The sequence below is a fragment of the Psittacula echo genome (assembly GCF_963264785.1).
Source record: "Psittacula echo genome assembly, chromosome: 9".
NCBI lineage: Eukaryota > Metazoa > Chordata > Aves > Psittaciformes > Psittacidae > Psittacula > Psittacula echo.
The window spans coordinates 6,771,219-6,914,536 of NC_137745.1; the positions used below are offsets into that span (position 1 = coordinate 6,771,219).

At 42.9% G+C, this 143,318-nt stretch overlaps 6 protein-coding genes across 15 annotated transcripts in view; 2 read left to right on the top strand and 4 right to left on the bottom strand.

Annotated features, from left to right (window-relative positions):
- Positions 1 to 265: 265 nt before the first annotated feature.
- RPP14 (ribonuclease P/MRP subunit p14) lies at positions 266 to 3,190 on the bottom strand (the record flags this gene model as incomplete). The annotated part of the gene is made up of 5 exons (XM_080625533.1): positions 266 to 473; positions 1,602 to 1,680; positions 2,267 to 2,343; positions 2,929 to 3,013; positions 3,099 to 3,190. The coding sequence occupies 5 exons, from the start codon at positions 3,188 to 3,190 to the stop codon at positions 417 to 419; spliced, it is 390 nt and encodes a 129-aa protein (XP_080481659.1). The 3' UTR covers positions 266 to 416.
- A 5,864-nt stretch (positions 3,191 to 9,054) lies between these two features.
- Positions 9,055 to 67,645, bottom strand: PRKAR2A (protein kinase cAMP-dependent type II regulatory subunit alpha). The gene is made up of 11 exons (XM_080625632.1): positions 67,353 to 67,645; positions 44,154 to 44,189; positions 27,354 to 27,406; positions 25,721 to 25,804; positions 22,690 to 22,796; positions 19,015 to 19,168; positions 14,918 to 15,019; positions 13,082 to 13,156; positions 11,020 to 11,085; positions 10,207 to 10,345; positions 9,055 to 9,751 (listed from the first exon to the last, which is right to left on the bottom strand). Exons 1-11 carry the CDS (start codon positions 67,600 to 67,602, stop codon positions 9,618 to 9,620), a joined length of 1,200 nt encoding a protein of 399 aa, XP_080481758.1. The 5' UTR covers positions 67,603 to 67,645; the 3' UTR covers positions 9,055 to 9,617.
- A 21,553-nt stretch (positions 67,646 to 89,198) lies between these two features.
- On the bottom strand, positions 89,199 to 99,845 carry LOC308224925 (mitochondrial carnitine/acylcarnitine carrier protein). Of its 2 annotated transcripts, XM_080625297.1 has the most exons (9): positions 99,717 to 99,845; positions 98,721 to 98,813; positions 96,343 to 96,470; positions 94,093 to 94,183; positions 93,262 to 93,379; positions 92,065 to 92,137; positions 91,416 to 91,525; positions 90,858 to 90,982; positions 89,199 to 90,346 (listed from the first exon to the last, which is right to left on the bottom strand). In XM_080625297.1, exons 1-9 carry the CDS (start codon positions 99,819 to 99,821, stop codon positions 90,284 to 90,286), a joined length of 906 nt encoding a protein of 301 aa, XP_080481423.1. In that variant the 5' UTR covers positions 99,822 to 99,845; the 3' UTR covers positions 89,199 to 90,283. The 2 variants fall into 2 exon arrangements, with proteins under 2 accessions (XP_080481423.1, XP_080481424.1); XM_080625298.1 differs by lacking the exon at positions 98,721 to 98,813 and having other exon boundaries at positions 99,717 to 99,840.
- Positions 99,846 to 100,198: 353 nt separating this feature from the next.
- On the top strand, positions 100,199 to 123,432 carry LOC308224926 (uncharacterized protein). Of its 8 annotated transcripts, none has more exons than XM_080625300.1 (11): positions 100,199 to 100,272; positions 104,004 to 104,349; positions 114,638 to 114,828; positions 116,661 to 116,725; positions 117,833 to 119,581; positions 119,703 to 119,775; positions 120,439 to 120,512; positions 120,884 to 120,954; positions 121,645 to 121,779; positions 122,115 to 122,177; positions 122,411 to 123,432. In XM_080625300.1, the coding sequence occupies exons 5-11, from the start codon at positions 119,199 to 119,201 to the stop codon at positions 122,488 to 122,490; spliced, it is 879 nt and encodes a 292-aa protein (XP_080481426.1). In that variant the 5' UTR covers positions 100,199 to 100,272; positions 104,004 to 104,349; positions 114,638 to 114,828; positions 116,661 to 116,725; positions 117,833 to 119,198; the 3' UTR covers positions 122,491 to 123,432. The 8 variants fall into 8 exon arrangements, with proteins under 8 accessions (XP_080481426.1, XP_080481425.1, XP_080481432.1 ...); XM_080625299.1 differs by having other exon boundaries at positions 117,907 to 119,581; XM_080625306.1 differs by having other exon boundaries at positions 117,907 to 119,581; positions 121,648 to 121,779.
- Positions 123,433 to 128,456: 5,024 nt separating this feature from the next.
- LOC308225074 (ataxin-7-like) lies at positions 128,457 to 134,128 on the top strand (the record flags this gene model as incomplete). The annotated part of the gene is given in 6 exon segments (XM_080625534.1): positions 128,457 to 128,513; positions 131,683 to 131,859; positions 132,754 to 132,875; positions 133,157 to 133,248; positions 133,251 to 133,748; positions 133,751 to 134,128. Coding segments are annotated over 6 exon segments (1,302 nt in total). The 3' UTR covers positions 134,107 to 134,128.
- Positions 134,129 to 139,753: 5,625 nt separating this feature from the next.
- LOC308225044 (26S proteasome non-ATPase regulatory subunit 6) overlaps positions 139,754 to 143,318 on the bottom strand; it is an 8,425-nt gene continuing 4,860 nt past the window's right edge. Inside the window, exons 7-9 of one of the 2 annotated variants that reach the window (XM_080625504.1) lie at positions 142,462 to 142,539; positions 142,246 to 142,327; positions 139,754 to 139,926 (exon numbers count right to left, since the gene is read on the bottom strand). In XM_080625504.1, the coding sequence (XP_080481630.1) occupies positions 139,894 to 139,926; positions 142,246 to 142,327; positions 142,462 to 142,539 (193 nt within the window). In that variant the 3' untranslated portion in view covers positions 139,754 to 139,893. Of the gene's footprint in view, positions 139,927 to 142,022; positions 142,328 to 142,461; positions 142,540 to 143,318 lie in introns of those variants that run through there. The other variant, XM_080625505.1, reaches the window with a different exon arrangement.

Genomic DNA, 143,318 nt, shown 5'->3' on the forward strand with positions numbered 1-143,318 from the left:
CACCAAGATACAAAGGAGCTGGAAATCGGATCGCTTGAGAAAGAAGTATACATCCTTGACCCGGCATTTTAGTACCCAGAACCGCAGAAATAAGTCCATTGATCAAAACTCCATGTACAACAATTCTCCCAAACCTAGATTTCTTTGCAAAATCTTCATTTAAATGCAAGGGATTTATGTCACCTGTTAAATGAGAAAATGTAATAACATCATCCTGGGTAAAAGCTTTGGTGAGTTCAGCTTTGTCTCCAACTTTTATGTGTAAATTCTGAAGTATGGGACGTCCAAGCAGTGAGTTGATAAACATGAGCTTTGTCAAGTCTTTTTGCGGGAAACCGCCTCCAAAAATTCCATGCCTGAAGGGTTGCAACATCTCAAGCAGCTTCTGCTTCGTAGGACCAGACCAACAACTGTGTTCAGTCCAAGACTAGTTCTCTACTGTTGCCAGCTAACGCAAGAAGAAATGGAGATGTCTAGTTTGGGAGAAAGAAAACACACAAAAAAGCAAGAAACAAACTTAAAGCACTGAAATAACAAAAAATCATAGAATCATAGAGTCATAGAATAGTTAGGGTTGGAAAGGACCTTAAGATCATCTAGTTCCAACCCCCTTGCCATGGGCAGGGACACCTCACACTAAACCATGCCACCCAAGGCCTCATCCAACCTGGCCTTGAACACCACCAAGGATGGAGCATTCACAACCTCCCTGGGCAACCCATTCCAGTGCCTCACCACCCTCTCAGTAAAGAATTTCTTCCTTAGATCCAATCTAAACTTCCCCTGTTTAAGTTTGAACCCGTTACCCCTTGTCCTATCACTACAGTCCCTGATTAATAGTCCATCCCCAGCATCCTTGTAGGCCCCCTTCAGATACTGGAAGGCTGCTCTGAGGTCTCACTCAAAGTTTAAAATACTTAAATTTCCCTTCTACATAAAAGATTAAAAGCTTAGAGCTATGGCCCAGCAGATTTTGTTAAGCTATGGCTTCAGAGACAAAGAATTCTTGGAAATCATTTCATTAAGCAGCATCCTCTGGAAAAACTAAGCTCTGGAAGTGCATGTTCCACATGCATTTTTAAACAAAGTCAGTTTGCAGTCACTATGAAAAAGGGAAGAAATGGGGTAGGGAAAATCAAAGACTGGACAAAGATGTGGGCCAAGAACAAAATCTTTCCAGAAATTCTTTTCTTGCAGGTGTATTAATGAGATCAGGACTCATCACTGGAATGCAGCCACAAAGTAATGAGACACCCGTTACTGTCACATTTTACAAGGTTCATGATGAGAATTGCTCAAGCACAGGCCTACACACCTGCACTGAAACACATTTCAATCCCAAACCAAGATGGTTTTGCATTCAGGGCATCTTTGTATGATGAGGCAGCAGGCACAGCTATGGCTCAGCCACTCAGCCAGGCTTGGAGCAAGAACTGACGTTTGCGAGAGACGACGGCAGGCTGGACAGGGCTTGGAGTAACCTGCTCTAGTGGAAGGTGACCCTGTCCATGGCAGAGGGTTGGAGCTGGATAAGCTTTAAGGACCCTTCCAACACAAACCAGTCTGTGATTAAATGACATCCACTCCCCACAGGGCTTTACCTGCAGCACTCGAAAAGCACACCTCCTGTTCTGGTAGAAGCCCAGCAACGTTAGAGCACTCCACAGCTTGACAAGGCCACTCAGAAAAAAAAGTATATTAATAATATTTAGTTTTATCAGTTTTCCTGGGGCATAAACATCTTACATAAAAAACATGTTACATACAGAGCAACGAAACCCTTAACAGAGTGTAACAGCAGGTATTTCACCACTCAGTTCCAGCAGGAACGGCATGCCCTGAAGTATTAGTTCAGTGACTTCTTGTCCCTGACATAGAGATACTTAATGTAATCTTCTCAAGGTCACTTTACTGCTCCTGTTCTTGTTCTAGCTATGCATTTAAGCTCCTTCTTCCCCTAAATCACTTAGAGTTGTCTTCACCATTTACATACAGTAACCATTCTCATCTTTACTATAGTAAGAGATTTAAAGCCATGTTTCAATGGTGCTTAGTTCCTGTAAGACCATTCTGTTTTAAAGCAGGAGTAATGCACTGATGTATGTAGGTGATCAAATCTTGGTGATTTTTTACTTCTTTTCTGCATGCTGTATACAGACATTTGCAAATCAGGCTTAATTCTTCACAGACCATTCCTAATGAAAGAGTTTTCCTACGAAAAGTACTTTCATGGCAGTATCTGAAGTGTGAGCCTACTGCACCTTACCTGCTAACAACTCTTAGTATGGCAGACAAAGTTTTTTCCTCATATGTCAAGACATCGACAGGTAAAGCTGCTCCAACCTATGAAAAAAAGGTTATTACATAATTACCATCCTATGCTCTTGTAGTGGTGGTTTATAATCAACCGATTTCACTCCCAGCACATAAGGCAGAAGTTGTAGTTACATTCACATCTCTCATGAGTGTTTAAGCAAGGACACCACTAGATTTTATGCAGCACCCTTCCCCTCTAAGCTCTTCGGATAAAGCCACTTTTAGTTCCAAATTATAGCGAAAACAAAGGACCCAGAGATGACAGGACTTATTTAAAGTCGCTCAGCAATACGCAGGGCAAGAACAGTTCCGCAGACAGCGAAGAAGCCATTACCTTCCCACAGGTTTCCTTTTAAAGCCTCACTACAGCAAAAGCATCGACAACCCAAAGTCTAAAAATCAGACATGCCGGAGTCACTTCACTACAGACACTAAACCAAAGCGTACAACCGCGGGTGCATCCGCAGCAAGTTACAACGCGGTCTGGAGGCACGATAACACGTTACCAGCGGCAAACCGAGGCCCCTTATCCGGCCTCCTCAGCCCTTCTCCGCAGCCAGGCGGGTGCCCTCGGGCGGCGGAAGCCCGGCGCCTCGCTCGGTCCGGGCTCACCTCCCCGTGCAGCTCCCTCAGCGCTGACACCACCAGCTGCTTGAACTGCGCCACGTTCGGCCGGGCCCCGCCGTCCGGCAGCTCCCTGCGGGCAGCAGAGCAGAACAAAGGGGCGAGATCAGGGGGTTACAGGTCGGAGGATCCTCGCGGACCGGAGGGGTGTCACTCACAGCCGCACTCGCAGGTAGTGGTGCTCCCCCGCACTCCGCAGCACTCTCCGCTCAAAGGCGGCGACTGCGGCCGCAGACTCCGATAGCGCCATCCCATCCCTCCCGGTCCCGCCCAAGACAATGGCGGCGCATCCGCCTCACCGAACCTTGTACGGCGGCCCCGAGAGGTCAGCCCTCGCGTTGCCATAGGGACCGGGCGGTCCTCTGCGCCCCATCTCCGGAACACAGCGGCTGATGACGGGGAAAGGCTTAGCCGAGAGCGCCGGACTGAAAGCACCGAGCCTCCCCGCGGAGGAAGCGGCCGGTTAGCGGTTGTACCGGAGAGGAGAGCGGGCGTTGGATGCTGCCCCGGTGGGCACGGGGCGGCAACAGGGAAGGGCCCAGGCAAGGCCCATGCTCAGAGCCCAAAGCACGTGTGTGGCCAACCCGAGCTCGGCCTCTCAGATGGAAGCAGGCAACAAGCAGCCTCTGAGGCTGAAACGAATCCCTGGGAAGGTGTGGGAACAGACGGTATTTCCGAGTGCGACAGGGTGGCTTTTAGCTGCAGAAAGGCAAATATTTGACACTCCACAGGAAACGTGCTGTTGGAGAGGGGCTCACAGAGATGCTCCATCGATCGATTCTATTTAAACAACTCACGTTGGTCCTGCTGCAGCTCCTGGCAGTGTTGTCTGGCAGAGTAACAAGTAATAAACACTGAGGGCACTGGGGTTTCTTAGCCTCTAATCTGCAGTTCACACACCTGAAAGAGATTTGAAATGTGCATAGGAGTAGATTGGCAGGATCTTTGCACCTCACTGGTCAACACCACCTAGTTGAGATAAAGTAACACAACTTCAGCGCCTTGTCACTGATCTGGATTAGTGAAATACATCCTTTGGAGAGAAATGGCAGAAAGAAGCATCTTTGCCACAATGATGAAACATCATCCTCAGTGTAAGAACATCACAAAAATCTTATTTCTTGCACAAAAAAAGTTGATCCAGGAATGAATACTGACCCCAGCAGGGTAACACAGCAGCAGCCTAATACCCCTGTGACATGACTGATACCATTCACCTTTGCCATCAAGCTGGTCAGAACAACTTCAGAGTTCAAGATGCTTTCTCTGTTTGGATTTGGGGCTTTCTCTGTTTTGATCTGGGGTTTTCTCTCTGCCCCACAGGCCTTCCCTGTCCCAGGACACCTACCTGCATGTCATACTATGAAGGGGACATCTCCCTCTACTACAGGCACTGTTCTGTTTTCATTTTCCTACTGCTGATGTGGCACAAAGCCTGAAGACTGTATTTGTGTCAGCTAAAGCCCTCAGTGACTTTAAAGAGGTATTCATTAAGAAAATCAGCAACAGAACTCAGCAAAGCTGCCCCAAGAGGTTCTCTGATCAACCCCTACCCCAGACAGATACTGTGAGCATTCAGCAGAGCTCATTTACAACTGTGAAATAAAAAACATTAATAGTAATAGTAGTGCTGGAAGATTTCATTCCCCCCCCCCCCAGTCTATTCTAGCTCTCTTCCAGACAGCTCTTTTTAATGCTTAACAGCTTCCCTGCTGTTGCTCATTGCTGTATTAACAGGCCTGTCCTAATCAATGTAAGATCATTTCTCCTCCTGGATTGTTTTAATATTCCCTGCCCCTCTCCCACCCCCCCAGTTGTGCTTTACATAGGAAAAAAAAAATTCCCAGTTTTTCCTTATCCCTCTGCAAAATGAAGTATTTTCTGCTGCCATCTGGCCCCTTCAGGTGTCATCTTCCTTGAGTTGGAGTGCTCAAAGCTGAAGCGCCATATCCCAGCAGAGGCTTTGGCATCACAATCCATCTGAACCACTCTCCCAGACTAATTTACAAACCATACACAACATACTGCAAACTTACAAATAAAGCTTCAGCAAAAGCAAATATTGAGCATTTGAACAGGCGATTTCACACGTACCAAAGTAATTTGCCTTTCAAATTGTTAGTTTGGTTAAAAAAAAAAAAAAAGGCAGCTTGGCACATAAAATTCAGTAGCCCTTAGTGCAGGCCAGCAAGAGACCTTCCAGATATTGTTTCTCCTGGGAGCAGAGAACCAGTTAGCAAAGTGCTCAAACAACAAATGAGTTCTACGATAAGTTGGCAGACATATCAGAGCAGCCAGTTTTATTGGGAGCAATAATAGCTACAGAAACTGGGATTATTTTTAAGGTATTAGTAAAACTGTATCGCAAAACAGCACAAGTTGGTGGTCGAGTCATGGATAAATCTCTTGGTTACTGCAACCGGGCAAGTGCTGTTCTCCGTAAGGCTCTGATAACACAAGCAACTCAGGCACTCCAAGTAAATCCAGTTAGCTGCTGGGAAGTCTGCTCTGGATGTAAGCACTGAGGGTTGTGTCAATAAAGAGCACACACAGGGTTGTACAGGAAGGCTGGACACAACATGTCAGGTTTTTATTAACTAAAAGTGAAGCTGAAACCCAGAGTGGTTTGTTAAAACCATATGTTTATATGGCAGATGTATTTCTTTCCATAGTGCAAGAACCATCCTTTGAGAATCAAGTACAAAATGTAAAATGAATTAAAATGAGGGTCCCTCAATAAATCAATTTAAAAAACCCACTTAACTCTAAAGAACAGACCAACTTTAAGAACTGTCCTATTAAATTCTCCCAAGTGAAAGACCTTTAAAAGCACTTGGAGCCTTGAGGTAGCAATTTTATGCAGAATGTAATTCTCCTCCTGCCCCAGAGCAGAGGAAAATTAGTAGCGCGTTATTAGCTCCAGCCAGCTAAGCTGAGTGTTCTCCTATGAGGTTACTGACTCCCTCTTGCATCTTGAAAGAGAAGTGTAGTGCTGTAGGCCGTCAGCAGGAAATCCACAAGGAAGGCCTCTTAAAATAAAATATATGGTTTGAAAGAAGTGGAAATAACCAGCAATAACCGTAACAACAAAAATTACCTGTAGTGGAAAAAAACAGCCCAAAGTGTTTGTATTTTGGCAAGACAAGGTTACAAACACATCAAGAACAAGAGTCTGCTTTCAGCAACGGAAAAGAAAGCACAGAAGTGACATTCAAAGGGGTTTCAGGTTTTGCCCTCTGTGCAAATTGCACTTTGTTTTTAAAGTTTTGTCTGAAAGTTTCAAGGTTTGCACTTTTGCCCTTTTTTGTTCATTTACAGTGTGAAACCTGTGCTGGGACACAGAAATACTACGTCAGGGGGTCTGACCACTGAAAGCTCCTCTCACTGACTTCACAACAATCACAAGCAGGGAATCACAAACAAGAGACTCTTTCTCCTGCAAGTCTCAAAGATACTTTCCTCTTTGCCCACTTTGTGGCTGAGTTATTTTATTCAAAACAAGATTTCTCTCTCTGCCAGTTTCAGAGCCTCCACAGCAGATTTACACTGAGTAGTAACAACAATACATTTGAGCTCTTTCTCCGTGACAGCTCGGATGAACAGTCAGTGAAAAGGAGTGAGCTGAGATGCAGTGATGTGGACAGATGCTCACATGCAGGCACCTCGCTTCACTCCCTGGTTGTGGTATCACCACTCACACGCTTTCCAACTTTGCTCATTGCTGATTCTCTAACCCAATACCTGGCAAAGTTGAGTATCTTACTACAAGCTTCTCTTGCTACCTTCATGCTCCAAAATTGTACAGAAGAGGCTGGTTAAACCAGACCAAACTCAACAGGCACATTGCAAATTAACAGCTTTTAAGGAACCTCCTTACAGGCTTGTTCTCTTTCAGCTCAAGGTAAGGCTGCCTCTCTACATCTCACAATGATGTCACACAGATCCTGGATGTGGGATGGCATTGCTCAGGATGCCTCTGCTTCAGGGAGTTGAGGGAAAGGTAAAGCTTCAAAAAGCTTGCTTTCACTTACATGCAATCCCAATCTTTGATTTGACATTCTCATCCTTTCCTCTGACTTCTAGAAGCCACCAAATCAAAGTAGTTGTAAATGCTCCATTCTGGCAGTGTTCAAAGCCAGGTTGGACAGTCTTGGGCGCATGGTCTACTGTGAGGCATTCCTGCCCATGACAGGGGGGTTGGAACTGGATGATCTTTAGGTCCTTTTCCAACTCTAACTATTCCATGATTCTATGAAATCCTCCCTGCCAGGCAGAATTACCTTAAGAATTACCTTAGTAACACCAGCCTTGCCTGGATTTTTGGTTAAGCTTCAGAACAATTGCCACCATTTGCATCTGCTAAGGTTTACAATCTCGTCCTGTAGAGAATCAAAGGCTGGAAGAAGCAGAATCCATCCACAAGGCAGCCAACCCACCAGGCTCCTCTGGGCAAAGGAGAGGATGTTTTGCCTGGGAGCAACAAGGCTGGCTGTGATCAGTCACAGCAAGTTCTCCCTAGTTCAAATGACAGCAGAGGCAACAGAGACAGTGGTCTGAAGACCAGTTTGTTTCTGGTTCACTGGACAGTCACAAGCTAGCCTCAGACTCTTGTCTTGGAGCCCAAAGTATCCTAAAGTTTTATCTGTTATCAGTGCAAGGACCTGATGAGTGGGGGCTTTCATCGTTTTTTGTTGGGCTTGTTGGCTTGGGGGGGGTGGGGGGTGTGTTGATTCATTTTGGTTTGTTTTATTCTTTAATTCTGTAATCAAAAGAATGATTCTGTCTTTGGTGCTAAACCTTGGAAGCATGAATGAGAAGTACCTGCTGCTTCTTTGGCTGTCATTTGCAACAAAAACACAGCCCAGCAAAGCAAGGGAAATTCACTGTTCTAAAACACATGCAGTTAGAACAGCCACTAAACATCACAACCAGGACTTTAATAACATGGAAACACCCAGTTCAGTGGTGTCCATTACAAATAATTTGCATTATATAAAAATATGACTCCAATTACAGTAACTGGACAACAGCCATTCGAACTTATCAAGTTTCCATCTTACTCATATTGCAGGAACTGGGAGGAGCTCATCCATTTAGGAAAAGAAACTGTCCAGAAATCAACTTTAAGAGTTGCAGCTAAGCATCTCGTGCCTTAGAGAAATGTCTACTGTGGTAACTAGAAGCAGGAATTCAACATTAGCATCATTCTATTCTTGCTCACGTGGCCATGAAAAAAAAGAACAGATTCTGTTATACTAGCATCCACAATGAAAAGTTTATAACCCCATAAAACACCAGGAAGTTTTGCATGAGCTGCAGAAGAATGCAAATTCAAAGGGTCACTAAATTTATTACCTACAAAATCAATGTCTTAATATAAATATTCTGTTTGTACACCATAAAAACATCCTTCTTATGGTCTGATCCTTATTTAGATAATACTCCGATAAAATCTCAGCAGGATGCCAATTAAAGCTATAGAAATAGAATCTACCTAATAAATGCTGCAAATTTAACAGGTATTTTAGATCAACATTAGCTTAGTTATCACCTAAACCAAAAAGACTCCTCAAACACACCAACTGCGTGGTTAGCAGACATTGGCTTTACAAAGACAAAGGTTGCCAACCATTTAGCAAATCAACATGGTATTTGGAAGCATCCAAGTGTCTAATGAGTCAGAATACTGTGAAATGTTGGGGGGAGGGGGGGAGCTCCTGTAAACAAGTACAGAAGTTGTCTTCATTTAAATTACAAAACATTCACCTCCTTAAAAAGCTTTAAAACTGACCCAGTCAACAACAGTGCCCTGGGAAATCTAGCAGTATAAAGGATCTCTGTAAGCAACAGAAGGTAATGTATTGTGATCTCACCACAATAAAATGTTCTCAGTGTCAGGAACAAGGAGCAAACTGGGGGAGATGACAATTATGACACCTTCAGGCCATTTGATCTGAACCACTGCACTTTTTTGGGCAGCACAGAGTAAAACATTTTTCTTTGCTGCTCAGAGAACACTTAAAATCTAGTAATGCTTCATCTTCTGCATTTTGTTGCTAAGCAGACTCTCTCATGTCCCCAGCTTGGTTTACTTGGTTTAAAGAGCTCTAGCACCTGCCTCTTTCATTTCAGCAGCTGGAGGAAAACTTCAGTGCCACCTTATTAATTGGCTCCCTTGATATTTTAACTTCAATCCAGATGCTACAATTAAAAGCAAATTTGACATTGTGTAAGGAAAGCATCAGAAGAAGGTATTAAGCCCATAAAAGGCTTGTATTCCACTGGTTGCCTCTGCAGAACAGGCAACCTCTCACTATAGAATCTGATCTGAAAATTTATCCCGACAGTAACACCAGAAGGAAGGAGGCTTCTTTATCTTGCACACTTTGGGTTTCGTATCAGGCACTTGAACTGCTGGACAGATGCCATTCTGAACCAAGTAAGTGAACACAGGGTTACAATGATCTTTAATCTAGGTCTAATGATGAAGTATCAGCAGCAAGGTGGAGGCAGGGAGTGAGCAATCCATCTGTGCTGAGACTTGTTGATGGTTTCTAAAATGCCCAAGAAGACAGCAGCAGTAACTGTTCCGTAGTGTCCGTTTTTCTTGCGAGTTGTGTTGCTGATAGGAGGCTTTTCTGTGTCTTGAACTAAGAAGGCATTGAGGTACCCTGTGCCTAAATCCCTGGATCCCTCAGGTCCATACTAGAGCCAAACATTGCCACCAGTTGCTCCTCATAATGTGTTATATTCCTCTTCATAATGTCCATGCAGGGTCCAAGCAACCTCTCAAATGCTTGCACATCCATGACTGCAAAGGAACAGAGGTGAAAACAAGATCATTTTCAAAACTCAGAACATAAACCTCCAGTACAACCCATCTGCATTTGAGGCTTCAGTAGAAGCCACAGAAACAGAAATCATATTTCTGATTTCCCTCCATGCTGTTATTTGGAGAACCAAGATTCATGAAGACTCATCCTGATCTCAAGGATAAATACAGGAGGCAAATACACACACACTGGCATTAAAAGATCGCCTGAGAGCTGTGTGTGACAAACGAGCTGTAGACAAGAACCTGAGCACAGCCCACACCAGCAGAAAAAATAGAATGTGCTGGAAGGAAGCAGCCTTGCTCTTAGCTGCTCGTGTCTGACCACCAGTTACCAAGAGGCTGCTAAGCTTTAAAACAGCTGCTCATTTGGGCACGATCCATAAAACAAGCAAAGACCAGGAAAGGATAACCAGAAACACACATCTGCTTACCTAAACATTTGACCTCCCCAACAGCATAGGCAGAGGCTGCTCTGGGTTTGTTGGTAACAAGTGCAAGCTCTCCAAAATACTGCCCTCTCTGACACCGGGCAATCTCCACTTCTTGGTTCACTTCTGTACTCGTCACAGTCTGTCAAACAGTACATTTGGGTTATTTGCACACAGTTGTGTCTTTGAACAAGGCTGCAGTTAATTCCAGATATCTGACAGATGTGCAACAGCTCACTGACGTAGGGCTTTCAAACTAGCAATTCCCAAGTCACACTCTACTGGTACCACCTTAACAGCACATTCAGTTAGAAGTTTGATGACAGAAGTGTATGCCCGCTCACAAGTGTTAAGATTGGCAGGTATTCACTGTTAGAGCTTTGGGAACTGCTGTTACTTTGACCTAACATAGGTTTTATCATGCACAACATGTTGTTCCCTAAGGCTGCTTCAGACTGTACAGAGCTCCTTTCAAATGCCAACATTTAGTATGTCGCTAGAGATTAACAGTCCCCAGACTTTGTAAGTTGCAGCTTTCTGCTATTCCTAGAAGAAGTTTCAAATCCACCCCTAAGACCAAGGAGAGTGTACCAGGTTAGTTTGCAGAGAAGCAGATACAAGCAGAAGACTTTCAAACTTCAGTAAAGTGACTTCTGGCCTCTTCAAAACGGGTATGGGGACTTACATACAGCCTACATCACACGGGTGATGATGAGAAATAAAATCTTATAATAAGTCAGGGTAGGCTTTTTCATACCACTTGTATTAATCAAATCAGGGAATGACCTAAAGCCAAATCACCCAACTTGAACTCACCTTGCTTTTAATCAAGATTTTTACTTCACCAGTTTCTACAATGTAAAAACAATCTGCTTTATCACCCTGAAAGAGGAAAAGGCACAACAAATTACTTTTTAGTTTACTTGAAAAGTATGTATAGATGGTATTAAAGCATTCAATCTGAACTAGGCCTTGTGCAGAAATCTTCCAGAATCGACAAACACTCAAATTCTTAACATTAAAAGGTGCCTGGCTAGGTAATATACCAGAGGAACCCACAGGGGAAGGAGCTGTTAGTGCACATCATTCAGTGAGAGAGGAGGCTTCAGAGAGACAGAGGCTAGATAAGGAACTGATACAGGAATGGGAGCAGCTCAGCAAAACAACTGTGAAACAATGTGAGGAGAGAGATAAATGTGACATTAAGTCAAGGGGGCAAACAGACTATGAATGTGATGGGAAGGACAGAAAGAGATGATTACAACTCGAGTATGAAACATGGGCTAGGAGAAGGTGATGCAAGATTTAAACATTACAGAAGAAATGAGGCCTTCAGCTAGGCTTCCTGGGGATATTGTGAACCATCCAGTACAAAGCTTTTCCTTCACTGTTGCCATCTATCACAACATGAACTAATACACTCAGCACACTTCTGAGAGAGTACTAGAAAAGTACTTTAAAAGAGTGAAAATCAACTGAGTGGGAGACCTCCTCCTAATACCAGCAGGCACTAACAATTTAAGTGCTTCCAAGCATACTGCACTGAACTAAAGGGTCAAATTCCAGAAAGGTAATTCAAATGTAAAATTACCCATGAGAAAAAAGAAGTTCCTGGTATTGATGAACTGCTGTAATGGAAGGTCTACCACATATTTTCCAAGTGTAAAATTTCATCATCTTTAGCAGTGTATTATCATCACCCAGACCTATCCAGACTATTAATCTTCCTTTTAAAGGGTAATTACATCCTAGTCCTTAATTCAGTTATTACAACAGATTAAAACCAACTGTGTAATTGGAATCACTGATTGCACTGACTCCCAGTTCTGAGACTGATTTATAAGCTTTGATTTTGCTGAGAGTTCATTTTTCTCAGGGTCTTAGGCAATGAGATTTTCAGCTTCCTAAATTGAGGGTATTTTTTGAGATAATAAAACTAAGGTTTCCTACATTCAGTTATCTGACATTCAAGGTAATTAAGATTAATTATTCAAGAAGTCATATTTTGTTTATAAAACAAGATGACAGTTGTGATCACAAACCTGCAGTTCCAGGTGAGCCAAGGACTTTCTTGCCTTAACTTCCACTTGAACTAGAGCACTTCCGCAACAAAGCATCCCTGAGCTGAACTTGATGCAAAATTCCAGTGTTTCCTCAGTAACAGTGCTCCAAAACGTTGTGTCACAGCCAAAAGAACTCCCCCAGCTTTAGCTTGAGTTGGTCCAGCTTCATGTTCTAACACTCTGGCCTTCATCTATTACAGCAGACACCAGCAACCAAAGGCTGTCAACTGAAGCTCAACTAACCACTGAAATACTCTTTTTAAGGGCATCAGGAAAAACAGTTATTTTAGTTGACCCTGATAGTTACTTAGGTAGCTGAGTTGGGTCCAACTACTGCAACATTGCCAATGACTTAATTTATTTTCATTTAAATCACACTCCTGTTGAATTCTTTGGTTTTGTTGTTTAGTCAGACCTAGGAATTAGAGATGCCTTTACCACCCGCTTGTGACTCCTTGTTAAATCTGGACATAGGTGCCTGTGAAAAGTCTAGCTGGGTCCTTTCATGGAAAACTGCAGAGACACTTAATGTCAGCTTCTTACAGCACACTCCCCTGGAAATCTGGCAAAGACCATTTATAAAAACCAAACAGATGAAAGAAGAAAAACGCAGGAGCTAAAGTAATGCAATAAATTTATAGCAGAAGACATACTGACCATTCCCCAGACATTCAAAAAGTGGTTAAATAAACTGGAAGAATTAAAAGAGTAAGTGCCAAGCTGGTCTAAGTAATAGCATTCTGTAAGTTGATTCCAAACAGGAGAAAAGCAGCAGAGAAAGGAGAATGGTAAAGAAGAATTTAGACTTCAAGTACCTGAGAAATGATACGTTCTCCATCTTGGTACACTTTCTCTCCTATAACATCCACTATCTTCATTCGCTCTGATGCCTGGAACAAAGAGGAACATTGAACAATCATCTCTTGTAGTACATCTCTGGTAAACCTTGTAGCCCTGAAATGATGAGGCATTCACTAGACACGAACAGTATCTGGGTACTGAAAAATACAGCCCCTTTCAACAATGTTATCTTGAAAGCACCACAGCTTTCAAGACTACTGTGATTGACAGGGAAGAAAATTGTCTAGTGGCCCCATCTGTGTGCTTCTCTTGCTCCCAGAGTTAACAAATAACTGATTTGGCTGGTTTAAAGCAAAGGGAGGGGCAATAATAATTTCCTATGAGACTCAGTTGAAATTTGAAGAAAACACTCAGAAAAGTGTCATAAACTCTCTAAGAACAAACTTCAATGAGAAACACCAGCAACACATTTTCTAAATATTTTAATCACCATACACTGGAATACATGGGGGGAAATTGTGTCCCAGAACTCAACCCTACAATGGAGAGAGGAAGGGGATATGAAAAGAATGCCGGCTCTAAATTGTAAGCAGACACTGAACATGATTCTCAGCAGCAAGGGCAATCTGATGTGCAATGAAACACGCCTGAGACATTATAAGCAGGAAGGGCGAAAGAACAGTAAAATTTATCTCCAGTGTTTCCCATTGCCCATCTTGAACAGCACAAAACAATTCTGTTGCTCCAGAGTAGTGTAAAAAACATATTAGGAAAGGAGGAAAATCCTACAGTTAGAATGAGTATCTTGACAGATGATTCAATTGTAATCCATCCATTCCACAAATGCACCTTCAGCTAGCCCAAATTTGAGAAACTTAATTTTGATCCATGTATGATTCAAGTGCAGTGTGTCATGCAAAAAGCCATCCAGTGCTGACGAGTTATTTTTTTATATCTTTAAGTATTTATGAGTCATTTTTGTGCTCAAAGTCACATTGACAGAACTAGTTTAAGTCAGCCACAGAGGGAGATGTTCTGCAACCTAGCCCTTCCACAGCTACCAACATACATCCAATGTATATTAGGGGTTTCTAATCCCACCTAACGATAGCTTGAGATTTTGTAATCTTTCCTCAGAGATGAAAAGCTCTACTCAAATAATGCTGAAAAATATTCTTGTGATGAGGAAAACAAAGAAAAGTTAAGTTATGGTGTAGGCCAGAAATAGACTAATTTCAGAGCAGCATGGTATGGCTCCAAAAGCCCTCTGAAGATACAGGCTGACTCAATAGCTTAGAAGGGACAATTTACACATTGTTCCTAAAGTCATGCACCACTCACATAAACATGGCATCTGTCACTTTGTTCCCAGGTAGCAGTGCTTCCCTTTAGCCTATTCTTAGTTTACCTCCTGAATACTGGTTTAGGTTAAAGAAAGACCTACCATGGGCCACATTCTTTTGTCTCAAAGGTGAAATTATTCATGGCTGGTAAAGGGCAAATATCCCTTTGACTGTTTCACTGCTTCAATATCACACCCTCAAAGGAAACCACAGCCCTGAGTTCTGATTTTCACTTTAATACCTGCTGACCTATTTATAGATTGGTTTTGGTTGTGATTTTTTTTACATCTTTATACAGAGATAAAGATCAGCAAATTGCTTACTGTGAATAAAGGATATGAAATCAGAATGTACAACTTCCATAAGGCAAATTAAGTTGTATAGCAATCATGATACCAAAGCTGCTCTTCAAATATTCTTCTAAGCAAACGTAACAGATTTCTGACAGAGCAGAACCACGGACTGTAGAGTTAATGGTAATGCAAGAATTTGATGCAGAGGCTTTACCTCCAAGGATTTAAGAAGGGGCACAGACTCAATAAATAATTCATAGGTCTTCCTCTTCTTTGCATTGTTTTTCAATATAATTCTTCTGAATGTCACTCGATCCTGCAAGAAAGAGCAGAGAAACACATTATTCCTCTTCACTGAAACGTTCTCTGTTTAAAGAACTGACAAATATAAACAAGGATTTGCAGCAAACAATGGGGTTGAGAAGCCAGCTGTTAAAATACTACTATATCCATCATAGTGGTGATCGTAACAGCTCTTGTGAGAGCACTTGTTGCAGTAACAAACTGAAAACCAGGGAGCTGTAAGACCTGGTCCTTCTAACATATGCATTTAAGAATTCTATTTTTAGTCTATCTTGTACTGTTTTTCAGAGCTGAGTTTTTGGGTTTTATTTGGCTGTTTTGTTAATACATTCCATGCTTCCACATACAGTGAAAAAGTTGCTCTCTTCTTGCTGGAGCCATTGGAAACTGGCATTTCTAACACTTAAAGCAACTGCAGGACTAAGCCTGGATTGGTTTCTTCTCTACTTGAGTCACAGATTTTAAAGGTAAGCTGGAGATTTATTCTGGTCTCAAATAGATCAGGAACAGAGTATCAAACAGCAACAGGCTTGATTCATTCTTGCACCTTCCTTCCCTTCTAGGATCCAAGAGACAGCTTTTTGCTTCCTAATTGCCAGCCTGTGTGCTGGGCTCATACCCAGAGTGTGAGTAGCAGGTCAAGGGAGGGGATTCTCCTCCTCTGCTCCACTCTGGGGAGATTCCCCCCCCTGCAGTCCTGGATCCAGCTCTGGGGCAGCATCACAAGAGGGGCGTGGAGCTATTGGAGTAAGGCCAAAGGAAGCCACAGAGATGCTGCGAGGGCTGGAGCAGCTCTGCTCTGGAGCCAGGCTGAGAAAGCTGAGCTGGTTCAGCCTGGAGAAGAGAAGGCTCCTGAAGGGGAGACCTTAGAGCAGCTCCAGAAAAAAAACAGAAAAAAAACCACGAAACAGCTGAAGGCTGACATTTTCAAAAGTGTTTGTGTATCTAAAGATACAGACTAGCATTTATGTAGGCTTTTTAAAGATATTTAATATGAATTACTCAGTTAATCACCTGCACATTTTGCCACCTGAATACTTTTGACAATGGTTCTTACTGCATTAATCACTTAATAAAAGTGTGTAACTATACCTTATTCTCCCAGCTAACAGGAAGGACTAATTTAATCCTTCGAGGGCTGGAGCAGCTCTGCTCTGGAGTCAGGCTGAGAGAGCTGGGCTGGTTCAGCCTTGAGAAGAGAAGGCTCCTGAAGGGGAGACCTTAGAGCAGCTCCAGTGCCTAAAGGGGCTACAAGAAACCTGGAGAGGGGCTTTGGACAAGGGCCTGTAGGGACAGGACAAGGGGAATGGCTTTAACCTGCCAGAGGGGAGACTGAGATGAGCTCTTAGGCAGAAGCTCTTCCCTGTGAGGGTGCTGAGGCGCTGGCACAGGGTGCCCAGAGAAGCTGTGGCTGCCCCATCCCTGGCAGTGTTCAAGGCCAGGTTGGACACAGGGGCTTGGAGCAACCTGCTCTGGTGGAAGGTGTCCCTGCCCGTGGCAGGAGGTTGGAACTGGATGAGCTTTAAGGTCCCTTCCAACTCAACCCATTCTATGATGCGATCCTATGATCTCTTCTCCAGGTAGCAGCTAGTGCTGCGCTGGTTCCGTGGCCACTGGGCGGCACTGCGAGCCCGTAACCATCGCTTCTGCCTCTGCCGGCAGCGGCGGACATGTTCTAGCCCTTATTGTCAGAGAGCTCAACAAAACGCTTTCCCTTTCCACACAGATATGGCAGCGCTCAACTCCTGTCTAACACCGACAAGAAAAGCCACAATAGAGCTGAACTAAACAACACGCCCAGCTGCGGGGAAAATACTGCCCACCAGGTATGTTTGCTGGTGTTTGCATTACAATAGTGCCTATGGTCCCTGATAGGATCAGCACTGGATTATGATCAGAGGAGATTTCACCTTGCACAGGGTGAGCTAAAAGTGTAAAAATAAAAAAGTCAGGAGAAAGGAGCAGACATTTGCTTAGGAAAATGGTACAAAACCTCCTAAATCTTTTAAGTTTCCATATACAACAATTAGCAGAAACACCCGAAGTCCTGAGAGCCCCTACAGTCACAGAACAAAAGGACCTTAAGATCATGTAGTTCCAGTTCCCCTGGATCTTGTTTTCTGAAAATATCAATTGATACCTCAGCAGTGACCCTTTGAAGTGAAAGGGTATTTTCAAGTGAAGGCACAGTTTTATGGGATGCAGGCTGCAAATACTCATCACTGATATGGGTGACACTAGTGGAATATAAAAGTTGAAGGAGGGGAAAGATAAGAAGAACAAGAGACAATAAAGCATGAGGGATTGCCTTATTATTTTAATAAGCTCTTCAGCGGTCAAAGTCTCTTCAAATGTATGTGCTTGGAGAACCAAAAAGGTGCAGAAATGGTCAGGGACATTGCAAAAGCATAAAAATTACAGAATTCATTTGTTTGAGAGTATCAGTGAGGGAGAAGCAGCAGTATTTGAATAAGAAGGGCAGAGCAGTGAAGGAAGTGTGTGATCATGAAGTTCTCCTCAGACATGTTCAGTAGAAACAACAGAGGACATTTCTCTGTCCAGAAGAGACACACATTTGATAACTGCTTTGTGCCTGAGCCTTCCACCAAGCTTTTGTTGGCCAAAGTCTGAAGTACAGCAGGAGTAATTCACATTTCCTCGATGGCAGATAACCCATTAGCTTTAGCAATGACTTCTGCAGACTAATAAAAATATGTTTAAATTACATCAGGCACAAAATGGTACAGTAAAACATGGCAATTACTGAGTAATTGGAAGAAATAACTGATGTTTTAGGGCAGGAAAATACAGCTTTAGTTAATAACATATCCACAGGACAGATGACCAGCAAGAGGTCCCTCTTCACTACACCTTGAAATTAAGTGAATATAATCACAGAAAAAACAAACCCCAAATAAACTCAATTTGTGCAGTTCTTTTTAAAGGCAAAGGAACAAAGAATCATCATCTCATTTTCCTCCTTTTATGAATGAGCTCAGTTTTCAGGTAGCTGCTTTGTTCCATCTTGTTCAAGAAATTAGATTCTGACATTACTCCCTGGTTGATTTACCAAAAGTCTTTCTTTTTGGCTCAAAAAGAAAAGGGAAGGGAGGCAGATCTCTCTGCAAGCGCTGAGACTGCATAAGCACACCATGTGTAGCAGCTTATCGGTCCCATAATGAAGGTCACAACACATGGGCAACCCACAGCGATAGTTGCCAAGGAGCCCAGCATACACAGGGCATACAACACTTCTGGCTTCAAAGGCTTTGCTGATTGTACAATCCGCTTATTATATGAGCCCTCGAGGATGAGTAAGAGAGCACTGTGAAAATAACCCTACCAAACAGTACAGAGAAAAGGACTAAAAAAGGAAACTCATGTCTACAGCTTCACATTCAACACTGCAGGGCTAGAGACAAAGCAACACCATCATTTAGCTTGGTATCGCTTGGTATCTCATAGGTCATGCTGATCTGAGAAACTCTTCCAGTGAAACACAAAGGGAGCAGAAACATCATGACAGTTTATTTTGAAGGAAAACAAAGCTCTGGGCAGTTTTTCTAGCTCTTCAAATTACTGGTATCCTCAAGAAGATAATTAACACTTTCCCATTCCCCTTAAAATGGTAAGAAGGTGAGCTGAGAATAAAGAATGTCATTTAGATATTTTCCCCCTCCCATAACATACGTGCATTAAGTCTTCACTGTCCCCTGCAGGGTGAAAATAAAACCAGCTTTTTCTCACCCCCTAAACAAAAGCCACAATTATAGCAAATGCAAACTAATCAAAGGGACAGATAAAACTAGTGATAGAGTTTTTACAAACGAGTTGTTCTGTAAAGGTGGGTAAGAAGATTTGCACAATGGATCTCTTATGTCAGAAGGTGAGATAACAGATCATGATAAAAGAGCTACTAGCACAACAAGCCATACCAAAAGAAGCACTGGACACAGGGAGTTAAGCATTTAAAATACTATGCATATGAGAGCAACCTTCTTTCCTTACCAGTCCCCAGAGGGCTCCTTCTGTGGTGGCAATAATGGTGGCAGCTCTAGGAGTGTTGTACATCAAGGCCAGTTCCCCAAAACTGCCGTGATTATCATAGCAGCCTACACAGCGCGACTGGTCATCTTTTGCTACAACGATATCATACGACCCTCTAGAAAACAATGGAATAGACGTTCTTTATTAGACAACATTTCAGTACAAATGATAAACCAGCTTTTTGCTGCTGTACAGATGACCCTCTTATTGCTAAGTGAGATGGAACATGCTTTAGTGAGCTTTCCAATTGCCCAATACCAAGCTGCTTCTATCTTCACTATTTTCATGATAATTGTCTCTTTCAAAAGCATTTCACTCCTCACAGAGCTGGGCAGGATCCACTTTGTGTCTTCTGCATAGTATTTTGTCATTACTATTGTAATTGTTCTTACAACATGATAGGTAGTTCCATTGTTTTTAACAGCATTTGTCCTTTTACAGCATGTGTGTTAACCCAGTGAGGCCTCTCTAGAGTGACTCAGCTCCATTTATGCCCATTTTCTCAGTGACAGCACTGCTGCAGTACCACTGGGACACACTCAGTTCAACTCCTCACCTGCTCCTATGCTTTGTCTCAACTCCGTCTTAAGGGTACATCTATATCATAACCCCAGGATGCAACTGTAGCTTGTATCTGCATATGCCCATGCTAGATTCAAATGATCTAGCTCTTGTATGCATAACAGTGATGCCATAAAAGCACAGAGATCACAGGAAGGGGCTTTCTTTATATCCCTCAGATACTGAGTTTCGCAGTGCAAACTGACCAGTCTTCTTACGAGCAGCACATACTGATCCTCAAGCTGAAGGATTTAAAGCTAGTTGAGGAATTTTATCACCATTTTCACTGAGGTGTGACTGCTGAAGAAGGCAGGTTACAGCATGCAGTGCTCAAACTTGAAGAGTTGACAGCCCTGGGGTTGTTAGTTACCTCTGAGAACACTGCTGCAGCTAAGAAAAAAACATACCACAGGACAGCTTTATGCCAGCTTCATTTGTAGGTGATTCCCTAAAGTTGACATCACATGAATCAAAGAATTAAAACACATCAAAGTGAGGACAGCTTTGCACAATGACTTAAGGGCTTATTGCATTAAAGCCTCTGAGATCCAGAGGAAACTTTGGTTATTGGATCAATAGCAGTCGGGCCAGATTCAGACATGTCAGAAGATCCAAGAAATGTAGTCTCTCTGTGTCACCCAGAAAGCTAAACGAGGAAGCTGGGCATGGGAAGACTAAATAACATCCTTACCAGACACTTTTTACACTCTACTGCTTACTCACACCTAGGAGACAGAGAAAGAAACCAAACAGCATGCTAATGGTAAACTAAATAAGGGTTCGTGTTGACGGAGAAGTTTCACTGATTCTTTTAATGCTCAATATCTACCTAATGATTCTCTGAGAGGCACCAGATGCAACAATCTTCAGAGGTTTTTTTTTATCTAGAAGAGCCATCTGTGAGCACCTTAGGCAAACACAACAACCTCTCCCCATCCCTCAGCCTGAAAGTTTCCAAACAACTACAGCCATGTAAGCTTCAGCCAAGCACTGAGCTGTCTGTGCCCCAAGGACTAAATTGGTGAGGCACCACTGGGTGACCTTGGCTCAGCTTTATTGCAGTAAGTGTTACTGAGCTGTGAGATAGTCTGTGAGCTAAAGCCGGGCAAGATAAGGATAAAGACACAGCCCCCAAGTGTAACTGGTGAGATGGCAATTGTTAGGAGCTCAAGGACTCAGAAGAAAAATACTGACATGAAAAAATATAAAACCCCAAGGAAAAAAAAAAACAAGGCAGAAAAGGGCAACTCAGCAAAAACTGTGGATCAGTCTGTTCCAAGAGACACCAGAGACCAACGCTGCCTCTCGTGACTGATGAGCGCTCAATCAGCAGAGACTCATCAGGTGCCTCCTCAGCAGTGATGAGCATGCTAATGTTAAGCCATGCAGCACATTTGATTTGTCCTAGGTCTCCCTTCCATATAGTAAACACTAAGTATCTGCCACATCCTCAAGTTGCATCTGTTCTCCCTGCTGTCCCTTTGCACATAGTCAAAGATCCTCGGATAAAGTGGTCTGGTGAGGAAGTATTACAGCAGAAGACTTCGGAAAAAAGAGACCTGTGCCAGAAAGCTTGCTTTTCTATGTAGACAAGAAGCTGAAGAGTTACACACACAACACAAAGTCACTGTTCATTCAGACAGGAAGAAACTAATCCTCATGGATATTTAGGCATTCATGACTTATTTTAAGGTAACAAGACATGCTTCTGATGCCTTAAAAGAGCCAGTTTTACGAATTTGCACTTGTAAGCAACTGGAAGTACTTTAGCTTTCCACAAGCACCAGTATCCTGTTATTCTTTTGCATTAAAAAATGAGGGGGTGGGAGGTGGAGGAAGCACCAGAAGGGAAAACTCATAACTGTAGAATTCTTTCTAATAACTGAATAGCTGACATAAAAGTTACAGCAGAGTCAATGTTTAGAGCAAAGGCTGCTCTCCTGTTATTACTCAACAACACCCAGCATAGACTTTCTGCCACATTCTTTTCGCAACATAGAGTGGAGGAATGGAACACTGGCTTAGGCTAATGGATGGTATGGTAGAGGATGGGGGAACAGGCATATGGTCAGAATCCATTTGAGCTGGCAAGAAATGCAAGAAATTGCAAAATGGCACTTTAAACTCTGCAAGTACATATCCCATAACCAACAGAAGCAAACTAACTAAGCAAAACTAAACTGATCATCCTGACTGCCATGATTTTTCAAATATGATGGACAGTGGCTTAGCAACTTCATTTGTCTGCTCCTTCAGGACCCACGGATGGATTTCATCAGGCCCCATGGACTTGCGCACATTCTGGTTCTTAAGATGGTCTCGAACCTGATCCTCTCCTACAGTGAGCCTAAGGTCTTCATGCACACAGCCCCTGCATCTGCCTTCCAAGACTCGGGTGGTGTGGTCAGAGCATTTGCCAGTGAAGACTGAGGCAAAGAAGTCATTAAGAACCTCAGTCTTCTCCAAATCCAGGATAGCCAGTTCTCCCGGCAGCTTATGGAGAGGGCCCACATTGTCCCTGATCTGTCTTTATTTGCTAGGTACGTATAGAAGGCCTTCCTGCTATCTTTCACATCCCTTGCCAGACTCAGTTCTTACTGGCCCTTAGCTTTCCTGACCTGGTCCCTAGGTTCCTGGACAACATCCCTGTATTCTTCCCAGGCTGCCTGTCCTTGCTTCCACCTTTTATAAACCCCTTTTTTCCCCTCTAAGTTTCTCCAGCAAGCATATGTTTGGTTTTAAGCTATGCATATGCTGATGAGTACAAAAGCTAAACTGAACAAATCATAGGCAAACTCACGCTGCCGCCATTCCTCAGAGAAAGTGGTATTTGAGTTTTCATGCAACTACACAGAATGTGTTAAAACCCAGCAGGTTTGAAATGTCTACCTCTGTCAAATTTGATTGTCCCTGGGAAAATGATCCAAAAGTCAGTGTGGGCCTAAAGGGGAAAATGGAAAGATCAAAGGAAAAGGCAATGACTTCAAAAAGCCAGTTTCTTTCAGAAACTGTCCCTGCCATTTCTAGGGAACTGAAAAGAAACAAACTCCACATTTCAAAGGCACAGCTGCTTACCGCTCAATGACATAGAAGTTGTCTCCATCATCACCTTGGTCAATCACATGTTCCTGAGGTGTCACCTTCCTCTCAAACATGGCATCAAGGACCTGAGACAGCTGCTCCTATAACACAAAGAGGAGGGGAAAAGAAAAAAACAAAACATTTTGAAAACCTTCAGAAAATGCACCTTAGCAGTATTGCTGAACAAGGGTGAGGTCATGTGACTTGATCTGGAGAGTGAAGTGCAACACACATTGCACTGTGTTTTCGGTAGGGTAATACAAGTAATATTGATATTAATGTTGATTGCCACTAACACCTCATATGTTTCCAGCTGATTAATGCAAGTGCAATAATGCAAACATTGATACTCCCATTACAGAAGAACCATCATCTCAAATTCATATCCAAATGGCTTAACCTATGCATACCATTTCAGTGCCAAAGCACACATGTACAGAAAGCTCTTTTGGTATAATCTGACACAGCTTCTCTGCAATGGAAACATGCTGATTTATGTCTACAGTACATATATTTCATTATATGTATGACTAGAAATTGCACCATGATTTATGAGTCACTTATATGTACTATCATCATTGAAGAGCCTCCATCATGATCAGGAATGTAGTGAACAAGACTCTGTACAGAGTTATGTTCCTGGATAGTCTGCATATTAGGAACCCGCAATCCCAGCACAAGACGAGATCAGACAGGTGCAGATGGGGAGCACATACAGAAAATGGGACAGTGTTGGTCTGCACCAGACTCAAGCTGGGTTTCTCTGATGAGCCATGACTAAACATGCTTTGTAGGCAACACAGGCATGGAAAGCCAAGAGAAACAATGCAGTGTAAGCACCTTGCCTCAATGCTGACCTGCTTTACCATCTTCATTATTCCAAAGTCCATTAACAATAGACTTCCATTGCATTTCAAAGTTGAAGGTGTATATCACAGCTGAGTTTCCAAAAACATACTACATGAACATTTAAACTAGTCTTTATGCTGCTAGGTACACTTGAAGTATTTACTGCACTCTAAATTCAGAATAATCATTTCAGCCTCAGCAGGCACCACTATACTGAAAATACCTTCACTAGAATCCTATTTTCTTGGCTTTAAAAACTCTCCTGATATTTAAACTAAACAATTATTGAATGAAAGCCATTTATTTTAACCATCTATTTCACAGCATGCATTTAAAGTAACAGTTGTCAGGAAACAAGCAATGCAGATTCTGAAAAGCTTTTTAAAAACACTGTAACTCAATAATGTTTTATTTGGAGGATAAACTGGAAAAGACTCATTTTAAGGAAATAAAACACTGAGCCCTTCTGTCATTAAAAGGACAAGCTTCGTCAGATTTCTGAACTGTAAAAAAAAAAAACACCCTTCTGGTTTAAATCTGGGGTAACAGTCACTGCTCCCACCCAGTACAAAATTCAGTTGTAACTAGGATTCTACAGATAAGACACTGTGGAGCCTACACATGATACATCATGCAGAGCATGATACACCATAGCAGGAGAGAAGTCACCTACTCCCCTAGCACTGTATATTGACACATAAATCAAGTTTATCATTGGGGATACTCCAAATCTCAGGGTTAAAATGCTGTGACAATCTGAAATTATTTGAGTTCCTGGGGTCCATACAGCAGCCAAGAACTGGAGAACTTCCTAGTTTTCAAGGAAAGCTGAGCAGTGTTTCTCAAGCCATAAGCTACCACATCCGTCCTTTTGTATGACATGGAGGCAAAGCTCAATGATTGAAACCCAGGAAGCTGCAGGACCCAGCACTGCTCTTAGAGCTTTCATTTTCCCCAACCTGCAGTAGTTTTCATGGAAACCTGACAGTTCTGTTTTCATGGAAACACCAGACCAGAGATGAGATGCATTTATTCTACAGCCTCTCTGAGGCTGGATTAGAGGACCTCCAAAGGTCTGTTCCTGAACTATGGTCCTCATTAAAAGATTCTTACCAATTAAAATTGCTAAGTGCAAGCAACAGTCATCATTAAACCTCAGTGCTGAGGCAATGAGTAATTAATAACCAACTTCAGCAATAAAAATCAGTAAGAATAGGAACAACCTAAAAGCCCTAATTTACATTCATTTACAGAAAGTTTACGGACATATTGGCATTTCAGGAAATGGTGCAACAATCTGAAATCACGCAAATATGTAAAATTCAGGATCACATCTGTGTAAATCATTTCCTTTTTAAATCACCCATAAAATTATGAGCTATTTCCTAGGAAAAATGATATCAGGTGCAATGGTACCCAAGAAAAGATAACATCTCATTGAAAGATAAGCAAAAGAATTAAAACCAGAACAAAACCAAAAACCTTTTCTCTACCAGGAAGAAAAATAAAGTGGAATTCGGAGCAAGAGGAATCTGACAAGGATGGTAACCGACAACTTGACACAGAATCATAGAATAGTCAGGGTTGGAAAGGACCTTAAGATCATCCAGTTCCAATCCCCCTGCCATGGGCAGGGACACCTCACACTAAACCATGCCACCCAAAGCTCTGTCCAACCTGGCCTTGAACATCCCCAGGGATGGAACATTCACAACCTCCCTGGGCAACCCATTCCAGTGCCTCACCACCCTCACAGTAAAGAATTTCTTCCTTATATCCAATCTAAACTTCCCCTGTTTAAGTTTTAACCCGTTACCCCTTGTCCTGTCGCTACAGTCCCTAATGAAGAGTCCCTCCCCAGCATCCCTATAGGCCCCCTTCAGATACTGGAAGGCTGCTCTGAGGTCTCCACGCAGCCTTCTCTTCTCCAGGCTGAACAGCCCCAACTTTCTCAGCCTGTCTTCATATGGGAGGTGCTCCAGTCCCCTGATCATGTTTAGATCTTTCATTGGTTGCTCATCTCCGAACATACGCCCCAGCCCAGCCTGCCTATAATTATATGAACTTATATGCCTATAATTCATGAACTATCACAGTGCAAACAAGTGTCTGGACTGTTAGGTCATGCTATTACCTGTATCTACAAACCATCAACTCCAGTTAAGAATGGAATTACCTGATCGAGGTTTTTGAAGAGAAGGATATCTTTACATGCTTCCTGCAGTCGGCATCGCTGTTCATCAGTTTTTGGATGAACTATCTTTAAAACAAAGTAAAACAAATGTCATGACAACCAAGAAATATGATTACTGACTGAACCTGCACTTCAGAGGGAAAATGCATAACACAATAGTATAAAAGTATACAGCTCCTGTGTTGTTTGCATAAACAGCATTTATGCATTTTATATATGTAATATATATGTATGTATTAAGCTGATAACTAACACATGAAAGATAACAGTCAAGACAGACAAGAAAGAAGGATGCCTTTTCCTTCCCCTTCCCTTCTAACCCACCCACAGATACAGTCAAGGTGTGAGCATTTGGAACAGAGGGAAAAAAAAACCCCCAACTTTCTTCCTAAACTCTGGCTATATTAATCCCAATACATTTATTGTTACCCTGCAGGTAGTTTGCATGATTTGTGATACGTATATATCTCAGCCCATCTAATAACAGAAGTTACTTAAGAAGCACCTGGGGTTGTTTCCCCAACAAAATGACTTTAATAAAAGCCTTGCTGTTTGAGAGATTATTTTTTTCCTACTTCTTTCCAATTATAAACATCTCATCAGGTTAAAGGAACCAACACTCACTGTGCTGTAAGAATGTTTAGATGTGTTTTATTGGCGGCTAATTATGAAATCATATATATATATAAAAATATTAATTACCTCACATTCATTGCATCAACTATATTTCTGGAATAACAAGGATTCCAGAACAAGTTACATCAGTAGGATTATCTAAAAATTAATTGCTGAAAGTTAAGTAGAGCTCAGATCCTTGTTTTAAAAGAAAATCAGCAGCCAGGAAAATGAAGACTTTTGATGGAATAAATGCATCCAAGTTTAAAAACATTTACATTTGCATGATCAGACACACTCATAGTCTTTTCTTTTTTCTTTCTATAGCATCTTATGTATTAAGTGCCTTCTTTTTTAACAGAAATTAAATTAGACTTAGATTTTCATTGCAGAAGTGTAAGCATCCTTGAAATGGAATCTGGAAAAGGAACACCAGAAGTCCAGAGAGGAAAACGCTGACTTTCACCAGCTAGGCTACAGGATTTACTCACATAAAGAAATACAGTTGCAGTATCTGGACTTGCAATTCCTAGAAATTCCCAACTTTTAAAACCAACAGAAGAACATCTGGCCACAACCTCAAAATATTCCAATGAAGTATTTCTCCTCCCCAGGCAGAACTGCTCTGACAGGGCAGTAATAAGCATATGAGGAATTTTAAGCACCCATGAAGAAACAGCTGTGGTCAAGCTTAACTAATTCTTTACAACAGCATCAATGCTCTAGGAATTGCCTCAATGAGCCTTTAAGATAATTAAGAAAGGAAAATATCCAACATTTTAAAGGTAAGCTTAAGCACAGCTCTTGAGTCCTCTGAAGTGAAACTATATTAAAGCTACAGTGAGTAAATAAGTGCATGACCCAAAGCAGCCCTAAATTTCAGAGCAATGTCACATTGTCAGTGTCAGCATGCCATGAACAAGTGGTAGGGAAAGGGTGATGTACAGACATCTGCTGTCAAACTGCAGAGAGAAGCATGCATGATGCAATTCATTCTTACCTTTTGTTCTGTGTCTTCTTCCTCTTCGTCTGGATTGAAAGCTTCAGCACAAACTTGGAAGAAAAAGAGAAAGTGAATTAGTAAAAAGAAGCAATTACATGAGAACAAACAAATCAATTTGAATTCCTTTCTTCTACGTTTTATTTTTCTACAGGAAGAACAAACTCACTTCTTGTGATTTTCAATTTTTATTAAAGCACAACAGTCTCCATTCAAAGTTATTTACAAACATGTTCTGTAAAACGCAGGGGAAGAACACTGCAGCTTCACTGCTTTGCTCTTGCAGTGCAGTGTATATAGCAAAACACACAAAGGAAATAGTACAAGAAGGCATGTGGCATTCCTCCACCTCAAGTCAGATTTGCAAATGACTGTATTTTGGGGTATTTTTCAATACAATGAAATCACATTTGCACACAAATTAACCTGGGAAATGGACAATCGGTTTGCCCATAGAATATCGTAAGTCAAAACATAATGTTTAGTTCCCTTCCAACTATCTCCTGTATCTTACCACATTTGCATCAAATAAATGTCAAGTTACGACAGAAAATCTTTTAAACACACAGAGAATTATTATTGTTCATTTTTAAAAGGACAGGAAAGTTTGTGGAAACCATATTCTGGAGTGCACAGGAACAAGGCTCTGCCAAACATGTCAATATAACTACAGGATCAGTCACAAGAAAGGCAATGATAACGGTGAGCTGCTGAAATTTCAGACAATTTTGTTCGATTTTGATGCTTCAGAAAAGGCTAATCTTCACTTATCTTAACAGTTATGCTGTTACACTGTTCTACAATGCTAAACACACACCTTTGCTGCCAAAGCCTAGCAAAAAGTCTAGCTCAGACTTTCTTATTAACTCATGGACGTTTGCAGATCTTCCATGTCAAAGTAAACTCTACATTCTAACTACCTGCATAAAGTGAGGGTCAGCCCTGTTTTCATCTTACTTTAGTAAGTGGCATCTTACTTCTAAGGCTACATGCTACTTGTAAGGTTTTACAAGCCAACAAACAAGCATTTGTCTTTGTACTTTATCCACCATCCTGACAATACTGAACACTTGGCAGAAGGCCCAGGAGTTCACTGCAATGACATCTAACTGCTGCATGGACTTCAAAAGTATGTGTATATATATATAAAAAGAAGCAGATTAAAAAAAAGAACTAAATCTCAAGGGTCAAGCATTCAGCAATTTGCAAATGATTTGAAAAGGCACACAGGCCTATTGACCTTGTCATCATACTTTCAAAAGCACTATGGAAATGCGCAAGTCCGGCATAATTTGCTAGGAAAGACTTGCCTCCCTCCCCAAAACATACATGTCCTTCCTACCTAGTAATCTTGATTTTCATAGAATCACAGAATGGCTTGGGTTGGAAGGGACCTTAAAGCTCATTCAGCCCCAAACCCCTGCCATGGGCCCAGACACCTTCCACTAGAGCAGGTTGCTCCAAGCCCAGTCCAACCTGGCCTTGAACACTGCCAGGGATGGGGCAGCCACGGCTTCTCTGGGCACCCTGTGCCAGCGCCTCAGCACCCTCACAGGGAAGAGCTTCTGCCTAAGAGCTAATCTAAAGTCTCACCTTCAAAACGTTTCACATTATCTGTGCTCAAGCTGTGCTGAGTCTCTATTCTTCTGACTGAAAAGAACCTCCATAACTACCCTGCACTCCGCGAAGCCCTGTCAGAAATCCATGGAAGTTAACCTCAGGACTCCTGAAGGTTAGTCATTTGTGGGTTATAGTACAGCCAGTCCCAACGGAAAACCATTTGCTCTTTCACCTTGACACAGTGAAAACATACTTGCCCCACTATTTTATACATGACTGAATTCACATTTATTAACTATTTCAGTGTCCCAGTAAAACAGGAACTCCAAGGCAAGCTTATTCTCACAAGATTATCCTGCAGAAGTATGTTGGGCAGCATCTTTTTAGACTCATTGAAGCAGAAGGGATCTCTCTGAAGGTCATACAGTCCAACCCACCCTTTCAAGGATTGCTATTTGCAACGCTAGATGGATGCTGACCTGGAAACCTCCCTGGGAGAAGACTGCATATCTCTGACTAACCTGCTCCACTGATGCACCATCCTCCTGTGGAAGTTTTTCTTAATGTGCAACCTAAAGCTCACAAATATCTTTGTATCATTTGAAGTGACTTCTGAAATCACACCTTTATTATGTGAGATTTTCAGCACATCTCTGCCCTTGAGCAAATGCCAAGCACGAATGCATCAGTGAAAGTTATGTACAAGTGTGACACACACCTCGATTACGTACTTCCATTAACTACAGCTATATCAGCATATATCATGCAGACCAAGCTTCCTGCCAAATCAACCCACATAGTTCAAGCAGCTTTGGAACACAAAAAACAGTTTTCAGTTTTAAGAAACTTTAAGATAAAAAGAAATTCCTGCTTTTATCCTACCATCTACATTTAGTCTTTCTTAGCTTCTGCAGCTAGTTTAGTTTTCTCTTCATACGGAATCTTCTTTGGCTCTCAAGCACAGGCACATCTGTTAACATTTCTGAAGGCTCAAAAATCATACAACTCAATCGCTGCTTTGTTATGCAGGTGACAGAATCTGAAAGCAACAAAGATCTTTCTAGCTGCAGCAATAACTTAAGCAGTGAATGGGGTGAGGGGGAAGCAAAGGATAGGGAGAAAGGAGAAGTAGCAAGAAAACTTTGCCAGTACAAAGACCACCTTTGTTTATGCAAGTTTTAATTGCTCCCAAGATAATACTGTTCTGCAAAATACAGGTTTTGTCAAGATCAAAGTCCTTGCACTCTATGTAAATCAGCATTTAGCTCCCATAAGCAAATACAGCCTTTGTGAGAAACAGAGTCTAAACACCACTGCTACTCTTCTTCAAAATAGCAGCCAAAAGGCCGTGGCCTGAAAACCTTCAGACACACACAAGAGGAAGAAATGAAAATTTTATGTTTTAGGTAAGGTGAATGCATTGTTAATATTTCTGCTGTTAATGGAATGAGTAACAACGACACGCTCTGTCACTACCTCTTTGCAATTCTGGATAGCACTTTCTGTGCTCCCGAGTGAAATCCTGTTCATTTGCCCTTACTTATGAGGATGATTCACCTCCAACTCCCCACCTGAGTTCATGAGACCCATTAATGAAAATCCACCCAGAGCATCACAGAATCCCAGCCTGGTTTGTGTTGGAAGGGACCTTAAAACTCATCCAGTTCCAACCCCTGCCACAGGCAGGGACACCTTCCACTGGAGCAGCTTGCTCCAAGCCCCATTCAACCTGACCTTGAACACTGCCAGGGATGGGGCAGCCACAGCTTCTCTGGGCACCCTGTGCCAGCGCCTCAGCACCCTCACAGGGAAGAGCTTCTGCCTAAAGGCTCATCTCAATCTCCCCTCTGGCAGGTTAAAGCCATTCCCCTTGTACTGATGTCCTTATACGTGCAGAGCAACTTTTTCAGTTATTGACCTGGATCAGTAATCTCGCACTATGTTTAAGTTGATGTTCTTCACATTAGAGTTTGACAAAGCTTCAAACATTCTTAAGTCTGTCTCCCAAAGGACAGACACAAAGCCTCTTCTGGAAGCACTATGCCAGCTGGAAAGGTGACCAATTCCAGTGGCTTGTCATTCCCTCTTTGACAGCTGAGTTGCTAAAGCAGGCCCTTCCAAAATGATGCAGTCAAGAGGAACTTTAGAAGCTTAAACAGCGTTTATACATAGGTCTTTGCTGGCACAGCTCAACATGATTTTCTGCACTTGGGAAACAACTTCAAGTTGTCTCACTTCTGTTGCTGGATAGCTCAGAACTTTTTCGTTTAGAAATTTCACTTTGTTTCCTGAGTTAAAGATCTCACCAAGTCAGAGCAGTTGACAGATTCATACCTCGATCCAGCAAGTGGGAAACAGAACCTGCAACCATTTGCACTACCTGAACAATTTTCACATAGATGACAGTTAGAATTAAAAGCAACACTGAAACCTGAAAGCCAGCTAAGCCATCTGCAATAAAATCAGGGTGTTTCATCCTTCAACTCCCTAATGGGAACTGACTGAAATCAAGTGTAAATATTTAGTTCAAAGTGTCATTGCACCAGCCCAAAACTTGGATCTCAGGTCTTAAAAGACTGGTCTTCCTCTTTTACTTGAGGGGCCACATGAAAATCCCCTGATGCAGGAATTCAGGAGTACCCCCAGCAGTGTCACCTCCCAACTTCATTCTTAGTTCTCTAAGAGGCATAACTGAAACATGACGTACAATGACTGTGATTTGAGCAAACAACACCCCCTCAAGTCTTTGTCAAATACCAACACAGAACATTCAAACACACAACCATTTGCATGGCCATGTACATCAGATCGAGTGTACAATATTGCAGTTGAGAAATATTTAGAAATAATTATTTTAGGTGGCAAAGGAAAAGAATGGATGTTCAGTTCTGGAAACAGCTTCAAATTTCGTCAGTTCAATGGAAATTGAAATAAAATCAACTTGGTTTTATTCACAGCCAGAGCTATTCTGCGTTACAGATTAACTCCAAAGATAAAGTCACTCAGCAAGGCTGTGCCAAACCAGCTCAGTCCAGCCAGGATTACAGGTTCAGGCTCAAATCCATGCATGGTCCCAAATCCTGCCCAGGTTGAAAAGCTGCACAGATTGTTTTGTCAGGCAGAGAAGCCTATGAGACACTGATAAGCCTGTAAGGCCCTTAAATCCTGCAGTCTCACCCAGCTCTGTGAAAAGCCAGCACTGCCTCTCTGTACTACTGAATAGACACAGCAACAGGTGAAAATGTCCACCAGGCTCAGCCAAAGCTTTGCTTATACCCCTAATTTGACTTGAAAATGGCCATCTCTGATGGGGATGCTACTGGTATTTCTCAAGGCCCACTACTTGAAAAGAGCAATAAAACTGGGGCTACAGGCAGAGCTGGAAAGGATCCACTCCAGTTCACAGCTACCCCAAGGCATATTTCTAGAGGGTCATTAAGAGAACTGGATAGCATATTAAAGCACTTGCTTGTCCTGACCTTTAGAAACCTCTGATAACCACTCCCTCGGTATGACTATGTACTTCCCAGTAGTGTTATTTAAATCAGACCTCTCCAGCTTGTTTTCTTTCCATGCAGACAGAAATGCAACAGTTCCATTGATAATGGCCTGTGACAAAGCTGTAATGCCAGTGTCACACACTCCTGCTACATTTCAGTCCTGAGTTCATAACAGGCTGCATAATCCATTATAAATGTCACCTTTTGTGATAATGTGTTTTTCATTCTTTGCAGGAAATCAAACTCCACATGCACAGATGTCTCTTCTCCCAAGACAGATATGTACAGGCAATATAATAAGCCCTTTAAAATGATGACAAACTGGTTGACAGCTATTTCTGCATATACATTAGGTTTATATATTCTGAATACATTTTCAAATATTTTTACTAAATTTGTATCAATTAAAATCTGCTTTTAAGTGTTTATTTAAAAGGCTTCAGCATCAGATACAGAATAAAGCCATTTCGATGATGCATTAGAGCACAACAGCCATTAAAATGATAAAGCTACAAATTAATTCCCCCACACCATGGGAAGATTTGGCAAAGAATTAAAAATTACAGTTCCCTGGGGCAAACAAGAACTTTCATAATGAAAGAGCTACAATAGTAAACGGAAAGTAAATAACCATGGTCTCTCTTTTAGATTTATATCTTTATGTACATATAACGAAACATTATATGCAGACAATACTGCTTCAAACTAGAACGTGAAACACAATGCACCTTTGCCTTATGAGACAATGCATTCCTGCTTTCCAGGCTTTGTTCAGGTTTCAGTTTGTGTTTTGCTTTGCTTAACTCCTGCAACATACAGTATCTAGTGTGGAAACCACCTCAAGCTAACTGATGGGCCTCACTTTGCCACAGCTACCCCACACATGGCAGAGGCAGGCAGCACTGGGCAAGTAACAGACCAAAGGCTCCTTGTCACATTTGAGAACCTGCTCCTGGGATTCATCATGGAAAGACATTTCCTGTCAAAGCAAGAGGCAAACTGGGTAGGGGGGCAATCCTATTGAACATTCAAAAGACAATCCTCAGTCTGAATACCTTTATTTAAATCCTCCTCCTAACTCAGGAGTAATGAAAACAAAAAACTTGTGCCAGTCTTAGGCCCCTCTCCTGCCTCTTTGGTATAACCAGATGAACATGACATTTATCTTTTTCTTTAATTAAAACAACAGCTGTTTGTCATTGTTTGCTTTATGCAGCCACCTGTCTAATTACATAGAGGCACAGCTTTTACTTACTGCATTTACATATGAATTACGCAAAGTGATTTAGCTTATCCTTCCGGGTCATACCCTCCAACCTCACAGGAGCAAAGTGCTGGAGAATAACGTTCTGAAGTCATTTTAAGGTCCTTTCCAACCCTAACTATTCTATGATCCTATGAGGCTAACTTGATCCACAGAATACACCTGTGGCAAAAGTAACTGAACAAAATGCTTCTAGATCATCTAAATACACGTTTGTGCAGACACTCCCAATAATTTTCTGTAATTCCTAGACTGGAATTTCTGATCATTTGAAATCCTACACCTTACAGAGGACTTATTGTGAAAGCACTCTGTAGATAAAATACAGCATTCTGCAAGTAGCCTGGAGAAGCCAAGGGACAAGATAACGTGATTTCACAGACACCATCTGCGAACTGAGCCACAATGAGGGCTCCGGCACTTTGGCTTATTTGTCTCTATGCGGGCTTCTAGTCTCTGTAACACTGTAACTATCAGTATCCCTTCAGACACACCAGTGTGCTCTGGACCTTGCAGTAAGAGGTGAGTCTGCATGAAAAACAACAACAAAAAGCTTTCCATCATGGTAGAGGCCTAATTAAAACTAGGAAAGCTTTCCAGGGAGCAAAGAGTTCACAGCTTGGACATAGTAACAACCTAACCCAAAACACTGCCCCTTTGATCTTAAACTGTAATTTACAGTTTGCTACTTCTTTTTCCAGCTCCCCTTACTACACGTAAACAAGAATCTTTAAATGGCAGCAGGATATTTTAGAGCTAGACATTCATATTTCATTAAGAAATTCAAGTGAAGCAAGCTTTATCCTTGCAGGTTAAGAAATCAGAAGACTGAAATGGATAAACATGCTGCTGACCTTGTTCAAGCCTTCTAAGAGAGCCTTACCGATGAGATAGTCAGCCATAAAAAAGGTCTCTTGGAAAACATGATGCTACTACTATTTCAGAGCGCTGGGATTCAGCATTGTAGAAGCCTTCTGCTGTAATGAATTTCTGGTTTAACCCATCACATAAATCTTACCACATTTCTAAATGGCTGCCAAAGCAAGGCAGATAAAACCAGAAATTAAGCAGCAAAATGTTTATGTGCCTTATAAACAGAGTGACAGTTTCTCCCAGTTAAAAACAGCATGGAGATGGTTCATTTTGCATTCAGCTTACATCAAACCATTGCAAGTTCCAAGAAATGGCTCAAATATGCAACTTCCAAGAAAGACAGACACGTATCCTACAGGCTTTCAGTTGCAAACAGTAAACAGAAAAGAATCTAGCTGAGGAATAACACAGAAGAAGTGCTTTTCCAGTCTAGAAATACGGAATTCTCTTTCATTTTCCAGACCAAGTCATATTTTGCTTTTTGTACTTGCAATTCTGTTATATGAATTGCTAAACCTGTAAATTAGGCACATACAATATTATGAAGAACCACTAGCATCTTGGGAGAAATGCACTGAAGCACTTGTGTATTAGAGGAGAGTAGACATTTAGCAATGAAAATTACCTACATCTCTCCAACATCAATCGTGACAGAGAACTGAAGGATGTCAAAGTATTAGAAGCCATTTATAAAATTAATGGTTCAGCAACTCAGGTATAATTTTTAAAGAGCTCCAGAGAGCATCCAAATAGATTAAAAATCACATTACCCCTAACAGAACCAGTAATGCCTATTTACCTGTAGTGACAGGGAACAAGATAAAACAAGGCTGGCTTTGACACCAAGGACTGCTCCCAGAGCAATGATGTGTAAGCCCCCAGGTCTCTGGTGTGCAGGTAAAGCAGAAACCTTTATTTCTCTTGAAATAAAACCCAGCAGCTACCCCATTTCCGTGCAGCTACTGAGCAACTCGGATACCCTGGCGATTGCTAGCAATGGGGAAGGCAAAACTATTTGCCTTGGTGCAACTCATCTTCAGGATGAGCCAGCTCTCAACTTCAGCGGCTCACTGAACAAATGGATTTCATTTTACAGGAACACACCATTGAAGTATCCTAGCAAGAGACTAATATTAGGCAGAACTTCACCAGTTAAAACATATGTGCTTTACTATAACCATTTAGTTCTGTGTTCTTCTGTAACAGAAGATTAGCAAGTTTGATAAGATTATCACACCTTTCCATCCCAAAATTTGGGGACATAGGAAAAACATACATTCAGACATGCTAATCCGAATTAGGTAAGTGCTTCAGGCAGCCATACACCCATGCACAAGCCATCTTCTAAAGCCAAGCCTTGATTTAAGCCTCCCTTTATATGAGAGCACTAGTGCTCACAGCAATTCCTAACTGAGACTGCTGTACACTCATTATATTCCCTGTAGTTAGTTTTTTAGCATGCTGACTAAAAGCTCTGCATTACTTGGAGTACCCAGCCTCATCAAGCTGTTCTGGTGCTAAAACGAGTGAGTGAAATTACTGAAAATACAAGAGATATCCCTTTATATCAATCGGGTATAGTTAAAATTTTCTGTTCTACATGGACATCCACAAGGCACATTTAATCTGAGGTTACAGCAACCTGAACTTGCCATGAGTGTGTTTTAATGAGTATAAAAGCATAACATCTATGACTCTGTCTGAAACATTATATTAAAGAAGAGATGAAGTGCTGCCTTATTTATTTGCAACACAAAGCACATGAACTCCTGAGGTCACTCCGTATACAAACATCACAGCATTATGTCTTCAGTAAGTGTAAAATTGCCTTTTTAGCCTGTATTGTGACACGCATGCATGCATGCATACATACATACATCCTCCAGTGTTTGCTTTTAATATCTTATGTACAACGAACCATGTGGGAATATTTTCATTTGGGCTGTAATTCACATGTTAAAAAACTGTGAGTTTAAAACAAAAGAAGAAAAAAATAAGGCAATTCTCTTCTCCATCCTACCTCAATGAAAATTCAATCCCAACCCATCAAGAAGTGAAAATATATTTTTTAATAAAATTTCAAACCAGAAAAAAACCAAAAAACAGCTGAAGGCTGACATTTTCAAAAGTGTTTGTGTATCTAAAGATACAGACTAGCATTTATGTAGGCTTTTTAAAGATATTTAATATGAATTACTCAGTTAATCACCTGCACATTTTGCCACCTGAATACTTTTGACAATGGTTCTTACTGCATTAATCACTTAATAAAAGTGTGTAACTATACCTTATTCTCCCAGCTAACAGGAAGGACTAATTTAATCCTTCGAGGGCTGGTGCAGCTCTGCTCTGGAGCCAGGCTGAGAGAGCTGGGCTGGGGCAGCCTGGAGAAGAGAAGGCTCCTGAAGGGGAGACCTTAGAGCAGCTCCAGTGCCTAAAGGGGCTACAGGAAACCTGGAGAGGGGCTTGGGACAAGGGCCTGTAGGGACAGGACAAGGGGAATGGCTTTAACCTGCCAGAGGGGAGACTTGAGATGAGCTCTTAGGCAGAAGCTCTTCCCTGTGAGGGTGCTGAGGCGCTGGCCCAGGGTGCCCAGAGAAGCTGTGGCTGCCCCATCCCTGGCAGTGTTCAAGGCCAGGTTGGACACAGGGGCTTGGAGCAACCTGCTCTAGTGGAAGGTGTCCCTGCCCATGGCAGGGGGTTGGGACTGGATGAGCTTTAAGGTCCCTTCCAACCCAAACCAGTTTGGGATTCTATGATCTGAGTTAAAATATTTGACTTCAGGTGAACAACTTTTGCTATTCAACACCATAAGCACAAACAAATATCTAGCAAGAATAAATTTTAAATAAAAAGAAAAGTGAATACATTCTACACCACTTCAGCACTTCTATTCACTTGTATTTGCATTGAGTAGATTAGATCAGATTTTGTCTGACCAGGTATTGCACTGACTTAAGTTTTAAATCAGGATGCTGTTTGAGTGCTGTATTTCTCCCCCTGTCATTAAAAAAAATGTAGCAGGATTAATCACAACAATTGTGAAATCCAAGTAATTGTGAAGTCACAACTGTTAATTTCCAAAAATAAGCTTTTAATTATTCATTGGATGCCAATTAGACACCAAGAATTTTTAAATAAGTCCCAGTATTGCAAACAGAAAACAAGGTTAGGGTTTTTTTAATGAATAATGATTCAGGCACTTTCCTACAGGAGAGCACCCACACAATTTATCACCACTTTCACTCATCATCCCACACACCTGGCTTTTGCTCATATCAACATTTTTCAAAGTTAATTATTTTCACTCTAGTTATGATACCAGTTTTGCAATCATTAGGGCTGACAAAAAAAGAATAGGAGAGAAGCATCAGGTTGTTGCAATAGGAAAGCTGTTTGTGCCATTTGTATAAAACGTGGGGTTTTGCACTCAAAAGTCTCTTACAATTTATCATCTGCCTGAAAACCTTTCAGCAGAAGTTATGAAGCCATCAGTTTGGTAACATGGTGAATAATCAATATAGAAATTTATTAAGCAGCTGCAAGAGAAGAAATCAGATCATGACTTTCAAGTCATCCTCTGGTTATCAGATAGTCTCGTAGTTAGAAAGCAAAGAGAGTGGCACAGAGAAATATAGTCAGTCTTCCTCCCGTGATGGTTTGAAGTGATGCAATTTATCACTGAAGTAGTAGACAGTATCTTGCAAAAGAGTACTCAAAACTACCTCTCGAAGTGTTACCTCTTGCTTCATTGCTACTATTTAGATGTCCAAATTTATCAGGATCCCAAAACAGTATTCTTTACGAAATACTAACATACTGTATGGCCATAATTAATATAAAAGCTTGATTAGAAAATTATTTATTTTAAACCTGCCATTTTGAAAGGCTGAAAGCTACTAAAAAGCTACTAAAAAGCTACTAAAATACTATGTGTAGTATTATCCATATCCTGACATCTCAGCTTGCCAGGGTGTGAAGAAAATGCTGTATCTGTCCAGAGGGATATCAGACTTTGACAACCTATCTATTTTATGAGATGATTGCTCATCTTTAGTAGGAGCCAGAAGAATGAAGAGCTCAAGGTAAAGAGTCAAAATGAAGAACCACCAATGACTTTGAAGTACTAGCAGTCATACAGATCTCTTAGGGAAGTTTATCTTATGAGGAAAGAAAAAGCCAGAAACTGTCAGGGAATACTGATTTACACATTATTCAAATACAGAAGTCTATACCAACATCCTCTAAAAATAGCATGTTAAAATATTACATGAAATAGAGGAAAAAAACCCCACAACAACCAAAAAAAACCCCACCAAACCAAAGCCAAACCCAAAGCATACTGTCATATCAGATTGCTAGAGAGAAGAGAAACGTCAAAATACTGATTCCAAACCCAACATTTGTTAGGGACACTGACACTGTTAAACATCACCATCCCCATCAATGTTCACTTTCACTGTACATAGGAATTCAGTAACATTCAAACAAAATCATCCTCTAGAAATGTAAACATTTACTGACCAATGATACCTTAGGAGAGGGCGTAGCACCTGATTCCAGGGACAGCAGCTTCGATCCTTCTCACTTCACTGAGTCTCTGCTGAAAGCTGCCTTACCAAAGGGACTAACTTAAATGAGTCCTGTTCACCTCATTACTTTTTATATTAACATGAAAAATCAATAGCCACGGATCCTGACAGTCACGTTACTTTGCTAGTATAAAATATTAGAGAAATAACTATCATATATTGCTTCCCTAGATTATACAATTCAATTGCTCTGCTTATATAGATGTTGAATGCAAAAACCTTCATCTCATTCCTAACCCACAGAGGTCAAAAGAAGATTGAGGAGGGAGCACAGGCATATGCAAGAGAGATAAATTACACTAGGTCACTCAGAGAAACAAAAAACTACAAAGACCATTACGAATAACATGTCTCTTGTATCAGTAACTAAACCACAGCAAATTACATCAGATTAGTAAGACCTTGAGAGATAGTTGCATTGGGAACAATTCCAAGTGTTAGCTGGACTTCAGAGAACTTCCAGGGGCTTGTTGCTCTACTTAAAATCATTTTCTAATGACATGTTGCCCTGGAATAAGTCTGAAATGATCTGCAATTACAGGCGAGACTAGTGGATATTATAATTACACAATGTTCCATCGCATTGACTTGTTGCTCCCTAAGGATTTAAAAAAGAAAAAAAAAAAAAAAAAAAAAAGGATGCACCAAAACACATGCTCTTTTTAACTTGTGCTATTGGATTTTTTACCCCCAACTATCTGCAGTGATGCTGTTTTCATCTATCACACTACACTCCTGATTTGGCTGCACAGTATCTTGTTTCTCCTGCCATGTGACTATGTACCTACCCCACAGCAGATTTATCACATTTGATTAAGATGAGTGCAAGTTATATAGACAATGACATCAAAATTAATATAGAGATTACTTTAGCTGCATCTATGCAGAATTCTTTCCTTAAAGTGATAACTCTAAGTCTATGCTGCAGCTGCCCCTGCTGCATCCCTGTGAGCGCTTCAATGCAAAGAAAACCAAAGCCAAGCTTAAAATCCATTCTTCTCCACAAACTGGGGTTGTGAAAGAAATGTGTCTGAAAGAAAACACGCCACCCGGATGAAAGTCTTTGTGTCCGAGTCAGAAAGTCAAAGGCTCAAATTACTGAGTTGAGCAATATATATCAGGATTCTACTTGGGCATACATTTGCACAACTTACAACGTGCAAACATCTTAAGTTGCTATACTCTGCATCCCACAAAGATATAAATGAGGAAATAATTTATTCTCCCACTACCCTACACTATGTTTTAGCCAAGTCAACCCTCACCATTATTAGCACTTTTCAACCCTAGTGTTTAAAACACAGAACATTACACATTGGTGATCATTCTACAAAGGGTGAGATGTTGGCATATCAATACATGTCTGTATTCTGACATGTAAAATGTAGCACTGAATTTGACGATGCCAAGCTCCACTCACAGAGGTTTAAAGTGGTAGAAATTATTTCATCATTTCCTGTTGATGACTTCAGGACTTTTGGCACAAATCTTAGAATATTTCAGCGTGTAAAAAAAAAAAAAAAAAAAAAAAGAAAAAGCGAACACCAAACCCAAGCAAGCCCCTCCATCACCACTTCTCCGTAACGCCATGCTCAACAAAAGTGCATTTGTTACTTGGAACTCTGCAGAAACCTTCCTCCAGATGCAGGTATTCAGACAAAGCAATTTTTATCCATAAATTAAAATCTGACAAATCTTAAATCTTTACTGTAAACATGTAAAAATCAGCTTTAGCCTAACTTTTTCTGCTGCATCTTACAGACATCTTTGCCAGCCATACAAAAAGCAGATGTGCATGTTTGATTTAATTTTTGATTCTGTCCTCTTGGTAAAGTGAGCAATTTGGGGCACTGTGGTGCTCTTTACTTTGCAGAGAGGGGAAGGAGAAAGGAAGGAAAAGGAGCACTAACCAGGGCTTTTTCCGCTGTGTTTGGGACAGGGCTTGGTATCCTGAGAGTTGTGGGACATAACTTTTGATTTGCTTCATTTGTGTTAGTTTGTCCCAGGGAGAATTAAAATTGCCACCATCATGACATAATGTTCCTCCTCTCTTAAACTACAAAGCTGTTTAGATTATGGTTGGACTCAGATCTTAAGGGTCTGTTTCAACCTAAATGATTCGATGATTCTATGAAATAATTGGATGAAACAGATTAAAACCTTCCCTCCCACATGTATGGTATGGGTGTAGCATTTTGGCAGATTTTTTTCTATCCCATGAAGAAGTCAGGAAGTCTGCTGGAAACTGGGTGTCCTGTGGAATCAAAAGTGCCTAGAAATGGCACTACAAAAACCTAGCAAAAACCACTTTACTTTTCTGCAGCATGCTAGAACTAAAAGAGGAGAAACTATGCCCAAGTGAAACTATAGTAGGTGTTGCACTCTTCATTCCAAAAACCACAATTAACTTTCATTCATACACTACAAAATTCTCCTCAATGTTACATATCAGCTGTTACAGTTGGACAAATAGCAATGCTCTGTTCCCTCTAGTTTTGAAATAATTTTAATATTATTACTTAAAAAAGGAATTATCGCTGATTTCTCCCACCTCCCTGCACCCAGTAGTCACTAACCAAGGACTGAGATGCTCAATAGTATTCTCTGCAGTCTCTTTCACTGCAGGAAATGAAGTGTCTTAACAGAGTTTGTCAGGAGCCCCTATGCTTGGAGGAAGATCAAGATGTAATCAAGGAAGTATGAAGTTCGACACAGGCCAACTCTTGGGAAGAAGGCATCCGTATGGTTTTCAGGCCATCCAAACAAAGCCTGGGCAGACTGAGTCAGTCAGCAAACGTGTAGCATGAGTTACTCACAGTAGCAGAAAGCTCAGAAGCTGCTAATTAACTTAAAACAGCAGCAAGAGGACTGTTCTACTGGATAATTAGCACACAAATTGCCTATGGCACGAGTGTATGGCATCCTATATCTAGATTTTAAAATCAGTATGTTGAGTTGGTTGTTTTTCTTTTTAGTTTCTATATAGGGATAGCTTCTGATTCTGCAGAGCACTATTTTAATCAAGTCAGCCACCAGCTTTGTATGCAAATTAGAACTGACCAACACTAGGGTTTGAGTGCACATCATGGAACCTCAACATATTACATGGCCAAACATGCTACACACAAGTAGATGTGTAATTCATCAGATGAATTTCTGGAGGAACACCAAACACTTATTTCTCTCCTAGCATTTCATGGAAAAGATTGTTTCTCTCCATGAGAACACTACTTTACCACTCTGCACGTCTATAAACAATTCCATGGACACGATTAGGTAAGTTCCCCTTTTCCAGGATAACCCTCCTGCACAATCTATTGAGTTTCTCACCCACAGAGCTCAGCTTTGCTGGTCCAGTCTCTGGCCAGCACACAAAGCTATGTTTTCTGGTCAAGAAGCAAATGGTATTCCCTGCAGAGCCTTTTAGCTGTCGAACCATCTGGAAAAGCTTAATGCCAAGCCAGCCAACACTAACCCCCCCCCCGCCTCAGAGAACACATCAGCCTAGGAGATGAACAAGTAGCAACTGGTGCAGAAATGGGGAGCATAAATGAGCAGAACGAATTCCCCTGTTTTCAGTACTACAGGGTGAGAAAGAAGCAGTAGTATGTAAGAATGTGCTACTATCATTTATGGAATATATGAAAGAAGTATCACCACTTTTGGTCAATGATGTGATAAATGTGGAAGTAAAAATCCTTTCTTGTTTTAGACAAAAGAATACAAGCAAGATATGTTTTAATGTATTTAACACAAAGTAGTAGAACACACATATTCTATTAGTGTTCGAATTCTCATGGAGACAAACATGTACTGTATTGAATTATTCTAGCTCTCCCTAGAGCAGCAATGTTATTAAGTATCTGAACATCCTTAATCTAATCGCATAAGTTAGCAATTCAATTTTACATTTGCTGCTCAGTTGTTCACATTAACCTTTAGACCCTTTCAATGAAGGAACCTGTTTTTTTAACTAGGAGTAGCTAAGTACTCTGAAAGCACCAATGTTCTATTTCAGTACTGAAGACACAAAAAGGTTACAACTACCCTCTAATTAAGGCTCAACTTTTTAACTACGTAAAGAAAATAATTTGGCCTTTATTTCAGTTTAATCTGAGATGTATCCACTTCTTATTTGTAAGATTTTATTCCATCAGCAGGTTCAAGGATGGATTAGTTTAATTAGCATAGAAATTAAAATGTTTTGGGACTCTCCATATTAAAATAACTCTACAATCTATGACTTCCAGTATTTACTATCAGAATATCAAACTCCATCATTCAAGATCCAATTTTGTCTCACCTTAATCCCTCATATAATAACAAAACTAAAAAACAAAACAAAAACTAAACTTCAGAGTTATAAAATTCTCATTACATCTACAATTACTTATATGCAGTGGCATAAATGCACAGTCATACCCTTAGCCATACCCAAGCAACTAGTAATAAAGCAACTGAACTCCATAGGCATACAAAATTAAACACGCATTTATTGCATATATATTTATATACTTGAGATATATTAACAACAATGCCCACCATAACAACCATGGCGTATATAACCTGATCAAAGAATATGTCAGATCATATACACAAGTTACAAACTGGGTAGACTTCAACTGACAGCAAGAGAGAAAACACTGAACTGGCAATTTCTATAAAGACATTGCTCAAACCAGAACCATAACAACTTTCTAGACCAGCTAAACATTACATTTAAATAAGTAACCTATGCAAAGCAATTCACACTGCACTTCAAGTGAAAGTAATACAACTTCCTTTTCACCTATACATAACATGCTGTTCATGTAATGCTGTACAAAAAACTTCAAAAAGCATTTGCTGGGAATAACAGTTATTCATTAACACGTTTAACATTGGTTAAGGTAGAAAACAAACAAGCATAATCTGTGTCTAGAGACCAAAGAAAGAGCCACAAATCCAACAATCTCAAGTTATCAGTTAGACAAGCATGACACTAAGACAACACAAAGAGAGAACACCATACCTGATACTCTTCTGTTGTACCGGTTAATAAGCGCAGCTGCAAAATAGACGAAAATTCTAAATTAGAAATGCTGTTTATTATCACAAATTAAAAGTTATCACCTTGAATAATCATGATATATTTTTACTGCACAAATCCCATACAAATCTCTAAGAAAAAAAAAACCAAACCCTTCAATATAAAGTTCATCCACTTATGTGCCAACCAGTAAGTATTTATTCACAGTTAAAACCTGAGATTCCAGAAGGATATTCCATTACATGCCAACATGCAGGGTAAGCATGTAAGGGTTTTTTAGCCAGTTCTGAAAAACACATACCCCTCCAGGGGCTACCAATCTTAACCTCTCAGCAATTCCCAGCCCACTTTACTCAGCTTTATTACAAAACATTCAAGCACTCCAAATCAGCTGTACCAACATAACACAGAGCAGAGTAATGGAACTTCCTAGCTTAACCATTCCATGCTCCTACACAAGCCATGTAACTGCTCAGGCAGCACTCCCATACTAACTCCAGCCATCTATCCTTGACCAATGCTACTTTCCATAAGGGCACACATTTAAACTGAAAAGTTCTGAGATGGAGGATCCATTGCTTCATTGTTCATGCTGTTAGCAATACAAGGTTTTTAAACTTCATCTCTAATTGGGAATGAACTTCCTGACTTTCACTATTTCGACATTAAGCCAACATTTAGTAGTTAGTATTCTTTCCCCCTCTCACTGTAACCAAGTTCCAGTCTCAACATAAAAACCAATCAACCTATTAAACTTCACCCAGAACAAAGCCAAAACACTATGCATCCATTTACCACTAACAACCAAAGTAATTTTGTTCTGAATGCTCCATGCTTTCCCTTTCCTCTTCCTTCAACTGATAATTGTGTTTTTCTTAACACAACCAGTGACCTTCCTACTCCATTCTTTAAAGAATCAGATGGCCTTTTATATTACATCAAAGCACAAGCATCACAGATCCAGATTTATGGAACACAAGCTACCAAAATCTTAATGATACCATCACTTCTTAGAAACTTTTGAGTAACTGAGAATAATAACAGAATAACAGAAAATAAGGTCAAAAGTATCATCTTGTATCTTCTGTAATAATAAAGGAAATCAGAAGAGTGTGTGTGTGGGGAAAAATATTCAGGATAACTCCATAAACTTTTCATTCAAATCTATCAACCAGGAGACAATGCTCAGCTTAACAAGAAGAGTTAAAAGAAAGACTATTTTGTATTTTATGACTTGGATCATGATCTAAACTTCTATAACACAGCATAATCCTTATAAAAGTAACACTGATGTGTTTTATGCATGAAACTTAAAGAGGCTCAAAACCACTGAATGATAAACCTGAGAACTCAAGAAACTTTATTTTTAAACCTTTAAGCAATTTCTGACAGCAGCAACCCTTCCTGCAAATAAGGGTAGCATATATTCACTTGTTAAAGGACACCACGAATGCAAGAAGCTTCTATCACCTTAAGGGGAGACAGGCACTTGGAACAGAGCTCCATTCTGGTTTATTAAACAAACAACAAACTCATGCAACAAACTGAACTGAAGATGTTCATACATTTTGCCCTGCTCTTAACTTTTCCACGAGGGACTGCCTGTGGCCACCAGCAGCAACAGAACACTGCTCCAAACTTTAATTTGCCTGGCCACAGTACATTCATTCTTATCTCTAGTTTACTGAGCTAGTTCTGAGTAACTACTCAAAGTCAGCAAGCAAGACCTTAAGAAACAGGAAAACTCACAACTACTAATCTAGAAACACAGGCAGATGCCCACCAGTTTTAAGGTGCTGAAGAACTACAGGACCAAAACCAGTTAGTTCATTTCGTGCTACAGTGATTTATTACAAGAACAATACTACATTCAAACTGATTAAATAAGTTTGCAGCAAAAGCACCTCATCTAGGTCATAATATTTTCAAATGTGTAACTAGTTTCATATATAGATTTGGATACTTTAACACCGTTATACATGATTTCATACAGTCTTGCATATGCAGACTTCTCTATCTTTTGACTACTACACTCATTTCTTACTCATGTTTAATAATGTTTTAATGCCTTTGAAGAGAATGAATATACTACAGAAAACTCTGCCATACTTTGAGTATCATATTAAAAATCCACTTTCCAAAGACTATGGCTTCTTTTAGCATCTTGATTATTTTCTCCCATAGCAGAGTTAAGCGTCATCAAAACAGCATCAGGTTTTCCACACTGGTAAAAATGAGGAAAAGAAAACAACATAACCTTTTAAGGACAGTTGAGAGAGCACTATTATTCTGCCTCCACAAAGCTTTTAAGATTAAAATGATAATTTGCTTTTCTTACACCACTGACAGTTTTAATATGTACAAAATTTCAGGTGCACTTTTATATGTTGTCAGAAGATAACTATTTTTATGATAAAGAGATAAAATCTGACATTTTCTACTACACAAGATTAGCATTTTCGTTCCTTCTGGCTTACCAGGGAAAAGCTCTCTTTGTTTATGACCATTTTCAGTGTTGCACAGACAGTATAGCCACTCCTATGGCATCCTTGTGTTTTGTCATTAGAAGGACTGCCAAAAGAACAACTCCTGAAGGTCCCACATGCACCTAGATTAGTCTGTGGACAGATTCCAAGAAATTAGATGGGGCGGAAGGGAATAACAAGTACAGTTAACCCAGCCCATTTCCCACACTGAACGCTAAAAGTGTGTCTAATTTAAAGCAATAGTGATGGATACACTAATATTAACCTCTTGGACCAGCCCAGCCATTAAAGCACACCTCTGCCTATGCTGTAGCAAGAATACAGTGAATCCAGCCCATCAACCTGGTACCACTCAGAAGATGGGGCATCTTCAACAACAAAAAGAATTCACCGCTTTGAAACAGGAAACAATTTGGGGGTTTTGCACCTACACTTGTTATTTCCTTCCTGCACACCAATGGGCCGTGTCTCAGGTCAATTATATGTTCACTGAAGATATTATAATGAGATTAAGAGATTTTGCTGTGATGTGACTGCATTGCAAACTCTCCGTTATGTCAAAACCTCAGGTGCAGCAATATTCAAGTTCAAAAAGTCTCATATCTTTGGTACAGTCCCTGCTTCTACTTGGTTCATGGGAGCCAAGACCCAGCAACTGCATAAACACAACAAAACCGGAGGTAAATTAAATCATTGTACCAGAAGAGACCAAAAGGACCCAACTTCCTCCCTGGCAGCCAAAGGCAAGTGACTCTGCAGTGGAAAGGCAGCTCAAGCTGTGTGTTCCACAGCTCTGCCAGAACTGACTCCAGACAGTGATTCTTCTCCACTGCTCACGAAGAATCAGAAATATCTGCTGAACACATGTGTATTTTCCATACTGTCCTTAGGCACAGACTGAATGAAGCATTAGATAGCAACACTTCACAGTGAATGCTTCAGATTTTAAAAAAAATATAGGTTTCTGGTTGTAGGATTCTTTCTTATTTACAATTGCAATTTTCTGGAACCAGGCAGTTCTCTAGTTTAAATCAGATACTTATTAAATAAGTAATTATCAACTTGATGTCAGTATCACTTAACCTCACTCATCATTCTCCTTTTCCTGCACCAGGGGAAAAAAAAAACCAAACCAAACAAAAAAAAGTGGGCATTCATTCATATATATATATATATGTATATACACACACACATAAATACATACACACACACCCCCTTTCTTCCTCGAAGTAAAGGTATGGCATTCTGTTTAATAAAAATTATTCTGCATAAATAAATCACTACTGGACACTGTGCTGGCTAAATTTACAATTTTATACATCCAACAGGAAACAGCACTGCTGTCATGCAGCTGTACCACCCCTTGCCAGTAGCTCTGTTCCATTTGGTTTTCTCACTTGAAAACTTAAGGATATAAATTTCAGCAGCAGAGACTGGTATGTGATAATACTCAGAACCACTGACCACAAATATATATTATGATGATTACTGTTTAAATATTTGATGGTAAAATTGTTGTCCAACTTAACAAATCAGATCTAAAAAAATGCTTTTCCTACAGCGCATGGATCCCTTCTTTGTTGGTGCACTGAAAAGTGACTGGTAAAAAAAAAAAACAGCAAGCTTTTTAAAACTTATACTAGTACCTTCAGTGTAAGGTATTTCTCTGCTACTCCTAAGGTTAAGTCTTCTAAGTGTGTTAGAAGTCAAAGCCATAGTAAAAAATGAAATACATATTGTACAGTTACAGAAGATGCTAAAGCTTGAATGGGAAGTTACAAATACCAATCGCCCAGCTATTGCTTATACACATCCTAAGAACACCAAATCCTTACAGAAAGGATAAATAAAACTCAAAAGATCGCTTCAGGGTCACAGGAAAAAAATTCAGGGACAAATGAAGAACTGGCATTCCAGACATGACGTTAGAGCACAGGATGTTACCCCTCTGTACTGGATACCTTGAAAACTTTAATTCTCTTCTTCCACAAGCAATGTGTTTTTTACCAGGACCTGTGAGCATTTTTTAATTATGACTGGGGTAAAAAGTCCCCTGATTGTTTCTGATACTGGACACAATTTCGGGCAGCAGACTCAGTTAAGCTATTGTGTACACAAAAGTGTAATACAGATCTTTCATGTAAGACTCTAATCAACTCAACAGTTTTTTGAAGGTTTCCTGATGAAAAATGGAGCAAAGTTTGTAACAGGTCACAAATTCAGTAGTACAGTACCCAGAGTTCCAAGAGCATAAGCATAAAATACCAGCTTTATTAAAACAAATCAGCATTTCCAAAGTACTCTCCCATCAAATGACGACACAAAACGTGACCAGAGACAAAAAGAGAAACAGAATGTAAACTGTTCTGATTTAAGCAGTCAATTAGGATTATCCAAACAAGATGTGAGCTGACACCATAAACCATTAAAGCCGAAATACCAGAAGCAGAGAGGAGTATAAATCTGAGGCGTGACTGTCTCTATGGAATGTTGTATCAAGTTACAATAAGGAAGTGCCAGACTACAGCTGTCAAACTGTTTTTCGACACACCAACATGTTAACGGACGTACATGAATATGAACCATCACAACTGTGAGAAAACTCAGATTTGAGTATCAGCTTGTTAAGATTTCTAGTAATTAGAAAGTAATGCTATAGCAGAAACAACGCTTTCATCATCAGCTGTGCCATCATACTCTAATAAATGTCAATCTGAACTTGTTTTTCAACAAATAAGTAAAATAAAGGGGTATCCTGTGACTATTACTAATATAAGTTATGTATCCATGATTTCCTTCAGGATGTCATGTTGGACAGTGACAAATTCCACATACCCCTTCCATATCTCTGCTTGATACGGTGGGGAGCATGAGTGGGACTACAAACTACTGCAATATTTCCAGAGGCAGTTCTGAAGTCAAACAGTTCCCATGTCAATGTTTCCTTCACACAAGCAAAACAGATAGAAAAGGATGAGTGTTTTATAGGTACCCATATTTTTTCTTCTCTTTCTATTCCTTCCCCCAGAAGAGGATGGAAAACTCAGAACCTGGTTAGAGACAGGCAGGAGAAATCCTGATGGTGTCAGCTGAAGCATGCCAGATATTTGGTGGAAGACAAAAGGTCAGGGAACAGTAGGGAGGAAGCAAGGTTTCAGAGGATGAACAGAGGGAACATGGAACATAAAGATGGGGGGCAGAAAAACAGAAACTGTGATCCAGGATTGTTTGTGTACACACACACTATCCCGTAGGAGACTTTTACATCTATTAAGTTGGAAAACAGAAACAAAATTTACATTAATATTAAACACTGTTTTCCTCTCTGCTGCAGAATAGAGGCACAGACACCTTTCATTCCCAGCACTGAAAAACAGCTCTCATCAGCTGCAAGAGATAATAAAATATAAACCCAAAGTAGCCTCATCCTTGCTGCCAGAGGTTTTCAGAGCTCCTCTGACAGAAAGAATGTAGTAACTGCTTCTGAAGGAAAAAGCTGAGTCAACAAGCAGTTATTAAAGCTGTTGGGCTATTTTGGATTTGCTTTTATTTGTTTTTGAAAGACAAGGAAAATTAATGTGCACTCTGGAATAGACAGAGTTTAAACAGCTGATAAAGTCAAGAAAAATAAACCTTTCCTGGACAATTTGAAAGCAATTTGGATGAACCTCTGGTTATAAAAGCACTTCTTGACTAAGATGTTCAGAGCTCTGTTTGATTTTCAATTAATGACACTTCACAAAAATGCATCAGTATCTCAATATTCTCGTCCCACGACTGAGTTTGAACAGTCATGCATGGTATTATTTTGATCATGGTTCTCAACAGGTATTAATTCAACACAAAATAAGGACCATAACCCTGTTACGTGATGAACCCTGCTCTCAGAATTCAGGAGCTAACACAGCCTGACTGAAGCCTACGCGCAGGAGAATGAATACCTATCAGCAGCACCCATATTATCTGACACTGCAATGGCATGACCCACACAGCCCTCTCCTATTTCTTGCTGACATGTCTCAGAGCCAAACACAGCACTTTTTTTGTTGCACTGATTTTTTGAGTGATCTGTATCATGAAGATCAAAGAGAGAGAAACAAAGCTATGTACTTGCTTTACAGACATGAAATTAGACAAAGTCCCAGTGCTGAGGTACTATCTCAGCTGAAAGGACACATTTCACAGTGATTAAAGATATAAGCGTATGCTGATGCTACAACACCAGAGATAGCCAGGTACTGAAATGAAGGACTTGGGAATTTTTTTCTAGGATTAGAAAGGCTAAATTCTACACTGCACAGAAAAGGAAGGATGCTGCGAAGAACTAGGAGAGTTAAGAAGCAACTGACAAATCTTCAAAGTTTTGTCAGAAGAGGCAAAACACTGGAGGGTACAGGAAAGCAAGATAAAGTAAGTGAAGAAGGGAAATCTGCTTGGGCTTTAGGAGCAAGCTTGAAGAGGAAGGCATGTCAGAGATAGGGAAGCAAAGGAACCACATTGGTAGAATCACAAAAGCTTCAAGAGCTAGAATGACGTTAGGCTTTCAAACCTAACGTTAAGTAGATAATAAAAAGTAAAGATCCTGCACATATTTGGAAGTGACTTTCACAGGGATCCTCTGACAATGGAAAAAGCCAGAAAGGGTCAAAGATGAGTATGAGACTACAGAGCAGCAGAAACATCACATCGAGGAGAAATAGCTGCAAGTTTCCTTAAAATAAATGCTTCATATACAGGAAAAGACAGTTGCATCTTATCTAGGGAACCATGAAGCATTTCCCAATCAGTAAGAAACCCAGGCAAGTGACCCTCATGTCTAGATGCAAGCCTCTTCCTCTTGCCAAGCCTCCTGATTCTTCCCTTCCATCCCTCCAGTCCTGCTTTCAGACATCACCTCTTTATTTACCAGGCTCCCGTCCCACCAGAAATCATAGACATATGAGGTGGGAGAATTGATACTTCAGGGTATTTAAGACTTTTGAAATGTAATGAAGACATATTTTGATTGAAATCTTTTGGGTAGAAGCTTCAGAAGTGCTGTCTGAAGCAACGTTTGACAAGTACAGTTCTTTTAAAGCAACACTTTTGTATTTCAGCTCATTTTTTACTACAGCTTTGATTTCTAAGACACTTAGAAGGTTGAACTTCACATCTTCGTACCCCCTAAAACATCAAACCTAAAGACTTCTGACCACATTTCTATCCTTTGATTGGTTATAAGGTGCAAAACCACTATCTTACAAATTGACATCATTTCAACCTCTTTTGACTGCCTTGCGAAGCTGAGGTTCCACCACACATACCTGGAGACAATTTCTAAGTGAGTCACAAGAAATGTCATTTAAGTATGACTAGTAAGCTACTCTGTTTTTATGATTTCCAACTGTGCCTCTTGCATAAATCTCTTTCCACAAACTAATGAACTGTACACAGGTCCATGTAATGTGAATAAAGCCATAACAAAAAAGCACAAGAACTCGAGACAAACTCTTATACATTTCACTATTATTAAATTTGCATTCTATCCCAGCACAGAGCTAAGTGTAAGTCTAAGGTAGGCAAGTCAGTGCCCCAAAGAGCACAGTCTAAGTCACTCCCAACCTGCCAATGAAGTCAGCCAAATGACTTGTTTTTCCCACTTTCAGAAGCCTAATTAAAAGTCCCACCATTATCCTGAACAACTGAATGCATTAAACATTATGAAAATTTAATGACAGCAACAACCCACTGAAGTCCTCTCACGCCAGACAAGCCTGATTCACCAGGCAATTTCTACACTTCTCCCTCAGGGAAATGGCACCCACACATCTGGTGTGGGACATCATCATCTAAACCAGCGTGAGTGAGGTCCAGACGCAGCTCTTCCTCACCCCTCACTGCTGTGCTCCTCCAGGCTCTCTGTGCTCAGTTTCACTGTGGTCTGGATTTGAAAATACTGCAGCAGCAAAAAGGAAAGTTACAATTCCCACTCACACCAAAACCCTTCTCCCTCCTGTTTCAATACCACCCTGACCCTGTGATCCAAGACTTTTAATATACTCCTACTATCAAGACTTTACTTCATAGCTCAAGGGCTGCCACATAAGCATGCATGGTAAATGCTTAGGTAATTAATCCACACACTTTCACAGCTGGATTGCTGCTGTTTTGTGACAGATGGCTTTGGGTTTGCAACACTCTACACTGCAGAGCGCCACTGATGTCATGCTCTTCATTTCCCAGTTTTATACTACCCTTCCTACCCAGGATGAACTTTTCCTAATACATCTTTCATGAACACACACCCCTATATATAATTTTACACAGCTTTTCTCAATGAACAACTCAAGTAACTCATGGACATCCTACATTTCAACAGTTATCTACTGCCTCATTTTTGTCCTTTAGGCAGAGGCATATTTTAAGGCACAACAAATGTTGCTTGTGTTCCTAATATTTTTTCTAGGTACATCCGGCACTTATGACAACTTCTATGAGGCATAATCCTATATTTTTTTTTGGATGCATAATGGAGAATCAAAATCCTCCTATATGTAAAGAAAGATGATAGCTATACATCAGATGATGACTATACACAGATATTCTTGTGGTTTAGCAATGAGAAACAAGGAAAAAAAGATTAATTTTGACTGCCTCTCAGTTTCCACCAGAACCCAACCTTAATTTCACAATCACTGCATTGTATTTTAAAGACATTCCATCTGCTCTGTCTGTAGTATACATTAATATTCAAAAGACATCTGCAGTGTGCAAACCAAGTTTTAATTGGAATCATGTCACAGCTACCATCACAGAAAACTGAATGTAAATGTTGGCTATCAGCACTTGGCAGCTGCTTGGCAGGCTTAGTATAAAGTCCTCCTGACAGTGTCTTTATATATTGTGGTATCAGGCCTTAAAAGGTATCTTGAAAAATCAAATATTTACTATCATGAAACAGTTCTACAATGCCATCCATACCTAAGGTTTACTAGCTAGTTTACTATCACTTTAAACTACTTATTAGCAAAATAGGTTTCATATTCAGCCATAGTTTTCAGAAAGCCAAAATACTGATACAACTGAACACTAACATTATGATGGATATTTAAGCAAATCTAACTTGTACACAAAAGAGGACAAAGAAAACTGGACTTCAGTGCAACTAAAATTGTGTAGTGAAGCTTGAAGTATTCATAAGTATCTAAAACTGAAGCACTGCTATGTATGTAAGAGCACCTGAATAAAAGAATTCCATTTACAGGTGTGCTTAGTGATTCAAGACACTCTCCTACAACATCAGACTAATTATTCTAGAATGAACAATATAGTTACCTTTTATTAACACAAAACCCCCAATCCCTAGAGCTAACAGCATCATCATTTGCTTCAAATCCTTCCCATGGTAACATAAAATTACTTTATTACAATCATATACATATTTTCAGCTTGTTTCCTCTGTAAGTTTCTGACAAATGAGGCAGTGATCAGCAATCTATATAGAGAAAAGTGCATGTGTGTGTGTAGTTACACTCAAACTAAAGCTATCTGTCCAGCATAAACAACTAGTTGTTACACAACCAAACTGATCTTACACATTACAAGTTATTTAAATCTTATCAGTAGGTGAAAGGGACACAGGAACTTTAAGAACAGCAAGACTTGCTTGTCATGAAATACGCATTTTCTTGGGGAATTTGTCTTCTACATCTTTGCCATGGTATAACAAACACTTTGTCACAAACCTAAGGAAACTTCAAGCCCACAGCTCATTAAGATATGACTGTGTTGCCACAACAATAATTACAGAAGTAGAGGCAACATCAGAACAGGAAGTCATCATGATCCACCTCCCCTAACTCCAGTGCCCTTCTGCGATAATCGGTTTAACAGATACTGCTTAGCTTCCAACATAAATAACTGAATTACACAGAAGGGAAAGATGCAGTTGCTTGTGCCCAGAGCATAGAAATACATCCAGCCTGTACTTGCACATCCACCACCATTTAAAAACAGTTAACAGTGGAAGGGTAACAAAGAAAAAATCAGAGGACAGAGCAAGGTTTGAGTCCCAAACCTGAGCACACAACAAGCTGATTGATGACCACTGACTGCAGCAGCACTTCCAATCTGTTCAATGCAAAGGAAAAAAAACGGTTGGTCTTTACTTCTTCATCACTGATATACAGCTGGTCTGCTCAAGCTGCCACTGAACAGACAGGAAGAATTAATGTGGGCAGTTACAGATGAGATGCATTATAACAAGCTTTTCCTTTTGCCTCTTAGCTATTACAGTCTCAGACAAAACAGATTGGAACCACTCTCAAAGTCAGGTACTGTATCTCATGTGACAGCAAGAAACAGCTATAACTGAAATGCAAAAAAGAGCAATTTAGAAGAAAAAATTACAAAGGAGATTTGAAACTCGGCAGAAACAAGAAGCAACACTGACAGGGGATGATGTTTTATATAACCAGCATGGATGTTACACAGCTATACTTGCCAGGCCAACCTGAGCTCAGGATAGTATAATTACAGTACCTAGGTAGCATTAAGAATAGCATCCTACAGCTAAAACAGGAGGTACATAAGAGCCCATAATTCTTTGGTTGGGTTACTTCTAATTTCATTACCAATTCCTACTGTCATTACTGATCTGGATGATGGAACGTAAGAATGTTTTTACAGACGACAAAGCTGGAATGGGTTGTGCTATCATCTGATCTGTAAAAAAGCAAGAGGAATTTCAATTAGAAACACCAGCATCAAGTGTTACTTCAAGCTGATTCAGAGCCTAATCTCACACATCCACATTTAAATCAGGGCATAAGTACACTTGTATAGAGTAGACAAGACATGCTGGTCTCCTGGTATCCTGCGTTATATTAGGAGCAGTGTTCCCAAGTTGATGTAGGTGATCCTTCCCTTCTGCTCAGCCCTGCATCCAGTTCCAAGCTCCCCAGTAGAGGAGAGACATAGACATACTGGAGCAAGTCCAACACAGGGCCACAAAGATGGAGAAGGGACTGGAGCTCCTCTTGTATGAGGACAGGCTGAAAAACGAAAAACCTGGGACTGTTAGCCTAGAGAAGATGAGGCTCACAGGAGCTCTTATTAGCACCTGAAGGGAAAGTGCAGACAATAGAGCCAGGCTCTTTTCAACTGTACCCAGTGACAGGACAAGAGCCAACAGGCACAACTGAAATACAGGAGGGTCCATCTACCATAATGAAATACTTGTTTACTCTGAGGGTGATCAAGCATTAGCACAATTTGCCCAGAGAGTTTCCGGAGTCTCTCATCCCTACCACAACATACTAAAGTTCTTATTCTCTTAATGCCATGTAAAAGCCAACAAGCACCCACATCCTGAACAAACCTCAACATACGCATCAGCCTTCTTAGCCAGTGTCACAAGAGGCATCTATTATCATCTGATTATCTGCTAGCCTCTGCAGCCTTCCCCACGTCACTGTTTTCTAAGATTTAGCACTCCATCCTGTACACGTAACCACCACTGAGGACTCACTCTTGCCTGAAGTGTTCATGAATGACCTTTCTCAAACAAGCCTCTCTCAAAAGATCAACAGTTTCAAGCTTAATGCTTCCTGAAGGCTGATTGACATGGTTTTTTTAATTGGGTGCTTAAAAATATACCAAAGATGTGTTGATTTCTGAAATAAAATGAGTATTCAAAGAATGAGTGTCCCCATATGTGACACAGAGGGGAAAAAAAAAAAGTATTTGGAGAAGAAATTGTACTGTGCATCATATCACATTTTTTTAATAACCAAAACCAGAAAACCTTGGTCAGTTGTTTGTGAGAAGTCCCAGATATCCTTGCAAGTGAAGTTATTGGGTTTGAAGTTAAAAAAAGGGGGAAAAACAAACAAAAACACAAAAAAAAACCCTTATACAAACCAACAGCTTGTGCCCTCTATACAGATTTATCTACATTAATGGCAGAAGGTGTACACAAGATTTACAGGATTTTATCCTGTAGTGGTAGCTCTGGAATCAGAGTGCTGAGCACAAGGTTTTCTGGCTCACTTCCCCTCATCTCTTGGGTGCAGGATCCTCTGTATGAGCACAACTGACTCTGCAATTCATGTCCATTTTCTTATTCAGTGCTTTATGAGGGACCCAGCCCTCCCGCATCACTGCAGCAAGCAGCACAGTCTCAGCTCTGTTGGAGGATGACGGATAGCACATTGAGGAGTGGCCAAAAGCAGTGAGAAAGAAGGTACAGAAGAGTGTCATGGATCCTACAGAAGTATCCCTAGTATCTCTAGCAGTTCTGTGACTCTACATTTATACAACATGAAGTACTACTTCATTACCAATACAATTACATTCATCAATAATTTACAAGTGGATCTTGTGAATTATTATTTACCATTCAGATGTAATTCATTGATCTTCTTTCAAGAAATAAAAGTATAAATAAATCTGAGTAGATTTTAAAATATGCACATTTTGAAATTTAAAAAAGTTAAAACTTCTAATCTAGGCACCTTTCAAGTTGTGATGTACAACCAAATGATGAGCAAAAATAACGCCTGTACCACATCTCAAAATAACGTATTTTTTAGCTTTTCTTCCTTTATATTTACACTTCTAACAAAATTAAACCAGCATCAGTAAAGTTTACTTAAAACATATAGCTGTAAAAAAAGTAAACTCCACGTTAAAAAGTAATTTGACAGACAAGCCCTGCCCCCCCACACACTTTCAGTAATTGCATCCTGTGCAGTTTCACAGGAAGAGGATTTTGGGGAAAGAGGAAGGGTGAAGACAGACGGATTTGTCCTGTTGCCTAAAAAGGGAAAACAGTAAAAATCAGAGTGCCCTCCCCAAACCAGGGAAAATCCTCTTTTACAGAATCACAGAATCATCTAGGTTGGAAAAGACCTTCAAGATCATCATCCAACCGTTAACTCAGCACTGCCAAGTCCACCACTAAACCATGTCCCCAAGCACTGCACCTACAATGCTCATGAATGTTTGAAGCCCGTGCAAGAGGGCACAAGTTAACATTCATTGCCAATTACGATAAAAAGAAATTCCTTGACCAAAGTGAGCTACAGCAGGTGGCAAATACTACATGGTTCAACTTCCACATAAACTGATTTTCAGTGGCAGAACTTCTAGTATAAAGCTCCCCACAGCCACTGCTAGGAGTTCAAAACAAATGACACGCATTGTGAATCTTTAAGTATCAGAAGATAACAGTGTCTGCATGTAAAAGCTAAAACACCCACTAGCAAAAACAGCACACATCATAGAAATACTATTTCATAGTGCTACAAAAAAATTACACAACGCACAACACCAAAATGTTTTCAGCAGCAAGAAATTAAAATTACTTCACAGGGATATAAGAGATGCTCGTACAGAATAGAAGAGAAACTGAAGCCCTGTTTATGGCTGTTTATCATGAAGTTACACAATCTCAAGATTAGATTTTAAATCATTATACAAACTACATCCAGGGATGTTTAATTCCTATATGCTTCAGAAAGTGCAGTCAAATAACATCACGACCCCAAACACTACTAAGTTTTAGCATTTTGGAGCACAATCTGTAGAATCTTTCCCTCACCCTTCCCCAAAGGTGTCACAAGACTGAATGTTAATCTGCCCTTTTCTTTTTTTAATCTTTCATAACTTCTCCCTGAGAAAGCTTTGAGTATTACAAAGACTTAGAATTCTAATCAAAAACTTTGCTAACATGAAATGTTAAACAACGGTTTCTCAACAATTATCTTCAAAAGAAGAAAAAAAAAAAAAGTGGAAAAAAGGGAAACTCCATCATCTTTGAATTTTCGTTCCAGGGCTGTTCACAAGACATCTTTCATAGAGAGATGCTCCCCATATCTACGACAACCTGAGACCCACTAGTTCCTAACACCAGAGCATATTCTTGAGAAAGCAATTCTTCCTGAACGCTCAGTGCTGCCACACAAGTGGCAGTGTTTACTGGAGCCCCAACAGGAAAAAACAGATATATTTATATTTTAATTTTCCTAAAATCTCATCTATGGAATACAGTTTTCTCAATAGGAAGCAGAAAACAATATGCTATCCCAAGGGAAGAAGAACCAAAATGGAAATGAAGGGCCACTGTGACATCCTGCTTTGTAGCAGTCTGTCAATATACAATCACCAAGAACAAGGAACTTCACACTAGGGGTTATTGAAAAATACATAGGAAAAATACTGAGTAGTTTCTCAACCCTCATCTAAAACCCACACAAACTCCATACATGTTTTTAGGATGTTCTGCAACAAAAGGAGCAGAACTTTAAGCTTTGCAATCCTTCACTGACCGCTCAGATTCAAAGGACAGACACAGTTACTGATGGAAGAACATCTCTTTACCAAAAGCACTGCCTCATCTCCAACCTGTAATACTAATTCTTCTTCATGCAACAGTTTAGAGAGAGATTTCACCACAAATTACTCAATTTTGCAGATAAGGTCCCTGATCAGAGGCCATCTTGGTTTGGACACCCAAAAAGCAGTGTAGGGTTTCAGGCTTTTGTAAGATGACCTCAGAACGAAATCTGACATCATGCCAATTGGAAACTGAGTTCCTGCAGGCTCTGTATCTTCCGACGAGAAGCAAAGCTGTTCTGCAAGCCACTCTCAGAAAGTTAACAGGAAATAGAAGGAGAAAACAAAGCGTAGTATAAAACCCAAGCTTGGTTGTTGTTAAATTACCACAAAAGCAATGCTGCAGGAGGAATACCTGCAGTCCCTTTCACATGCCTTCAAGGTAGGCTGCTCCTAGATAAGTCTACTTCCCTAAAGGGAATTTCCAAGTCTACACTCAGAGCAGAATTGCTACTCATCATTTACAATTTCTACACAGAAAAGCAATGCCCCAGTATGAAAAAGGCTAGTAGCAAATCTGCTAACACAATGCTGGGCTTTATTATACATGACATTGCATATTTATTAAACAGAGTCCAAACCGTAGCAGTATAACTGTAAGTCAGGCTTGCTTTCTTCTAAATCTCCTAAGTATCCTATCCACTAAAGCACACAAAGAACACTTTCATGATCACCACAATTTTCACAACCTCACAGAAAAAACAGAAATGACCACAAAGCAGCTGGCTATTCTGTGTAACGCATTTCTGGGGTTTCCATCTGATACTCCCTCTTTCAGATCCATACTTTTAAACGAAAAGGATACTTCTGCACTAAACGATCTCATAAGCCTATACCCTTTCGCAGAATTAGTATCTTGGTGCAAGAGTCTTTTACAACGTGGATGTGTTGTCTAAACTCAGATTCCGCGCTAGTTATTTTCCCAACCAGTGTTGTTCTGATTTATGATTTACCTTGTCTGTTTCATATCACAGTGATGCCTAAAGATACTAAAAATGCAGAGTGCAGAAGAGTGCACATCACTTGCTGTGGAACTGATGGTACCTCAGGGGAAAAAAAAAAATAAAACCTATGTGAAATAAAGAATCTTTGTGTATCAGAAACCACTAAACAATTGTTACATACCAAAGAAGTACTGATGCAAAGCCAGGCATGGAATAGCATGTAAAGGACCATGACAGAGGCAAGAATAACATCCTTCTAAAAGAGGGACCACTACATTTGTTAAGAGTTATATTTGTCATTATGTCCCTTTTCTTTCACAAAAAAATATGAACAACCATTCATGAAGTTGAAAACGTTCCTAAAGCCAGTAAGAAACATTCATAGCTCATCTTGGCTACAATTTCAGTCTTAATCTGAATAATGAGCAACTGCTCTTTGTTAAACATTAATGCTGTTTAATGACTGACTGGCAAATGGAAGTGAGCTTGTTCTCCCATTGTCTCCTCCTCTTTCCCGAGATCTCCATTGTTCTATTTTAGGTAAGAGGGTACAACTGAACTTCAGTATTAGCAGAAGGGGAAGATGGCACTCTGCAACACTGACAGAATTGTCTCAGCAATCCAATACTAGTTTATTAAATGAAACAAAAAATAACAGTTAACTAAGCTAGTACTCAGTACAATATCTAGTATTGCAATACAACCATTTCCTTTAGCTTCATTTTAGAACCAGCTAGAAGAATCCCATTTTACATGTTTCATACAATTTTTCTTACAGTAAATGTTTTCAGCATGGAAACACAAGCTTTTCAGAATTCACCCATTATTTACAAGAGTTACTTATCCTCTTCCCTTATAGTTAGTTATGCTCTTTATAGAGGCTAGTACACAGAGTAATACAGTTTCTATGTGCCCAAAGTAACAGCAGGTTACTAAAAAGAGTGAAAACCACATCTAGAATTTAATTTAGCTATGTAGTTACAGCTAGTATCAAAAGCTCTTTCAGGAAATATCAAGCTTAACAGTTAAGTGAAGTAATTAGCCCACAACCACAATCATTAATTTAAAATTAACTCATTTAAGACTGTGAATATTAATTTAAAAGAAATTAAAAAAGAAAATATTACTTGCTTCCTCATATTTTAGAATGTGCAGATCACTCAGCAGAACAATTCTGTCAACACACTAAGAACAAACTGGAATAAGAGGATATCTTTCTCGAGAGACTGTAAGGACTGTTTAAGAGATGCTATGGGAATAATAACAGTGCTGATATGAGGATGATACAAATAACCCCGTAAGCAACTATGGCAAAATTGCAATAAATTAATCTTTTAACACAGAAGTTCCTTCTTCCTGATGTACATCCATACACATTTAGCAACACAGAATCCCAGACTGGTTTGTGTTGGAAGGGAGCTTAAAGCTCATCCAGCTCCAACCCAGGAGCAACCCAACACAGGCAAGGACACCTTCCACTAGAGCAGGTTGCTCCAAGCCCGTGTCCAACCTGGCCTTGAACACTGCCAGGGATGGGGCAGCCACAGCTTCTCTGGGCACCCTGTGCCAGCCTCTCAGCACCCCCTAAATTTCAGTCAACTCATCTACTATTCTGTTTCTCAGTCAGCAGCTTCTCTCCCTTCACTTTATACCTGCAGTTATTTTATCATCTCAGTTAAAAAGGATATATTACACCTGTATTTTAATTAAAGTGTCATTTGTACTGAAGATTCATGATGAACCCTTTCTTCAGGCTCTGCTGAGATACAAACAGTGACTTCCTCAGAAATACATCACTTAACTAACAAAAAAATTCCTAGTCTAACCTTGTAATAAAGTACAAACATGAAAACAAATGCTGAAAAGCAATTCCTTTGTGATAAGCAAATATAGAAGCAAAAGATATCCAGAAAAAAGCTTTAGATATTGTCCAAGTAACTAAAGAGAAGTGAAATCAGTCTTCCTTAACACTTGCTTTACCTTCAAAGTTTCCCTGTGTGAACAAGAGAAATACAAGGAACAAAGTTACATTAGTACTAGCTGTAGTTTATCCTTCAGATTTTAGTCAGTGAGAACTGCCGCTGCAAAAGCAAAGGCACGTGCAGGTACAGCACAACAGCAGTCTTTCACTTGGTATTTTTTATGTTAAACACGTTCAACATGCACTATGCTGCCAAGGCCTACTAAAATTAGAAAATTAAATGCAGAAACATATTCTTAAAATATGGATGCATCACTAATACTTCACTTTGTAACTGATTTCATGTTACTGATGGAGATCAAGTAATAAATAAAACTCTAAAGCTTCTTCTACACCTCCAGGTTGCTCAACGTGCACACACATACACCTTTCTAAAACAAATGATAAAGAAAGCACGTGTATTTTTTTCTTAGTATACTAAACTCAAAGACCCAATACAGTTAGATCATAGCCCCGAGCTTCTTCCTCCACTCCCTAAAAATCTAGACACTATTTCAGTAGAGCACAAACCACCTTTATTATAATTACTATTAAGCTATTAAGCCACATGAGTCAGTCAAACAAATTTCAAAGGAAAAAAGAGAAAAGAAAAAAAGATGGAGCACTAGTAATTATCAGATTATGAATGTGCCCACTCTGCTATCGAGGTTTTAAATAGAGCAGCTGCTCTTTGGACTCAATTTGCTTTATACAATGCAAGAATACTGCAAAAAAGAAAAAAAAAAAAAAGATGATGTTCTGCAAGGAGAGGCTCTTTTAATGTTAACAACACAAAAAACAACAAACCAAAAAAACCAGGAGAGCTCCTGTGCTTTATTCCCAGTAAATTCGCAGTTACGGAGGAAGTAGGCAGGTGAAAATACTACTAAAAAGTTTAAAGCACTTTCATTTTAAAGGTGACAGTAACTCATAAGAACATATGCAATAACCCATGACTACGAGTTACATCTGAAAACTTGAACAGTATTCTTCTGAAGGACCACTATTCTTCTTATGCTATCCTTCAGAAGTTTCCACATCATCTGATTTCCAGCATGCAAATTTCCTTAGAATTATTTCAGGAAGCCAGCAAGGAATGAGGCCTGGCCTGCAAACTAACGCAGACAAAGCATAAACACTTTGTGATTAATGTCACACAGTAATTCCTAAGGAATTCCACAGGACATATCAGCCAAGTACAAAATAAGAAAGCATGAGCAAATGATGATTAAGAATAAGAAACAATCTGAAAGAGGTTTAATTTAATGTTAAGCACTTTCGTTAACTGCTAAAAGAGAAATATTTCAAAGATGGACTGAACTCTTATTCCATATCACATCCATGACCTAATGATGTAGAAGTGCATTTCCATACTCCCTTCTGCTCAGATATCCTACTGATGTTTTAAAGATGACATTTAGCTAATCCTTGAATTTGAATTGAGAAGCTCAGTGCAGAACTAAACAGTATCATATATACCTCTTGAGCCAGATTCACAGGAACCATTTTGCTTCATAACAATCTTCCTCAGTATGCTCTATTATTTTAAAAACAATACATTACGAAGTGCTCTCTTTTGCTCAGGAAGCAGCTGAAAAGCACATAACCTCTCCTTCAATACCAAAGTGAAACCCTGGAAAGGAAAAACTCAATTTGCACTAAAATACTTGTCATTAGTTACAGTATCCAAGTTGCCCAAGTTAGTATATAATTCCCAAAATATTTAACTTCTGCTGTTAGATATCTCCAAGAATAAACACAGGTGTTTTTTTTTTTTAATGAACTGATTACTATTACAAATCAGGATACATAAAACTGGAAGTTAACAGTGCAGCGCCTTGCACCTTCGTGCAACTGCCTCAGGTGAGAGGGAAGGAAACCTGCCCACCTGCCTTCATATGTGCTACTCAAAACAGAAGATTTCCCAAAGCCAAGACTCTGTCTCGAACACTGGACAGACCATTTCTGTGGCTTTAATTTCACTGTCTCAACACATCCACCCAGAGGTTCCCTGTTAAAATCACAGGTGTCATGGTCAAGGACACATTTTAAGAATATATATCCGTCCTTGGTTATGTCCTCAGCCTGACTTCTGAAGCTGTCACCTTGCACCTCTTCGCAACTCTAGCAACTTGTCAATTCTGCACTTACACCAATCCAACAAAGGCTCTCAGGAAAGCTCCATAGGCATACATTTTCTGCCACAGCCCACTGTATACATGTCTCTGGAGGTTCTTCCCCCAATATCATCATCTTCTTCCCACACATTCATTACACTCCACACTCTGCTGAACGGCCACATCCTGATGTCCTTTGATCACATATGCAAAACCAATTAAAATGAGGGATGAAACTCCTGGGATGGTCAGAGAATAAACATAAAACTGGAAGTAATTTCCCAAGTGACACAAGAGAATAGAAATCTCTTTTGTAGTCTAGCTAGTTTCAGTGACTTTTACCACATTGACAGAATGCCATTATGGCAGAAACGGAACCATTGGTATTACCACGACTATATGAAGACATTTGCCACATGGTTTAACCAAAGGCCAAGAGTACTACATGCACTCAAAGCATACCAAAAACCCAGATAACTTATCTAAAGTGTTCTCTAACTCATAGCATGCAGATGCAGCCAAGTGAGCTAGACGAATTTAACATTGAGCCAAAAGTAGACACATGAAGATAAGCACATTATTTGTGCAGACATCTTTCATATATCACAACATATACAATCAGGTTATTTAAACAAGCTTCAAATTTTCTTAACATAATACTTTACAAAAATAATCTCTCAATTCCATATTTGTTTTTAAACACAGCCATGGAAACGTTCTTAAACATCCATTTGACCTGCCTTTGCAACTGGAAGCCAACAAAGCGTTAACCTAGGAAAACACAGTGAAATTATGCATTTCCTAAATTGTCCAAAATGAAAAAATGTAATATTAATAAACAGACCTGAGGTCTGTCCAATGGGATTATCTGAGACTCTCAGATTTTTTGTGTTTCCTGTCTTTAAGTGTCCTTTAAACGCTAAGCAGTCCATGAGCACACAGGATCTGGTCTTTCACAATGAGGTAGAAGTACTGTCCTATCTGTAACATTCATAGAAGACAGAGATACTAGAATCTCTGACTGAACATTTACTTGTTATCAAAGCCTTCTATGACAACAGCTAACAACAGAAACCTAGAAAACACAAAGCCATGGCTGACTGCCACCCACACTGTTAAACAACATATGGAAGAGTTGTTTCCCCGACCCTATAGAGAGACCTTCACCTGCTGTTCAATAGAACATAGAACTCTTCCTCCCTCAGGTCTTTGAAACTGTGAGGAGGGAAGAGCACCGGATTTTCAGATGAAGCATTCCTGACCGTGCCACTTGCCTAAAGGGCTCTGACTACAGGAAATGACACCGACCAGCTTTGTTAATTTCATTTTCTCTCTAAGATGATCAAAAGATGATAAGCAGAAACTTGAAGCAAAGGAACCACTCTGCTGCTCTGCACAGCCTCATTGCATAAAGCTGTATTTGAAAAGTTGCTTGCCACCACTAATATTTTAGGGCTTTATCTGTAAACATTTAACTTCAGAGGATCCTTTCAACTGCACTTGCCAACATTCAAGAGAAAAATTTTACACTTACTTCCCTGGAAAGCGTCTTGCAAACCTCAGAACAAGATAAACTGATTGAGAAATAGAAAAGTTGCCTTCAATGACATTCAAAGCTCTGGTGGAGTGAGGTTTTTTGTTTATGGTTTTTTGGTTGTTTAAAAAAGGAAAATGCTATATTATATTTAGATATGACACATCTAAAACAACTACATCCAACTTTTCCAATCTATAACTTTAAGATAATATATTTTACAACTAACTACAGCTTCTTTTATATTTAGAGGTGCTTTAAGTTATTGCTGGCTGGGGTTGCAGGACACACAAAATCACTGTAATTGTTTTAATATATCTGTGCTCACACTTGCACATCCCCTGAACTTCAATCCCGTCACTACCAGTGTCCTCCTCTTCACCTCTCATGTTTTCTTCTGCATACCCTAAACAGAACCTCTTTCTCCTTAGACAAAATAAACATTCACATCTAGACAGTAATTGCAAACTGCTTTTTAATGCCTTCTGACTGTACAGTTTGTTCTTGTCCTCTCGCTTATTCCATGTCATATTTAGGTTGTATATTTTCAAGAGCAAAAGCTGTGTTTTACTTTGTAAAGTTTCCACCCTGAAAGAGCTGCAGAAATAGCTGGTCTCTCAATGCTTCCTTAATAAAAACACTGATTTGTTCCACGGTTTACTTTCTCCTTGTTTCTTTAAAACTTAATCAGAGAGCAGACATAAGAACACACCACATCCACAAGGTAACATAGAGTAAATGGTCTAAAAGAAGATCCTCTAGCAATAAAAGTCAGAAACCTTTACTCACATTATAGGTCAAGGACACAAGATCTTCAAATGAGAGCACTGGAAGTTTAGGAAAAGCACACCTTTTCCCTCTCCTTTTAAGTTACCTTTTAATAATGAGGGAGCATTCAGTAAGCTGAGGTCCAAAATTCTGGATACGCCAAGTACGACCATAAACATTTCAAATAACATCTTGCACTACAGCTCAGTTACAGTCCAAATTATAGACACTGAGCTTTGCACAACACAGTGTGTTCTGACAGTAGTGTTCCATTGTCCTCCTTGGGTATGTTTGCTTAGAGGGCTACAGTATTAACAGGAGTATACAGGTGGGTTTGAATTTCTGCTATTTTGCAACAGATTAAAAAGTTATTTTGATACTTTATAATAACCCTTTTAAACACGCAACAGCAGCCATAAACATCCCCAGCTTCAGCGAGAAAAAAAACACACACTTGTCCACAACGATTTAATGGCAGAAATGTTAAGAAGATATTGCACAATAACACATGATCTTCCATATCACATGCTTGGCAGTATGCTCGATTCAAGGTGATAACTGCGCGCAGACCCCAAGCGCACTTCGGGCGGTTACACGGCAGCTCTACAGCTGCTTTCTGACACCCCACACAGGGAAACAGCCTCTCGCTGGACTCGGAGGGCCTAAAGTCAGGGCGAGCCAGGGTCTCCCGGAAGCACCGCTCTGCAAGGGTGCAGCTCTCCGTGCACGGCCGACAGCGGCGATGGGTAGGACCCTGCTGAGTGCACCCACCGAGGGGCCGCCGTGTTGCGAGGAGACGCGGCCACAGCTCCTCCCCACTCCCCATTCAATCTGTCCCGCAGCTCCGAGCACCCGGGTCAGCCGCACCGAGGTTGGGGTGGTGGAGGAGACCTGCCGAGTAGCTTCCCTCCTATCCCCGGGGGCAGGAGCACGCCGAACCCGGCCCGCCGCCGCTCACAGCCTCCCTTTGCCACCACCCCTCAGAGCCGGCACTCACGTTCGAAATCGTAGTCGTCGTCCTCGTCGCCGCGGTCGGGCTCCTCTTCGCCGTTGGACTCGGTCTGCATGGGCTCTCCGTCGAAGCTAACCACCTTGCGGGCGCCGCCGCCCTCCTGGTCGCGTGCATCTCGCAGGCGGGCGAAATAATCGGCGGCGAAGCCCAGCAGGTCGGACGGCCGGTGCCGCAGCACCTCCACCGTGTAACCCTGCAGCAGCTCAGTGAGGCCCGGCGGGATCTCGATGTTCATGGTAGCGGGGACAGAGGAGGCGGTGGCCGCCACGTTCCCCCCACCCCCCGTACCGCGGCCGGCGGCAGTGCCGGGCTCCGGGCCTCCCTCCGCGGGCGATAACTGACACCCTCCGCTCCGGTCACACGAGCCGCGCCGGAGCAGGGAGGAGAAGTGGTTCTGTGTCCGCATGCGCGGCAGCGGGCACGGGGCCAATGGCAGCAGTGCGTGCGTCACCGCGAGGGCGGTGGCGGGGGGCGGGCATCGGGTGACCGGTAGTAAGGCGGGGAGGGGCTCGGTGTGTGCATGGCCCGAGGGCCGGGCACAGCCCAACCGTGCAGCTGCCGATTGTGCGGGCCTGATGTGTGCAGCGGTGGGGCTGGGGATGTTCTGCTCTTCCTGTTTCACGCAGAATGCCAGACTGGTTTATGTTGGACGGGACCTTAAAGCTCACAGAGCTCCTGCCGCAGGCAGGGACACCTTCCACTAGAGCAGCTTGCTCTAAGTCCAGTCTCAACCTGGCCTTTTAACACTGCCAGGGATGGGGCAGCCACAGCTTCTCTGGGCACCCTGTGCCAGCGCCTCAGCACCCTCACAGGAAAGAGCTTCTGCCTAAGAGCTCATCTCAATCTCCCCTCTGGCAGGTTAAAGCCATTCCCCCTTGTCCTGTCCCCTTGTCCCAAGCTGCTGTCCAGGTTTCCTGTAGCCCCTTTAGGCACTGGAGCTGCTCTCAGGTCTCCCCTTCAGGAGCCTTCTCTTCTCCAGGCTGCCCCAGCCCAGCTCTCTCAGCCTGGGTCCAGAGCAGAGCTGCTCCAGCCCTCGCAGCATCTTTATCATAACCCCATACACTGATTTCTTCTCACTTTCTTCACAGTGCCTGAGAGGGTGGTTTAGGGCTTCACAGGAGCAGGAGACGGCAGTTTTCTTTGATTGCATCTATTATCTTAATCTAGATCTCATTCTTGGTTGGAATTAGATTTAGGACCTCCAACTGCTCTTGTTTCTTGTCAGAATTAAGTCATTAAAGAGCTATTCTTAAAACTGGTGAGCACAAGAGAAGCAGCATGCAGGTCTCCACACCTTTTGGTAAAAGCTGAGTAAATCCATAATGCCATCATCTGTAAAACATCAGCAGTCATATTGATCTGCTTAATGCTGAGAGCATTCAAGATTAAGAATCCCGAAAAGTGAAACATCTCATTAATTGCTTATAGATGCGAGCTTTGGGGATATCTATTCCCATGCTGTTAAACATGCTTTATTCAGATTCTTGCTTGTATTCTCTAAACAAAACCTGTCATCTGTTTGTGTGTCCAAGGGAGGTTTGGCCGATGCCCAGGGGTTGGTGACAGGCTGCATGGCTTGGAGCCATCAGCCCTTAAGGTTTGACGTTGCTGGAAAGCTAGTTTTGGGAGAAAAGAGGCCTATGCAAACATGAGTGGCTGCTGCATGTTGTAAATATTTTTATTTAATTCTTTTGTTTCAGCAATAAAAGGGCAGAAATCAGCTTGTACTCAAAATACACAATTTCACTTACTAGCTCGGAATTGGCTGAGGCAACTTACTGAGTGTTTTGGCTTTACTTGCTCATGTGCCAAAGGGTCACCTCGGTAATCCAGATGGTTCCCACCACACTCCCATACACAGGTAGTCTGTTCATTGCTGTTACATGGAGGACATCCACTGCAGTGGATCCCAGAGCACCCCATTCACTGCTTTTACTGACTTTATTCCCCAAGAGGGAAGTTGGAAATCTCATGGCATTTATTACAGCACAGCCTCTTCTGTAAAAGGTGTCCTTTGTAATACAGCTCCCGTATTTTTATGTGAAGTAAGATTACATCTTGAATCCATACAGGAATTAAAAACAAGCACAGGAGGTAGACTGGCCACATCTCATCAGTTCATCTGGAGGGTTCATATGAAGCCATTTCATTTTTATTCTACAGCAGGCACAACAATTGCCATATCCCTTTCCTCAAAAGCTGGTTTATACTGATTTGTTAGTTACCAGCCCTACCATATTATCTTTTTGATAGTCTCAAGAGCACATTGCTTGTTTGCCTCAAATACTGATAGAACTGGTACAGGGAAATCGTTCTGATCAAAGTAAAATGCCTGATGAGATCTTTCCATTGCCAGTTGGGTGCTGAAGACATTACTGTGGTGAAATGGTAAGAATGAAACTTTTAAAATGGAAAAAAACCCAAGGTATTGATAAAAAGCCTTGGCAAATAGGGTTAACATTTGTTCATTTGTGCCTGTGGATATAAATCTGGTTATTTATATGAAAAAATGTGTGCTAGTAAATATTATTAAGTCTCTGAAGAGCTACATTGTGTTAGCCTTCTGATATTTGTATGTCCACACATAACTAATCAGCTTCCAGGAAAAGCAAACAGTAGAGGTCTGTTTAGCATCTTTCTGAGGGTCGACGGATGAAATACAAAGCATCCAAGATCACATGAAGCACATATTCAAGCTGATGTGCACCAGAGTGTATCCCATTTCTTTATATACCTTTTTATTTTGTGAGCATCAGAATTGATGGCACATACATGCAAGAGACTTGTCTGCAATGAAGTTAATTGTAATACTGCCTGCTGTGCATACATCCAGCTCATCATTTGCTTTCTTTCATCCTGAATTTACATAACCTTTTTAATTATTACTGTAATAAGCATCCACATTAAAAGAATAGCAGAAAATAAATTAGGAAATGCACTTTGCAGCCTTAATTTGATCCACTTTATAATAACAATTGTAATTCATACAGCATGATCAATGCAGTTTCTTTCTGCTGGCTTCATCCTGTATTCAGCACCCAGTATGGAATTAGATAAGAACTGTGCAGGTGATGAAGCTATTCTCACACTATTCCCATGAAAATACATATATTTTTCAGTATCATACTGTCTCCTAATAATTTCTTAGTATCTGAAGGGCTGTTCCCATATTTACCGTGTGTCTGTGCTCCCAAATGTTGAAGTTCCTTCACTCTGCCTGTCTTATCCAGTACTATGTGACTTTGATGCACCTTTAATGAAATGATGGAGCTTCAGTGCTTTTTCCACTAGCAGGATCAGCAAAGGATCAAGCAAAAAAGGAAAATAGTCTGTGTAGTCTTGCACTGGGGAAAAATAATCAGATTAAACCTCGAGGCTGGCTCTTTAAAAAGTAAAATAAATCCCTTTCTAACAAGTAATAATTTACTTTTCATAAACCTGCCAGCACCAGCCAGAGCTCAGATACTATATAAACATACGTACATATTGGAGTAATTACACTTGCCTTCAGATTCTCTGCAAGTAATTCAGTACAAGCATAATGCAAGATAACACTAAATATTCTGGTGGTTGTATCTCTTGTTTAAGGGAATTTAGATTAATTACCACAACTATAGCTTTTGTGTGTTGTTGCAAGTGGTGCACTAAGAAGCCTTCTCAAGTTGGGCCTTTCCCAAAGCAGCCCTCCCTACAAGCCAGGCTCAGAGCCTTCTGCAAGCAAAATGAAATCCTGCCTTCACCCTGCTAAGCTGTGGAGTTCAGTGGTGTGGGACGCTTTTGGCACAAAAAACATGAACTGATGAGGAGTAAATTCAGCAGCAGCTTTGAAATTCAGTGGTTGATTTAGCTTTGAATTATTTGTCAATTCTAGACATTTTCCTGTTTCCTGCCTGGCAACTACTTTAGTTCAGTGCAGATTTCTGAAGCCCTCCATCCAACATCATGGAGCCGTACAGTTGAGGACAAACAACTGTTTGATAATCTTGGGCAAAACATTGTAAATCACAGGACATCATATTTTCTGCATCCCATTGTGTGCTGAAGCCGATGGCAAAGGTTTGTCTCTGTCACTGGTCCTCTAGCATCTCCAGTCCTTCTATTGTGGATGTCAGAGGATATATCCATGGCTACTTCCATCCATTTCCAGTTTGAGGACTCCTGTTCATGACTCTCTCATCTTGTTTTGAATCTTCAAGTGCAGTGGGCTTCCATGGTGCCGCAGGGCAGCAAAGTTCCAGAAGTTAAATACCTGTTAAATAAAGCTGCACTTCTCTTTCCTCAGTTTTTAAAAGTTCTTCCCAGATTTACCAACTGGCCTTTACTCCTGGTGTTGCAGGATTTGGTGAATGATGGTTCTGCATGTGTTTTATTTGGTGATTTTGTAAAACTTCATCTTCTCTTGCTTCAGACTTCTCAAAATTGAGTCTCTCCTCCAAAGGCAGCTGCTTCATCCCCAGGATTACGTTAAATGCTCTTTTCTGTACCAGCTGAACTTTACTATGCCTGTCATGAGCACTGTGCACAGGTCTGGTCTCCACATCTCAAAACGTGTGCTTTACCTGTTTTTAATAGCAGAAAACCAGCAGAAAATATGTTCTCTAGCACATTATGTTAGGGTTTTTTTGGCTGCCATATCATAATGAACTGAAGATATCCAGTCTTCATAAGATGAAAAAATTCCCCCTTCCCTTGGTCTGTGTCCCAGTGACCACCCTCATTGTAAAAAACGTATCTTGAGTATTGTATTTGAAATTCTCTGTTTAACATCAAACTTTGTTTTTCTAACTGCTGCATACTCCTGTCTCTGTAAATGTGCATATACATCATGTATCTTCATGCATAATGTACACAGAACTTAGTTTTCATTTTAGCAGGGAAAGTAACACTAAGAAAAGAGAGAGTCATCTGGGCTTACCTACCAGGATGCAGAGATCCTTCAACACAGTGCACAAGATAAAACTGCTTCTCTTGCCTCTGTTTGGTTTTCTTCTTAGGAAAGCTCTAAGCTCCAAAAACCAAAGCTTTGGTACTCTAACAAGCCAGTTTGCTTGTGGCAGTAAGCAAGATTCAGTATATACTTTTCTTGTTAGTTTTCAGAGTGAGTAGTTTGAGTACTGTGTATTTCAATAAATTATATGGGACCATCTATCACCAGTGCAAAGACAGGAGAAAAAAATCAGCCTTTTGAATAAATATATATAAATACTGGTATCAGCTGAAGTATGTTACTTTGACAATGCCTTTAGTCCATAAAAAATATTTTGGATAATTCTTGGGAAGATAGTTTGCTACATTTGTTGATAGATCTCAAAGTATTGAGTTAGGAAAAACATCTGTATAAAAGTCCAGATTTTCATTGGCATAATTGAGTTTATGAACATACAAAACACTGATTCTGTTGGTAACAATTGCAATTTTTCAGGCAGTAGAAAACTTCTATTTTAAAATACCTGATTTTGTAAAACATTTGTCCTGGCCTTTACCTAAATATGAAAAGAGATATCTCTGAATATCAGTCGTGCCGTAACATAAAACGGCACATGTATGAATCTAGATAAAACTAGTCTCTGCAACATAAGACATGTGGGTTGACCATGTTGTTTAAACTACCTTCAGCAAAACTACGTAGCAGATGTAAAGCTTATGGTTGCGACGTCAGAGAAGACCTAAGCAATGGCACTCCAAAGCAGGGGATGTTCAGATAAGAACTTGGCTAATCATTTGTTTCTCTTGCATACAAAGTGAAAACCCTACTCAGTTCTACTTTAGTTTCTGTACCCAGCACTGAAAACATTACATGAAGAACTCTGGTGAGGCTGCTTTGAATTCTAGGCAGAGGGAATAGATTTTAGATTGTTTTGTTTTAAGAGAAGACAGAAAATTAATCAGCTTGTGTTTTGTTCAAGGACTAATCTGAATCCAAAGGATCAGTTTCTATTGGGGTTTTCTAGCAGACCCTGTTCAAACCAAAGTTTGTTGAAGATAAGGGGTGTGTGTCTCAGAGCTCTGAAATTCATTTCTTCCTTGAGCCTTTGCTTTTAAATCTGAGATTGTCTTTTAGTGTGTGTACTTGTCCCTTCCCTCCCTACCTTCTCACATTTCCATCTGAAACAGTTCTATTATCAGCATTTCCATAATGCCACTACCCATCCCACGGATCACTTCAGACACGTTATTGCTCTATCACTATTGCTACAGCTCCTGTTTTCACATCTTCTCTTACCACCTTTGTCCACTGAATGATATTAACCATTTCTCATGCGTTTTCCCATTTACAGTGTATCTTCACTAGCTTCTTGTCCAATAACCATTGTCATTTCCAAAACTTCACTTCTAAGATGTACCCCAAATCCATAATCTATCACTCAGCCCATCTTGCTCATCTCCTGATGGGGCACCTTGAGCCTCTTTCCAGACTGAGCCTGTCTTTCTCCCTTCCCTTGCAGCCCTTGATCTCTTGCCAAGCCTGGAGTCATGGTGTCTTTACTCTTTGGCCTTGTTTTATGGAAACCACAGGAAGCAAGAAGCAAGCCATTACACGTTTCACTGTTCCCAGTGTTTATGTCCTTGCCTTTTGGTGCCCACAGATCCTCTCCACAAACAAAAGTGCTGCACACAAACACAGGGCAGTACTACAATGAATGGTACGTGAAGGTTTCATTTTACCAACTCGGGACAGTGTGTCAACCAATTCCAAGTACTAAAATTGCAGTATTAAATGTAAATTACAACAGTAATAAATGAGTTTTATCCACCAAATCCCCAGCATTTTACATTTCACTCTGAAAACTCTTTTATGAGCTCTATTACAGCTGTTAGCACGTTTTAATTAAACATACAGCACAGCATGCGGCTCAGTTAACCTGTTTCCAGTTTTCAGAGAAAATCAGTAAGCAGTTCCAATTGCAATTTTCTGTCATTCTTCACATGCTGTGCTTTAGCACGCATTACAAAAATGACAATAGAGGATTCTGTATCTCAGGGGAGGATAATGGGGACATGAACCTTCTTACTTCGAGACTATTCTTTCCAGCTCAGTTTAGGTTCTTAAGCTTTATAAAAGCATTTGATGTTTGACTGCAGCGTGGATGTCTTCATCCAAGGCAGAGGGTTATAAAGCCACCTCACGATGTTTAGATCCCTTGTTGTCAGTCCCAGCAAAAAACTGATTCATTTGTAGGGCTGAAAAATGCTGCCTTCAACTATCACTTAGATCATGTCTGTATCAGAAACTAGTCGAATGGGTGTTCCTGTACAGTGCCTCTCCTGAGGTTTGTTTTTGTGACTTCAGTTCCCAATGCTATCAGCCCAAAAGAGTTGTATTAGAAAAAGAGGAAAAGAAGAATCTGGTTCTAGAGAATGCTGTAGCACATTGTTGCAGCTGGTTTCAAGTGTCTCTCCATTGACATCTAGTGTCCGTGCAGAAAGATCTTTAGATTCCTCCTAGCTGTGCTGGCAATATTTATCTCTAAATGTTTAAACTTGTGTAGTTATTAAGAGCTCTTATTGATAATACCAGGTCAGCCAGTGGGTGAGACTGATGGTGAAAACACAGGAATCTCCCTGCACATAACCTGACATTTTGTGGTGTCAGTGACACCTGTAGATGTCTGAGTTCTGAATGACTCCAGAAACCCTTTGCAGTTCGAAAATATTATTATTTTTAAGTCACCCTGTAAATAGCTGCAAAATGCTTTCAATCTCTATCCCTTTCCTCAGGGCATACAAGCAGTTAGGAATGAATAAATATTCAGTACAGATTTTATGAAGGTTGCACTTTGTAGTCAGGCATTATTCCAATTTTCTTTAATTAAATAAGAATCTTTTCAATGATAGAAACCTCTTTGTTACACTCCATTATATCACTAAAATCTATTTAATAAATAAGTGGTTTTATTTTTACAATGACAACATGAGTTATTTTCATATTTATTTATACTGTAGAAATTCCAAGTTTTCCCAAGGATTTGCTGTTCTGCTTTTGCAAAATCTCAAACCATAGCAGTTAGCAATTAACCATGTTGTTACTGTACAGTTTGCTCCATAAGCAACTCCACCTTCCCAGTACTTCCTCCTGCTCCTCAGTCAGCCTGAATTTGGGTAGTGCACACAAAAGCTATGTTAGAGTCACAGCCTCACCGTGCTTGGTGCTAGGCTGATGTGGAAAAGTCCTTCCCTACCCTGGAAACTCCCTGTAGGTTCATATTTTGATTGTTTCCATTGTTACCTGGTTTTGAAAGGCCATTATTCCAAATAAATTATGTTATGAAAGCTTACAAAAATTTGCTGCCTTAATATTTCTTAAGTATTGCAGCTTAACAGGTCAGCTTCCTTTTCTTAACATTGCAGCTTCCATTAACAGGTCCACTGCACACTGGGCATGGCTCCTATCCATGACTGACAGTGACTCTAAAGGGTTCATGGATGTTTCTTGGCAGTGTTTTATGATCCAGCCCTTTCCAGCCTTTCCTCAATATCTCATAAGCTCTAGAAGAGCTCTCTCTTGGTTTGGTGATACATGACATAGTGAGGTCATGTCCTTGCTGGCTGATGGAAGCTACTAATGTGCAAATAATAGATCTTTGCCTCTGCTGAAAAAGAGCTAGAATAGCCTTAAACTTATTGTTTGAAGGTCAGAGGAGGGTGATATAATATTTCCCCCAGTTTCTGGAAAGGGGGCTGTCATCAGTTTCTGTGGACAGATAAATATTTTCCCTCCTTCTCCTTTCAGTGTTCTGTTATTTAAAAACATGTGTTGCATTAGCCCAACTGCCAGAGAGTCTGTACAGAAAGAACCTGCTGAATCAATGCATCCAGAATGGGAGTGAAAGCATCACTAAAATGTATCCTGCTTGGATTATTCATAATTTAACTATAGAGCAAAACATGATCATGAGCAATAATGACATAAATAATTTCATTCAGAGCAGTGCATTAGTGCGGGCACTGACAAAACTGCTGCAGCAGTTTCATATGCAATGGCTTTATAATGACTGTTACGACTGTATGTTTGTATCTGTCCTTGCCTTCAGACAGACTTTTCATCCCCAGTAGGATTCAGTGCTTCCAGCAACCCCAAATTCTCCCTCTGAGGTGTCAATGGAAGGCTGCATCCAAGAGCATTGTGTTGCTATGGCAACACATTCCACTTCCCCAGGGACCTCGTTGCCTCGGCGACATCGGTGGTAGATCAAACTCTGTCAAAGCAGCTGCCCCCTAAAAAGCAGGACAGCCCTGGCCCTGGTGACATGAGTGGGCAGAGGTAGATGACTTGATGGGTGTAGAACCATGCACTCACAGCCTGGTCTGGACTAGGAGAGAGTGACCAGAGAGTGGTTCTTCACAGGCAGTGAGATGAGGTTACTGCCAAAAGGAGCTTTACCATTGGTGAGTTAAAATAAGGTGGCAGGAAAAGCTGTATCAGCAGGAGGAGATTAGCTGAAGGCCATTCTTCTTGCTTTGTATAATCAGGACCTGCAAACATACTGCAACATCAGAAACAATCATCTCTTGTTATACAATGCATCTATGAATGGAGGTAATCCTGTATGTTGATTTTAGAGTACATCATGTACATCAAGTGCATCATGTACACAGTGGATTAAAGATCAATTTACAACATGCCTGTGTTCATACAGAGCCTCCCACTTGATGTGCCTTCAGGCAGTCCAAAAACCAGACCCCACCTGTGGAAAAACACTGAGAAGTTCTCAAGAGCCCATAGACGCTTAATCATAACTGAGTTCATGGAGATCTGCACTGAACATGCTCTGTGGACTTCACTAGAGCCATCTGTGTAACTGCTAGCAAAATGAGGGGGTTCAAGTTTTGATGCATGGGTGTCAGTTATCCACAGCACTTGAAGAGCTGTGAGAAGCAGGCAGATGGTAAAGGACAGAAGAATTTACGCAAGACAATAGGTAATATCCTTGTCATTTGTCTGTTGTTGTCGTAGGAATCTTTTCTCCCTTTACACTGTTGAATTAAGAAGCCCTTGAATAAATAGCATCTTTTGAACACAAGCCTCTGTTTCTGTGTGCTAGCAGTGCTTCGCTTTTCTTTTAAGCTTACACTGAATCTTGCAGAAGAGCACAGCCTGCTTCAGGAGTCTAGTGCTACTTTTTGCCTCTGGAGACATTACCATATGCTGCAGTGCTGTGTCTCAATGATGTTAACATATCTGGTTTTAAGTAAACATTGCCTGTACTTACAGCTACAGCACTACTACTTGATTTCATAGAATTACAGAATGGTTTGGGTTGGAAGGGACCTCATCCAGTTCCAGCCCCTTGCCACGGGCAGGGACACCTTCCACTAGAGCAGCTTGCTCCAAGCCTCTGTGTCCAGCCTGGCCTTGAACACTGCCAGGGATGGGGCAGCCACAGCTTCTCTGGGCACCCTGTGCCAGCGCCTCAGCACCCTCACAGGGAAGAGCTTCTGCCTAAGAGCTCATCTCAGTCTCCCCTCTGGCAGGTTAAAGCCATTCCCCTTGTCCCAAGCTGCTGTCCAGGTTTCCTGTAGCCCCTTTAGGCACTGGAGCTGCTCTAAGGTCTCCCCTTCAGGAGCCTTCTCTTCTCCGGGCTGAACCAGCCCAGCTCTCTCAGCCTGGCTCCAGAACAGAGCTGCTCCAGCCCTCACAGCATCTCCGTGGTCTCCTTTGCGCTCACTTCAACGGCTCCACGTCCCTCTTGTGCTGCTGCCCCAGAGCTGGATCAGGACTGCAGGGGGGGTCTCCCCAGAGCACAGCAGAGGGGCAGGATCCCCTCCCTGAGCTGCTGCTCAGGCTCTGGGGGTGCAGCCCAGCACATGGGGGGTTCTGAGCTCAAGCGCTCACTGAAGCCAGGTCGTGGGGACCTTCTATCACCCACCACTCCCAAGTCCTCCTCCTTAGGGCTGCTCCATTCAGTCTCTCCCAGCCTGTGTTTGTGCTTCGGATTGCACCAACCAATGCGCAGGACCTTGCACTTGGCCTTGTTGAACTTGTATTTATCCTTGTATTTCTGATTTGCCTTACTCTCTCTGAGACATTCTTGGCACATTTTCTGCAGGACATTAGCTGTGTTTCCTCGCACAGCAAAGGTATGGTTAATTGTGTTTGCAACGGATGCCTGAACTGTGAGAAATGTTTCTCAGAGTGTGCAGTTTTGCATCATTTAGCCTTGAAAGGATACTGCTTTCCCTGACCTCTTGCTGGGTTTTCTGAATGACTGTGCTAATTGCAGCCGTAGCCTTGGGAGTCACATTTTCCTTTCACATCTAGGAAAGATCCAACCTTTCTTTATTCCCTCTGAGCTGAATCACATCCAGTCCCTACATTATTCTGTGGTTTAACCACAACCAGCTGTTTTCTTGGCTCCTGTGGACACAATCTCTCTTGTCTGGAATAAACGCTGCTGCTTTCCTGGCTCATCATTTCCACCATTTCACCTTTCTATGGACTCCTCATTCTTCCTTCTCCTCCCCTGATGCAAACACATTTCTTATCTTCTCCATCAACACCCTTTACAACCCATCTTCAGTCTAGTCTGTTAGCAGGCGCTCTCTATAAACATCTGCAGAGGGAGCTTGGGACACAGAGACCAGCGTGGTACCAATGTGCTCCATCCTGTTGGATTCATCTGCCATGTTTCACCTTATGCTTACATTCAGGCTGCCGTGGGAAAGGAGGATATGAAGGAGGATCTCGGTGCAGGGGATATGTATTGCTGTTGTTCCTTTGATCCTATTTAATCGTATGAGAAAGAAGAATGTAATTATGGCCTGTCTCCCTTAGTCTCCTCCCTGCCTCTGAGTATTTGAACTCGTTATGATAAAGGCAAGTGGGAATATAGCTTTTTCTGACAGCAGAGTGCATCCCAGTGCAGATCGGGAGTGATTCTGCCCCCATCACTCAGCGGTTTCCATTTGACAGCAGTTTCCTGCTGATCTATTTCCCATGTGAAGGAACATGGCCATTACAAAGAGCACTGCAAGTACCGCAGCCTGATCAAAGCTAGAAGCACGGTGTTTCCTCTTGGTTTCCTTTGTACATTTGACAGCCCAGTCAAACTGTGCTTCACTTTTCCCCTCAATAGCTGTCTAATTTCTCCTGATCTGAAAACACCCTTATGCAGTTACTAGATTTGAGGATGCAGCATCAAAATGGGGCTTGGCTCAAACGCAACTTTTCTATTTGTCTATTTCATCTGTTTATTTTCTGTTTAGCTTTGCATTAGAAGGTAAACTCTCTTCACTTACACTCTAAACCCATCAACCCCTTTAAAGCTGGGCACAGGGTTATGAAAGATTTGCTATCCCATTGAGAAGGGTGTTTCAAGCTTGAAATGGTGGTTGGCTTTGGGCTGAACTGAAACCGTAACAGCAAAGACAAGAAGGGACTGGAAGGGGTACAGAAGGATGAGTTGACCTACCCGGGTGCAGTAGTAGGGAGGCAGTTCAGGATGCTGATGGTGAGAGATGGTGTTTGAGCGAGCCAAGGAGAACCCTCCTGAGCCTTAGTAGTGTGACAATGCCAGAGAGCTACAGAAAAAACAGTTGATGGATGAAATGGCCTGAAATGAGAAAGGAGGGAAAAGGCTGTAATCTATAAACACTTTAATTGCAAAGTTGTTTAATCTGAGCTGTTCTAGGAGCTGACATGGTAAGTGTTATTGCTGCTTCTAAGGCTACCTAACAGGCACAGAGACTGACAGGGGAATTTTCCACTTAATGGCAGGGATATTAAATTATGGAACAGATAAGAGTTTATCTCCAAAGCAATGAGCTGCTCTTTTCTCAAGGCCTTGCTGCCAAGCAAATGCTGTGGAAGTGAAAGCAGTGATCAGAGAAGTCTGTTACAGAAAGAATGCTGATTTAAATCTTCTTTCAGTTTGCAAAAAGTGTTTTTACCTACAGAAAGGCTTTAAACAAGAAACTGGAAAATGTATTCCAGTTGCTTGGGATCAACGTCAAGTCTCAGGCACACAGAAGAAGAGTCCAGAGAGAGAAGGCAATAATTACCTGCTGAAAAAAGTCTGTGGCAAATGAGAAACTCAATAGGGTGGAAAGTGAAGGGAAAAAAAGGACAAAAAGATGGAAAATGTTATTGCAGTAGCAAAAGTGCAGCTAAACCAGAGGGTTTGAATATGTGAGGAATAACCAAAAGGTTAGATGGGAGTATTTCTTGGGAGTTAGCAAGTATGAAGGTTGCACCATGACAGTGCTTGTACTTAGAAAAAAAGCTCTAAGGAGGCTGGTTTAACTGGAAAGAAGAGCCTATTCGCACTGTGGAAAAATACAGAGACAATGAACTCAGGATAGAGGAAGTTAGATAAAATGTAAAGGATCCTCCTGAAGACTTTCAGCAATGAGGAAATAGGAGCTGGTGCCAGGTACCCACAGCAGCTACCGCATCCCTGGTAGTCTTCAAGGCCAGGTTGGACAGGGCTTGGAGCAACCTGGTCTAGTGGAAGGTGTCCCTGCCTGTGGCAGGGGTTGGAACTGGATGAGCTTTAAGGTCCTTTCCACACAAACCAGTTTGGGATTCTGTGATTCTATGAAAGATCTGCTCCTGCAGCTGTTTCCTGCAGCTCAAGCAAAGGGAAGCTGTGTGCTCTTTACTAACGGCTTTCCAGACTGAAGCTGTATATAAGAATAAGGATTGGTGGTATCTCATTTTAAAGGACACAGTTGCTTGCCCAGTTATTCCTATCACAGGGTTGTCGTGGTTTAAGCCCGTTGGCAATCCAGAAAAAACTCGCAGCCTGCTCTCTCATTGCCCCCCCTCCGCCTTTCCTCCCCCGCTCCCGGAGGGATGGGGAGGAGAATCAAAGGAATGTAACTCCCATGGGTTGAGATAAGAACAGTCCAGTAACTAAGGTATAACACAAATCACTACTACTAACACCAATAATAATAATGGTAAGGGAAATAACAAGGGAAGAGAATACAACCGCTCACCACCTGCCGACTGATACCCAGCCTGAATGAGCAGTGATCTTGCCCTTCTGGGTAACTGCCCCAGTTCTACATCCTGGGCATGACGTGCTGTGGTATGGAATACCTCTTTGGCTGGTTTGGGTCAGGTGTCCTGTCTCTGCTTCCTCCCGCCTTCGCCTTCTCCCTGGCAGAGCATGAGACTGAGAAAGTCCTTGGTCAGAGTAAACATTACTGAGCAGCAACTAAAAACATCAGTGTTGTCAGCGTTGTTCCCAGGCCGAAAGTCAAATACACAGCACTGCACCAGCTACTAAGAAGGAGAAAAATGACTGCTACTGCTGTCATCCAGGACAGGGTTCAACTTCTGCTCACAGTCAAAAGCAAAGAGTTTAGAATGCTCTTTAAAATAGGCCAGTACTTTGGGAAAGGTCAAATTCTTGTTGGATTTTTGACAAGTATATATTTTTACAGGAAAACTCCCACTAAAGAAGGTAAAATATAGAAGGCAGCAAGTACTCACTGGATCAGCAGTTCAGGCTCCCAGACTGCTGAGGAGAACTGCCCTCAGTGAAATGAGGTTACATTTTACTTATGACATATATGGAATAGCAAGTTTCTCATTCATCTCTCACTTCATATTGAAACCGATAAGGAAAGAGCTACTGGAACAGAAGGAACATCATGACCAAACCTTAGAAGTAGTATTTGATCTCTGGATGATGTCTTAGGGAACACTGTTTTGGAAATGAATACTCTGGTCACTGAAAAAGTTAGAGAAATTAAAGATACTGCTCCATGTTATCTGTATGGATAAATGGAAACCTCCTCATATATTTATTTATTTAGGAAAATAAATTGCTTAAGCAACATTTAAGGCAAAGAAGGTCTTGGAAAAAAAGTTGTTCTTGATGTCCAGTTATTCTTGATGTCCAGTTGAAACCATCTGTACATAATGAAGTTGGACTTCCCATCACCAGAGACACCCAGGCAAGGCTGGCACTGCAGTTAGCCCTCCTGGACACAAACATTCCAGGAAACCAGTGATTTTGGCAAGATCCTCCCCTTCAAAGTTGAACTGTGGCAACACTCAGAAGTGACACGCTGCTGCCAAAGATCTTCTGAAAACACTTGTGAGCAAACATTTAGCAGTTTTCAAGTTTCCTAGCAATCACACTTTAGTGACTCCAGAACAGCCATATGACTAATATGATAAGCAGCTCCTTTAGCAGTAAAACTAAGCATAAAAATCAAGCTGAGCATCTTCCCTTGACATCTCACTTCAAGATCTTACCATTATTCTCAGCAAAGCTTTAGCAGGTGAGCCAGAGTACGAATAGAAGGGTCATAAAGTAAGAAGAAGACAATGTAAATGCTATGAGCTGAGCATTGCCAATATTGCCACTACTAAAATGGAGCCAGGATAAAGAAATAGCTGGGTAGTCTTTTGCTCAGAAAAAACAGTTCTCATTTATTGATGGTGTAAAGGTTGCTAAGCTACATAGATTGCATTAGAAAGCTCATAATTTCCCAATGTGTACATCACCTTCAGCAAAGGATGTGCTGTGAATTTAGTGGAAATTTTTCCAGATAATTCAAAAATGATGGACCAGAGGGGTTTGATTATAGAAGAACATATAGAAGACAGAATATTAGCGAACTACTCAATAAAGAAACTTTTCAGCATATTTAGAAATCCATACTGGTTTTAATTAAGCAACTGTGCCAGTGCCTAGAGGAAAAGAATAGAGAATAAAATAGAAAATATCAATAGAACTATTATCTTTACATAAAAAATGGTATGTAGAACTAGAAATACAAAAAAGGGGGGAAGCAGGATTGTGGCTTTATACAATGAAAGGTTAAACAAGATGTCAGCTTGGAAAAGGACCCAAAGGAGAAGGGCACAGAAAGTCACAGGTTATTTCACAGAAGATGAAGGGGAAATAATACGTTATGAATTCTCACAAGGCAAGATTTCAGTGTCACTAGTGAAACCACCATTCAGCCCATCTGAAACAAAGCAGCACATCATTAAACAGTGCCACTCTCTGCCATCGGATATTGTAGAGGCCAAATCCAGGAAGGTGTCCAAAGGCTGATTAGACTGAAAACTGAGTCCTGAGCTCTAGATGCAGATAGTTCCATCCCGGTAAAACCCAGTGTGTGGCTGTGGGTGGCAGAGCTGGAGGCAGCACCCTGGGGTGCTGGGTGCTTCATGCCTCCTGTCTCCCTCACTGGGGGCAGAGATTTGTGCTGAGAGATCCCTGATGTGAGTAAGGCAGTCCTTGGTGACACAGTGTGTTTTTACCTTCTCCAGAAAGAGCAATCTTGGCTGTCATGTCAAGAATTACATGAATATAGTCCCTGTTTGAGGGAGCAAAGTGGAGGAGCTGTGCTTACAACCCAGCTCCCATGGGGACACTTCTCTGCAGACCTCCTCTACCCTTCCTGAGCCTGGAGCAGGAGCACGGGATAAAGCAAGGGGAGAGAGTGGCACAGATCCATCCCGGGAAAGGCTGCTGTCCTGTATCAGCAAGCAGCTCTGGCATCTCTAAACGTGCCTGTGCTGGTGACCGGGACAGCTGCTCGCCTCATGTGAGAGCGTTAATGAGGGAAATGCCAGGAGGCAGCTGTGCCTTTGGAGCAGGTGGCATGCGGGACAGCAGGGTGCTTCATCCCCTTCGCTGCACCCATGGGGAAGAGAATGGGGAAACCCCAATTTATCATCAGCACATGAGGGAACTCGTCCGTATCACAATCAATTGCTCATCTCAGGGGAGACAGGCATTTCACACTGGCACCACGTCACCGTGCCTCATCCGTGTCACCCCTGGCAGAAGCAGAACCACCTCCAGGAACCTCCCAGCCAGGAGAAGCTGAGCTTTGCCGTCTTGATCCAGAATGGAGGCAGAGGGGACCCGGAACAGCCCTGCTTCCCCTATGTGGAGCCGCTGGGGTGATGGGCAAGGGTGGAGACTGGGAGCACTACCAGGGCTCTCCATCCACACACCTTCCCCATCCCGGCAGCAGCAGATCCCGGTTTCCCAGGGTACCACCAGACAGGAGCCCCTGCCCCAACCTCCCTCCCAGAGCAGCTTCGAGCCCTTTTCCAGGACCAGCCTGTGCTGCTGCAGGAGGCCCTCGGCCGCGCTGGAGCAGCTCTCCCCGTGCCTTGCGGCTGAGCACGGCTGCCTCTGCTTGGAAACGGGCGGCCGGGGCGGAGAGAACAGCCAGTCCCCTCCGCCGAGTGATCTCCTGCCATCCTCTGCCCGCTCCTGAACTTTGGCTCCGGCCAGGAGGCACTAAACGAAGCAGATAATTGCCTGGCAGTGATTGATGGGGGAGTCAAGGGTGAGCGGAGAGCTGGGAGCGGGATGAGCTCAGGGATTGTGTTTCAGAGGGAAGTGGTTTTTTAGGGTTTGTCCATGTGGGCAGTCGGGAGCTTTTCTGAATCACATTGGCTGAGCCCGAGCAGGATTCGCTGTGATTTTACCCCTTTGAAAAGGTTCTGCTGCAATCTGCATAGGGATTAAAGATGGGAAAGGACAGGGAGTTTATTCTCTTGCTTTTGGTCCACCAGGACAAATATTCCAGGGTAAATCACAGTTCAGAATTTTTTGATGTATGAGCGGAGAGAGAAGCATCAAGCAGCTGCCAGCAATAAATAACTATCAGGAAACAGGAAATAGTATCAAGAAGAAATGCTGCTGCTGGGGTATGCTTTCAGCCCTGGGGAATCCAAAACCAAGCAGCTCAGAATTTACTTTGGTATCCAGAGCTCATGTGCTCTCTCAGACTCAGAGCAGCAGCAGCAGAGAATCACAGAATGGTTTGGGTCCAAAGGGACATTAAAGCTCATCCAGTTCCAACCCCGTGCCGCGAGCAGGGACACCTTCCACTAGAGGAGGCTGCTCCAAGCCCTGTCCAAACTGGCCTTGAACACTGCCAGGAATGAGGCAGCCACAGCTTCTCTGGGCAGTGAAGAACTTACTAATCTAACCTAAATCTCCTCTCTGTCAGGCCGAGAATCTCAAGCTCAGGTTTCTCACAGAGAAGGGAAGCCAGCACTTCACATGGATAAATATCCCAGGCTTCCACTCAGAATGCCCAGCGGTAGCAACAGTGTCGTGTACTTCAGGAGATCCACACTCAAACTGTCACCTGCAAAGGGAAGTGAAGCCTATCTACAGCTGTCGCTGTAACTGTGATACTGATCTCTATAGCCAGGCTTCTAATAAGCCTGGGGAGAACCTATGCATTGTAAACTGCTCAAACTGAACCATCTGAACTTAAAGTGTCTGAATTCAGAGATGTGTTAGCAAAAATCCTGTCCAATCTCTGCTTTTTGGTTTATATTTTTACTAGGTTTACCAGGTTTACATTTTTACTAGGTTTGAGATACGCCCACAGAACTATTCCAACACATTGAGGTAATGGAAAATGTCCTCAGTTTTATACACAAATCTCCCTAAATTAGAAATAGTTTTCCATTTCAAGCATCCAACACAAGGCAGCCCATTCCCTTTCCTTCACTGGGCAGCTTTCTGGGGCAGGGTCTGCTGGGCAGAAAGACAAAGTACGGAGTAAAACAGAGCCACATCTGAGCAGGTGCTGAACCCACATTATAAATGAGCATTCGAATCACCTACAATGCATTCCAGAGAGTAGGGAAGGGGCAGGAATCCCAGCAATCCCTACAGCCCTCTTCCCTGGGAAGCCCCTGTGCAAGGCAGGCGTCTCCCTGCCCTCCTCTGGGTCCCCAGCAAAAGTCCCCAGCAAGGAGCTGCAGAGGCAGCTGTGATGGTTTTCCAATGGGAACAGTTGGGCAGTGCTACTGAAGCCGTTCGGTGCAGAGCACACGGATGGCATCAGTGCTGTGCTGCAGTGAGCATGGCTTCAAGCCATTGACCCCACAGGCAGCTTTGTCTGTGGCTTGTACAAACAAGCAGCACTGTCACATGTTGTGGTTGGAAGCAAGATGTCATGATGCAAGATGCTCCATTCGTGGTGGTGTTTAAGGCCAGGTTGGATGGAGCCTTGAGTGACACGGTCTAGTGTGAGGCACCCCTGCCAATGGCAGAAGGTTGGAACTGGATGATCTTAAGGTCCTTTCCAACCCAAATCATTCTATGATTCTATGAGGAGAACCATCCCTTGCTGCACATGTGAGGTGCATTCCTGCCTGGGGTCTGCAAACCACTGGATGGACTATTCTGGCCATGGTGAAGGATCACTTGCTCAAGGATGGCTCTGAAATGCCAGCTACTGCTTTGCTGAGGCATTTCTTCTACAGTGGCCCCTGAGACCAGAGGGAAGGTCATCAATGGTGAAATGAGTGGCTGATTGAACAAGGACAGAGCAGTGGAGATTATTCATCTTGGCTTTCGGTGCTGCCTCCTATGACGTCCCCCTGGACTAATCGATGAAGAGGACTGAAAGAGATTGAGCAATGCAAGCATGAAAGACTTACGTGTCATGGATTACTTCTGGAATACTCCCAGGCACCTTGAATCACCACTGGAAAAAATTCATTTGCGTCAAGGCAGGATGGGCCAGGATGTGCAGCACAAGAAGCTTGTGGATTCTGATACAGCAAAAACACATGCAAGGAGCATAAAGAGAAATGTCATTGGTATTCTTTGCTGGTATGGAAACCCAGCTTACCGGTCTCTACTGAGCAGCATTAACCTGAATATACAGTATCTGAATTCCCACAAGAAGCCAGGCAATTAGAAAATAACATTTGAATTCAAATCTGAGCTTCTGAAAGCCGGAGTCCTCAGTGTGCTGGAAACTACCTGTGTTCAAACCCGCCTCTCATCCTGAGGCCACACACACCCTGGGGCAAGGATTTGGCATATTATCCATGGGAGAGTGTTAACAGACACAGGCAGCTTTTAAACATCTCCAGGGTGCCTTGGTTTCAGGTTTTGAGCCAGCAGATGTATCTGATCAGCCTTCCCAAAGCTCCTCTCCTCCCACCACTGCTGTTGGAAAGCAGCCCCTCATTCCCAATTGCTTTCTCCCATGTTTTACTTGCCTAAAGCACCAAACGAAATTGAGCGTGTTTAAACAGACAGAGGTTTGTCACACAAAATGTGAAAGTCTGCAAAAACTTCACAGTGGGGAGAATATAATTGGGATAATTGAAACTGGGAAAAGGATCTGAAATGCTTTATAAGAGAAGTATTAAAAGGGATAGTTTGGCAGAAGGGAGACAGTTTATGGTTACTAGTAACAACTGATCTATTAGAGTGTAGGGAGTATTTCAGTCTTTCAGAGCAAGCCCTGCTGAAGGGCACAGAGATGGGCAAGCCTGGGCTGGTAACAGCACCAAGGTAAGGCCTGGAGCACCAAGCAAGAGGCCAGCACACAGACTGAGAAGGCTCCTCAGTGCCTGAGTGGAGGAGCTGTGCTCTTCATCCCAGCAAGTGAGTCCAGGATGCTACTAGTTCCACATTCTGCGTCCAAGAATGATTTCCATAGTCTGCAGCTTTTCAGCCTAGCAGGACTGAGATGGGAGGGAATACAAGCTACAGCACAGAGCTCATCACCAAGCCTGGAGGTCACAGACTTCCTCAGCAGGATGGGTGGGGGGCTCTTCCATTCCAGCTGCCTGCACGTCCTGACCCAGATGTGGAATTTGTGCAGCTCAACCGGGACAGGTGCAGCTGCCACAAGCGGATGCAGTGTCCTGCAGCAGCAGCAGCGCTGGCTTCCATGACTCTGACCTTGCGGGTTTGTCGCACCCTGCTGACAGCCCCAGACAGCCATCTGCTGGGCAACTGCTTCATAACCAGTCCAGAGCAGCCAGGATGGTGATGCTCTTTTTCCCTGCCTCGTAGGAGATGAGAGGGAGCTCAACAGAATGCATTTGACAGGGCAGCTGCAATGGGCAGTTTTAGCACCAGTGTCTGGAATTTTAAGACAGATGCACATCCCTCTCAGTAAACTTCAGTATTTCTGGAGCACGTGAGTAAGACATAAGGGGGGAAAAAAATCCATCCTTAGACCACTTCTTAAAGCTGAAAGCTGCTTTTAGTCATCACAGCCCCAGCACAGGAGTCAGAAATGTGGCCAGAACAGCTAGGGAACCAGAGTACCGGAGTGCATCTGCAGGTTAGGCAACACAGAGCCATAAACACAGACCTGGTCCTCTTGAAACTAGATTGGATTTAGCCACAGTAAACCTAGAATTGTGTTTAAAACCATTTGAGAGGTTAGTGTCCTTTATACACCACTTCTCTGAACCAATATTAACTCAGCAAGAATGGGGAAGCAGCTCCAAGTGACTGGGATAATCCCACAAGAGGAGCTACCTCACTCTGTAAAACACAAGACAGACTCTGTGGAAGGCAAGTTCCCATCTGGTCCTTCCAAAGAACTGGGAAGGAAAGTGGGATTCAAGGTTTTTGCAGCAGCACTGGGTGAGTGGAAAGCTCTCAAGGCTGACCCTGCCTGCAGAAAGCCAAAGGTGCAGACTGTGTCCTTATGGTACAGGCCTACAGACTGCACCAGACCAAGGACAAACTCTCGGCATCCTTTCCTGTGGGCCATCAAGACAGAAGCTTTCATGTACAGCCGCCCTGTATCTGTGGTCCACGCTTCTCCCTGGAAAAACATAAACCACTTCCCACAGGCAAGATGTGACTTTTTAACACTAGAATAACATCTGCAACACAGCTCCTAACAGGACTTGCACGACAAACATGTGAAGAGCAGAACATTCATTTCCACAGCTCATGTCAGAAATCCAACAGCTCAGAGGCAAGGGGTTAACAGCTACAGGCAGCACAACACAATGTACTTCACAATCACATCTTGGAGTTAAGAACTGGAAAACATTTGCAAAACTAACCATGCAAGAAGTGAATGAACAGCAGCACACGTTCCAGCCAAGCAATAGTTAGCTTTATTGAGTTTCATAACACTGCATCAAAATCAAGAGAAATTAGAATTCCTTTTTGCTTCTTAACATTAGTCATTTCTCAGTGAAAATGTGATTATGTTTAGTGATATTAAGAGCAAACAAGGAACAGGATCAAGAATAAAGTTAGACAAGACACAGAACCATTGTCTCCTTCAGGTACTCCCCCTGGTGTCAGAACAATGGAGCTCTCGGAAGTGCTGTTAAATTTTCTCAGGTCAGTGTCAGGGACTGAATCCCAGGACACAGCATCAGATGAATCAAATATACCATGGGTTGCTATGAACTGTGCTGTACTTTTGAAGTCACATTTGGATATCTTCACTGGGACAGAAAGGGATTTATGAGAAAAGTTCAGGTTAATCAAACATGTTTCCCCTCTGGCTGCCTCAGTAAAGCCTAGTACAAATGTTAAGCATAGTTCATTTTCCCTACTAGTTCCACAGAAAAGATCAGCGTGCAAGATCTGATACAGCACCTGTAACACCTCCTGCCCCCTGAAACATAGCTCTGGCCTCCCCTGCTTAGTTCTGTGCTTGCTTCATTACAGGCATATAAGATGAAAACATAGGAATAGCCACAAGTAAAACTACAGGAGACAAGAGTGCTCTAACACTGCTTGTAGACACCAGTGCGTGCAGCTGCTAACATACACCCTGAGTTAAGTACACACTGCCAAACAGCTGTTTTGAGGAAGCTTTTCAGCATTAACAGCTACATGTTTCTTCAGTAAATAAAGAATTACATTATAAAAAGTGTCCCCTTCCTCCACGAGGAAGGACTTAAGGTAGCATGTGTAATTGTGTAATAGTGATAGCTGTCTGTTAGCAGCAGTACTGCTGTGCTACATCGGCTCAGAAGACAGGTGAATCACCTCTAACTCCTCATCAACTCTGTTTCAGAGCTATGGCTTACGTTTCTGAACGGCACATAGCACCACCTAAAGAATGTGAGGAAGGCAAAAAGGTATTAGGCAAGCAATCATTCCTGAAACTTCAAGTGATCATTCATTTATTCCTTTGAGGCAGACTTGCACTCTCCTCCTCTCTCATTTCCAGAGACTCCCTAGTCTTCATAGACCTGGTGCAACCCAGTTAAGAAACTTCATAGCAACTTCAAACCCAAGGAAGCATGCCTGGAAAAGAGAAAACACACAGACCACGTAAGTATTCTAAAAACCTGATCCAAACTGTTTTTCAAATGCAGCACTATGCACACCTGATGGGGCTGATGGGGGAGGAGGAAGAGAATTAAAAAAGGCCTTGGACCAGAGGCAAGAATTCTACTACACCCCTCCAAAAAGGCACAACTTCTCTGTTCAGTTCATTATTTACTGAAGGGGAAGCTGGTCTAAATTTAATCACGGATTTCTGTCTTCTACTGGATGTAGGGTCAGTAGAGAAAGACTATCAGAGAAAGTCAACAAAAGGCTTTCACACAAAGCTTTGAAGAAAGGTTTATCTGGTGTTCCTCCTAGACTAAGGTACGTTTTTAGAACCAGATAGCAACAGCTAAAAGCACCTGCAGAGACAAGAATCTCACTGAAATGGTACAACACTGATCAGCCAGTTCTCTCCTCTGCAGACTGCAAACATTCCCTGTGAGCAGCCATCCCCGAACCCCAGCTGGGATCACAATTTACTTACTGCATTAGCAGGAAATGCCCTTATCATTACAGCTGTGAAGCCCTTATACAGAGATGCAACTCCTTCCTCTCTGATAAGTTCTCTCAGCACATCTCTAAAGCCATTTGGATATTTTCCTGGAGGAGCTGAAAGGGATGCAAAACAGATTAGTAGCTGTGAGGTAGCCACAAGCATAAATTTAACAGCCCAGGATTTTCAACAGCTTCATACTGCTACGCCATGTGGGTGACACCAGAATCCAAGCATTGCTTAAGCTATGTTGTGACAACATCTGCTCAGGAAAATTAGCTCTTTCAGTCAAAAGCAAGCAAACAAAAGAAGACATCTTACTAAAGGCTCAGTAAACACAAGGTAAGTGCTCACCATCACCACGAAGAATCTACATCATCAAGTCCACCAAACCACCTAAAAAGCTACTTGGGTTCTTCACATACGTGTCTCAAGCTCAAGACAAGCTCCTTTCCAGATGCGTTCTCAGATGGCATCTTCCATTGCTGCCCATCCCATTCCCAAAGCACCACACTGAGTGTGGTTGTGACAAGCTGACATAAAACTCACCAGTCTGGAAACGGGATTTCAGCACATCTGGTGGAATGGCAACTGCCCAGTTGAAGATCCCAGCCAGGCCCCCAGCAAAGAGGATCCTTGCAGCACTGAGGTCATTCACACTGTGGTGGGAGGAAAGGAAAAAAGAAAACAAACCCAGAGAAAGTTAAAAAAGAAGCAAATTCTCATCTGTTTTCACTAAGGTGACAAAGAGGCAGCCCAGATGAGAGCCAGAAGGCAGCACAATGCTGCAGACACACACAGAGCACTGAGTCTGAGCAAGATTTCCAAGAATTAGAGCTCTGTGGGCAAATGTACTAACTCCACCGGACAGGTTCATTCAGCAGCACAAAACAGCTGCTCTGTGAAAAAAGGTAAACAAAAGACTCAACAACCAAAATTCCCAGCTCTGTGCACACATAAGGGTGAAAAAGAAGAACCTTGAGGCATTGCTTACTTGGCTAATAAGACCCAAGGCTCAAATCTGAGAGAACCTCAGAATACACTTTTGATTGTCAGTTAACCCCAGCCCAAACCAGCTCAACTCACAAGATGAGCAACCATTTTATTTGATTTGTTTTGATGACACTGCTCTTTGTGTCTGGGGAGATCAGCAGTGCCTGGGAAGTCCAGAAAATGATGACTGCAAGATCTCACTAACCTCTTTCCTTCAGGGGTCAGAATGTTCTTCAGCCACTCATACGTCATGAAGTACATTCCGCTGGCTGGGACATCTGGTGGGTAAACAACAAAGACTATGAGTAGTGCGAAAGGAAGCCTAGAGGCAGAGCAGCCCCACACCAGCTCAGCACCACCACTGAGCACATCCTGATTCCTTTCTGAACCTCCTCTGCAAACCAAATCTTCTGTTGCTCTGGACAGAGGAGCCTGAACTTTCCAAGGAAGAACAGGTGCTAAAGGCAAGAACAGCGCACCCTTTCGCAAGCACTTCTAGAAGCAGCCTTTCAAGTCAGACTGTAACCTGCCTGCTGGCTGTTAAGCTAATGAAGAGACAGCTCTAAGCTTTCTTAATTACTGCACAGCAGACCGGAGCAGTTCAGGAGCTTTAGGAGTTTTGCACATTATTTGTTCTAATAATTCTATTTTGGGTTGTTTTTTTTAAGGTGCTTCCAGAGCCCACTCTTAGCTCATGCCTGAACTGGAGAATCACCCCAAGTTACATTGCCAGAGTTACACTGGTACCTGCTACACTTCCATGAAAAGCAGAGGATAGAACAAATTCCTAAACTGGGATATCAAAGCACAGAAACTGGGAAATGTTGCCCCAGTACAGGGAACAATCTAACGCCTTTCAAAGAATAAAGTACCAAAACACATGAAGGACTCAATGTCTGGCACAATTACTTCTGTTGTTGTTGTGAGAGGGGTCGTGACATCTGAGTCCAAAATAACCCACACTCAACTGGGTAGAAAGCAGAACTGCTGCAATCACCTCTTCCAAAGCAGCATGATACAGCGACAGTCACAGGCCTTCTCCCAGGGAAGGAAAAAAAAAAAGGAATACACAAAGCCCACTTCTGTATTTGTCTTTGCTCTTTGTTCTCTCTGCTCCTCTCCTGAAGTCTGTCATTTCTTTAGGCTTCTCACATCTTAACTACTTTCTATATCCCTCTGATCCCTGTCATCTAATCTCTTCCTCACTCACTGAGAATCTCATGTTTATTTCTCAGTCTCTTTGAGGCACTGGAGTAGCTCTGCAGACTGCAAAAAAAAGAAAGGAGGGTGACACAGCATCTTCAGTTGTCTAAAGGGATGGTGAGATCTATGATACCATGGCAGGCTTCCTCTCTTAAAGTACCCCACACAGAAGAAGCATCATGAAACCCCCATCAGTTACCTCTCATGAGGGTGAGCACAGTCCCCTTGTACACACCACGAATCCCAGCCTCACGGTACAGCTGTTTTGCACAGTCCAAAGAGCCACTGTATTTAGTTTCACCTGTAGCTGCCTGGATCTGAAGGATTAAAGTGATAGTTTCTGACTAATGAAGGTTTCTGGCTGGTGAACAATCATTCAGCTAATAGTTAGAAAGCCATGTGCATTTTTCCAGACAGGAAGGAGCACACACTCGTCCCACAGGCACTCCTGCATATGAAACCTCTGTGTCACTTCCTCAAACAGCTCTCTCACATTCAAGCTGAGGATTTGTTTACTGTTGCATGCAGAGACTAGACTCTCTTTTATTTTTCCATAGTATAAGCCTGAAACAACTGAAGTCAGTTAGGTAATTCTACATTTGCACTGACAAAAAGTCACCTTCAATTTGTATGCGAAGAAAAGCTTCCAATGTATCATCATGTCACTATTCCATGTGTTTTGGAATGCATTCCTTAGTTCTGTATTGGGAAGCTGTCAAGGTAACATTTCCATACTGAAAAAAAACCCAGACTTTTCCAGACTTTGAAGTAGACCAAGGCATCTGCTAGTGCCAATACTAGATAATACAAGGCTTGTGCTTTGTTAAATGGCTACAGCAATGAATGCTGGGTGTACTTATACTGTCATGGTGAGTTTGCATAATGCTTCTTCATGACACAGTTGCATTAAATGACAGTTGTCTCCTGTCAAAAAACAGAACAGAGTAAATACACTAACCAAAGAAGTTCCTGGTATGGAAAGACAAGACCCCTAAAATTAAATTCCGATCACCACTGTCCAATGCCTTACCTGCAAAAGGCACTTGATTCTCTCTCCTGGAGCCATGATTACTGTTGTGAACACACCTGACAACATACCAGCAGCAAACAGCTGAGGATATCTGCCCGAGGAAACAGAAGAGACATTGACACACACAGTACATAAGAAATGAAAGGCAGAAAGACACCTGTTGTCACCAGATTATGCTGTTCCACACAGTAGTAGTGGAACTAGAAATGCATCCACTGCTTTTGATCAGTGCAGAAGTGCCTCATCAATGCGAAATTAGAGCTAAACATTTAAGATCTCTAGGATTGAACATGCTGGTTCCCACAGCAACCATAACTCAGCTCTTCATATCCGCTGTATTAGTATTCCTTATACTCGCATATTTTTACTACAGCATTCCCCATTCATTTTTATTCCTAGCAGTCTCTTCCTCCTCCATTCTCCCACACTTTTCAGTGATCCCAGCTTCCAGACATATTCCTACTTGTGCAACCAGGAGCCTCCTTTCTGTAACCTCTCAGTCCCTCACTCCAGCCTCTGCCAGCATTGATGATGTCATCCCAATCATTCTGCTTCTGCTTTCACATGGCAAAGTCTCTGTGACAGAAATTCCTTACAGAAGCATCATAAACTTACCTTCAAGTCCAACCTCCTGCTACCTCCTCTAGTAAGATGACCTAACATCTCAATTTAACTAAATTCCACACCTCCTACTTCTCTTCACTTGCCCAAGAAATGGCATTCTATTCAGGTTTTCTAATTCTTCCACCTTTCTTTATTCTTAAATTCCCACTAAATCTTCCTGACCACTCAGACCTCCCTCACCACTCCACATGCACCTTCTGCTCAAACTGAGCTGTGAGTTTCCTAGCTGACCTTGGGATTAGTCAGGCCTAGAAAAGATGGAGCAAAACCTGAAGAGCCTCTTCTATCTCCTTCCTTCCAAATCTTCCCTGCATTGGGAACCACTGACACCCTGTCTGTCTCTAGACCTATAACCATGGTGCTAAGAGTCTGACCTTTATTTTTAAGCCTCATGTCCCAAGCACACTGTGTCTTACTGTGTCAAGTCTGCACCCACAGCACAGCTGGGCACAACAACAGTTCCACCATCTATTTGCTCTTTCTCTCCCACTGTTCTGCTTGAGAAGAGTTCCGCATAAAGACTCAAAACCCTACACTGCTCTTCTCCAGCTTGCTTCTTAAAGCTTCCCTTTGGTATGATGCGTATAAAACACAAGGAACAGAGGTGATTAGGCTGCTGGAAATAAGCCCACAGCCCATTTGTTTCCTTGTACTGTCCACTCCGTACTGTCCCCCTGGTCTTACCCTTCAGCCTTGTCTGCATGAGGACACTAAAACAGTGGGTGAGCAGTGCCCCAGCATCTCAGCACTGCTCCCTCTGAGATACCCGCGCAGAGGAATCTCATTCTGTCTCAGCAGTGGTTAGTGCTGCAGAGCCACATGCACTCACACCACCTGGGCAGTCCCCATGCAGGCAAGGCTCTAATGGAAACCACATCTCCATACCCCACCATGCATGGCTCAACACAGCGGACTCTTGATTTCTGACTGAGCTCCTGCGTATTGCAAAAATAATAGAATATAATGTCGCTAAGCTACAGCTCTGTTCCTGTAGAGCTAAAAATCCTAACTAGTTAACAGAGCACTTTATGGGTGGGGGGCTTTTTTCATGCCTAAGTTAGCGTGTAGAAAACCACACAATGCTTTCTTCGCTTCCTACCTCTTTTCCAGAAGCTTAAACATGCCTGAGAGAAGGCCTGCTCATAAACACCTCCCTTCAGAAACTAGTAATAAAACATTTCTGTGGCTATTACTATATCCTGATGTAAGGACACAGCAACAGTCACAGATAACGGGGGAAACAGAACCAGTACTGTGAACGCTATCAAGACCGCCTGGCCACGGATTTATTTTTCTCCCATAGCTTCTGTTACTAGCAAGACTGTTGGCAGGCAGTCATTATATAGCTCATACTGTACCCATCTAAACCGGAATTGTTCCTTAATGGCTCTTTCTTATGTAGAAAGGGAATTGCACAGCACCTGCCCACATGCTGTCTGTTTTTAGCCTGTGTTATCAGTCCCACGCTTCCAGAAGCATTTAAATATGAGTGTTTTAATTTTCAGAACTATATTTATAACCTAGGAAAGGAGACAAATTTACATCACACTCAACGTGCAACAACACAGCAGCCTGCAAGAGCCCTGGAGTGCCTTTCCCAACTGTCTGATTAACCCAGAAACTCACGTCAAAACGTCATCAGGTTTTCTCTGCTGGAGTCTTTTTCCCAAGCCAAATCCAAAGAAGCACACAGCAAACATGGGTGTCACTCCGACAACAGGAGCTGCCATTCCTCTGTATAAGCCTCGGACTCCCTGCAAGAAACAGTATCACAAGAATTAATTGGTTTTGCATAGACTTTGCACACATCAACTTACTGAGAACAGCCACAACACAGTGTCAGTCATACAACCAAATTAATCACAGGAATAACAGGGGCTGTTGTTCATTTGTAATGATACATGTTTAGCTGAGGCTCAGGGGTTGTTACAAGGGAAAGTTGTCCCTCCTGGGAAACAGGCACCACTTATACCCTTCTGTTCCAGTACTAGGCATCCTGTACTTATATCTCAAGTATGAGGAAATTCAGTTGAAAGTCAACAGAGTAATAGTCCTAAGGATTATTGTGAAAGTCTTCTCTTATTAGTAAGCGTGCTTTATTAGTAAGTCATCAAATGCAGTAGTGTAAAATCCTGACACTGAGCTTGAGAATGCTGGATTCATTCTTTAAATAAGGGAAGAGCCAGGAAGACCAACCTGAACAACTTCACTCCCCACACAAACTCAATTTGAAACAAGTTCAAGAGCAAATTGGGTTTTTTTTCCTTTCCCAAGTCAAAACCTTTTCAGCATACAAATTTACACTCCTGATGTTTCCCTTCAGCAGGCTACACACATGGAAAAATTTTCATGCAGACCCCAGCAGCAGCAGTTATTTCATTTATCTTGCATTTGAACTGAACTTTGTCTAACAGAAAGGAGTTATCTTTCTAGATAAAGGCTAAAGGCACAAATTAAACATTTGCTGGTCTGACTACCCCTTTCTTTCCTCTCCCAAAATAAATTACTGTATCTCAGTTTGTGTCTGTACTCTTATAGGCACAACCAACTGTAATGATACTGGATCTGGCTGAGAAAGACCAGACACTCCTGCTCAACCTTCCCATGAGCAGTTCCCTGCTTCCATTTCCTCCAGAGGGAAACAAAAGGCCTTGGCAGGAAGGTTTAATAGTTTTCCTCACAGAAACTGATGAGTATTGAGTAGGAGTCAAGAGGCAGCATACCTCTGAACTTCACATCACAAGGCTATTATTACGGTTCTGCTCTAACGTCCGTGCTTCAGCAGGGGTGTTAAAAAATGCAGGAGATTCAGGGCTAGAAAAGTATTTCAGTGCTTTGTAGGAGAGACTAGGGAACCAAGATTTACTTTGGTTGCATAACAACCTGTTAATACCATCATGAAAGAAGATTTTGGATATGAGGCAGATCTTAGTTACACAAGAAGATCCAGTGGTTAGAAATCAGACTTCAGACTAGTAAAGCAACAGCGGGGCTTTACAGCCATTGTTTCCAAGTGGTAAATAGCTGCTGGGAAAACTTGTGAAGCAGAAAAATAGATTCTATGTCACTTACAAGACTTTAAACGAAGGCTGCCTGTCTTTACAAAACCAAAACAGACTATGGTTCAATCACATGACGGAGCTGGACTCTTCACTAGGGACTGTAGTGATAGGACAAGGGGTAATGGGTTCAAACTTAGACAGGGGAAGTTTAGATTGGATATAAGGAAGAAATTCTTTACTGAGAGGGTGGTGAGGCACTGGAATGGGTTGCCCAAGGAAGCTGTGAATGTTCCATCCCTGGCAGTGTTCAAGGCCAGGTTGGACAGAGCTTTGGGTGACATGGTTTAGCAGGAGGTGTCCCTGCCCATGGCAGCGGGGTTGGAACTGGATGATCTTAAGGTCTTTTCCAACCATAACTATTCTATGATTCTGTATGTCTGATTCAGGAGTGAAAACCACTGTCCACCTTCTGAAAACTGAACAAAACTGCTATAACTGTCCCTCTGTTATCAAAAAAACAAACAGAAAAAGAAATAAAACCACCTATTAATGCTCCTCTGCCTTCCTGTAGATGGTATAACACATTATAGAAAAAAGTAAAAATACTACTTGTATCAACAAAGTTGATATCCTGCTTGTATCAGCATTTCCAGAGACAACTCCAAATACCAAAGACAGCAAGATTCCACTGACTACAATAACAAAGCTGGTAAACAACTGCCAACATTACTCCAGCCTATAGCTTGAGGCATTAATATCATACTATTTTGAACCAAAAGTGTCTAGCAAAATAGAGACATACATCTGGAGGTAATGTGGATGCCAAGTATTTCACAAGTTTTGTAATCCACCTATAAACTTGGATTAGAACCACTCCAACTGCCAACCCCAGAATGGTGTAGTCTCCAGGAGGGCAACATTCCCACATGATTCCATTCCTGCCACACAGAGAAACAACTGATGTTTTTAGCAGGTGCTGCAGATGACATGCTAACACTGTACCTCTCCAATCAGAGTCTTTCTGAAGCAGTCAAAGGTCCCAGAATAGAGCAAAGGCTGACCAGGCTGTGGCTTCGGCTGGGTTTGCAGTCTGACCTTGTGAGATGGGATATGAACACAATATTTTATTAAATAATACTATCTAAACTTTAATTCTGAGAATGCCTCTATATGAAATATATCCCTGGAAGTGCTCAAGGCCAGGGTGGATGGGGCTTGGAGCAACCTGATCTTGTGGAAGGGGCCCCTGCCCAAGGCAGGAGGTTGGAACTGGATGAGCTTTAAGGTCCCTTCCAGCCAAAACAATTCTATGGTATGGTGACATGAGATGACTGTTACAGAATAAGCTTTGTGATTGGACTTTATGATGTTGTTAAAGATTGACACCACTTTCACCCTTTGCAGAAGAGATGAGATTGAATTTTCATGTATTCATTATTAACATATTCAATGAATTAATCGCTGAGATGACATCAGGATAACAACCCCACCTCAATACCTGAGAGCTAATGTCGTGTCACTGCTCCACTTCACACATTTGGCGTGTGCGTGCACCCTCCCTCCACACCCCATTTGTCTCCATGTATCTGCCCTGTGCCTCCATCCTGTGTGTGCCATGGGTCGCTTCCGACTTCTGTCTGTCCCAGAGGGCCGGGTCCTCGCCGCAGCCCGGTCCTGACGGGATCAGCTTAGCCTCCCGACTCCTTCCAACGGCAAAAACACCGACGCCCCTATTTTAACGCTTACTGGAAACCAGCTGCTAACGGGACCTGGCGGCCTCCGCACCGACAGAGGGCGCCCCGCCGCATTACCAGCCCCGCGAAGTACACCGGGACCTTAAGACCGTCCAGCCTCCCTCCGCGCGGTGCACACCGGGATGTGTAGTCCTCCCACCACCGCCCGCAGGCAGTCGTGCTTTTCCCCGCGTAGTCCCCGCCGGCTGCCACAGACTGAACCGCATCGCACGGCACCGGGCCCTGTCGGCGCCCACTGCCTCACCTTGATGGTGTCCAGCGGGTGCCCCACGAACACCAAGCAGACCCCCCCGAAGCCACCAGCGAAGAAGTTCTTCACGGGGCTGATGGGCTGCGGCTGCTCCGCCATGGCGGCGGCGGTGGGTGAAGACCGGGACCAGGGCGCTGCCGCTCCGCCGAGCCAGTGCCACCCTGTCCGCCCCGCGACCTTTACCCCAGTGCCGGGCCGCGCAGCACGCCGGGATGCTGGGGGCGGTGAGCACGGGGCAGGTCGGGAGCGCGGCAGCAGCTGCGGGACCTTCCTCCATCGAGCGCTGCTACCGGCTGGGGTCCCGCCAGGCTGACAGCGGCTCCTAAGAGCACTTAGGCGGCTCCTTGGGGTGACCCCACGCCGCCGACTCAATCCCCTCCATCACCTCACCCCCCTTCCGGGGCTTCGGTGTGCTCCGGGCTAGAGCCCCGCCCGGCGGAAGTGATGCCCTGCGGAGGCCGGTGCTTCCGGCGTGCAGGTTCCGGTGGCCCGGTAGGAGGAGCCTGGCGCAGCCTCTTGCCCGCCGCGTCGCCGCGCTTCATGGCGCCCGGTAGGTGCGGGGAGCTCTGGTGGGGGCCGTCTGTGTCACAGTGCCGGGAAGTGGTGAGCGCCCGAGGAGTGCTGCCGCGGCATGCCGGGTCCGCGTCCATGTCTCTCTGTGGGGTCTGGGCGGTGCAGCAGGTCCCGGGGCGGGGCGAGCCCAGCGGGAGGGACGCGGTGCCGCTTCCCTGGGACTTGTGCTCGGTTAAGTGCTGGGGTTGGACCGCTGTGGGGAGAAGCAGGGCAGGGGCATGGACTTGGGCTTTGCTGGGGCTCCCTGCTCCTGGCCCTTTCTCCACAGCTCCCGGTTCTCCTGGGCTTCCATTCTCCTGTTCTGGCTGTGCGGGACAAGTAGGGTTTAGTCTTGCACCCGTTAGAAAAGAAGGGACCCTGAGGTAATTTAAGTGGAATGGGCACCTTTCTGCCTGAGCTCAGAGCTATTACAGAAAGAAGGCTTGCATAGGTATGTGTGAAATAACTTGATAGATTGAAAAGAATGGGAGTGAAATGGGTTGGATGAGTTGAGAAGGACAAGACAGGCATGCTAGTATGAACAGAGACTGAGCAGTGGGAGGAGAGTGTGCACAGTCATTAGGGATGTACATGGAGGGCTCTGCAGTCATCTGTGGTGGAGACCGTGGGGTGTCGTTCTAGTTTCATTTTGGGGTGAAGAAATCCTATCTAAAATCTCTGGAGAAACCGCAAGGTGTATGTGCTGCATGTGTGATAAAGAATTTGGGGGTGATCCATGCATTTGGGTGACCTAAGGGAAGGTGTGAATAACATTGATAGCCAGTGTGGAGCTGGGCTGTAGATGGTTTCAGAGAATAGTGTTGGCCTGTTTACAGTTTACATGGATAAGTGTTCAGGAGACAGACTTCAGTTACACTGTCTCTGTTTTGGAATTATCAGTCAAGAGATGAAAGAAGAAAAAGCCATCTCACATTGCTGAGAAATACTACAAGAAAAGAAGAGGTGCATCCTTCAAAAGACTTACAATAGAAATCACACAGAGGTAGAGACACAGGCAAGAAATCAGAAGAGAATGACGTGGTGGAACCAGATATGAGGTAGTGAGATCAGAGAGACTCTGATGGTGTCATATTTGAAGCTGCTTTGTTTCAGAAGACCTTGTGGAGAAGATCTTTTGCAAAGCAGGAGTCGGCAAGAGGGCATCTCTGTCAGAGCTGGCAGACAGCAGAGCATAGGGGTGGGTGTGTTTGGGAGTTCCGGCAAGGAGACTGGAGAGAGCAAGGGGATTAAATTGTACCAGTGTTAGAGAAGATGAAGGCATATCATGGATGAAGGTGGTAAAGAAGGACCTCATCCTCCCTTGGGTAGGAAAGCAATCTAAATACAGTTTAAAATTTTATAGTCTAATTTGGGGGATTATGGTAATTATTTAATCTAAATACTCTTTGCTTTTTAGACCCTCTTTTATGAGTTTAACATCTTTATTATCTTAAAAGCTAGTGCTGTCAAGTATACCTGTGTCTTGCCTTATCTTCAGAGAGCTTGTGATTTGCTCATGAATGAGGGCATTGGGCTGAGTGTTAGGTGAGTTCTGTTCCTTGTTTTCCTAGTACCCTGCTGTGCTTTGTCCACTGAGATAGTGCCTTAGCATTCTTCTCTCCACACGTCTGTGTGACCTTCCATTATGCTGGAAGTGAGCTCTTTCCTAGAGTGTTGTGGCAGGAGTCATGAAAGTCATCCTATCTGCAGACTGTTTTCTGCTTGATGTGGCCCATTTGCCCATGCAGACAGTTCCTCTGTTCAAGCAAGCGTGTTAGTGGCACAGAGAAACATTTCTGTGCTCTTCTGAGCCTCCTCCCCAGTGACTGATACGTAACTGCTGAAATAACAGGTGGGCCTGTTATTCTATTTAGATATCTAAAAGCATCTCCTTGCTTGGATGGGACTCACCAGGTGTTGAGAGAGCAAATGGACCCAGTGTTTGGGGTTTTTGTTCCACCTCCAGGGTGTGGGATGATCTGAGTTTGGGAAGTTTCCTGACTGGTGGAACTTGCCTGGACTTTGTGATGCTCTGAGTTTGGCTGAACAAAGCTGTGGCACATTGGGCTTTTGATGGCTCTGTAGGAGTGTTCACAGTTATTCCTTTAATGTAAGGTTTAGCAGATAAAGATCTATTAGTTTTTATGCAGGAAGTCAGTGTTGATACAGATTAAGCCCAGGATTAAATCATTAAGCGGGGCAGAGGGAAGGACAATTTAGGTTTGCCTTGTGTCTGTCAAATCAGATTTCATGCCTGTCTCTTTCCAGTATGGAGAGATGGTGTTTCTGCTCCTCTGAAGTTCAATGGGAAGCAGTGCTTTAAAATACTTGTGTGCTACATATTTTGTGAATGGCTGAGGAATCAAGAGGCAAATGGAGGGAATGGATACCAGAATTCAGGGGATAATACAATTAGCTGCTAGCCTTCCTGTTCTCTCAATGGAGGTTTGTATCTGCTGCCCTTCAAATTAATCGTACATCACATCTCTTCCTGGTTATTCTGTGCTGCTTGGACAGGTTGCTGGACACAGAAAGCAAACAAGTTGAGGAAAAGTAATGAAATTTGTGGTTGTGATTTCCTGTGCTCTAGAGTCAGGATTCTCAAAGCTTGATCATGGTTTCCCCAGCAGCTACAAATTGTAATACAGTGGGAATATATTTGAGTAACAGAGCTAACAACATAGTAATGCAAAATGAAAACATGTATAAGAAATGCAATGCATGCTGCTTGCGGAAAGCAAAGCTATGTTTTTGTGTATGTATTTTTACATGTAAAATTCAGTTGCAGCATTGTTCTAAGTCTTGTATTTAATATGTTCTTTCTTAAAACTAAATTATTTGATTTTAGATGAAAATTTATGACTACAGATGAGGTGGCACAATTCAAAGTTGATACATGCTCTGCTGCTGAACCTCTAAGAACTCATATTCATATGGTTTAGTTACACAGCAGAAGGTTTGTAGTTCAGTTGGCTGTTCTGAATCTTCTTGAATAGCAGCAGTCAACAGGAGCATAAATTTTTACCTCAGAAGGTAAAAAGTATATATTGGAAGGTAATGAAATGAGAGAATTAATTTTATTTCCCCCCTCAGATGTAAAGCCCAAACCACGTCACATCCAGTAGAACCTACTTAAAGGGATTGATTAATTTCACCATTTCTTTTGAGATAGTATTGAAGAGTGTTAAATTGGGTGTATGTGAGATCTGTTTGCTTGTCTTAATTTCCATAGTCCCACTCAATGCTTGTGGTTCTGAAGCAATGTGGACTTGTACAGGGTGTCACAGGTGGCCTTTCTGGCTCCTGTGGTCATAGTTAAGGGCTTTGTGTTTTTCCTGTTGATGAAATGGATGTGATGCTTTTCTGCAGCACTTCAGGCTGTTGGTAAAAACTTAATACCATAAACTTAGTTGTGTATCTCTGAAAAGATCTGTAGTGAAGGTTATGCATCCACTTTCCAAACGTCAGAAGTCTCAGGGCCCACTCTGGGAACTAGGATGCAATGGAATAAACCAGTCTGAGGTTTTAGAGCTTGCCTGTAAGAGCAGCTTTGGCTTTGCAGCTACAGGAGTCACAGTGGATCCAAACCAGGGACCTGCACGGCAGGATCGTTTGTAGCTGGGCTGTTGGATTGATCTGTTCCTGACTGTTTGATCACCTGTATGATGCTGATGTGGCCTCTCTTACAATTCCTTAGGCAACAGAAAAAACTTGTTTTTCCCCTCTCAGGAGACAGAACTCAGATGAAATCAAAAGAAGGAGAAAGTTTGGAGGAGAAAAAGAAGCTGCAATTGTTTTCCTGGTCTGCAGTTTGACAGGGCATTAAGATGTCCATGGACATGAACAGTCAGGGCTCCGGCAGCAATGAAGAGGATTATGACCTTAATTGCGAGGAGGAGGAAGAGGATGAGCATCCTGGGGATATTGAGGATTATTATGATGGGGTAGCTAATGACGTGGAGCAGCAGGCAGCAGATGCCTTTGATCCAGAGGAGTGTCAGTTCACCTGCCTGACTTAAAGGAGTGGGAGAGCACTCTGAATGAACACATGGCCAGCTCGGCTGCCACATTAAAGGTGAGGAAAGGTTTCTGACCCTAAAATAAGTCTGTAATTGAAAAGGCAAATGTGGAGTATAGACTTTGAAATAAAAACTGTGGTGATGTTGCTGTTATGGAGGGTTGGAGGAGCATTATTAAAGGTCGCTGGTTCAAAACTGACTCCAAGGTTTGCAATTGTTGCATTCTGGTTCTGGGGCCTGAAAAATCTTCCTTACTGAATGTTGATTCTTACAGGTTGTGGGTTTTTTTTACAGAGCTGAGCTTCATAACCAAAATTTCTGAGTTACAACTCTTTGCATTAACACAATGCAAAGACGATATATAGAAAAGAAACAAACCAAATCATAAATGCTGCAGACTGGTACAGCTGTGTGTGAGGAATCTGACAGATAGGGAGACATGCTGAAACTCTGTAATTCTAACAAAATCACCTTTGTTCTGAGAAAATAATCATAGACTTTCAAGGACAGATCAGGTGTCATGCCAGTTATTAACCCTACCATCACAGAAGAGTCACACTGTGAGTCAGCTCCATGGTATTATGCTCAATAAGAATTTTACATAGTTTTCTTTCTCTGTGTGCAACCAATTTACTTTAGTACAGGGTAGGAATAAGAGGTTCCACCCCTCTGCCTTGTCAGTGTCATTCAGTCCCAGTGCCGGTCAGATGAAGGCAGGGTTTTCTAAGGTATAGATGTAGACACTGGGTTGAAATTACTGATGCATCTACTCTGTAACAGGCCTCCTACTGCTTGCTCTTTGGAAAAACCTTTGAAAACAGGATAGGTGATCGCAGCATATAAAAACCATGTTGGATAGGTTTTGATTCCTATTTATTTGGTATGAATCAAACCTAATTTTAAACAATGAGAGGGATCTCTTGGTCCTTACTTGCACATCAGTATCCTATAGAAGCAGTATAACAATAGGACTATGAAGCCTGTAAACAACAGGCTCTGAAGAGCACCCGTACTTTTTGTTGTGTCTCTGATTTTGCTGTCTGTGTGCTTGTTCCCAGCATTCACCATCTCAGAAAATTAAGTTTTACTCTTTCTTGACTGTCAAACTTGTGTTTTTATTTCTTCAGAAAGTGCAGTTCAAGCTCTGAATGCCTGCTGTTCCCTCCAAATTGTCAGAAAAGGGAGGAAAAGGAAAAGAACAAATGAGAATAGTTGGTCCAGCTGCCAGTTGCTCTTGGTTCTTAGTGATTAAGTAAAGACTTAGAGCAGCTTTTCTGCTCCTTACTGTTTGCCTTCAAATGGAGCCCTCTTCAAACACAAAGGTGACCCCTGCCATGTTGCTCTCCTGAATTAACAAAAGCAATACTTTATGTAGTCTTTAAAATTAGGCTTCCAGAGCTAAAATAATTTTTCCAAGAATTCTGAAGACCTCATTGAGCTGCCTAGATAATACCAACCTGCTAGCTCAACTCTCACCCCAAATATGATCCAAGCAGGAAACATTTAGATTCCATTTATATGAAGAATATGTGTACATCAAGTGCTACATTTTGGTTTGTGCATGAGAAGGTAATAATATATTTGGGTAGAAACCTGAAAAACTGTGATCTTGTAAGCCACAAAGACCTTAGCTCTTGAAGTGCCACATTAACTCTCTGTTCACTAGCAGCAGTGGTGCAAGAATTGTTCCTTTCTTGGAAATCTGCTGTGGATCTGCAGCATCTGCATTTTTTGTTTCCTGGCATACTTTCTCACAATACTTCAGTGACCCTGTTTCTTCCTTCCCCTCTCTTCCCCTAAGGAAACTTATAATTTTGTTAGTTTTCTGAGACAAACTGGAGTGGAAAGAATTTGCATTGAATTAAGAAGCTTAGAGAAGAATGAAATTGAATAGAACATGTTAAGCTATTTGTTATCATTATTTTCTGTTGATTTAATGGATATGAGTAAACAGGGGCAGACTTTTGTAAGAACTGTGTTAACTTCTTCCCTCTAACTTGCTTGAGCTCTAAAAACTTCCTTTTGAAGACTACCTTTCATAATGTCTTGGGGATTTTGGATGGTGGTAATGGTTCTTTTGGAGCACACTAGTTTGTTTTGTTGATTTAATCTCCTTTACCTTGTGATAGCTACTGGTTATGTCTGAGCATTAGCTGAGAATTAAGGCAGAGTGGTTGTTCCTGACAGAGATGAAGGTAAACTGAAGACTCTTCAGGAGGTACAATGTTAAAGGTAATGCATGATACGGTATCTGAGCAGTTTGCTATCACAAGAAATTAATAGACTAACACAGTTTCCTAAAGCAAAGAAAAAAAAAATGAATGCAATAAATAGACTCAATGCCATGTTTGAATGTTCTGACACTCTATATTGTCATTAGGTGAGTCACTTTCCAAAGGTTGAATTGGGGGTATTAAGCATGTTTTTTCTCTGTGACATATTGTCTATACACTTTTAAGACCAGTAATGGGTATTTGGAGCTTTATGTTTTCATACTTGCAATCTGTAGTGTTACCTGCTAATAATAATCTAAATAAATAGTATTTCAGTTTCTGTGCTTATTAACCCTCAATATTTGGTTTTTAACCTCTTCAGCTGTTTCAGGCTGATTATTGAATTCCTGCGTTCCTTAAAGTGTGGAGATGAAGGGTAATCCTCCTTGGAAACCCTCCTGGCTAACTTAATTCCCCGTGAGTTACAGCTGACTTTGTTTTCACTCCTGCTGAAGCTAAACAGACCAGTGAGCAAACCTTGTATTGGCTGGTGAACTTCAGGTCAGGTGTGAGGGCCCTGCATATGTTAAAAGTGTGAATGCAATGCTTGCTTTTTATCTATGCCAGAGAGACAAAAATCAGTGAAAAGCTGAAATCTGATAAAAGCATGAAACCCAGCATGTAGGTAGATGTATGTCCTTGCATCTTTTACTGTCATAGGAAACTTTTACCTTGAAGTTTTCTGACTCCCTTTTTTTATCTGGTGGGGAATTAGAGATAGAAAAGCCACTACAAACAAGGTAGTGGTGGGTAGAATCAGCTGTGCTGTGTGGCAGGTTTGCAACTACAGTCGTGGTTATCCCAGAACCATGCAGAAGCACGAGGGACTTTGCAAGTGGTACTCTGAAAGTTTCTCCTCATTTTGGTTTTAGTAAGAACTAAAGTACTTGCTTTCCAAGAAAATAGGAGGAAATGTTTGCTTCTGGGTTAGTGCTGTTAATCTGGAGGCCTGTTTGTGGAGGGTTCAGTTAGTACCCTGACTAAAATTATGACAGGCTATCTCTGCTGCAATATGCCAGAAGAAAATCTCAAACTGATATCCAAAACTGTGATTCTGTGACCAAAAGGCCTGTGAATTGAAGCAATCACTTTTCATTCCTCAAAAGGTCACTCGACCAACAGTCAGCACTTGTTAAGGGCAATGCTCTTGAAAGCAGAATGGCACATACTGCCTGCACACCAGGAAAGGAACAACGGTTCTTTTTCAGAAGTAGATATAATTATAACTTCCATTATGTTACAAAAATAATGAATTGAAATAGCATAGCAATAAGTTTATTTTCAAGATAACTGTCAGTGGTCATTGAGTGAATCCTGGTGTGGCAGTATTGGTCCATGCATACAAACAGTATGATAGGCAACAGTTGTGCAAACAAAGTTGACCCTGTCACTGGCAAGCAATTAAGTGTGTGATGATGTCATATTGGTTTTGTTTGTGAATGACACTTCCTGACTCTGCAAGTCTGGAATATCTGTGCTGTTCCACATGACTGGCAGTAGTTGCTCTGTCTCAGTGGTGACATGGATCTTTCTAGTTTTTAGCAATAGTTTTTTAAAACTGGTGATATAAACTACTAGATAAAACAATTACAGTTTATGAATAAATCATTGCTTGCCTTTAGATCTTTTTAGAAGCTGATTGTCAGTCATGAAGCTAAGATATTTCTGCGTGTACAAGGGAACAAAGAAAGGATAGTTGCGTAATACAGGCAAGTGATACTGATGTAGTCTTTCTATGAAAACCAAAGGAACTGTAAAATTGAAGAACTTGGAATTTTCAGTTTGCTAAAGTAAGTAATGTGCAAAATTTAGCAGACAGCAAAAAATTTACTTCCTCTGCTTCTTGAAATAACAGCTTATGTTGTGGGGTATTTTTTTTAGCCCTGTTCCTTGAAGAATAAAACTTGGTAGATGCAAAAAGTGTTTGATGACGTGACATAGTTCTGAATCTATTAATCCATGTTATCACTATGGATTTTTCAGAGATAAAACAGTTTTTCGTATGTTCTTGCTCACCTCATTGATGTCGCATCTTTTAATGCAACCAGATTAGTGTTTGCTCAGAAAAACACGTTCTTCGGAAACTTCCCCACACTCAAATTGCACTGACACAGAACAGTGAGTTTTAGAGCTGCCTGGTGATTGCTGGCAGCGGTCCTTTTCAAATACCATGTTTAGCAGATCCAGAGTCATCTGCATGGAGATTGGCATCCTCTGTGAGCAGCCTTACCCGCAAGTGTTGGCGCTCACAGGATGCCCATTCAATGTGATCCCAAAAAGTCCATAAAGATCTAGTTGTCAAGACACCAGTGTGCGCCTCCTTGCATTGCTGTGCAGACTGTGACCAGGCATGTGGTGTGGGGTTCTTATCGGAACAAACCTGCTGTGTGGCCTGCTTGTCGTTTTTTTGGTGCCATAATGTGCCATTAAACTTACATGCAACATAAAATGGAAGTCATAAAAGATGAGCCGTACCCAAGTTCCTCAAGTACAGGTGAGGTATGAAAGCCCCTTGAAATATTAACATGCATATATATAAGTACAGGGTTTGAAAAATTTACATTCAAAGTTAATGTCCATAAGAGCCACCATTGGTAGACGTAAGTATATATTATTAAACAGTAAATGTTTAAACATGATTTATAATAAATGGTAGAGCCTGATAGGCAAAGTTGACTTCTCCACAGAAACCCTCTGGTGCTGTTTGGCAATGATAACATGCTATTTCCAAGTACCTGTAAACCCTGGATTAGGCAGGTTTATACCTGTACCATGTTCTGTGTTTTAATATCAAGCCAACATTATGTGGGGCATCCGGGCTGAAGCTGGAACCCTTTGGAGCGCACGCATTTGAGCCATATCTTTGTTCTTTACCCACTTTTTGTTCCTCAGCAGGAAGAACCTGGAAGTTCTGCTGTATAAAGACTGTGTTGTTGCCTACCGGATTCACAATGCCTATACTTCAATAGTATGTTAAACACCAAGAGCATGAATATGTCCTTAACTGTCACTAGTGTGTGCTTTATTTTGACTCCTAAAGGTCTTTAGGAAAAGAAGGTGTAGTAGGTTTTCATAGACTTCCGGCCAGGAAGGTAACAGCTGATTGGAGACCCCTGACCTTGTGACAACTTCATGAAGTCCATGCTCCATCCCTGGCAGTGTTCAAGGCCAGGTTGGACAGAGCCTTGGGTAGCATGGTTTAGTGTGAGGTGTCCCTGCCCCATGGCAGGGGGGTTGGAACTAGATGATCTTGAAGTCCTTTCCGACCCTAACTATTTCTATGATTCTAAGTCATTTGAGGAGAGAAATCAGTTTTGTTCCTTATTGCTGAAATTCTCAACTTCATTGGGAAAATGTGCCACGAATGTGGAGGGTGATTATAGCCCACGCATTTCTTTGTGATTCATGCCTTAAGTGTATCTTATAGCCAGTGTGACTGCAGGGAGCAGAAAAAAGTCTGTTCACAGCTGTTGATGAGTATGATCTTGGTGGGAGGTAGAGGTGAGGCACAAGTTACTAAATATGCCAAAACAATCTTTCAGTAACTGTTTCATGTTGCAAGCTTATGGCTGGACAATGGGATCACAGGAGTGCCATGAAGCAGCTAAAGCACATTGCCAAACCAGGGTGTTGTGCCTGTTAAGAATGACGCAGCGGGAGCAAGCTATGCTGTGTGCTATGAAACACTGGCTTTCACAGTTGTTCCTCCTCCTCTTCTTTTTATAACAGAAGAAAAACACCCTGGAAGCTGGGATTGTCAAGGAAAAGACTGTGTTGTTTGGGAATACTCACTGCACACTTAGCTAAACCCTGTGCCCTGCTGTGTGCATGCACCAGTGCTTTCCAGTTTGAGTTGGCAGCCCTGTGTTCCGAGTGACTGGGAGTCACAGTTGTGTGGACTTGGGTTATTACCTGCCCTTTGCTTCCTCCCTGTGCATCCTCAGCATCCTCCTTCCTGTCAACCAGAGGGAATTGTCCACTTCTGAGTTTTGCTGGGAAAACACCCACACGGGGGCTGAGCTGAGTGCCATGGGGTGTGTTGACAGCACATGGGGAGCACAGTGTAACGTGCATAGAGCACTGATGCTCTCAAACACTACATTAAGTTGGAAGGAATAGCTGCAGTGAGTACAGCTGGGGAGTCTCATGTCAATCTTTTTATGTGTGTGCTGTCTTACAGCTTTCTTGCTGCATTTCTTTTGCTCTGAATCTTTCAAAGAAGGAATCTCATAGCTATTTTGTAATGCCTCTGGCATAGCATCTTGCTCAAGTCTTAGTTTTTGTAATTTATTTCTGAATCTCCTCAGGATGGCCTAACAGCTTGAGAAATACGTATGCTGAGATTTCGTAGCTGAGTCCTACTGATCCTGTTTGTTGGCAGCTGCAGCCGAAATTGTTGCTATCCTGTGTAGGAGAGTGGATGGATTAAAGCAATGTGTAAGTGTGGAGAAGGAGTTAGAATTTAACCCGAGGTCCCCTTTCTTGAGTACGTGGCTAACTAGGTTATGCACTGGTGGTTTCACAAATCATGTGTGTAACACCAGCAGTATTTGTCATTCCCAGTCTGCACTCTGCCTCCCTAATATGCTTCTAATCTTGTGAACTGACACCAGATCTCTGAATGCCAAAGGGTGCGTGACGGGGTACAGATTAAAACCCTATGATGAAGCACAGCTCGTGCTGCTGCTTGTCAAACCTTTTCTATGGTATTGAGACTACAAATTCTGAATTGTATTTCTTTCCCTGCAGTCTGTAATCAGGAGGGGGCCTGAAATGCCAGACAAATTGTAAGCAATACTGTGAATGAAAAGGTGGAAGGCTCTTTCTGACAATTTTAAGCCTGATTGAACCCAAAATAAAAGAACAGGGTGTTTGATTTTGGTTTGACTTTGTCTTTTTATCCTTGATAAGTGAAATTAATTTGAATTCAATTTTATAAGCAGCCTTCTAATGCTCAGAAACCTGTAACAGATACAGAGGACTTTGACAAGATCTTGAACACTGATGTGACGTTAGTCACAGCTCAAGTCCTTGTAACCTCAACCTCAAGAGTTTTCTGCCAGGATTGCGTATTGGAAGTCTGTCTGACAGAGAGGTAGATCAGAGCAAAGGAGAAAATGTGGTCCAAAAAAAAGCTTTTTGGTTGCCCTTTTATTTCTTCTTAATTCCTAATGTTTCTGCAGTTTTCTGAGAAAACCTCCAGTAGAAACAGGGCAGTCAGAAATCTTTTTCCAGTGGGTGGGGAGGGAGTCAGATCTCCTTTCCACAAGAGAAATGTGTATAAACCACTATTTTTTCTATCTGTGTATCACTTTCCTTACCTCAGTAGCCTTAATAAAGCATGTCTGAAGGGTTTTTTTCTTCAACAGAATTATTAAGTACAAATTACGGTTTCTCTCTAAGGTGTTACTCTGTCACCATCTCAGTTCAATCTCTATTTTGCCCATAGTTGCTCACCACTAGCAACAATTTCAGAGACTCTTGCTCTCTCTGTTTTTACTGTTGAAAAGGTTGAAGAATGGGGTTTTAGAAGTTTTGATGCAGCATACAAACTAATACCTTCCCAAGTTCATCCTTTCCTTGTAGAACTAACAAAACCCATTCGTGGATTAAAAGAAGTGCTTCTCAAGATTAATCCTATTTGCTTAAATCTCTTTGGATAAAAACCTTTGATTAGGGAAAGGACAAGAAATAGAAGCTGCATTTCTTCATGCCAGGTTTGTGTTCATTTTAGCAACTCTGATCTAACAGGAATTGTCAGCTTGGTGCAAAGCTGTGGGATGTCAGCCCCAACCAGATCATAATATCTCCAACTCATTCTGAATTGAGTCTCTTTGAGAATCATGTGATGATTCTTGTTTTGAATTCCTGATACCGTATCTCTGTGAAAGCGAGGATTGAAACACACCTCCAAAAAATAGACCATCCCTTGGAGAGAAGTTAAATGAACTCATGAAATATGCATGCAACATACATATGCATGAGGGGGGTTCTGTAGAATGCAAGCTCTACAAAAGACAGCAGTTTTTGAGCTTTTAGGAAACGTTTCTGTCTGAATTAGCAGCTGTCAGAGTGGCATGGCTGGAAAGATGTTCTGCTGTAGAGGCATGAAGCTTCACCTCTTCAAACGGTTTAGCTCATCTAACAAGGCAAGTTGAAGCACAATTGTCTTAGAGCTCTCTGAACACAAGGTACCTGCAGAGCTTCTTTGATACTTTATTCTTGGTTTGATATTTTTGTTCTTTTGATACAGTCTTGTCTTAAAGAGTGCCAGACTCTCTCACTTCAAAGTGTGAGAATTTTGCTTATCTTGGAGAGTAAAGAACCCAGGCGATAAATGGTGATAGAAATAATAAGAAAAAATAAATACTGTGCTCTCTTGCAGAGAGCAAATAGATGTGTGTTTAATGCAGTGACATTTCTTCCTTGTTCTACTTTCAGAAGCTAATTTTATCCAGCCCTATGTCAATTTTTCAGACTCTTTTCTTACAACTCCTGTAGAGTGTTTCCGTTATGCAGCTTCCCCGTGGCACCCATCCTGTGTGCATAGGCACTGCACCCCTTTTCAAGTGCAGTGATAAACATTAGCATTTGCTGCCTGTTTCTGGCGATCAGCAGCCTCTTATCGCTGGTAAGTCAGGGTTAAGCTGATGAAGATTTGGAAGAGGCTTCTGAGGTGATTAGATTCCTGTTTTAAGGTGCAATTGGAAATGGCACATTGGATGAGATGCTCTTTTTCTCAGCTTTGCTACCCCATTATGAAGAAAGAAGCCTGGTCTTCAGGCTTCTTTCAGCTACAAATTTTCTAGGTTCAGATTTAGACTGAGCTGATCTTTGATGTTAAACTTTTAAGCTGGTGGTGAGAAAATGGGGAAAGGGAAAGGAGAGAAAGAAACAAATCTTGTAGCATGTCTACTGCTTTCAGCTTTCATCTTCTAAACTTTAGTAAATTTAATTAGAGCAAGAAGAGTTCTGGAGAAGTCAAGTTATATGGAAGTACTGGCACAATTTGTCAGTTGCAGACAAAAACTAACATAGTCATTCAACATCTAGAATATGCCATTTCCTTCTATGTCTTCTGTTTTACTGAAATGACCAGCTGCCAGCAAGACACCAAGTAGGCTATCTCTCCATCTTTTTTGGGTCTTAGTATTCTGAAACAAGAATAGGAGAGTTTAAACAAAGCTGACCATTATCAAAAACGTTTTTAATTTATTCAAAGTCCAGGTTGGACGGGGCTGGAGCAACCTACTGGAAGGTGGCCATGCCCATGGCAGGGGGTTGGAACTTTAAGGTGTTTCCAATCCAAACCATTCTATGATGCTATGATGTCATTTCAGACAGCAAGAATTCCTTGGTGCCTACTGATTATTCCTTTTTGTTGCTTACAGTGGTCTTGGCTATGTCCTAGCAGCCGGCATGGCAGGTCTGCCATGACTGGCACTGGGCCTTCAGGGTGAGTTACTCACTGTCACTCGGGGGGCTGAGACATTGACTGTAAAATCAGAATCATCCCTGGGGTTGGGATTACTTATGTTCATCATGTTAAAGGTGAACAGTGGAAGGACCTTCTACTGTCTGACTGGTCATGAACTTTGTGTTTTAGAGGACCTGGTCATGAGTTTGGTGTTTTCCCTTGTTCCTGCAGGACAAGGGAAAGATTTTAGCCTAGTTCTTGCAGAATGGAAGAGGCACAGGTTAAATTGTGTAGCAGCCAGGGCAGGCACTGGTGCGCCTCTTACCTGAGGACACACTTGTAATGGTTGTCAGTGCATCAAGACCTCCTGAAATAGAGGAATGTGAAGGTATCTTCTGTTCTTGTTATGTCATCATGATGTTTCTCCATAGAGAACACCTAGTGCTTTGAAAGTACTCTGTCAGATCCTTCGAAGTTATCTATAAAATCAACTAGCACATACACGATGAGAGGGAAAGAATGTTTGCTGGAATAACAGTCTGAAGTTACGCAGATAACGCTGGTGGCTGCATGACTGATTCCTGCATTTGTGGCTGGAATATTACAGTACAGTTTTCTTTCTTCACGTGTTTTTTTCCTTGCTTGTGTCTACAGATAACTCCTTGCATGGGAGGTCTAGCACTGGTTCTTCTGATTCTGCTGGTCCCTCACAGGACCCAGAGAAGGACAGCAGCACACAGAGCACTGAGCATCTCTGGCACAGTACAAGTAGCAACTGAGAAGACAGGAGTACACCAAACTGCCAAGACTACTTGGTGTCAGGATGTCGTCTCACTTGCCGAGAAGTAAGTGATTTCAGCAGCCAAGATCCCCTCCATTGAAGAATGACCATTCCCTTATTAGAAATATGGTCATCAAATCCCACTCAGCTCCTTTGTATCGCATGTTGTGTACAAGACGCTTGAAACAGCATCCACTCTTTTAAAGGAATACTACACAGGAGATCAAAGATTTCTTTGTGTCTGCTATTCTCCTCTTTTGAGGGGGAAGGAGGCAGAGTTACCATGGGAGTGTGCTCCTGTTTAAATCCAGCTTTACTTTCTACTAAGTTTTCCTTTCCCTCTTGCTTTAACACATTAGGGTAAGCTAGATTGGTGAAAGTGCACAATTTGCAGTGTGACTCTATCTGCCATCCTTAGTTGCCAAGGAAGGTTGGATCAGCATGATTCAGGCAGTCTTTCTACGGTATTTGTGAGCCTGCTGTGCCTCTGATGAATAAGCTCAGGGTCTGTAGGACTCTAACCTGGTTTATAAAGTAGTTGTATGTGTGTTTTGAGCAGCTAACCTGTGGTTGGCAGATGGCCTCTTCCTTTTAACCATACAAAAATCAAAGGTCAACATCAGCTGCCCTGCAGGACAAAGTCAAGTATAGATTGCAGCAGGTTTCCCTCTCCCGTTACCCTGCAGTCCGAAAAAGCGCTGGCCAGAGCCAGGGAGGGAGAGCTGGATCCGGTTTGGGAACAGCTGGTGCCGCTGTGCAGCTGCGCCAGACGCGGCTCTGCACTGCTGGTGCCCGCAGGCTGCTCCCTTTGCAGACTGAGAGTCTGGTTTTAGACTCGGGCAGAGCTAAGGAGTAATTAGCTGCTGCATCTGAACAGTTCAGAAAACCCAGATGTTACTCTCATTTGTAACGGTTACACAAACAAAACAATCCTGAGGCATTTAGACTTGCACATAGAACACTTCCATTTAGCTACTAAGCCGCTACATTCTTGCCCGCTCTCAGCTGTTGTATTACTGGATATTCTTTCTTTCACGAGGACTAGTTGGCATTGGCACGGCCAGTTATTCCCCAATAGCACCTACCATCATTGCAGACCTGTTTGAGGAAGGAGCAAGGACCATGGTGCTGTCTGTCTTCTACCTCTTCATTCCAGTGGGAAGGTTGATTTTCTTGCTAGTGACTGACCAGCCTTTTGAAATTCTGTCTGACCACACCAGGCATTCAGTATGCCCTGAGCCTTGATTTACATCTGTTTGGACGTATATCTGGATTGGCTCTTGCATCAGGATTTGTCCCTTGCTTAGCACGTTGAAATAGAGCTGGTTAGGCTTATTTCTGTGTTTACCTTGAAGAAAAATTAGCTTTTTTTCCCTGCAACGTTTTTTAGAGAGAATCTGAACTCTGAGAACCTATGGGCTTTGAATAAACTATTGAATCAACTCTGAAAGACAGACGTGCCTGGGGGTAGGTCATTTATTTCTGGCTTTTGGAAGACAAAAGCTTTCAGATATTTGTTTACTTGACAAATTTGTCAAGAACCCCCCGTGAAATCCTCCCAAGGAAGAACTGGCCCTTCCCTCTCCCCTTTCAGTTAATTTGACAGTGTCTGATGAAGAGGACAAGGGTTTTTCTGTGCCTTGGGCGCATACTCTTTATTAAAGCAGGCAGCCAAAGCTGAGCCCAGAAGGCAGATTTAAACTAACACTTCCATTTAGCTACTAAGCCGCTACCTTCTTGCCCCGCTCTCAGCTGTTGTAGTTCTACTATCCAAAATTTCACGGCAATTGTTTTAGCAAAAGTTGGCAATGAAATCTGCAGGTGACCAGGACTGGGATTTAACATGAAATCAGTGGGTCATACTCTTCACTCTAATTAGGATTTCCCTGTTCACAGATAAAGCCTCATCAAAGCTCGTACCTTCAAGGGAGTGCATTTTGATTATAAGACGTCTAAATGAGGTAGGCTGTCGCTATTCTCACACCCTGTTATTTCTAATATCTCTCATTTCCTTCTTTGCCTTTCAGCTGGAGTTTTGTCTGGTCCTCGCTGGGTCTGACTGCCTGGGCTTTTGTTACTGGAGCCCTGGGAATGTGGGTACTGCTGTTTCTTTACAGGGCTCAGCTTGTCCAGGGCACTGTGTCACCGTGCCTCCAAGTGACATGCAGGTCATCTAACGGGTGAGGTGCACACGGCTGTGGAAACACAGTCGGGAACACTGCACAGGGCTCAATCCCAGTTTGTTTAAAGACAGAAGGTGGGATGTGACTGTGAACACTTCTTGTGAAGGCAGTTGGGTGTGAATGTTGTACTGCCTTGCTTCCGGGGATGCTGAGGCCAAATGGCCTTTTGCACCACCAACGGCAAAACGTGAGCGGCTATGATATCTGTTGCAGATTTTTATTGTTCTATGTTTGTTCTGCACTGGTTCTAATATTCATGTTATCCTGTCGTTGTTTTGTTGTTTTATCGTAGTATTTTTGTTGTTACACTGTTTTGTTGTTGTAACAATAGTAACCCAGTGTTTTTACCCTAGTTTTACTATAAGCTTAGTATATTTTTACTGTCAATATGCAATTCCCACCCTCCTCCACCTTACCCCCTATCTGCTGTTCTTATGTCCCCCGCTTAAAATAAACAGACTGTGTTCACATCTGCCTTCCCTGTGTTTGATTCCTGGGCCAGGGCACAGGGTGCAGCATTCCAGCACCCTCTGCTTGTGGGTGCTTGCTTTCCCTGTTCAAACACAGCTGCATGGTTGAACAACAGTTGTTATTATTACTGCTGTTTCCTTTTATTATTTCAGTAGTTTTCCTCCACTTTGCCTCTGCTTCGAGCAGTGGCAATTTGAGGGCAAGACTGCACAAACGTGCTGCAAAGGACAGTGGAGAGACAGAAACTCTGCTCTGGGTCACCCCAACAGTAATCCTAAAAGTGTGGTACCTCCAGGGCTGTTTGGATTCTGCTCTATGGCCAAATAGCTGCTGCTCACACAGAACTACCAAACACTTTGGTCACGGAGGCTAATTTCATGATCACAATTGTACTATACTAAAACTGCTTTGCAGACAGTGCCTTGCTGGAAACCACTTAATTCACGTTTCTTCCTGCTTCCCCATGCCTATTCTTGTGATGTGAGAAGAAAAATGATGGTGGAGGAGCAATGACCCATCTGATAACCGAGCTGAGCTGGTGGAGTTCGAGAGCCGATTCACGTTTTGGCTTCTGAGTGCAGGACCTGAGTTTTGAGAGCTGGAGACCTTCTGGTGGCTGTCAGATGGACACGCTGTGGTTTGTATTGAGTCGGTGTTTGCCGTGGGGAGTGCCCAGCAGGGGCAGGGAGCAGGCAGCAGGGAGCCCTTGGGGATGCTCTGGAGGCACCTCTGACATGAGAGGACAGTGAACAGCCAGGGCTAGGTCGGCTGCCTCATCACCAAGTGTCCCCCTCTGACTGGAGATGCTCCCCATGGTGCTGCAGCACCTGGTTTGCAGAGGGTCAAGTACAGACAAGTGCCTTGGCAACAGCAACCAGAGGAGTCTTTATGCTCTCGAGCAGAGGTGGATGGGCTGAGCAAAGCACCTGTGGTGCTCCCCAAGCAAAGGGATGGCAGCGGCATTCTCTGTATGGCTGGGAGAGGGCAGGCAGGGAAGCTGGGGGCAAGGCGCTGGCAGGATGGGGCAGCCGCACACCGCACGTGCCAGAGCTCCTGCCCTTGCGTGACCTTTTCCTTTCAGTCACCTGCAACTCCTCCAGAATCTGCCCCCAAAAGGCTCCCTTGAGCAGCCCCCTCGAGGACCTGAGCCAGCCCCAGTGCTATAGCTGTGCCCACTGCATGGCAGCATGGGCCATGGAGAATGGGGAAAGCACGGGGCTGGAGATGGAGCCATGCCTGCCACCGGGAGAGCGTGAGGGGACCCTTGCAAAGCCCCTCTGAAACGGCAGCACACCAGCAGCATCCTATTCTGCCCCCAGCTCTCACCAGAAAGACCTGAAGGAACATGGGGGCTGTGCGTTTCAATACAACACATTTGCCTCCAGCAAGGGCAACCTAGATTACAATGGGTGCCAGTGCTGGGCTATCCCCTGAGAGCTCAGGAGGAGCCCGCGATGCCCTTCTTAGCCGTAAGGAGCAAGGCTTGCGCTGCCTGCATTAAACCCCCAGTCCTGTTCTGAGCACGTGTTTCCCCTGAATCTCAGGTGCGGTGCTCGGCAGCTGCTGAGATCAGAATCCTGGTCATTCGCACTGGGTTTGTTATTTTCCATGGGCATTCCCTGTGTGCCCCTGCTCCCTCCTGGGGAGTTTGGTGCCCCTGCCCTGATTGTGACGTCGAACAAGGCCACGAGTTCTAGAACGCGGCGCCTGCCGAGGTGCCGCCGCGCGGCTCCCGCAGCGCATTCCGGGCCGGTGGCCGTTGCAGAAGAGACCGAGAGCGATGGCGCTGCCGGGCTGGTGGCGCTTCCCTTGGCGCTGGCCGTCGGCGCTGCCGGTGGCGCTGTTGGTGGCGCTCACCTGCCTGCTGCGGGGATCGCTGCTGGAAGCGGCGCTGGGAGCCGGGGGTGCCTGGTGTGCGCTGCGGTCCCGCCCGCCCGCCAGGCGCCTTCTGCGCCGGGGCTCTCCAGCACGGCTCCTGCCCCCCAGGCGCTCTCCCCCACTGCAGCTGCCCCCGTACAGGCCCAGGCCCAGGCTGCTCGCCCGCCTTCCATCCGCTGGGGAGGTGGCCATTTGGCACGTGAGGAGGAAAATGGCCAGTAAGGGTGGACCGGCCACTGTGATCGGCCGAGGTGTGAGCACCCGGACCCGCGGCAACTGCCTGGGGTGAGCGAGGGAGTAGGATGTGGGTGTGATAAGGACACGGGTGGCCAGGGAATCGGGTGGGATAAGGACGGGATCGGATCTTCCTGCCACTAACAGTGCTCTGACCGTTTTCCCCAAGCAGAGCTCCACTGCAGACCGTGCGCCGCCGGCACCCGCTGCCCCGGGACCGGAGCCCTGAGGCCATTTTCCCAGCGGTACGCTGGGACAGTCAGATGCCCAGGGGCTCCCCATGGGCCCAACGCCCAGCACCACTCCGCAGCCCACGGCCCAGTGCGGAGCTCTTTTCCTGTCCCCACTCTGCCCTGGCCAGTCTGCTGGGGGGACACATCCAGGGGAAAGGAAAGGACCAAATCTCTGCTGTGCTGGCACCTTTTCAGCTGGAGGCAGCAGCACGAGTGGGAGCCCTGTGTTCCCACTTTGACACAGGTCTCCTCAGCACCTGCCGAGCTGTACTAAAACACTGCTCACATCCTGGGCTGGGCTTGCAGATGTGAGAGTGGGACGTAGTCGTGGCTGATGGAGCTCCGCAGCTGTGCAGGGAAAGGTTTTACCCGGGGTGGATCAGTAGGGAAGGGTTTGCTCTGGCTGGGCCAGCAGCATCCTCCCTCCCCGTCGCCTGGGCCAGTAAAGAGCCTGGAGGCTGCTTGCTCCCAGAGTGGATTCAGTTTGGGGTGCTCAGACTTTGCTCTCCATGGACATTGCAGAGGGGAGTTGAGCAATGTTGAAGCAAGAGAGGCTCTGGGCTCGGCAGCCAGCACGTGGGGGATGGGATTTACTCTGTGGGGAGCAGGAGAAAGGGAGGCAGTGCTCCCCTGAACCAAATCAGTTACTCCTGGTCTCTTTCCACATTCCTGTAGAAGAGGATGTGTGTGAGGCAGTCCCCGCAGTCTGGCAAAGGATCCTGCTGGGAGGTGTCACTTTGGATAGGAAGGTAACGTACTGCTCATCCAGCCAGTGCCTGCTTGTCAACGCCAGCCAAGAGGAAAGCAGTCGCCTTTCCAGCCGACGCGGTGCCCAAGGCCTGCTCTCCACCGGAGCTGGGATATTCCAGGCCCGTCAGACATGGCTGCTGGGTCACCCAGTGGTGGGGAAGGCCTCTTGCTGTGTCCATCAGCATCCCTGCTGCCTTGTTCCACTGCAGTGCTGGCGGCAGCGCTGACCGGCCCCATCCCTGCCCTGCCCCCAGGCTGCGTTGGAGCTCGAAGGGCTCAGTTTGCTGCAGCTGTGACGTTGCCATGTAGCACTGGCATGTCCTGTCCCAGCCTGGCACTGACCCTAAGTGTCTCTCTCCCACTTGCACAGGGAATGGGAATTGCGGCGACCGGAAGAGAGCACTCCGGGAAGAGCGAACAAGGCCGTGCAGACCGAGGAAGGTGAGTGTAGGTGAGGCTCAGCTCTGTGCTGGGCTTCTATGGGCCACTGGTGCGGGGCTGCTCCAATGCCAGGCGGAGCTCATTCCAACACTTGCTCAGCTGAAAGAGAGAGGAAACCCCCTGTGCCCATCGTGGAGAGGGTCCCGTGGCACAGTGCGAGATGTGGCCACGTCTGGCACTTTGTGGGGTTTGTGGTTTGGGTGGGCAGCGTGCAAGCAGCGTCTGTGGAGGCGGGAAGGGGTCGCTGGCCCGTGGAGCCCCAGCGGGCTCTTGTGACGGTTCCCCACGGATCTCTTGTGGCCAGCTGCTGCCCCAGGGCATTGCAGCCTTGTCCTCGGCTTAAGGCCGTGTCCCTGGCTCTGCCCTCCAGGATGGGCATCCAGAGAGGAGTGAGAAGGGACAACCCCCTTGGTGCAGGCCAAACGCCCCTGCTGGGAGCTGCTCCTGACTCGTCTCCTCCTGTAGTTGTCGAGAGGCCTGAGGAGGAGCAGCGGCAGTCCCCGAGCCCGCTGCCATCCCAGCTTTTAGAGGCTTGTGAAGAGTCGCGAGGGAGACCTCGTGTCCCGCAGTCCCCAGGGTGAGGGGTGAGGTTGCCCAGGGCCGAAGCTGTGAGCTGTTCATGCTGGAGGCTCTGCTAAGGGGTAGTCCCATGCGGCAAGTTGCAGGTCCTGACTTCTTGCTCCCTCCCAGCAGCCGTCACCCAGAGCCGCACACAGGCAGTGTCCATGACCACATCATCAGTCGTTTCTGGGCAAGCTGCTTCCACCACCGCCGGCCTTACTCACACCAGCCAGCCCAGCAGCGGGAGCGCGCCCGTGTTGCCAGGTGAGTCGGGGTGGACGGGGCTTCTGCGGGGGTGAAGGGCAGGGTCAGATTTAGGCAGCAGCTTTCCTGCCAGACCTGGCTGAGCTGCCCGGGCTCAGCAGCCCTGAGGGGCTGGGGCTGGGGCTGTGCAGAGCCTTGCCCTGAGAAGGGAAGGTGCTTCCGTCACTCGCTGCCCCAGTTCCCAGCCCTGGAGGGTGGAGGGGAATCTGAAATGGCGCTCCTTACCCCCTCTGGACGCACTGGATGCATCGGCTCCTGCGGTTGCTGCCAACTCCCTCAAGCCAGGCTCTTCCTCCTTTGCCGACCCTGGCTCGCAGTGGTGTGTTGCTTTCCAGGGACTCCTGCACCCTTCTCTGGCCAGCGTCCCTCAGGCATTGGACAAGATGCCGCTTCCTCTGGTAAGGACGGAGTTGGTGCTTCAGGCTTCAGGAGCTGATGGGTCGTGTTGCTCCCTTGGGCTGGGGGATGGCGGAAGGGTCAGGCCGTGCCGTAGAAGCCGGCTTCTTTGGGTGGTAGCTGCTGGGCTCCAGGGATGCAAAACCTTCCATTCCCCCAGGGATAGGGATGGTGGTAGGCCCGGTGCCAGCTCAGGGTGCGGCTGCAGAGACCTGAGCAACATTTGTGCTTCCAGGTTCATCCACCCGAGCAAGATGCAGGGGCAGAGCCTGCAAGCGGCGCAAGGCACGGATCCATCATTTCTGCAATAAGTAATGGCCAGTGCTGCTGGCCCCCACCCGTGGGGGCTCCGGTACAGAGCAGCCCCGAGGCGGGCCCGCAGTTATGGGACCAGGCCCCGTTTCTGCTGCTGGCAAGAAGCTGTGCTGGGTGACAGCGCTTGGGGTGGGACAGGGGGAACGCCAAGGCTGATGAACCTCTGTGCGTCTGTGCAGCGTTTCCGTCCTGGCTTTATTTTGCCACGTTCCTTGAGGCGTAAACTTTTGTTCCAGCTCTGGCAGTCTCTCCCCTCCCTCCTTATGCCCTTTCCCGTGTTGGGATGCTCTGGAGCCACTGGGGGAGTCCAGAGCGGATTGGGGTCCTCCCCCTCCCCAAATCCCAATTGTTTTTCATCTGTGGCTCATCCCCACCCGTTTGGGATTTACCAGCTCCCAGGAGCTGCGGTGCTCTCTCCCCTGGTGCCGCTCAGCAGGAGCGGGGTACAGGCTGCTGGAGCCAGGGGTCACCCGAGAGCTGCGTGGGGTCCTCACCACCCCAAGGAGGGCTTCGTTGTCAGTCTTTTACTCCCTGAGCCCTGTAATTGTGTGTGTTGGGTGCAGTCAAAATTACCCAAAACCCCACAAATATTGAAATGCTCTTGAATGAAATCACACTCTGTTTTTATATTGGAGCTGTTACAGCACCTCCTGCCTTCTAAATTGTGATGTACATGGGTGTGACTAAACCTGTTCTCTTTGGGTTTTTTACTTCCCGAAGGAGGAGGACTGCGGAGATGCCACGTGGCCTTTTGGGCCACCAGAGGCAAAACGTCGGCGTCTCTGATATTTGTTGAAGACTCTTATTGTTCTATGTTTGTTCTACAGTTGTTCTAATATTCTTGTTATACTGTTCTTGTTTTGTTCTTATACTTTAGTTGTTTTGTTGTTTTATTGTAGCTTTTTGTTGTTATACTGTTGTTCTGTTGTTGTTATAACAATAATAAACTAGTATTTTAACCATAATTTTACTATCATTTTAGCATTTTTTTACTGTCAATATATAATTTCCACCCCCCACCTGCTGTTTTTATGTCCCCCACTTAAACAGACTACGGTCACATCTGCCTTCCCTGTGTTTGATTTCTGGGCCAGCGCACAGGTGCCGCTTTCCAGCACCCTCTGCTTGACCCATTGCTAAGTGTCCCCTCTGACAGTTTCCTGCGGTAAAAGCAAAAGCAGCACTGCTCCATCAGCCCACCTCCTGTGTGACAAGGAGCACAAGAAGCAGCTGTGACCTCTCCTCCCCTCATAGGCTGCAGTCACACTGCTGTAGTCCCGGCACTTTGCTCCAGGAAGAAAGCACTCCTGATACGAGATGAACAGAAGCCTCTTCTCCGATGTCAGGCTCAGTAAACGCAGCCCCTATTGAGCCTGTCCTGAGCAGCCAGGAGCGCTGCAGGTATCACACACACAGAAACCGAAGCCGTTCCTCATCCTGCCTCTTTTCTGCCAGCCGCAGGTTCGCCCCACCCCTGGCCCAGGGCATTTCAGGGTGGGATCGCCGCTCTTGCTTGCGGCTGTGGGGAGGTGTGTGTTCGAAGACGGGGGTGTTTGGGATGTGTGGAGTCCGGTAAGTTCTTGCCGTGATGCTGCTGCAGTGCTGCAGTGTTCTGGTCTTAATGTCTTGCTGCGTGTGACTGGTTTGTTTCTCTCTTACGAGTCCTCTGTGAACTTGGAGAAGGAGAAAAGGGGGGAGGCAGAATGGAGTCAGTGAAAACACAGGTGGCTTGAGTTCTATTTAGCTTTTCTTGATCAGATTAATCGCTTTGGCTTACACCATCCTTATTCTGCACTTTGTAATTCTTTCTTAAGGAAGCATCTTAATGCACTTAGAAAACATTCTCTTGACATAAACCTCATTGTGAGGCAGACAAGATCGGCTTTTTACGGTTTGGAAACCTGGGTGACTGCAGTCCTTGAAGCTTCCTAAACTCCTGCGACTGTTTTAGGCTTTGGAAAGAACTTCTGAGCTTCTTTGGGATTTACAAATAATAATTTCTCCTAACGTTTTTCTTTCAAGTAAATATACCAGCTAAGTTGACATTAATGCTCCTGCTGGTAAGAAGGGTACATTATTCGAGTTTTACTTTCTGCTATGTATATTTTTATCTTAACACAGTCATACATAACAAGGGAACGTGATTAAAAGTAAGTATTGACTATTAAGGAAAGGCATCTGAAAAGCGACTTTGAAGTGTGGAATAGAGACTTTTCTGGTTGCTGGCTCATAAGGACAAAGACAGAAAAGTTCTTTCACTGACGCTGAACTTGTCTTCAGCAGAAGTAGCTGCCAAAGTCATCAGAATAACTTTTTCTTATTAGCAGGCTGAGAGTCTGTGTTGTTTTATTGTCTTGAAAGCGTGTAAAGTGTGCAAATGCCAGCAAGAAAGGCCAGATTTTGCTCATGTACCTTTTAATTTTATTTGGAAGATCTTCTGAAGCTATCTTCAGACCAGGAGAAATTACTGGTAGCATAAAGAGTGGGTGGAAGGAGCTTCTGAATGGAATGAACAGGTAGAAGTGTAAGGTGTGTCTACTTTTTAGTGTAGTAGTGCTAAGTAATTAAGACATGTAAATGACTCGTATCCTGGTTTTATTCCTGTGGTTGCAGATTTTGTAAAGAATATTGTGTGCAAAGCGGAGCCTGAAGAACCAAGGGCTGAAGCCTGAAAACATCTTGTCCATTAACAAAACTCAGATGTTAAGTGTTACAGAAACCCTGGGTAATTACAGAATTACTCAGGAATTACAGAAACACTGCTTCAAAGTCTTAATGTTTATTGTTTTCTTTCTCTCTGTCAAGGATTTGATGGTGCCGTTCGCTTTAGAGCTGGGGACCTGGAGCCCCTTTGTTTGAGCAAAGGAAATGCATAGTGGAGCAAGGAATTTTTCCCAACTCTTCTCTCCCGGATTATCAATATTACTGAGGCTGTCATTCCCACACTTCACAGCTTTTGGTCCGTGTCCCTGGATTGTTTCGGTTTTGTTTCCTTAGAAGCATATGCTTGACTGGCCAAGGTTTTTGCAGACTCCTTTATCACTGCCTGATTAAAATCAAACAGAAGATGCCCAGGGGAAAGAGTGGCTCTGGCCGCTATCTGCATCTGTTCTCTTGTTGTTGGAGTGGAAGCTGCCCCCTGCCTAAGGTGGGTACCTATCAGTGATAGTATGGATATATTTTAATCCCAATTTCCTATCTAAATTGCTTCATACCTTTAAGAACTTCCCAGTAACTGTCATAAACATCAGCATCCTGGGGATAGGGTAAGTAGGAGCTTTGAAATGTCTGCCCTTTTCTTTTTCTGTCCAGGGCAACCAAATAGGGAAGTAAAGACATTCTCAACACTAAATTAGACAGTTCTTAATTTAAACCTCTACTGATCAAAGTTTTTAGTTAACCTTAACCTTAGCATTGTTGGCTGTGATTAAAATACTGTGCTTGTTTGCGTATTCTGTCAGTCTGGAGCTAGCGAGGCTGGGAAGAAAAAGGCCCAGTAGGGTAAGGCCCCCATTTTTGTTCTGCCAATACTTGTCTGTTTGGCATTACTCATAACAAATGGCTCCTTATTTCCTGATGAGCTGCTGTGTGGGGCGTTCCTTACGAGGTTTGAGATGTGTCTGGGCATCAACTACGGAACACATTCCTCGTGAAGGCCAGAGAGGCCAGCTCTCCTAGCTTCTGAGGAGAACAGAGATGAAAACCGATAGCCCAGCTTGGGCTGCTTCAGTTGCTGTTGCTAACGAACGTCCGTGCGCGAGCAGCGGACGTCTGTCAGTCTGAATCTCCCACACCCTGCCGAGGCTCTGCTGCTGCCTGTTGCTGCCGGGTTTTCTTGTCCATGGCATTCCGATTCGGTGGGCGGGCGGGCGGGTTGAGCCGGGAGCCGGAGCGCTGCTGGAGCTCCGCGCACGAGGGGTGCGTGTGCGCGCGGAGGCTGCGCATGCTGCCGGTGTTTGAGCGCCCCCCAGCGGCGCGCCGCGGCACCGGGAGCCGCCGGTTCCCGACGGGGTGGAGTTAAAGGAGCGCGCACGTGCGGCTCCCCCCCTGCAAAGCCCGCTGTGATTCTTCAACGGGATTTGAAACGTTCTGTTCAGACTTCTTTATCCACCGCTGTGGGTGTAGGTGAAGGTTTTAATCGCTACAAAATCGTGCTCATTCTTTATTGTAAGTGTAGTCACCTGATTTCATTGGTTTAATACAGCACTGGGGTGCATACATCATGTGCCATTGACTCAGTGAAGGTTCTAGTGTCTGTAGTAGCGCAAAAGGCAGTAGTGATAATATTGAATAGTGAGCAAAAATCGCTTCCTAATAGTAAGCTGGCACACTGTGAAATCTTTTCAGGCTCTAGCTGACTTATCGTGGAATCGTAGAATAGTTTGGGTTGGAAGAGTCCTTCAAAACTCATCCAGTCCAACCCGCTGCAATGAGCAGGGACATCTTCAAGTAGATCAGGTTGCACAGAACCACATCTGGCCTGGCCTTAAGTATCTCCAGGGAGGGTGCATGTATCACCTCTCTGGGCAGCCTGTGCAAGTATTTTACCAGCCTCCTTGTAAAGATGTTTTTCCTCACATCCAGCCTGAATCTCTCCCTGTAGAGCTGCCGTGAGCGGGAGTGGGGGGAGATGCCCATAATCTGTCTCTAAACCATCCCTTAGGAAGTTGAGGGGTAAGACGTAGCTCAAAATAAGACCTATCTGGAAATAAAGTTTGCATAGACTTACCCATGATGAAATCAAACATGCCTGCTGGTTCCTGAGCAGCTAGATGTTCATGAAGTGAAGATAGAATGAAATACTACAGTGTTGAGTGTTCATTTTACAAAATGGCCAAGAATAGTAGGTGCTGTTTTTGTTTTCAGTTTAGTCTGAAGTGTGAAACACACTTCCTTAGAAGAAACCCCAACCATAGACTCTTGTCTTCATGCATGAGTCACACGCTGCAATCAGACCTCATTGCTGTTAGCTGCCTATTAAGCTATTAGTTTTCTCTTAATGTTCACTTTAAACTTTCTAAGCAGGGTGCCAAAAGAATAAATTGCCCTCTGAAGTCTGCAACCCACAGAATGGCTCAAAAGATGTGTGACCAGTTCTGTGTCTAAAAAAGTATTGAATATAGAAGGAAAACTAATGCTGGAAGAATCAGGTAAGAGTACTTGTTCAAATCTGAGTGGCCTGACTAAAGACAAGGAAGAAAGGTATCTACACACCCCGAAAGAACAAGAGTGACTTCCTGCATCCTCCTTTCTTCTCCTTTCAGGCCCCTATTTGGGAAGAAAGGGAAAAAAATCCTGTTGCCCAATTCAGAAGTGTGGAACGTGCAGAGTTCCAGCAGCAATGAAGAAGGGCAGTTTTGTTTCCCTCTCTTACTGTAACATTCTGGGTTGGTTTTTTGGTTAGGTTTTTTTGTTTGATCCATGAAAAGAAATCCAAACCAGCAAATAGTCGGAAGCATAAGTCTTCTGCTGAAACTGCTGATTTGACCTAAAAACTCAGGACCTTGTCGGAAAGGATTTTCTTCTGGGGTAGATCTGGTCAGTGCAAAGGGGGTGGTGGTAAAAGGAAGAAGTGACTGGTTGGGTGACAAGGACAAGGCTAGGTAGCTAAGTCGTGTGTATAAGCAGACGACTGTCAAAGATACCTTGTCTAGCAAACATCTCTTCTCTAGAAAGGCCGTTTTTAGCTCTGGCAGCTCACTGAGACATTAGTGAAGTTTATTACTAATTTTGCATATGCAGTTCCTGTGAGGTCCTTGCCAAGTCGTGCACTTTGAGATCTTGGATGCGCAATGGGATATTTTGCCGCTGTTTACATTTCCATTTCCTTGTCCTCAGGGTACAGCACTTCAGCACTTTTGCAAAACACAGGACTGCAGTTTTCTTCCTCCGTAAAGTCCTCGTACAGCAGGACCTGCAAGGAGCATTTCCTTTCAGTTTTTAGTGGTTGGGCTTCATAGACGGCAATGACCGTAGTGATTGAAGTTCCTCATAGCCCCAAACCAAAAGTGACTCATAGCTTGGTGTGTTAAGGAGATACTTCATCTATGGTAGCTTTCTGCACGGGGAAATACGCGCAACCCCAGGGCACACGAAAGCACAAGCTTGCAGTCCCAGCCACCTCGTGAGGGACAGAATTGCGGAGCTGCTGCAGCGCATGGGAGTCAAGGTCCAGTCGTGTCTGAGTCAAGGAAGAGTCCGGCAAAGAGAGATTACCTGATAGCTGGTGTGCTGTGCTACCCAAATTTAACCAGCTCCGTGGACTGGTTCCTTGTACCAGGTGAGAGACTCTTTTCTCTTTCTAAGCAAAAAAAGAAAGGTAAGTTTTCAACAGCTCTGCCTACGCCATAGTCACAAATGTTTTCTAAAGTAAGGATATGCTTTCTGTCTTTGATCTTTCTCACTTATCTGCATTAGTCTGTTGGTCATGCTCTGAATAAAATGTGCAAGTATAAATCTAGAAAGACCAATGAATGATGGTTTAGTTTCTAATGGTTAGTGGAATGCTTATAAACATCACATCTCTTAAATACTTAAGATTCATGTTTTTAAATCTTAGTCTCTTACAAACATACGTTAGCATGGAGAGCAGCTGGTCTATTTTTGTGTCTGGATTCTACTGAGATTTGCCTAAGAAGCTTCCCCTTCCTGTATTCTGCAGATTACCAGGCTTTCTTTGGCTCTACTAGATTCGATGTGGCATTCCTTTATGTGAAGGATAGAATCCCAGAATAGTTAGGGTTGGAAAGGACCTGAAGATCATCAAGTTGCAACCGCCCTGCCATGGGCAGGGACACCTCGCACTAAACCATGCCACCCAAGGCTTTGTCCAACCTGGCCTTGACCACTGCCAGGGATGGAGCATTCACAACTTCCTTGGGCAACCCATTCCGGTGCCTCACCACCCTTAGGTAGAACAGTGATGCCAGTCTCCCTGTTAAAAGTACAAGAACTATGTTGTCTTTGGGGAAGGTTATTTAGAGGAAGCTTAACTTCCTCATGACCTGCCAGTGGTGTGATTTCTGCAATGAAGAGTGTAAAGAGGATGGAGATCACCTTCCTTGAGCATCACCTACTAAATACACACCTTGTTTTCTAATAAATAATATTCTTCTTCCAAAATGTGATTTTTAGGGGTTTTTTACTTCCCCCCCCTCCCCCCAACCCTAGCCATGAGAGCAAGGCATTGCTCCTAGTAAGCTGGTGGGGAATCTGAGTTCTTCCTCCCATGGATGGGGCTTGGAGCAACCTGGTCTAGTGGGAAGTGTCCCTGCCCGTGGCAGGGCGTTGAAACTGCGTGAGCTTTAAGGTTCCTTCCAACCCAAACAAGGCTGGGATTCTGTGTAAACTGTGGTCTGTGTTAATTCTTAGGTTTAGCATCACCCCTAAGCATCTACCGTGCTTCCAGGGATCTGATTTGCAGATTAAGAGGAAACACTTGTTGTGAGCTTGCTTCATTTTACTTCCGAGTGGCCTGGAAATCATAAATGTTTCAAAACTTTGGAGAAAACCCAATGGATTTATTGTTAAATGTGGAATTAATATGGAGTGACAGTACACTAACTCATTATTTTTCCTACTAAGACCATTCAGAAACTGAAGACTCAGTATCTCTGTACATTGAGAGGCTGGTGGTTTTAGGAGTTGAAGCTTCTTTTCTTTTGAATACTTCTTAACCACACATGTAAGAGAGAAGGAAACAAGTAGGAGTGCATGCTGAATGATACCACAGGACTGTTAGTGAGAAACTTCAGCGTAGGAGTTCTGTTGTCAAGTGACTTTGTGAAGGGTAAGGGACAGGAGAGGATGAAAGTATCTTGAAGCAAGAACAGGCTTGCTGGGAGGAAGTATTAAGTGCAAGCAGTCATTTTGCTCATTCCAAGCTTTGAACTATTCTTTAGTTCGTGTACGTGCTAAGAGCTTAGAGTTTTCCAGAAGGTTTGTGAAGTGCCCGTGTTAATATGCTCAGTTTCTTGAGTGAGGTACCTTCAGGGACAGGTACCTCACTCAAGAGCAGAGGTGGGGATAGTGCCGAAGCCTTGGCTGTCCATATGGATGAGGACATTGTTAAATGTAAGTGAAGAGGGAAGTGAGGGAGAGGCTTGAGTATTTGTTACAGGGTAAGCTGGTGGCAGTTATGAACATATGATTTCCGGGCAGTTTTGCTCACAGGCTTTGACAGAGTTTGCATCAATCTTCACACAGAAAAGAAGCCACTTGTCTGTGGAGTGGAGTGTAAAATACACTGTAGGAACAGAGCAGGGACCTCCTGCTAACGTCTCCCTCTGCTCTGTTGTGTGCAGATCAGCTATAGGGAGCAAAGCAGACAATTTACACACAACTTGTTTCCTTAAGGAATGACTTAATCCTTTTAAAACTGTTTTGATTTTGACTATTTTGGCAAAACTGAAGCTGCATGAGAAAAAGTTTCTTTAATTTATATTGTTCAGTATCAGAGCAGAACTCTGCTTATTTACAGCAGTTTCTTCTGGTGTTTTGTTTTCAGGATTATAGTGCGTAAATGGAAGCCAGGGGAGGTGGTAGATCTGCAGTCTTGGCATGATGTAGAGATGAAAACGACCGTTTTGTCTCACAGCATTCCTGCAACCATTAGCGCCAGACCCATGGATCTTCCATCACTTTGTTGCTTGTGCGACTCTCTTCTGAGAGACTTCTGCCTTTGGACAACTCTTCCAAGCTTTTTCCACAGCTATTGAATGGTTAGAAATCAAGATGGAATTTGTGTCAGCCTTTTGTCACCAATAGAAATGATTGCTTTTGGTGATGTTTCTCTGTCATTGTCACCACTAAATGTTACTGTGTAAATCCAGTTATCCCTATCTCATCCTCCCTCCCCGTTGCCTCGGCCAGTAAAGAGCCTGGAGCAATTACATGCTGAGCTGTAACTCCTAGCAAGCAGGTTTTGGTGTTTGAAATAGTAAAAGCAATGTCAGCTGACCGCTGAGAGTTCAGCAATGGTTGGGCAATGCTGCTTTTCCAGGGGTACCAGACCTCCTGTCTTTCTTCTTAATGGATGTATTATGAGACTCTGGAAAATACTGGAGATCTGTTAATGTAGATTTCCTTCTGTTGGTAGTAGTAAGCATTTAAGCTTGGAATTTTTAACTAGATTTAGTTCAATAACACCTTTCCTGCTTGCCTTGCCTAGGACTCCAGGCTGCCTTAGCCTAGCACAGTAGAAATGCCCCTAGTGAGTCTCCTTCTGTCCACGAGTCCCCACACCCTCCCTTGCTTGCAGCTGAGCCAGCATCTCAGTTATCCAGTGAGGAGGGAGAATGTGATGAAAAAGAAGAGCCTGTTGAAAAACTGGATTGTCATTATTCAGGTCATCATCCTCAACCAGCTGCTGTACGTTCCCAGTAAAACTTAACCTTGGTCTCTCACTGGCTCTGAACTTGCAAACAAATTACTTGAGGGGGGTTTAGGGGTTGTTTTGTATTGGATATGTTTGGGTGCTTTCCCTGGATTTTAAGAAAATAATTTTGTTGCCTAATAGGTAGTGAAGGTTTAGCTGTACTTGTAAAATAAATGTGCTAAAGATGTATGCTTGCAGATCACTTCCTCAAAGTCCAAAAGAAATCAGTCCAAAAGAAATCAGAACACAAAACACTGATGATCAAATTGGTAACTGCATTAAAGGGCTGTGGGTTTGGAATAAAGACATGTAAACAGTGCCTTTTGGGTAAGATTCTATTATTAAACTTGCCCCTGCCTTTTTCCCCTGCCTACCCCCCCCCCGCCCCATTCATGCACACATTTTTTACTTCAGGTGCCATTCATCACAATACAGGTAGCAGTGATGTGTTGGTCTAATAATCAGATCTTGACAAAAGCTTAGTCTAAAAGCACAAGCTTTATTGCCCAGCCTGTATATCAAATTATCTCCTTTGTAGAAAAATACAGACTACGAGCAGAGAGCTGATAGCTCCTCAGAAGTAGATCTTACATGTGTGTATATATATTTATATAAACAGAAACAAATGTCCTTCCCAGTTCAATCAGAGGGATTGAATTTTGATCACTGCTTTTGGTCATAATTATGGGAGTATCAGAAGGGAAGAAAATTATCATAATAAAAATGGTGTTATACCATAGAAATAAAAATTGTAATTTGTATTTTTTAATCTTTTACTTAAGCATCTAAAAACCTACTCATTTAGCAGGTTTTCTTTGTAAATAAACTGATATTCAGTGAGTTGTTACTAAAAGTAGAAAAACGCCAACAAAAATCTGTCTTTCCAGTTTTGCACATTCGGTAGTCAGCAGATTGGAAGAGTTTATTACATGTTTGACGAGCTGTGGAACCATATTCGATGTGCAGTTGACTTCATGTTGGAGAAGCATCTTAATTCACAGATGTGCAAGTGAGTAGAAGTGAAAGACTTCTTATTCTTCTTGATATTTGTAGAAATATGCGAAATCTGTGGTTCTGGTTAAAGAACAGTAACCTTGTGTTCAGATTAATTGGATCTAATGTGGATAGTCTGCTTTACATATTTTTGCAACAGTTAACTATCAGTTTAATACAATGTTAGTGGCATTAATCAGCTTCAAGATACACTTTAATGTTGCATTGTTAGACTTGATGTTATTCCAAATGACAGTAGCTCCATAGGTTTTCACTTGTTTTTCTGCTCGCCTGTAGGACAATTCCTCCAGCATCCAGTAACACAGCATCAGTTCGTGCACCTCATCAGACAAACTCAATGCCTGCTTCACAGTACGGTGTCAGTGCAGCAGGTTTCCTCTTACCGTGGTTATGTCATTGCCAGTGTTGGTATCTCCTTCCTGTGTGTCTCTGAGTAATAAATCGGTACCATCACATGGAACGACACTAAATGCCAATCCTGCTACTTTGGGTGCAGTGGATCCTGTCTGCAGTATGCAATCAAGACAAGCGTCTTCATCCCGTTCAATGTCTACAGTGCTTTCCTCTGTACCTTCGCCTATGCCCAGCAAACCTCAGAAAATGAAATCCAGCAAATCTTTTAAACCTAAGGAATCTTCTGCTGGCAGTGGCACCTGTAACAGCACCAGCAGCGTCAGTAGCAGCGGTGACTCAGGAAAGAAGCGCAAAAACAGTTCCGCACTGCTAACACCTTCTCATTCCACAAAGTCCTTTAGGACAGACTCTGGGACCTCCTATCATCCGTCAGTGACAGCTTTGTCCCACAGCGTTGGCCTCAACTATATGACTAGCAAAGCTAACTCTGTTAGCCTCAGACATGACCAATCAGGGAGGGTCCTCCGACTGGAAGCCCTGCAGAATCAATGAAGAGAAGGAGTGTGATGATGAACAGCAGTGACTCCATGCTCTCCCTAAGGCCATTTGTTCATCAATCCAGCGAGCTGACTGTAAATTCACACAGCAGTTTTTCACATTTGCATACTTCCCTTGACAAATTAATAGGAAAGAAAAGAAAGTGCTCACCTGGTTCAAGCAGCATAAACAGCAGCAGCAGCAAAGCAAATAAAGTTGCCAAATTGACGTCGGTGAACAATGTTCCTGCAAAACACGCTGGTGCAATCCCAGGGACACAAGGACTGATGGACAATTCTCTTTTTCATCAGGTACGAAGTTTTCTCATGAAGTAAGCCAGGATGAACGTGCCTTTTCACTTGCTTTTATTACATGTGTTCTTTTAATTATTAGCAAGCCAAGCCCAGATCCTATACAAGTAAAAGACAGTTCTCTTATTTACCTACTACTCATTTAGAGTGGTTTTATAGTACATTTTTGTAAACACTCTCATAAAGTGTAGCTTTATTTCTTGTAAACTTAACCTTAAATTGTTCCTTAGATGTTGCCTCTGAATTGCTCTTAGGTGAAATTCAGTCCTCACATTTAAAAACCCAATGATTTTAACTGTAAATCTTGCCAGCCAGCCGTGGAACTGAGCTGCATGTCCCGGCCTGACTTCCTATTTCTGTGTCGGTTATAAACATTCTACAAAGTGGAACATAATGTTGCTGATAATAGAATTGTGATACTGTGATAAAATAAGCCTATTATCCCAAGGTGTCACAGACTAACTTCTTAGTAATAGAATCATAGAATAGTTAGGGATGGAAAGGACCTTAAGATCATCCAGTTCCAACCCCCCTGCCATGGGCAGGGACACCTCACACTAAACCATGGCACCCAAGGCTCTGTCCAACCTGGCCTTGAACACCACCAGTGATGGAGCATTCACAACCTCCCTGGGCAACCCATTCCAGTGCCTCACCACCCTCTCAGTAAAGAATTTCTTCCTTATATCCAATCTAAACTTCCCCTGTTTAAGTTTGAACCCGTTACCCCTTGTCCTGTCACTACAGTCCCTATGAAGAGTCCATCCCCAGCATCCTTGTAGGCCCCCTTCAGATACAGGAAGGCTGCTCTGAGGTCTCCACGCAGCCTTCTCTTCTCCAGGCTGAACAGCCCCAACTTTCTCATCCTATCTTCATACAGGAGCTGCTCCAGTCCCCTGATCATCCTCGTGGCCCTCCTCTGGACTTGTTCCAACAGTTCCATGTCCTTTTTATGTTGAGGACACCAGAACTGCACACAATGCTCCAGGTGAGGTCTCACGAGAGCAGAGTAGAGGGGCAGGATCACCTCCTTCAACCTGCTGGTCACGCTCCTTTTGATGGAGCCCAAGATACGGTTGGCTTTCTGGGCTGCGAGCACACACTGATGGCTCATGTTCGTTTTCATTTTAATAATGAGATTAAATGTTATAAATAGAAAACTTTTTAGTCAATAAAGGAACTAGGTTTACCATAAAGGAAGAAGATCTCCTGAATATATAAGATCTCATTTTAAAATTCAGTTTAGGGTTGGTTTTTTTGGTTTGTTTTTTTTTTTTTTAGATAAATTGCACTGGAAAAATGATGTATTGGGAGAGAAAGTTCTTGTCAGTTAGGATGAGAGAGAATTTAGAAACTGATGGCTCAGACTTTTTAAGAATACTATTCAAATTGACTTGTAGGAGCACTTGGAGGGGTAAAAATAATTTGATACAGCTTGAGGAGGAGACAGAAGACGGAATTTTAGAACTAGACTTTGTGGTTGAAAAGCTAAGAAGTTTTTTGTTTCCCCTGGTGCTGCTAACCTGATGTCTGGGTCCCAGCAGGGCCCAGAGAAAGGTCAGGAAGAGCTGCTTCAGAATGGTTTCTTACTTTTCAGTTTCAGCCATAGATGAAGATTTTCACCATTATGTTGTGTTCACTGTAACAAAAAAGAAGCATTCAGAGGCTGAATTTCTTTTTGGACTTACCTAGTAGTTTCTTTTTCAACTATGCAATATAAAGGAGAAGTATAATTTGAGGTGAATTAAGGAAGGAAATCCTGTCTGAAATCTTTGTAACTTTAAAGAGCTTTAGCTTGAGAATTGTCAAGTCTTGGAGGAGCCAACCTCTTGTTGTTACATACAACATCTCAGAGGATACAACCTCATGTGTATCACGTTGTTCCTGCTAATTCTTCCCAAAATGCTGTTGTTGTCCAGAAAATGTCTTTAAGGGACCTGCTTTAACAGCTGCCTCACTCATCCTTCTCTTTCTTTTGCTTGCTCCAAAGCCAAAGGCACGTCCCTGATAGCTGAATGCACCACAGTGAGAAACGAACTGGACGCTTTTCACTACAAGCAAAACCTCCATTTGGATTTCTGGACTCCAAGATGCCTTGAGTTTTCCCAACTTCCCATGGTCCTCAGGTGTGGAAATCTACTGGACTGTCATTTAAGCAAGGAATTTCCCTGAAGCCACATCTGTAGCAGTGAATATACTAGAAATGGACACTGGATGAAGTTCAGCCATGTAATTGCTCTTATCAGTGTTAACGGTGGTCTGGACTGTTTGCTACAAATCTGTGAGATTTTACTTACAGGAGTACATCATCTTGCCACTATTGGACATAGATTGGCTGGGCAGAGGAATGTTTTCTGGGGGGAAATAAACGTTACTGTGGACTTACTTTTATACTGATGGTGTCTTTTGTAGGTGACGGCTAACCAGACAGCCACCCTCAAGGGAGAAGACCCTGTGACAAGGGGGAAAAATGTGTGAGGCACAGTGGAAAGAAGCCCTCGAGAAGGCAATATGGCTTTGGTGTTTTTATATCAATGTTCCTTTAATAGAATATAAAAATAGCACAATACAAAAACTACTCTGTTTTGCCCAGCCTTTTGCAAGTAATTTGGGATAGGAAGCTATCAGGAGTTTCAAAAAGAAGGCAACAGAACAAACCCAACAAAACCCAGAAAAAACTTGTTTGAAGCCATTGCTTAGAAAGCAAGTATAAAAATGTTGTACTAGCATGATACAAATCTTATTTTGTATTCTTTAGAATAAGATTTGATTGCAGAAGAAAATAAGTTAGGTTTGTTTTTTAAAAGAATCCAAAACCATCCAACAGGCAAAGGCAAATAACCTCTAAAACTGTATGCCCAAAGAACGTATTTATTGACCTATGCTGTATACCATAGGCCTTTGTTATTTAAAAGGAAAAACAAGTGTATTGGTTAAATGAGGCTGGATTTGCCTTCCAGCTGGTAAATAGCCTTTTTTAAAGTAAGTATTTAAAATGTTTAAATATTTTCTAAGAAAACCCATAAAAGCCAGTTTCTTTATGCCTTGTTTGTACAACTACGTCTTTAATGTGTTAGGCTTCAAAACCACTACCCAGTTCTGGAACAAAGGCCAGTTTGGCAGCAGAGCATCCCACGCCTACCCAGGCTTTCTGAGTATAGGGGCTTTACCCAGTTTTATATAGTCCAGTCAGTTCTGATGAATGATTTTTCTCTTGCTTCAAATCACCTCAAAAGTGAATTCCACTAAAGGGCTTATTTGTCATAATCTGATTCACTTGGATGTTTTTGTTAAGTTTTTGAACATCAGATAAAGTCTCAAAACTGACCTAAACTTTTATTAAGGGAGCAAAGCAAAGGAAAGCAAACTCCTAACCAAGAAGACAGGGTTTTTTTTCCTGCCTTAAAGGGGCACCAGCTATTGCTGAGAAGAGATAATCTGAGCCTGTCCAATTGTTTGTGTAGCCCAGCCTTCTCCCCAGTTCTGATGGCAAGTAGGAAGTACATCAGGGAATCCACAGCCACTCTGAGTAGCAGTTGCATAGTTGTTTACCTAACGATGCTTTCAGTTTAACCTGAACTGGCTACGAAATCATTGTCATAGCAAAACAACAAGAAGCCTCTATGCAGACACTTTAGCTTTGAATTGATACAAGAGATCACATTTGAGAAAGCAATGTACTTAGAGACAATTATTACACACAATTAAATATAGGCAACTTTCCAGGAACAAAAGGATTTGTATTTAATAGGATGCCCTGTTGAAAGGATTGTTACAACTGCAATTGGGCTAATGTGAAAGGAACCAAACTGATAATGCCACAAAGAGAAATTGGAGTGAAATCCACGCTCCAATGAAGACCCTGGGGCAGAGCTTCCATGTCAGAATAGCACAAGTCGCAGGTGTAATTTGACTCTTGATAGGCACAGAGGTAAAGGAAACAGGAGTTTGGCCAAGGTTGAACATTAGCGAGTCTGTGATCCAGCTCTCCTTTGGTCTTTGAAGGTTCTGTTGATCTGAAAGCATAATGGCAAACTTATGCTTCTTCAGTAGAGTGCAGCCATGTTAACATGGGAATTCCCCATTGCTGCTTCTGGAGTGCCTGTGTGGCTGGAAGCCATTGGGAGTAAAGAGTTAGAACATCTTAAATCCTGTCTGCCCTTGAGCATAGACCTGCTTTAATATTATGTTTTTGATCTTGGTTACGAGCAGAACATTGTTCCTGAAGCTTTTTTTATCATCACGTAGTTCTTACTGTAAATAATTAAGGAAGCTTAACATTTTTTTTCCATGCAAAATGGAATTTGCAGTGGCTGGGTTGTTTCTAGGCAGATTTTGGTATGAATTTAAGAGGTACATGTTTTATAAATCTTTCCAACTTCGTGTTACGACTCCTGCAGTTCTTAACCTACAAAATTGCTGCAATGATGAACAAAGAATTATACAAGAAAAAAAAAGAAAAAAAGACAAAAAACCCCCATACTTTTGTATCTTTATTCTGGAATTTTCTTGTTCTATTATAAATATTAAAGTATCCCTCTTTCAGAGAAGACATACTTTGTTAATTGATTGTATATATTTAAATATGTATTTTTGCACAGGTCTTTTTTTCTTATATCCAGTTTTGGTACAATTATCTACTATTTATTTATTAATTAATTAAAAAGAAAAAAAATACAGGGAAAAAAAATAAGCAAAGCAAATACCTGTTTTTTTGTCACTTGAAGTGGTTCCCTGCCAAGCCAATAGCTCCCAGGCCTCCTCTGCAACATGAAGGGATGCCTCCGTGCTGTGAAAGCTGTGTCCCTTGTCCTTGTCTTGGGAGCGGATCCATCGTTATGGTTGGGTTCCACCACAGGAACCCGGGCACAAGGTCAGAGCCGACACGGTCAATGCTGGCATTGCTTCTCAGTTGCCTGATTCCCAGATGACTACGTTAGCCAAGGAATCTCTCTCTGTCTTTTACTCATTCTGTTCTGGAGGAGGGAATTGGGCTTAGAAAGACTCTTATGACGTTTCACTGTTCAGCAGGAAAGAATCATTTTTACCTGCTGGTGGGATCGGGCTTTCCAGTTACACCCATGGTGATGCTGCCTTCTTTCTCCCTGCTTTGGTTGGGTTAACAGCAGTAAGAGCAAAATTTTCCTTAGTGGTTACAATGGATGCTACAAGATACAAACAGGGCTCGGCCAACAGGCAGGTTCTGTTTTGTCTATGTAGAGTACTTCTAATATTTCTACATTTGCCTCTTGTGTTGACTGAAGGTTTTGACTCACCTTCCTGCAAATCTCTGTCTTTCCAGTAGCAGTTCCTGGTATCTGCGCTGTGCTACATGTTTGGCACCGGAGCTGGGTGTGCTGAGCTGCACAAGTGATGCACAGAGATGGCAGCTTGCACAGTGGCAGGACAGGCAAGTGTTTAAGCTTCAGAGTGTCTGCTTCAGAGCTGGGATTAACTTTACATTCAATAAAGGGCTCAGTATCCTCTAAAACTTGGAATGGTGGAGAAAGAGAGGGAAAAAGGTGTGTTTATCCCACAGAACCCTGAGCTCTTTGAGGTTCCACAGAGCTCAGCAGGTTTGGGGTGTCCTCCCGCCAACCTCAGGGCAGAGAGTGGAAGTGCCTGGGGGCGACATTGCTTCTCCCAGTGACTCAACTGGTACAGAAAAGGGGTTTGTCATGAAAAGTACCTTCTGATGCTGTGCTGGAGCAGAACCCAGTGAACATGAGTTTCACTCACACGGGCAGAAGCAGTTTCTGTCTTGGCATGGATTATCTCATAGGAAAATACTCCAGTTTTTATCAGGAAGCGTTACTTGGTGAGGTAGGAGTTTGAGACCAGCACCTGCAATGCAGACTCAAATGTCAGAGGTTCTTGGTGTGCACACCATATTTCCAGTGCCCTTTGCATTTAAAATAGAAACTGGGGCTGTATCCTTCAAACCTGAAGGCGTCAGCTGCCTTCTGATGTGTTGGGCTCAAAGGTTACAACCTAAATCTCAGTCCTGCACCCACAGCACTTGCAGCTCTGGATGCAGGCGTGTGAAGCTGGAGCCTGTTAATGTTGAGGCCATTATTTGTACGAACCACAACCAATACCAAGAGCTTGCAACTGGCTTTATTTAAATGCAAATTCCTGTTGGTTCATTATTACCATGCTCTGCTGCAATAAATAACCAAACACATGTGGCTTGTAGGATCCATCCCAGGACTCTTGATTTGACTGAATGCTTTCCTGAGTGCTTTGGCTCAGAACTGTGTTAGCTGCCGGAGTTTTTCCTCACAAGCAGCTCTGTGGGATCTTGGTTGGGGAAAAGCAGCATATACTTGTTTTCTGGCCCACCGAACTTCAGGGGAATCTTGGAAATTTCTCCTGAAGTTGTTCAAACTGACCTGGATTCAGATGCTATAGGAAAGCATGGAAAGTGGGCTGAGAAATGCAGTCAAAAAGCTTTGTCCAGCCCTGTGAGAAACGGCTGCAGCCGGCATCTGCAGCCAGATTGGTATAGAAGCTTTTTCAGCGTTGGCTGGGACAGTGCTTTAGGTGCTCTGATCATCCTCTGTTTTGCAGCTAAGCTTGCTCCCCCTGCCCTATTCCCTGCTGCAAAGCTGGACCTTGAACTCTGGAGCCCAGCGTTCAGTGGGAGAAGAAATGGAGCTAAAGAACGTTTGCACATGGAACAGATTTCACACCCGTTGTAGCTGAGCTACAACAACCCTACAACACCTCAGCTCCTGTCCTTCCCTCTTGCGTCCCCACAGCTCTCAATGACCAGAGCAAGGTGGGAAGCGGATGCATCTAAATCTGCGTCTGCTTCTGGCCACCTCATCTGAAGTGAGCTTTGCGAAGTGAAACTGGGGGATGGCATTAGTTCATGGGACTGCATGAGCTTAAATTACGAGAGGGAATGTACAGCTTTGGCATGTGGACTATAAATCCATGGAAGGGTGTCAAGGCCGAGGCATGAACGGCTGTGTCTGGAGTGCCGCTCACAATCACAGTGAAGTAAATAGAAATCATGAGAGGAAATAAACCAGTGGTAAAACCAACATGACCACGGGATGGTGAAAGGTAACTTGAAGCTATTTCAAGGTTTAAAGGGAGCAGAAATCTCATTGCTTCTGATTTGACATGGAAATTGAAGTAGCAGTTAAAAATGGAAGAATAGGAAAAAATGTGCTTTTGATCAGTCCAAGGCCTGACCACTAAAAGAGCAGCAAGATTTCTCCTGAGTGAAGCCTGTGTTAGCCTTGTTGTCTTGAGTTCCTAAGTGCAGTGGCATCAAGCAGAACTAAGTTGCAGCCTTTCTTTGGGAAGAGAAAACTCAAGCCAAGCCAGGTGGGGAACAGCTACTGCTGTAGGCTCTGGTCCAGCCAGAGGCCATGTGTCATAAGGAAGGCAGCAGCCTGCTTGAGACCTTTATTCCTCAGCAGCTGTGGAGAAAGACATGTACCCCCCACCCCATCAGCATCTCATCAGTTGTGTTGAACTGCAATGGGATCTTCTACTGTTCCTACCATCAATTTGACATCTAACAGAGGAAGGAATTACAGGTGTAACGCTTTGTAATGTGCTCACTTTGTTTTCAATAGCTAGCAGAAGTGTAACCTTAAAGGAGAGGCTACTTCAGGTAAAGTGTTCCCAAACTTATAGTCCTTACAGGTTTTGTGGTTATATTACAGCTTCACCACAGCCACTTGTATCCTTACTCCTTCTCCAATCCTCTCCTAACAGGAGTTTGTCCTGCCAAGAGTGCACAATCTCAACTAAACTTTTTGGCTACTTTAATATTATACAGCTGATCCTTTTCACCTTGGATTAAAACACAGAAGTCTTTAAAAAGCAAGCACAGAACCACCACTGGTTCTCCCTGCTCACAGATCTTTGACCACTGTATACACAGTGAGGTTAAGAAAAAAAGTGTATTACAGGAGATCACCAACTGTATCATACATTTAATAACTGAACCAGGATCCATACACCAAAACAGAACATTGTTTACACAATGAAGTGGAAAGTAAAAACACTACTTCTCTTGCTAGTCATGTTTTTTTTAGCCTACAGTATAGCAAGTTATACAATATATTTATAGGTTACTTCCAAAATGTTTTAAACATCTAAAGTCTGCATCCCCTTGCATTAAAAAAATTACATATTAATTACTCTGGAAAGTTTCTGAACTCTGTTTAGCAGCAAATCTCCTTTCTTGATGGTTTCTTGGTACTGCCAATTCTTGCTATCAGGCCTAGGAATTGTGAGGGAGAAAAAAAAAAGAGAAGTGAGAACATATTTTACACAAAGCCACTTACATTTCTGTAATAAATGTCTAGAATTCAAATGTCTAGAATTCAACTGGGCCGTCAGGAACTGTCAGCATACCTGTTAGTTTCTACAATCTCGTTGACTTTGTCTATTTTGCAGTGTAATCGCCCTGCTGCAATGAATCTTGAAAGCTCCCTAGGTAAAGAAAAGAAAAAGCAAGTTGGTTAAATGATGTTTCAGCAAGGACTTGCAGACCCAGCAGCGCTGAACGTGCTGTTACAGAACAGCAGTGTCAACACACTGTGCTGCTGAAGCAACAGCCTATACATCTTCATTAGGTATCTTCTTCCTCCTCATCTTACTAAAGCTTGGACGCTACATACAAGAATTCTAGTGATCTGAATACAAAACATCTTAGTACCTTCTTCTCAAGCCAAAAGGCCATAGTTGAGTGAGTGAAATTTATCACTTAGCTTATCATCAGCTACTCTTCAAGCGCAAAGGTAGCAGTGGTGCAGCATGCCTACTTGTAATTTATCCTGAGGTATCTTCAGTCCATTCAATCAGCTCCTTAGGAAAGCCTCTGAACAGTTCCCTACTTTGTAGTAGCTCCAGATGAGCTGCTTGTTTTAATTACTGTTTTGATTAATCAGCTGGTGGTCTACAGCACATTACTGATAGCAGAAGAAAAAATTTCTGTGATCAACAGTAAGACAAGTTACATCTAATAATAAATTACTGGGAAGCATAAGGACTAGTACGATTTTAACACATTTACCTTTGTATTGAAAGTATTTGGTTTCTCTTGAAACACCTATTAATTAATTTCTGAGTATTTCAAGCAGTATTCACATTTAACACTTTTCTATGTTTCTGTGAAACTTCCCTATGAAGGAATGACTCTAGTGAAGGCATTTGAATCAAAGTTTCCTGTATACAGAGAAAAAGTCAATTTTGCACTTCCCTTTAGTTCT

Bases quoted from the DNA above. Each gene is read 5' to 3' on its own strand.
- PRKAR2A (XM_080625632.1), bottom strand. From the start codon at position 67,602: ATGAACATCGAGATCCCGCCGGGCCTCACTGAGCTGCTGCAGGGTTAC. The intron at 44,190-67,352 runs GTGAGTGCCGGC...TCTATTTTGCAG, and splicing joins CGACGACTACGATTTCGAAC to CTGCGCTTATTAACCGGTAC. The intron at 9,752-10,206 runs GTAAGCAGATGT...GTTCCTTTGCAG, and splicing joins TGGGGAGGTCAAATGTTTAG to TCATGGATGTGCAAGCATTT.
- LOC308224926 (XM_080625300.1), top strand. From the start codon at position 119,199: ATGGCGCTGCCGGGCTGGTGGCGCTTCCCTTGGCGCTGGCCGTCGGCG. The intron at 119,582-119,702 runs GTGAGCGAGGGA...TTCCCCAAGCAG, and splicing joins ACCCGCGGCAACTGCCTGGG to AGCTCCACTGCAGACCGTGC. The intron at 120,955-121,644 runs GTGAGTGTAGGT...GCTCCCTCCCAG, and splicing joins GGCCGTGCAGACCGAGGAAG to CAGCCGTCACCCAGAGCCGC.
- LOC308224925 (XM_080625297.1), bottom strand. From the start codon at position 99,821: ATGGCGGAGCAGCCGCAGCCCATCAGCCCCGTGAAGAACTTCTTCGCT. The intron at 98,814-99,716 runs GTGAGGCAGTGG...CCATCTCACAAG, and splicing joins ACCCGCTGGACACCATCAAG to GTCAGACTGCAAACCCAGCC. The intron at 91,526-92,064 runs GTTAGTGAGATC...CTCCCACCACAG, and splicing joins CTGACCCCTGAAGGAAAGAG to TGTGAATGACCTCAGTGCTG.